General features: G+C 33.6%; 3 protein-coding genes across 5 annotated transcripts in view; 2 read left to right on the top strand and 1 right to left on the bottom strand.

Annotated features, from left to right (window-relative positions):
- Nucleotides 1–2,087: 2,087 nt before the first annotated feature.
- On the top strand, nucleotides 2,088–62,152 carry LOC113523358 (proton-coupled amino acid transporter-like protein pathetic). Of its 3 annotated transcripts, none has more exons than XM_026909297.3 (10): nucleotides 2,088–2,274; nucleotides 40,178–40,330; nucleotides 46,030–46,113; nucleotides 46,716–46,866; nucleotides 48,061–48,182; nucleotides 49,637–49,721; nucleotides 50,947–51,188; nucleotides 53,308–53,520; nucleotides 54,386–54,555; nucleotides 61,655–62,152. In XM_026909297.3, the coding sequence occupies exons 2-10, from the start codon at nucleotides 40,269–40,271 to the stop codon at nucleotides 61,891–61,893; spliced, it is 1,368 nt and encodes a 455-aa protein (XP_026765098.1). In that variant the 5' UTR covers nucleotides 2,088–2,274; nucleotides 40,178–40,268; the 3' UTR covers nucleotides 61,894–62,152. The 3 variants fall into 3 exon arrangements, with proteins under 3 accessions (XP_026765098.1, XP_052751274.1, XP_052751276.1); XM_052895314.1 differs by lacking the exon at nucleotides 2,088–2,274 and adding an exon at nucleotides 27,020–27,178; XM_052895316.1 differs by lacking the exons at nucleotides 2,088–2,274; nucleotides 40,178–40,330 and adding an exon at nucleotides 45,034–45,278.
- Nucleotides 62,153–71,821: 9,669 nt separating this feature from the next.
- LOC113523447 (trypsin-7-like) lies at nucleotides 71,822–81,820 on the bottom strand. The gene is made up of 5 exons (XM_031907471.2): nucleotides 81,599–81,820; nucleotides 78,568–78,787; nucleotides 77,574–77,823; nucleotides 74,642–74,791; nucleotides 71,822–73,191 (listed from the first exon to the last, which is right to left on the bottom strand). Exons 1-5 carry the CDS (start codon nucleotides 81,651–81,653, stop codon nucleotides 73,039–73,041), a joined length of 828 nt encoding a protein of 275 aa, XP_031763331.1. The 5' UTR covers nucleotides 81,654–81,820; the 3' UTR covers nucleotides 71,822–73,038.
- Nucleotides 81,821–108,276: 26,456 nt separating this feature from the next.
- The window catches only part of LOC113509171 (sensory neuron membrane protein 2), an 18,877-nt gene continuing 5,257 nt past the window's right edge, over nucleotides 108,277–121,896 (top strand). The window contains exons 1-6 of the mRNA XM_026892490.3: nucleotides 108,277–108,674; nucleotides 116,771–116,928; nucleotides 117,526–117,670; nucleotides 120,097–120,271; nucleotides 120,506–120,597; nucleotides 121,801–121,896. The exon at nucleotides 121,801–121,896 is cut by the window's right edge and continues 125 nt beyond it. Coding sequence (XP_026748291.1) covers nucleotides 108,561–108,674; nucleotides 116,771–116,928; nucleotides 117,526–117,670; nucleotides 120,097–120,271; nucleotides 120,506–120,597; nucleotides 121,801–121,896 — 780 coding nt within the window. The 5' untranslated portion in view covers nucleotides 108,277–108,560. The remainder of the gene's footprint in view (nucleotides 108,675–116,770; nucleotides 116,929–117,525; nucleotides 117,671–120,096; nucleotides 120,272–120,505; nucleotides 120,598–121,800) is intronic.

The following is a 121,896-nucleotide window of genomic DNA, read 5'->3' as shown; positions in this document are numbered from 1 at the left end:
TTTAAATTATTATTAATTCATATACATTAGCTGCCTATCGATTAAATTTTGCTATACCCAAACAAATTTCATGTAAGTACTTACTTTTCATAAGAACATTGTAATAACTCTAGTTATAACTATATTTAATGTAAATGTAAATATATATGTATATTTACATTTATATTAAAAAAGTATATTAAATTAATAAAAGTATGTATGTGCATTTTTCAAAAGGCCAAGCTCACTCCCCTCCCTTACAAAATATCTTACAAAAATAATACTAATATGAAAATACAAAAACACATTTATATAAACAAATTTGATTCCCATTCCCACATTTATTTATTTATTTATTTATTCATTAGTACAAATATGTGTACATGGCGGACTTAATGCTAAAAGCATTCTCTCCCAGTCAACCATAGGGAAGTGTCAGAATACTCGAATGCGGTACCACATCAATATATATTACAAAGGTATAATTTCTCAAAAGCAAATTCATATGAATATATCCGTATGCCTTCATTGATCCTCTATAAAGGTGAACAGGATAATTTGTTAAAGGCTACCGGAATTGGAATTTACAATTTATCTCTATACATGTATATTTATTGATTTGTAATTGCATACGAATACGTTTGATTTATTATTTGTATTTGTATATTTTTAATTTGTATTATTTTTTATACAATTTAGAATGGCAAACAAGCTTACGGCCCACCTGATGGAAAGTAGTAACCGTCGCCTATAGACATGAGCAGTACCATGGACATAACAGAGTATACTGTATCGCCCATGATACCCCCTATGCGTTGCCATTCCTGAGGACTCAGGTGTTATTCCTCTGTACCCTATAATTCACGCCATATCCCACCCTTCAAACCGAAACACAGCCATGCAAACACAACTGCTTCACGGTTGAAACACGAATGGGACAGAGGTACCCAAGCAATCGACTTTTGTACAAAGTCTCCCTCTTAATTCATATTCACAAATTATGCATTACAGTCATAATTAATTAACAAAAATCACCCTGCATGGAAAAGGGTGATTGTTCAGCAGCGAATCGTTAACGCCTGAAATCATGATTTACACTATGGTATAAAATAAAAAATACAAAATTAAAAATGTATTATGAAAAACATCGAGAAAATGCAATATAAGTATTAAAAAATAAAGTACAAAAGAGAACAGAAAGAGTAAGTTGTTTAGAAAATATTTTTTGATGTAAACTTTTGTAATAAACGCTCGCATACAAGTTGTTGATGCTTTTATAAGACGATCCAATAAAATGTAATATTATGTTTTATGAGATAGATATTTATGTTTTATAATTATTAAAATAAGCTATGATATCATCATCATTATCTTCCTACCCTTATCCCAATCATTTGGGGTCGGCGTAATATGATTTTATCCATATTACAAAAAGATTTGGTTTTAGTTTTACGACCGGCCACCTGCCTGACGTCAACCCTCTTTGGGAGGGTAAAATAAGCTATGACAATCTACCTGAATTATCTCGACTAACATACCATCACGTAATTTTTTTTTATACAACTTAGAATGGCAAACAAGCTGACGGCCCACCTGATGGAAAGTGGTAACCGTCGCCTATAGACATGAGCAGTATCATGGACATAACAGAGTATACTGTTTCGCCCATGATACCCCCCATGCGTTGCCATTCCTGAGGACTCAGGTGTTATTCCCCTGTACCCAGTAAATTCACACCATATCCCACCGTTCAAACCGAAACACAGCCATGCAAACACAACTGCTTCACGGTTGAAACACGAATGGGACAGAGGTACCCAAGCAATCGACTTTTTCCCGTCTGTTATAAAACATAAGACATACTCGTACAGCGCGAAAGTCTAAACTTTAAATGTAACCTTTTCGCCACAATATAAACTTATATAACTAGATACAAATAACAATATTGCGAGACAGTTGAGAGAAAAACTTGTTACATTTGATACTATGTTTTTTTTTTTATGCTGTTATTTGCATACTCTAACATTTTGGTGTGTGCGCAATGTGAAGCAAGAGTCGCCATCCCAAACAATATGCAATGTTTGAGTTTTCACAGCATCTATAGTTTAATGTTTATTTAAACAAGACGGCGAATACACGCGCCTGCGCATAATTATTTTGTTTTTTTTTTTTTAACAAATAAACAAACAAGTGTCTTGTTGTTTCGTATTTGTTTTATTGTTTTGTGTATGTATTTGTGTGTGTGTGTGATAAGTGAATTAATGTTGCTTGTGATAAAAATTTGTCGTTTTTCATGTAAGTATTTATTTTTTTGTAGTACGTTAAAAGAAAATGTTTATTTTTGTGAATTGTTTTTTTTTTTTGAATGAATTTCTTCGCTGCAGAATTTTTATTTTTCTCCTTTTTTTTATAATTGATACAACAAAAATTTTTAAAAATATATATGTAAACAACGCGAAAGTTTAAAATTAAGTAATATATGGAAAATAGAAAACATTTCACACATAGAATATTTAATATATGTTTATTATTATTATTATATATTTAATATTAGATATTTTGTTTATTTTCTTTCGTAGGTTTATGTTTGTCAATTTGAAAAGTACTAAGAAATGTATTATTTTAAATTTTATTATTTATGAAATAGAAATAGGTAAATGAATTTTTTTATTACGCGTATCTTAAAAATGAGAAAAGAAGCATATTTTTTGGTTTATTTTTTTTAATTTACATATTTTAAACTTACGTTGATTCATTAAATAATATTTATAAAAAATCATATTATTATTAATATAAAATGTACGAAACGGAATGCAAACAGATCAAACCCGTGGCCCACTTTAATGGCATATTATTTTATGGGTTTATTTTGTTATTTTATTACACAGATTATATTTATACTTCCTCTAGCCATTAAATTACTTTGTATTAATTAGATAACTAACATTTTCTTATATGTATAATTACAAACATGCTGCCTTTAATTGTATAAGGTCGTTTTTAGACACACACACACACACATGTTTTTATTTATTTTTGAAACTATTAAAAAAAACGGCCAAGTGACTAGGTTCTTTGTACCGAAGATTCCATTCATAATCATAATTTTTAAAAATCATATTGTGTTACCAATAAATTTTCGGTTTTTGGATTTTCAAATTTCAAATCTCATGATTCTATGTCAACGGGAACTATTTTAGATTTTGATTCCTTTGCAAATGTTGCGTTGACATAGAAGTTTAATTTCTTTCATAGCTCTAAGGGAACGGAGACTTATATTTGGTATTAATTTAAACTTAATACCTCCACGATTCGATTTTCTGAGGAAAAAAGGTCTTAAAAGACGGATAGACGGACGAACAACAAAGTGATCCTATAATGATTTCGTTTTCACCTATAAAGCTACGGAATCCTAAAAATAAGATATTGATATAAAAAAAGTAATACACTAGTGACCTCTATTTTTTTGTAATCCATTAAATAACAATCCTAATAATATAAATGTGAAAAATAAACATGTTTGGATGTTTGTTATTCAACCGCTCAATTAACGGTTAAACGGATTTGGATGGAATTTAGCACAAAGATAGAACATTTACTAAATTAACATGTAGAAATACATTATTCATAATCATAAGTCTATTTGAATAAAGATTATTTCTATTCTATTTTATAAACTTTATATCATAATTCATCTAGACAAAGTCGCGAGAAATAACTAGTGACTAATAATGCTTCGAGTTCTAGTACAGTATTACGCTGCACTGATTCGAATCAGGAGAGACTATAAGACAAACAGACAGGCTGAAGCACTTTATAAGTCAATTAGCTGCAAACTACAAGTTTAAAAAAGAAAACGAATCTAAAAGAACATTCTAAATTCACATATATTTTTTATGTTTAAATATTTTATCCTTTTCAACCGACTTTAAAAAGTAGAAGATTCTATTATATATTCTAATTGGGTTGTACCTTTTCTTATGTTTGTTAACTCAGAACTCCATTATATATAAAGTGATTTAGAAAAGCATTTTTTTCCGATAGTATATACTATCAGATTGGTCCCGTAAGAATTTTATCAAAATCGATTCAGTAATTTAGTTTTTAAATTAAAATAACTTATATTGTCACGGTCAGTGTTATTTTGCGGAACAAAATCCTAAATTATTTATTCTAGCGGTCAATAAGGTAAACCCGTTTTAGTCCCATTTTAATTATGTCATCACTAAAGCCACTATTTTTTGTGACCAAACAAAATCTATTTATTTAAAAGATCCTCGTGATCATTAAAATATTTATTTATGCAAATATGATTTGGAGGTACCAACACCAACCACTCGTAACCACGGCTTAACGCAGCGAGAGCACGCGGCCTTCCGCAATTTAGTACAAGGTTCGAACGATCACCGCTCGAGTACGAAGGCAGCGCGGACGCATGCATAATCATTCTAATGGTTTATAAACAGTTGAAAAAGGTTCGGCGTTACGTAGATCGTATACATTTAGATGGAGTAACGCGTGTAAAAAAAACGTCTAACATTTTTTTTTGTTCACGTCAATTTCCGGTATTGCAAGCAATAACTATCTTTGTAATTAATCTTTTTTTATGCAACATAGAATGGCAAACAAGTTGATAGCCGACCTAATAGAAAGTGGTAACCGTCGCCTATAGACATGAGCAGTACCATGGACATAACAGAATATACTGTTTCGCCCATGATACCCCCCATGCGTTGCCATTACTGAAGACTCGGGTTTTATTCCTTTGTACTCTGTAAATTCACTGTCATATCCCACCCTTCAAACTAACTTCAAAAGGCAGAAACACGAATGAGACAGAGTTGCCCAAGCAAACGACTTTTGTACAAAGTTTCTCTCTATTAAATAATCAAATATCTGTAATAAATAAGACTATACCAGAGGGAGACTTTGTACAAAAGTCGATTGCTTGGATACCTCTGTCCCATTCGTGTTTCTACCATGAAGCAGTTGTGTTTGCATGGCTGTGTTTCGGTTTGAAGGGTGGGATATGGCGTGAATTTACTGGGTACGGAGGAATAACATCTGAGTCCTCAGGAATGGCAACGCATGGGGGGTATCACGGGCGTAACAGTATACTCTGTTATGTCCATGGTACTGCTCATGTCTATAGGCAACGGGTATCACTTTCTGGTGGGCTGTCAGCTTGTTTGCCATTCTAAGTTGTATAAAAAAAAATAGCTAAGCCGATAATTTAACTGATCGTTCTTGAAACGTTTTTTAAGTGTTAGTGGTCCGTCTTGAAGTGTATAATCTATATAAAGGCATAGACAATAATAATATGTTTATAATATAATATTACTCGTATAGCATAGTAAACAATCTTGATATATCCTGTTATTGAAATAACAGTGCCAGCAGCCATACATGAGTATAACGGATTAACCTAATTAGGAATAAATACTACTATGCTTTAGAATAACTATTTTTTTTTTTATACAACTTAGAATGGCAAACAAGCTGACGGCCCACCTGATGGAAAGTGGTAACTGTCGCCTATAGACATGAGCAGTACCATGGACATAACAGAGTATGCTGTTTCGCCCATGATACCCCCCATGCGTTGCCATTCGTGATGACTCAGGTGTTATTCCTCTGTACCCGGTAAATTCACCCCATATCCCACCCTTCAAACCGGAACACAGCCATGCAAACACAACTGCTTCATGGTTGAAACACGAATGGGACAGAGATACCCAAGCAATCGACTTTTGTACAAAGTCTCCCTCTGGTACTACTATAGTAGAGTAAAATTTACGGGGAATAATTAAATTATTCAATAATTATTAATTAACATCATCATCATCATATCAGCCGTTACCTGTCCATTGCTGAACATAAGCCTCCCCCTTGAGAGGTTTTGCCAAGTAGTTGCCACGTTTGGCAGGCGGATTGGCAACCGTAGTTAGGCTTTGGAGATGTTTTAATAGGGACAATCCAGCCCATCCCTCGCCCTCCCTTAGTCGCCTATTACGACATCCACGGGAAAGGAAGGGGTGGCCTATTTTATGGCGGGACCACACGGCGACAATCCCAAAGTTAGCAATAAATCTAGTAAAAGTAATAAGCCACTCCTTCCTTTTCCATGAACGTCGTTAGAGGCAACTAAGGGAACTTAGTAGACGAGGGAGGGGAACAGCGTCCCTATTGAAACATCAGCAAAGACTTGCTAACCCGTTTACCAAGCATGGCAACTACTGGCAAAACCCTTCTTAATGGGGGAAGACTATGTTCAGCAGTGAACAAATTAACAGCTGATATAATGATGATGATATAATGAGACAATAAATTAAGAGAGGAAATAAGTATAATTAAGGAACTATAATTACGGAAAAACCGAGATAGAGCGGAAAATCAAATGACAATTAAAAATCCAGTATATATATATATATATATATATATATATATATATATATATATATATATATATAAAAAAAAATATATTGTGTTATAAATAAAATAGATAATAGACCAGTGATTCTCAACCACTGTGCCGCGGCACTTTTGTGTGCCGCCAAATTTTGCAAATATTTAAAATTTTTGTCATAAACTATTTACGCAGTGTGTTGTAGTAAGTAAATAATTTTTATCTTTTTCTTTGTGTGCCGCCAAATTTTGAAATCGTTAAATATGTGCCGCAACAAAAAAAAAAGGTTGAGAATCACTGTAGGTAATAGACAATGCGATTAATTTGTTTGTTCTAAACACTCATATTGTTTCACACTCGTATCTATAGTGACGTATTATTGAGGAATCACTTATAAAATGCTCAAGCGATGATTGATTGAACATTGTTTATCGTTAATAATTGCTATGAATCAATCATTGAAATATCATTCACCTTGTTGACGAACAATTTCTGAATTCCCACTAATGATAATAATAGTACATTGAAACTTTCCAAGTTATTACACAACAAACAAACACCCGTAGGAGCATTTTCCGAGATAATAGGCTTATTTGTGGACTAATTATTATCGCAAGGCACTCGGATAATCGAAAATCCGGATAATTGGATAGTTGAGTGCATGACGATATGTTATTTTTTTATACATTGTTTTACTTACAGAATGACAACTCATGTTGCTTGCTTATGATTATCTCTTAGATGCGATGATTACTTAACATATGTTCTTAACAACTTTATAACCTCATTATAAACGATTATATAATAATTAATAGATGGTTATTCAAAACCACAAAAAAAGATAAAACTCATGTTCATTTTTAACAACGTCTACACATATATATGTGTAACAAACTTATTTATTGTTTCTAACAGCTATTTCTATTTCATCCGAAAGTCAGAAATGTCTTCTTCCAGGTGAGTACGTCGCAGCATCTCGCCTCGAACTATCCCCTAATACATAATCCCCTAATACATAATAAGTATATAAAATTTCCATAATATATATAAACAAATAAAATTTATTTATTTGATTTGCTTAAATATTACTTGCTATATTTAGTGATCCGGATAATTGCAAATCCGTATAACTGATTTCCGAATAATCGTACCTTTAAATAATATAAAACGAAGCTTGAGTCTGCATCTGCATAAATAACTGCGGTTAACAATCCGTCTACCAAGCGTGGCAACTACTAGCAAAACCCCATGAGGGAGGTTTGTTTTTTTTAATGGATGATAATGGAATGGTAGCCCCACCCGCGCTATCGGTATACACCAACGGGGCAGCAGTAAAGAATGATAGGTGAGGATGAAGTAGGTCAGTTAGCCCATCGTGACGAATTCAACAAGAATTATTCACGATGGTTTCCAGGGGGAACCACGTGGAGGTCGACCTAATAAGGCATATTACTAGCAATGAAGCTGTCAAACTCCATTACTAACAATCCTTTTCCCCCCTGGGAGGCTTATGTTCAACAGTGGACAGTTAAAGGCTGATAGGATAGGACAGGATAGATTTTTAGATAGAATTTTATTGCATCGCCTTTAAAATACATAATAAATTAATAGAATGGATAACTCATATTTAACTGTTATATTTCATATATATTTAACCACTTTTACCTCCATCAATAACTGTCATTGATAATCCGTTTTGTAAAAAATATCCATTAAAATAAATCAAGGGTGATCTCATGTCCGATCCACGAAAATACCTTCGAAAGTTCATTGTACGTCGCGCAAGATGTATTTTGTTGACGAGGGACAGGTTTCAATTTATTTGAGTTAACCTTTTCCTTAATATATATTTCATATACAGGCTGATATCCAAAGATCTCTTATAGAGAATTCTACTAGTGAAACTGGACGTGTTTTCAAAAAGAAATATGGCTTGAAAATAATCAAATTTATGTCATTCCATAACCACCATCTTTATTCGTAGTCATCGTCATCATTTCAGCCATTATACGTCCACTGCTGGACATAAGCCTCCCCGATAGACTGCCATAAAGAACAGTCCTGAGCCACTTGCATCCAATTTATTCGTTGTATCTCATTTTTATTCTTACGCTAATACACTATTTAAACTAAATAGTTTTAGGTAACAAAATGGTAGCCGTGTGGTTCCGACATAGAATAGGCCACCCCTTTTTATCCCATGGGTGTCGTAAGAATCCACTTCTAAACATAGGCTTCTCCCATAAGTGGAGTTTTGCCAGAAGTAGCCACACTCGGCAGTCGGGTTAACAACCGCAGTTAAACTTTTGGTGTTTTAAGAGGGACACTGCTGCCTATCTCTCGATCATTAAGTTCCCTTAGTTGCCGCTTACGACACTCACGGGAAAGGAAGGGGTAGCCCAGTGTATTTTGAGACCCACAATCATATAAAAAATTACTTAAACTTACTCAAATTTTAATACCTAATTGCCGATCAATTTTTTCTGTGTGCGTTTAACAATTTACAAATATCCACCTCCTGATTACATGTTTCGGCAACATTTTGTTATAATAGCCTAAAATTATTCAAAATTTGCTGTCAATTTTAATTTGACATGTATTGTTTTACCTAAAAGCGATTAACGACTGAATATTCGATCATTGAACAAAATTTGGTAAAACAGAGGTAGCACAATGTTTACTATTTAATTGATTTACATTAAATTAACACATTTTTGTTTTAATTTAACAAATTAATAATATTAAATTAAATCAGATGAAATTTAATGAATAAATGAATGATAGAAAACTTTACTGTTCCCTTCAAAGATTAATACAGATTATAAAGATTGACAATATATGTATACAAACAAAATGAATATATAAAAGAAAAACATCTAAAGACAACCATGGGCGGTTTTATCGCTAAACAGCGATCTTTTCCAGGCAACCTTAAGGTGAAGAGGAATAATTAAAATTGTGTCTGGTCAAAGCGTTGCAGAAAAATAATAAGACTAAAAAAGAGAAAAAAAACCTAATGATAAAATTAACGCACTGTAAACAATAAAAACATAAACCATATAAATAAAAAATATACTTACACATAATAATAAGAAAATACGTATAATATATATATATATATATATATATATATATATATATATATATATATATATATATATATAAACGCAAATAAATAATGCTTACGCATTTACATTTATATATGAAGACAAATATACAAATACCTAAGTATAAGTTGCTACGACGGAGATGATTTTCTTGTTTATTTTTTTATTTTCTTATTGCGTTCCACAAAGTGGTTGGTAGATAACATTACAACATTAATTATGGACCCTATTGGGTACAGCAAGAAGGAGAGAGAAGGACAACCTTTTAAATATTTCTTAAATAGTATTTTAATTTAATTTTTAATTTCTCAAATTAATGGATACAATAATAATGCATTGGAAATTGGAATATTCGATTAATATATCGAAAATAATGAAACAGTTCTATCTTTTACCACTTGATTGCAAGTGAGGTTGTTTATTAGATTCATATATTTAACCCATTCAGCGGTTTGATAGCAATCTTGCTACTTAATACAAATATTTTTTACATTAGCAATCGACTACAAAATGATCGTCTGTCATTAAGAGATTTAGGCTGTAGATAGCAGCAAAATTCAGAATATACTTACGTACAAATATATCTAAATGTGGCACTAAAAGTTGTCAAAGTGAAAAGTTCGCAAAAAATTTCAATACCTTTTTTGACGATAATGTCCTCCTGTATTCTGAGGAGTTTATTGTTAGGATATCTCGAAGAAGCTTTTCCTCAAAAAGGCATCTATACCTATACGTATAAAAGGCCAAAGTTTTCCGACCCTTTCTCCTGGCCACAACATTTTCTTTTGAAATAAAACGAATTTATTATTAAAATGTTAATACTTCTTATACGATTTTAATACGAACAAACGCAAACTTTAATTGTAAAAGTATTCATACTAAAGACTAAAAGTAATAAAAATCGTACTTAGCAATCTTTAATGTCCTACTTTTCGTATTAATGTTGAAATTCTGCAAAATCGCTCAACGTTAGACGAGGGATGAAGTCGCAAAAACTTGAACAAGATTAGCATAGTCGAGAACTAAAGTTTCTTAAATTGAAAAATTGTAATATTATGTAAAAGTTCTTTTATATGTCAGTTGAAATAACTCGATCGATTAGCACCAAATTTGGTATATTATGCAAAGTATCTATCGTAGAATAGAATATAGTGTATTTTTTCGGCATCCTATCATCGGCCATCGGCATTCTACGTGGCATTTTATATGGTGGTAATGGTGATAGAGTAAAAATATTTCCAGTAGTATTTCCGAACCGATACGACAACATAACCTTCAAGAAAAGACTACATTCCTTTTTAAAAGGCCGGCAGCACACCTGCAATGCCATAGGTTGTGTTGTGGGTGACCATGGGCGGCGGTAGTCACTTACCATTAGGTGAGCCGCATGCTCGTTTGCCCCCTGTGTTATATATATATATATATATATATATATATATATATATATATATAACTCCATTGTCTAGAAAACAAAAGCTGTTTATATGTATATACAATAGAAAAAAAACTCAACAGAAATGTATATCATATCTAGCTAAGTAATTCTAGTCTTATGGAAAAAGACTCTTTCTGAGCCATGGGACCTTAATTGTTACAATAATTATTATAAAATATCATTATTTATATATTTATTTATTATATATTGACATAGCTACTCGTATTATGGAAAAATACTATAATAGTAATTCTGTAATAATATTGATATGTATATGAACATAATAAAGTATTTTATAGAAAAAAATTAAAAAGTATGTCTGTTCTTACAAAATTTACGTGATGAAAACGAAAATAAATTATCATTTAATATTAATGATCAAAATCAGTTTACAATCAATAATGATACCGCATATAATATAGGTGATTTAAACTATCAGACGTTTTGAAGCCTCTACAAATTATATAACAAACTGGTTTCAGTTCGATTCGTATACAAACTACCTTTCGAAATTACCTTCTTGAAGTCACTGGCTCATTTCAGGAAGTAACATTTGCATGCATATTTTGGTCAAATGGATACTCAATATAATATTAAATTATTTTTAATGCGGAAAAATAATTAATGGAAAAAACACAAATACTGTATTGAACCAGAATTAGGAGAGGATAACTTTGTACAAAATTCGATTGCTTGGGTACCTCTGTCCCATTCGTGTTTCAACCGTAAAGCAGTTGTGTTTGCATGACTGTGTTTCGGTTTGAACGGTGGGATATGGCGTGAATTTACTGGGTACGGAGCAATAACACCTGAGTCCTCAGAAATGGCAACGCATGGGGGGTATCATGGGCGAAACAGTATACTTTGTAGTAGTAATTGTTTATATTTATAATAAGTTTACTCTTGTAATCTTTTGGAGAAACAATAAAGTGTATCTATCTATCTATCTATCTGTTATGTCCACGGTACTGCTCATGTCTATAGGCGACGGTTACCACTTTCCATCAGTTGGGCCGTCAGCTTGTTTGCCATTCTAAGTTACATAAAAAAATGTGAAAGTAAGTTTGTTTGTTTGTTATCTTAGAATGCCTTCAGTTTAAACAATTAATATAAAATTTTATAACCACGTACTGTATGGGAAAAGAAAAGATATAGGCTGCTTTTTAATTTTAATATAAAATTATTTTTAATGCAAAAAAAAAACTAATTAATGTCCGAGAGAAGAAAAAACGCGAATTCTGCTTTAAACAGGAATTATGTAAATTTAAATAAAGCTTAGAATTTACGATTAGATATGTGTAGTTGGATGTTTTCCCACAGGATGTTAACTCGAAAATGTATGAATATAAACTAGTAAAAGAGCTCAAACAACTAGTACCTTGTTAATTAAATATGTTTTAGCATAGAGGAAGAGGATGAATTTGACTTCCTCATGGTCCCTTAAAAACTAATTCATCGTCATATCAACCTTTGCCTGTCCACTGCTGAACATAAGCCCCACTCTTTGGAGTTTGTCAGTAGTTGCCACGCTTGGCGGGCGGATTGGCAATCGCAGTCAGGCTTTAGAGATGTATTAAGAGGGACGCTGCTGCCCAACCCTAGCCTTCACTTAGTCGCCTCTTACGACTAATTAATTGTAATTAATTATTTAATTAATTCCTAGTAAATTTGTCACGATGGACTAACTCGACTTTATTTATCATCTATCATCATTCATCGATACCCCGCCAATGTGTACGGGGAATGCGGGCTTAATTACTACCGTCCTTTAACAAATTTATTTTGGAATTGGGGTTCGGAGGGAGAGTGATTGATAATACAAGATCTCACCACTAGGAATATACACATGAGATCGACCATCACATGGTCTCCCTTGTATACTATCATGGTTAATTCCCAGTGAATCCGTTTACACTTATCTATCATACACTGGTACAAAAGAACAAGCGGGATCTTTGTTCTGTTATCACCTATTATAATAATTAAAAATTGTCCTTTCCTTAATTCGATTTTGATAAAACTTCTATGAAACCAATCTAAAAGTATATATCTTATTAGATAAAAAAGAAATAAAAAGGTAACAATTAAAAAAAAATACCACAGAATTTAGAACTTAATCCTTTTTTCGGGATCGATTGAAAAAGAAAGAAGAATGCTAAAACAACCTGGAATAGGCTTTTATGAGTATATCAAGTTTTCCTTTTATTGTATAATATTTGTACATTATATATGCGTTATTCCCTCGGTTAGTTCTTACAACACTCTAGGGACGGACGTAAGTCATAACACATTGTATTCTTACCTCTTCACCATATAAGTTCAGACAAAATGATGATTTAAGGAAGTAAAACTTCCATTTGGACCGTCATATTTTAAAATTATTTATTCAAAACCTTTCTCAGACCTAAATCTGGAAATTTCTCCAATCACTGGGGGTGGGTAAGTCCTCAGAAAATTGTCAGAGCGGTTTAGATCTTAATGCTCTGAATAATCATTTTTCGTTTTCCCCTGTTACACTCAGTATTGTGACTAAGGCAAATACTATCTCATATCTTTCTAATCTTGGCCCACCCGATTGTCTTCCATTCACTTTTAGCTTGGTGTCTGTAGATGTTGTCAAGAGAACCATTCGATCATTATCTTCTAAAGCTATCGGTAGCGATAATGTGAGCCTTGATATGATCCTTCCCGTGTTGGATGTTATTTTGCCTGTGCTCACTCACATAATTAACTTTTCTCTCATGCATAATGTCTTCCCATCACAGTGGAAAAAGGCTTACGTCATACCATTTCCTAAATCTGCTAATCCGACTAGCTTTTCCCAGTACCGTCCCATATCTATTCTTCCTATTCTTTCAAAAGTCTTAGAATCCATTGTTCACAGCCAATTATTTAAGTTTCTTTCCACTAACAACCTTTTATGCCTCTTTCAATCGGGCTTCCGACCCTCTCATAGCACTACTGGAGCGCTTCTTAATATTACAGAGGACATACGTCGGGCTATGGATGACACAAAATTGACTGCAATTGTTTTGTTGGATTTCAGTAATGCTTTCAATTCGGTTGATTTTGACGTTCTCCTCGGCACCCTTCGTGCAGTCAACGTTTCCAGTCCAGTTATCGAATGGTTCTCTTCTTTTCTTTTCGGCCGTCAGCAGTGTGTTAGAACCAATGATGGTTTATCGAACTGGGCTTCATTAACTGCTGGTGTGCCTCAAGGCGGTGTACTTTCCCCTTTATTATTTTCTATCTTTATTAATAATATTTCTCGAGTCATTACTTCTCCCTTCCATCTGTATGCGGATGATCTGCAGTTGTACCGTCACTTTATGCTGTCTGAGGTTACACAGGCAACTTCAGCTCTAAACGATGATCTACTGGCTATTCACTCCTGGGCTAAATCATTTGGTCTTATTGTTAATCCGGCCAAATCTCAAGCTATGATTGTCGGTAGTGGCAGGCTGAGGTGTAAGTTGGAATGGTCTCAGATTCCTCCATTGGTATACGAGGGTACTGAGATATCTTATAATGATAAAGTGAAAAACTTAGGACTTATTATGGATAGTACATTATCGTGGACCTCTCATATTAATGACATTAGTAGACGGATGTATTTTTCATATCACTCTCTCAAACGTCTCCAATACTTTCTCTCTTTCAATACCAAAATTATGCTTGCACAATCTATTCTTCTTCCCATTCTGGATTATGCCGATGTCTATAGGCGACGGTTACCACTTTCCATCAGGTGGGCCGTCTGCTTGTCTGTCTTGTCTGTCTGCCATTCTATGTTGTATAAAAATAAAAAAAATGACCGAGGAGCTGCTAAATAAGCTTGAGCGGTTGCAAAATTTAGCGATAAGGTTTATTTTCAGCTTACGAAAATATGATCATGTCTCGGAATACCGCACTCGTTTAAAGTGGCTCCCAATTAGACAGCGTCATGAGACACATGTCCTAGCGGTCCTATATAATATCCTTAATGATCCCAATTCTCCTTCCTACCTTCGTTCCCGGTTCCAATTGTTACCTCCTCCTTCCAGACCTAGACGTCTTTGTCTGAACCAGTCCAGGGTACTGAAGTTTCCAGCTGTAAAACCCATTTTATGGGTAATTCATTTGCAGATCGTGCTGTACAGCTGTGGAATAAACTTCCCGTGAGTATTCAGAATAGCCCGTCTAGCAGTTCCTTCAAAAAAAGATTAAAATCATTCTATCTTTCCAATTTAGTTTAAATATAAAAATGATTAGAAGACTGTCATCATTGTGTTCTCTTGTATTTGATATTTATATGTTGTATTTAACGTGTGTATGTATGTGTGTATATGTATATGTATGTATGTATATATATGTATGTTTATGTGTGTATATATGTATATGTATATATATATAATTATTTATAATTTATATAAACATTTATTTAAATTTCTGTCTTGCACTACTACTGCCCACTCACTACTTCCTATGCCACTGCGTTAGGTTGACTGGAAGAAATCTCTTTTAGAGATAAGTTCGCCTTTGCTAACATTGTTATTAACTTATTGTTGTTACTGTATGTTTTAGTGCAATAAAGAATATATATATTATCAGCACTAGAAAAGACATTTTTTTTACAATTTTGATGTAATCCTAATGGTTTTTTGACTGGGTACGTTTGATGAAAAACTTACAACATAGAATATGTCATTTTTTTTATTTAAACATGTTTTTGATCAATGACGATCACTGTTTGACGTTGATACTCCCTATTAGCATTTATTTAAAGTGAATAAGGAAAAATGCCAAAATCCAATTGCAAACAAACACAAGTAATAGATAAAATGTAAATATGTAATTTAAAAATATATTTATTAAAAATTGTTGAACCTAAATTAGATTCGAAGTATTAGATAAATTAGAAGTATTGTCTCTGGTCTTACAGAAAATCATTAAAATCATTTTCTTAGATATAAAGTTTGCTTGGGCACCCCTGTCCCATTCGTGTTTCAATCGTAAATCAGTTGTATTTACATGGCTATGTTTCGGTTTGAAGGGTGGGATATGGCGTGAATTTACTAGGTACAGAGGAATAACATCTGAGTCCTCAGGAATGACAACGCATGGGGGGTATCATGGGCGAAACAGTATACTCTGTTATGTCCATGGTACTGCTCATGTCTATAGGCGTCGGTTACCACTTTCCATCAGGTGGGCCGTCAGCTTGTTTGCACTTTCTAAGTTGAATAAAAAAAAGTACAGTCGCGACTACAATTTCCAATGGGGTAGTCAAAGCATAAATAATAATTTGACCACAATAGAATATTAGTGTTTTACTCTTTTAAGGACTAAGCAATAGACCGAGATGTGACCATTTTGTATCACTATGGCACACGCACGAAAAGAAAAAATTGTGTTACGTCTTTTATGTATTTTGTTTTTTTTTTGTATATATATTTATCTTTTTTTTATTTATGTCTATATATGTTATTATTTGTGTGCTGTAAGTAATGCAAATAAATTATGTATCTATTTACTTATTTATAATAATAGATTATTATTATTATTAATGCTTATTTTCATCCTTAATAATTGAGATGCAAATGTGCATGCATGCTGCCGTAGCTAATGCAACGTTTTTGTATCCCAGACTATGTTATGTTCTTTTAAAAAATAGATAATAACATGAGATTTCAGAAATATTTTTAAATATCCTATACTGTAGTCTCTTGGAAAAACAATTCCAGTACAACTGTATATTTTTTTATATATATTGTATTATAAAATCTATATTGTACATAATTTACATTGGACACATTAAAAATATTTAATATGTGATGGCAAACTTGTCCCATAGACGGATCTCTTACAATCAACCTTTGAGAAACTGGAATAAAACTATAGAATGTTCAAGGGTAAAAACTGTACATATGAAGGTAAAACCTTATAATACCGAGTAAAAATTAAACATAAGGTTGCATACATATTACAATAATAAGTAGATAGATAGATAGATAGATAGATAATTTATTTACATTACTTACAGCACACAAATTACAATAAAAACATACACATAACACACAGTAAAAAAGCTAAAAGAATGAAAATAAAAAAGCAACAAAAAAAAAAATATATATAAACCAACAATTTCCTTTCTTTCCTTTCCTTTATGCGTGTGCCACAGTAACTAGTAGTAAGTAATTGAATACACCTTATAAAATATTATATATATATATATATATATATATATATATATATATATATATATATATATATATATATATATATATATATATATATATATATATATATATATATATATATATATATATATATATATATATATATATATATATACATATATATCTTATTTACCAAGACAACATATATTCACGATATATACATATCGTGAACAATATATTAACGTGGTACACCACGTTAATATATTTTTAGTTGCCATACGATGCTGGCATAGAATGGGTCATTACTTCCTGACCCATAGACGTTGTAAGAGGCGATTAGGTGAACTTAATGATCAAAGGAACGACAGTGTCCTTTTTAAAACAACACTAAATACAAAACTGCGGTTGCTAACTCGCCTGCCATGCGTAGCAACTATTAATAAAATTCCTCCAATAGTGAATGTTGACCCAATATAGAGGAGTCCTATACCCAGCAGTGGACAGATCATAACAGCAGAAATGATGATGATGATGATATTTTTATGTACCATAATTATCTTTATCTGCAAACAATAATAGTTATTATTCAATCATTTATTTATTTACCAGAGGGAGACTTTGTACAAAAGTCCATTGCTTGGATACCTCTGTCCCATTCGTGTTTCAACCGTAAAGCACTTGTGTTTGCATGACTGTGTTTCTGTTTGAAGGGTGGGATATGACGTGAATTTACTGGGTACAGAGGAATAACACCTGAGTCCTCAGGAATGGCAACGCATGGGGGGTATCAAGGGCGAAACAGTATACTCTGTTATATCCATGGTACTGCTCATGTCTATAGGCGACGGTTACCACTTTCCATCAGGGGGACCGTCAGCTTGTTTGCCATTCTAAGTTGTATAAAAAAAAATCAAAATTTATACGAGTATAAGGGCTCAGAACTGCAAACAAGGTGCAAAGCAATCTCGTGGCGCTTTAAATATATTTCACTTTTTAACTATAATAAAAAAAAAGACTATAGTGAACTATTTGTCATTCGACGGCCGGCAAAATAAATGTTTGGAAACTTTAAAAACAACGTCAATATATTTAAATAAATCCAAACCAAACAATACGCCGTTAATCTATGCGTTCAAACGTCTCATTTACATAACAAATTGTATTTATCGTGGCAGAGAAAATCTTTTATCTTTTTTTTTTTAATTATTATTAAGCTCATTTACATTATCATTTACAAACGTCCATGGTTCATTGACTTTGAAAAATGTTTAAGTACAATGACAGCACAGACGCGACAGAGCTAACTTCAATAATACTATTTATCTATTTAAGAGCTGCGCTCTTGTCGGTGGAGCTCTTGCCACTCACTACGATTTTCATCGAGTCTCTTCACCTCTTGATACGACACGACACCAACTCCTTCCTTGATCTGCCTGATGTAACTATGTCTCGGTCTCCCTCTCCCCTTCTTCCTTCTATCTTACCTTCTATTATAATGTTCATAAGTTCGTCGTGTCGTATCAAGTGTCCCAACATTTTTCCCCTTCTGTCCTCAATAGTTCTAATAATTTGTCTTTCTTCTTTAACTCTAAGCAGGACCTCCTCATTGCTAATTTGATTCCTTCAGCTAATTTTCTCCATCCTTCTCCAGCACTCAATAATACTATAATATATAAAATAAATATATGTATTATTATATTGTACCAAACAAACAGCGACTTCAGTCATGGAAGCATAATATATGTAAATAAATAAATTTATTATGATTGCGTGTATTGTGATTTAAATTGTTATTTCGTAGTTATAAATAGATTTTGCATTAATCATATTTTTGTTTTGTTTTGCGTAATATAACGCCACGGGGGAAAGGGATTGTTAGTAATGGGGACTGAGAATCCCATTGCTAGCAATATACCAGGTCGACCTCTTCGCGCTTCTCCCTTGAAACTATCATGGTTAATTCCTGATAAATTCATCGTGATGAGCTAACTGGCCTATTTTCATTCTCATCCATCACCCTTCACTGGTGCTCCGCAAGCGTATACCGTTAGCGCAGGCAGGGTTACCATACCATTTTCACCCATCAAAAAAAAATATATATAACGCCAATTTCAATTAAACACATGAGCAAAAATCGCCGATATCGGATATATCTATTGCAAAAATCATTTTGTATTTTAGTATTGTATTGTAAGAATTTAGTATTTATATTATCTGTTCAGGATAAACAAAGTAATATAGGATATATATCTGCATATATATATATATATATATATATATATATAGACCTGTATCTTGTGTGTGATATGAGTATATATATATATATTAGTATATTTATATATATATATAAAATATATATATAATAAATAAGGAAAACTATGTAAAATGGTGAGTACGTGTGTGTGTGTGTATATATATATATATATATATATGTGCGTGTGTAATGTGCGCGCGCGCGCGTTTGTGTGTGTGTGTGTGTGTGTGTATGTGTACGCGCGCGTGTGTAGGTATATGTTGTGTATGAGTGAGTGAGTGCGTGCGTGCATGCTTGTGCATTCGTGCATAATTAGGTACGTGCGTATATATATTTACACAGTCAGGATCAGGGTTTCATGAATTTCTCAGTTTCCTCATAATTTAATGAAAGTAAATAATTTTTTACAAGTCTATTAGCCTGTGATGAAATATTAAATAATGACATAATCGTAAAAATTCGGGCGAATCCAAAACCTTTCGATCTCTTACACGATGCCAAAATTGGTCCATCTACTATTTTTATTTATTTATTTATTTATTTACCTGAGACCTCAGAAATGGCAATACATGGGGAGTATCATGAGCGAAACAGTATACTCTGTTATGTCCATGGTACTGCTTATGTCTATAGGCGACGGTTACCACTTTCCATCAGGTGCGCCGTCAGCTTGTTTGCCATTTTTTTTTTATTTATTTATTCATTAGTACATATATGTGTACATGGCGGACTTAATGCTAAAAGCATTCTCTCCCAGTCAACCATAGGGAAGTGTCAGAATAGCCTAAGTTGTATAAAAAAGACATACTTTACAACATTTTCTTACCTGTAATATCGTAATGGAAAGCTGTCTTTATTATTTACGAAATAAAATAAATATATATGCACTATATATTAAAGTATATATATAAAAATATATATAGCTCGAGGAAACTTTTACGAGGCAATTAAAATATAAGGGCTTGACATTCAAATATCCATATTAAGTTAGTAGTCGAACCTGATATGGAAATAATATGGGGTCAACATGTTTACTTCGAGGTGAATAAACCAACTTGACTTTGATGCCTTTGAAACTCGGATTTTATCAACATCAAGGATGCTTCAACACAGAAAAGAAAAAATATAAATCAAAAATATGTTTTTCTTCTCTCATACAGTATTTTTTTTTATTCAACCTATAATGACAAACAAGCTAACGGCCCACCTGATGGAAAGTGGTAACCGGCGCCTATAGACATGAGAAGTACCATGGACATAACAGAGTATACTATTTCGCCCATGATACCCTCCATGCGTTGTCATTTCTGAGGACTCAAGTGTTATTCCCTGAATTTACAGGGTCCGTACCTTGTAAATTCAGGCCATATCCCACCCTTCAAACCGAAACACAGGCATGGAAACACAACTGCTTCACGGTAGAAACACGAATGAGACAGAGGTACCCAAGCAAACGAATTTTGTACAAAGTCTCCCTCTGGTAATTGTAAACTGTAATAATTCTGGTATTTTTTTGTAATTGTTTATATTTATAATAAGTTTACTATTGTAATCTTATGGGAAAAACAATAAAGATGATCTATCTATCTATCTATTAAATATAATATATATATATATATATATATATGGTATGTTTTCTTTATCATAACACATTTCATCATCAGCATAATCTAAGTGATAAATAATAATATAATTTTGTGGACGTACTTTTGATTTGTACATTTGAAAATACCACAGCAACAAACATTTAAAATTCCGAGAGATTCGTTCAAGTAACGATAAAGGAAACCTGAAAATAATTGCCGAGTTAGCGAACAATGCCGAACATTTTCCTCTTAATTTCTGAATGATAACAAATAATCATAAATATTATATTTTAAAAGATCTCAGAGAATGTTTTCAATTTAATTTTGAAATTGTATATCTTCCTTTTATGGAGAGGATCTATTTACAACAATAGAAGATTAATGGGTTATTAAAATAAGATATATTAACAATAATAATAATTACTAACAATAGACTGCTTCTCAACCTTGGGTATGTTACAAGTAACCAATCAACGAACATCTGAAGGCGCAACTCAGAATGCTGTTAGGTCTAGACCCGAGATAATTTAGAAGAGATCATCTCTTAAATTACCCTAACCGAGAATCGAACCCCGTTCCTCTTCACCCAAAGCGAAAGCCCACCGCTGCGCTACATTTTACCTGTACATTTTTCTCCCCGTCATAAAGCTTCTTTTATTCAAATTTTAACCTCATATTTTTAACCTCACATGGACAATGACGCAGAAGGAGAGAAAGATGCTTGAGGCATTCGAAATGTGGACATGGAGGAGAATGGAAAGGATGAGCTTGACAGAAAAACTAACGAATGAGGAAGTCCTAAAAAGAGTGAACGAGAAAAGAACGTTAATTAAAATAATAGAGAATAGAAGAGGCAAAATGCTGGGCCACCTTATACGACATGACGATTATTTTAAAAGCATAGTAGAAGGAAAAATAGAGGGCAAAAGAGGAAGAGGAAGACCGAGGAATAACTACATGGGACAGATAAAAGAAACACTAGGTGTCATGTCGTATAGGGAGATCAAGGATATGGCCTGGGATAGAGCTGGCTGGAGGAAGATGCATGAATTAGTTGCACCGACAAGAGGAAACTCTTAAATGAAAAGAGATCGTTAAACATAATAATATTATATTATTTTAATAACCTTCCTCATGTAATTTCAAAAACATAAAACCAAAATAGATAGTTTTAATTGACATATAAGCACACATAAAGTTTACACAACTAGCTTTTAAGCTACCAAATAAAGCTATTCATTTTATTGGCGTTTTTATCCTTGTGACCGGAACAAAAATCTTCATTTTTTAAATTTCTTATTATTAAATCAGTCGTTAACAGTTTTAACAGTTTGCAGGTTGGCAAACGCAGTTAGGCGTTTGGTGATGTTTTAAGAGGGACGTTGGTGCCCATTTCTCGACAATTAAGCTTCCTTAGTCGCCTTTTACGACACCCACGGGAGTTTTTGTTAATTATTTTTAATTTATTTCATATCAAAGTGTAATGAATATACAAATAGATAAACTCATTTTTATATTTACAGTATTATATATCTTTGATAGAATTTATTCTCCATATCTCGCTTCATTTTGAAGCTACTGCCCATGACAGGCAGACTTTGTATACATAATATCAGGGTTCAACGGATAGAAGTAAACGTGTCATCATCATTATCAGCAGCAATTGTAAATACACTTATTATAACATCCTTCATCCTTGGAACACAATAGTAATTTCATAGCATTGCAATTTTGTTCATTACAAATGAATTAGAATTAGCATTCTATTTACCTACTGTATATTATCGACAGTATATTAATTAAATTTTATTATCTACAATGTTTCTGGCAAATAAATTTCATTTCATTTCATTTCGTTTCGTGTCGTCTTGCCTCGCCTCATCTCGCCTCGTCTCGTCTCGTCTCGTCTCGTCTTGTTTCGTCTTGTCTCGTCTCGTCTCGTTTCGTTTCCTTTCATTTCGTTGTAATTACAGAAGATATTTTAATTATTTATATTAACGTCACTCACGTTATAAATTCGAGGATGCCCGACTAGTTTCATCTCTATAGAATACTGCTGATTGCAACAAAAAATAACACAACAATATAGGAATAACACCTGAGTCTGTGTCTAACCTCTTATGTCCATGGTACTGCTCATGTCTGTAGGCGACGATTATCATTTTCCATCAGATGGACCGTTGCTTTTCTAAGTTGCATAAAAAAAAACCGCGTTATACATGAATAAGACCGGATCCACATTACAATGTCGATCTCAGTTCATTCTACCACAAGAACTACAGTGTAATGCCTCCAATAATTTCATTATCATATCAAACCTAAACACAGCCATGCAAGTAAAGCTACTGTACGGCGTAATGATAAGTGGGACAGGATTACCCATGCGGATGAATTTTCTACAAAGCTTCCCTCTACGGTACTCATTAAAATAAGAATCCTAACTTAGAGGACCTAACTTTTAAGCATGTTCGAATATTTCATTAGAATGTAATAATTTTTTCAATTGATTTCTCAAACTTACTTTTAATTTAAAACAATTTTTACAAACTTACTTTTAATCAGAAACTTACTTTTAATTTAGAAAATTTAATTTAAAAGTAAATTTTCAATTGTTTAATACTTTTAAGTAAATAGTTTACACAAGCGAAGCATCAAGTTATTGCTAGTATTCTGATAGAGTACTGAAGGTACTCAATCAACTTCATCCAGATAATTAACGTTTGTGCGTCATTTTCAATATAAAACTTAACACAATTGTCTTGCATGTGATCAAATAACTTACCAACTGCATATACAAAACATGTTTTCAATAAATTTATATCATTATATTTATAAAAAAAAGACTTATAAATTCATTTATTATTCATCCAGTCATTTAAATTTAATATATCATAGTTATCATCTTAACGATAACGATTTATATTCAGCAACACAAAACATACAAACAAACAAACTGGCTTTATACAGTAACAATCACTCTGATATTTGTCTATCTCATATAATTTAACGAGTATAAATATTTGACAATCACCAATATCCATTCAGAAATGGTGAAGTTAACAGCATCACACACACACACACACACACACACACACACACACACACACACACACACACACACACACACACACACACATACGCTCACGCGCGCGCGCACACACACACACACACACACGCACGCACACACGCACGCACGCACGCACGCACACACACGCACACACACGCACGCACGCACACACGCACGCACGCATGCACACACGCATGCACACACATGCACACACGCGCGCGCGCGCAGTCAGAGAAAAAGAAAAAGGGAGAACATTTCCACATTCTTTTCCATTTTGGAAACTCCGCTTAAGTATACGGAATCACTATCTCAAGAATCTTTCTTCCCCATCGCTGGTCGGTTCTTCGTGCTGCATGACCAGCCCATTGCCACTTTGGATTACTTATTCTTCAGACTATGTTGGTTTAGTTCTTCTTCGAATATTCTCATTTCAGATTCCATAACTCAAAGAAACTCTAAGCATAACCGTCTCCATAGCTTACTGAACAACATGAAGCTAATACATGAATGAGAGTAAGTAAGAGGTATGTTTCCACAATTAATGAAGGATCTTGTAGTTCCACAAAAAAACCTTAATAATTTTAACGTAGTCAAGCGCTATTAGGCAAATCTATTTAAATAAAAGTTAATTTAATTCTAAATTCCTGTAATTTCCGTTACATTGATCCTTCCCTGTTTCTGAGAAAGCACTGGCTTTTGACTAAAAATTTAAATGTAATATTTATATTAATATCAATTTTATAACAAATCTAACTATTCTAATATGTTATGGGGGAGGGGAAAAAGATAATTTGAGAAATGTGATAATATTTGCGGAGACCAAATATAAAACGGATACAAAAAATTTCAAGCTTGTTTAATTACTCTTCAGTGATGAGGAACAAACTTTTTTAAAGTCGATTAAAAATAATGAAATTGGTAACAAATCAAACATTCGATCAATTAATAGATTTTTATTTCTCCTTCTATTAGACATCAGCGAATGACTTGCAGTTTGGTTAGTTCAATATTATATTATCTTAGGTTTGGTCAACTATTCCTTTGTTTACATTTTCATTCAATTCTATTAAAAACTACGGTAATACTTACGAACATCACAAAATGTAATATTTACAGTGTTCTCATGCTCAAATTGTTATCAACATATAACAAAAGAGTACGTAGGTTTACTTAGTTACAATTGCCATGCTATCAAGACAATTGCCTTATTTTAATCTCTCACGGCTCACGAATAAGCCATGTTGAAGTAATTTACTGACTACAATATAATTTATAAATACAGGTTGTTCTTATTTAAAATCTTAATTTTTTTTAACTTTAAACATATTACTTCGCCGTGTGGTACCGGCATAGAATGGGTCACTAGGGTAGGCAGAAAGACAGGGTAGCAGTATGGAAAGTCAAATGCTTCGATTCAAATAAACCTCTTTCACTTCTTCCACATTCATTCTGTAGGGACACTTTGTACAAAAGTCGATTGCTTGGGTACCTCTGTTCCATTCGTGTTTCTACCGTGAAGCAGTTGTGTTTGCATGGCTGTGTTTCAGTTTGAAGGATGGAATATGGCGTGAATTTACTGGGTACAGAGGAATAACACCTGAGTCCTCAGGAATGGCAACGCATGGGGGGAGGGGTATCATGGGCGAAACAGTATGTATGTGTACTGTTATGTCCATGGTACTGCTCATGTATATAGGCGACGGTTACCACTTTCCATCAGGTGGTCCGTCAGCTTGTTTGCCATTCTAAGTCGTATAAAAAAAAAAGGTATCAAGTAGGAGGCAAATAAGGGAACTCAATGTTTGAGGCATGGTAATGGGCAGTGTTCCTCTTTATACATCAACAATAGCTAACTGCAGTTTCCCTCCCGCATGCATAGCGTGGCAACTGGCAAAACTTCCCAGTAGGGGAAGCCTATGTTCAGCAGTGAACAGATAACGATTGATATGATAATAAACTCTTACTAGCTTCAAAACCTCTGTTAAATCTTACTACCTCTCACTTTAGTACTATTTTCCTGTGTGCTCTCTTCATTTTCCTTCGTCATTTTTTTTCTGTTGTTTGTGTGCTGTTAAGTATGTGTATGTTATGTATATATTTATGTATATATTTAATTGTGTATATATTATATGTGTATGTATGTATATATGTTTGTATATGATAATATTTATATAATAGTGCGCCACCTACTCTTTGTCTTTTTCTCAATGTCCTCTACCCAAAGGTTGTCTGGAAGAGATTGCTTAGCGATAAGGCCGCCTTTTGTATCACTTCTCATTAATATTTACTGTATTTGTTATTTCTTTTTTTACTTGGTGCAATAAAGTGTAAATACATAAATAAATAAATAAAATCAAATATAAAATTTTGATTATTTAATGCTAAGTTCATATAGAAATATTTTATTAATAGAATATGTTGCCGTACTATTGTCCAAGTCCCACCACACCTCCACCAATGTGGACATTATGGCGAGCATGACTTGTTACAAGACAAGCGATTACGTCAAAAATACCAAATTAAATACGACAAATAGTATACACATTCATTACAACATTAGAATGTCATTTATATATCCCGCATATATACCCGAGTCTGGATATTATAGGCACGGTGGCGGTGAGGAAAGATCTCGCTCTTGTAAAAATACGTTGTGAGAGTGTTACGCATCACCCACAAGTGCTAGTGACTATCGGTTCTTCGAACTATGTGACCAGCCCAATGCCTATACTTCAGCTTGCTTATACTTCGGGCTATGTCGATTACGTTGGTTCTTTTGCGGATACCCTCGTTTCGGATTCTATTACGCAAAGAGACTCCGAGTACAGCCCTCTCCATAGCCCACTGAGTAACTAGTAGCTTTTGCATACGGGCAATCATGTAGGACCATGTTTCGGTTCCATAAGTCATCACTGGCAACACGCACTGGTTAAATAGCTTCGTCTTCAAACTCTGGTATAAATAAAAATATAAATCTAAAAATCTTAAAATTTTCACACACTGTAAGTCAGCACGTTTTCTTGTAGGAACGTCGCGTGCACCGGTGAGTATTCGACGTAACGCAATGAGAACGCGCGCACGGCGTAAATGATAAGCAAAACAAAACCTCTCTAGTGATAACAAGCATAAATCTCACTTTACCACAGTGATAGTGTTTTTCTAACAATTAGGTGTTTGCAACCGTTGGTAAGTTATTTATTTATTTAAACTTTAATACAGTGAAATTGTGAAAACAGTGACTCAACACCGGACCCTGGTAGAGACCAGTCAACCATTGAGCAAACCGAGAAATAAGTAGACGATGCATTATTAAATTGAGGAAATATAAAAAATAATACTTAATATATTTATATATTATAAACATATAATTACATTAATAGAAACATATACATAATATGTTAAATAAATAAATGCATACGTAAATATTACTATAACAAACAATTGACTGTATTAGTAGAGCAAATGAAACAATCTATGACTCAAACAGAGTCATAGATTCAACAAGGTCAAGTTTAAAGTGAAAGTGAGAAAAAAGTAATAAAGTTTATAAATTTTCCTTTTTTAGGAAATAGTAGAGCAATTTATGTTTAAAAACTAGTTTACTTAGGGTAGACCTTATGTCAAGCGGGAGTGTATTCCAGTGTTTAATAGCCCTGCATAGTGAAGGAATAGAAAATGAAGCCAGTACGATGAGCAAGCGTGTAAAAAGAAGATTCCCGCAAGAACAAAGATTACGATTGGTAATGTCCCGATGAAATTGAAATTTACACTTCAGTTTATCTTAATAATGTTATCGATTGTATGTCTTATCAACCGACTTTAAAAATCTTCTCAATTTGGTTGTTTTTTTTTTTATGACTAATCTTTTTGATACTTTGACAAGATTTAAATTTTTTTTATACAATTAAGAATGTCAAACAAGCTGACGGTCCACCTGATGGAAAGTGGTAACCGTCGCCTATAGACAAGAGCAGTACCATGGACATAACATATACTGTTTCGCCCATGATACCTCCCATACGTTGCCATTCCTGAGGACTCAGGTGTTATTCCTCTGTACCCTGTAAATTCACGCCATATCCCACCTTTCAAACTGAAACACAGCCATGCAAACACAACTGCTTCACGGTTGAAACACGAATGGGACAGAGGTACCCAAGCAATCGACTTTTGTTGTTAAAAGTTCAGGTGTTTGCTATGTTTGGTCTGTGTTAGGCAATGTATTCGCTGATTTTGGTGATATTGTTCATATTCAAAATTATTCTGGTGATGATGACATACTATTTTATTCCAACGCGAAATAGTCCATTTCAATAGTACTAAATGAAAATATGATGAAATTAACAATTGACTCGACCAAAAGACAATAGACATAAGACAATTTGCTGATATCTAAAAGTATTACAAATAAAGAATCGATTTATCGATTGAATGTTTCGATTTATTACTAATTACATTTAGATAGTATTCTGTACATAAACCTTTCTATACCGTTCGGCTCTATTCGGCTCCAATCGGCTCTGTTTGGCTTCTTCAGCTTCGTTCGGCTCTTTTCGACTCCATTCGATTCCGTTCGGCTCATATTCCATTTTACTGTATTTCCGAAATAATATTAACAAAACACGATTAAAACAGATTATAATTAAGTAAGTCATGTTTTAGTTCTATAAGTTATAACTGTAAATAGTAAGTAATATTTTTAATACGAAGATGGTAACATAATTTCCGGAACACAACCTTATAAAGAAGAAACCTAGTTTATATTTAAACTTACTGGCCACAACTAACGGGTTCTTACGATTATTTATGTATTTCAGGGTATATATATTTCGACCCTTTCTCGAGAGTCAGGTTCACGGTCGCGTGTTCAAATAAATATATAATCGCATTGAGCCCGTCAGTTATGCATATTCGTAAAAATAAACATATTTTTTCGCTTTCTTTTAATACTCGTATTAGCATAAATTTACTAAGTTTTTTCATGTTTCCAGTCTGTGAGGAGACTTATGGCCAGCAGTGGACAGATAATGGCTGAGACGATGATATTAAACCAAGTTCTTGTTAAAATATGTTTATTTATTTAACTTATATATATATATATATATATATATATATATATATATATATATATATATAATATATATATATAATATATATAAATAAATCGCCATGTTACCCCGGTATACAATGGGCCATCCCTTCCTTTCCAAAAGAAGAGCAAGAGGCAACTATTGTAGCACAATGGTTGAGGGATGAGTAGCAGCGTTCCTCTTAAAACTTTACCCAATCCTAATTACAGTTGCCAACCCGTCTGCCAAGCATAGCAACTACTGACAAAACCTTCCTTTATGGAGGAGGCCTATGTTTATTAGTGGACAATTAACGACTGGAATGATGATGATAATTTATTTATTTCCAAGAAACATGGTAAGTGTATAGATGTTACAATAAGTATAAGTCCTCATATTTCGCCATAATTAGGCATGCAAATATTAAAACTTAAGATGATTAAATGAAATTCCATTTAATCCCATTTAATCATCAAGAACATAAATATATATATATATATATATATATATATATATATATATATATATAACTATTATCACACAAGTGGAAAACAGTACAATGTATATCATAACAATAGTCACAAAAAAAATGGTGAAAACGTGACTTGTTTGAAATAGGTTTAATGTATTTGCTGAATCAATGTATTTTTATGGTAAAATCCAATTTTTTCGTATCGGAAACGAATAGTGAGAAATTGGAAGGGCGCCTATATCTAAATGTAATCACGTCCATCCGTATCCACTTATCCGTCTATTTTATGACGAGAATTTTGTTTAGTGACCCCCAAGGAGTATTTGATCTAATGGGAAACCGCAAAGGTTTACCAAAGGGAGACTTTGTATAAAAATCGTTTGCTTGGATACCTCTGTCCTATTCATGTTTCTACCGTAAAGCAGTTGTGTTTGCATGAACGTGTTTTGGTTTGAATGGTGGGATGAGGCAGTTAATTTACAGGGTACAGAGAAATAACACCTGAGTCCTCAGGAATGGCAACACATGGGGGGTATCATGGGCGAAACAGTATACTCTGTTATGTCCATGGTACTGCTCTTGTCTATAGACGACGGTTACCAGTTTCCATCCGATGGGTCGTCAGCTTATTTGTCATTCTAAGTGGCGTAAAAAAATATTTTATTTTATTTCAATAGGTACACAGTACAGAGTTTATTAACAATGTTATATTAATTTTTACGGTACAATAATGTTTTGTTCAAGCCAACCCCTTAAAAATATGTGTACAAAGCATGACCTAATCATAAACCCACAGTAAACAAATAAGTACAATATAATTTATGCATCAAAAGATTGCATGGGATATCCTTGGATTTTTATTTTACCCTTATCAACCTCAATCATTGTCTATAGTCAAAATGGCAACAATGATAATCACTGTAACACATATGGTGTGAATATCCTGTTACCATGGCACGCCCCTTTTTACTTCAATATGTGTGACCTTATGACGTCATACTCTGTTGGTGTTTATGAAAGAACGTTTTCAGTAGCAGTCCGAAGTGTATTTATATTTCTTGGTCAATATTTTGATATTTTGATTTATAATGATTTTGGAGGGGTGTGCCACGTTGTTGGAGACAATCCTTAGCTTTTCGTGTGTTGCTATCCTGAGAACTAAATTATTGTTTTTATACCACAAAGGTGGCAAACAATCATACAGCTCGTCTGATGGTAAACGGTTACTGTAGCCTATGGACATCTGCAACAATAGGGGAGTCACGTGCGCATTGCCAGCCCTGAAGAAACCTTAATACATATTTTTTTAAGAACTCCATACTGTAGATTCTAGCGAAAACCTCGGCCTCGGAAAGTTTATGCCTTCCTATCCTACAATTTCACTACTATATTAATTCAAATCGAAACACCGTTAACAAATCAAACTATCGAAATGATAACGTTAGTCTTACCACATTGGATTTTATTATCTTGACAAAATGTGGAAATCTTTGTAGTAAAGGTAGTTCTTAGTCGATTACTCCTCATTATATGAATAGAGGTAAATAGATAGATAGATAGATACTCTTTATTGTTACCTCTAAAAGATTACAATAGTAAACTTATTATAGATACAAAAATTACGATATATATAAAATATATTAATACATATTTTTTCTATATATATTATTTTATTATACGGCTTACAGTTTAATATGTATTTATACAGAAAGGAACGGCAATATGAATGCCCTATGAAGAGTGAATAATATATAACAATATCTATATATAAATCAACCCAATAACATATATATTAGATATTGATTATCCAATATATAATATCGAAAGAAAAATTACGAAAGAGATTTATCGAGCAAAAATGAACGGAGACGTCGGTAGAGGCCGCCCTAGACGGATGTGTGTCAACCAAATAAGTGATATACTCAAGAAGAGTTAAATTCAATGTACCCATAACCGAAAGTGTATGAATAAATTAAAAAATTTAAAGGAAGCGAAAAAGGTCTGCTTAAATCGAAACATATGGCGTTTTATCGATTTCGCCTTTTCTAATGGGAGACAGGCGTGACAGATATATATGTATAAACATAATTCCAAGCTCTTGCAGTATTATTAATATTCCAAATATTTATTGCGAAAACAAGTCTACTCTGATGTATAGTATTCTCTCCGGCTTTATTTTTACGACTGCAAAACGATCAATTGAAAAGCAATTTAATCATTAACACATAAAACAGGTTTAATTAAAAGACACAACAAACTTCGTACTACAATTAGCATCATGATAATTGTGTAGCCTGTTTTCTTTTACTTACAGTTCGATTTTTAAATTACTTTTAATTTAAAAAGAGTAACTGTTAAATTACTTTTCGGTAGATAACAACTTTTTTTATGCAACTTTGAATGGCAAACAAGCTGAGGGCCCACCTGATGGAAAGTGGTAACCGTCGCCTATAGACATGAGCAGTACCATAGACTTAACAGAGTATACTGTTTCGGCCATAATACCCCACTCCCCCATGCGTTGCTATTCTTGAGGACTCAGAACTTTGCTAATAGTATCATTCTTCATTAATTCAGGTCTTCCATACATAGGGAAGGTCTATGGAAGGTCTATGTTTAACAGGCTGAAATAATGACCATGATGATGACAATAACGATTATAATGACGATGATGAATGATAGTGAACAAGTCTCGTAATTATTACCGACTATATATTACCGGTGACTTCATCCGTGAGACCGCGATAATTGGCCTTATTCATCCTACATAGTATATATCGTATTCCATTCTGTTCCGTGTGGTCCCAGCATAGAATAGGCCACCTCTTTCTCTCTCATTTCTTATTATAATAAATTAATATTTATATTAAATATTTTTACTATAATTTATTTTAATATTTCAATGAAAAACTCCGTATAACAAACCAAAACTTATTTAGCGACGCTAGAAAAAGATCAAAGGATTGCGGCTCAAAATATAGTTGGAGTAATAGAAAAAATATTTATATTCCCCAGCGATAAGACAATCCAGCGTAACATATCACATGTCTGGAGGACCTTATGCATGTTCTACCACTTGACTCTGGTACCCAAGTTGCGGACCAAACCCTGCATTAGTTGCATGTTGTTGACATGTTTTAGCTTGCAAGGTTGCTATAGTGATAATATTACTTCGACTTGCAATATAGATAGATAGATACTCTTTATTGTTTCCTCCAAAAGATTACAATAGTAAACTTATTATAAATATAAACAATTACAAGAAATAATCACAATGAGAAAACCTTATCGCTAAAAGCGATCTCTTCCAGGCAACCTTTGGATGGAGAGGAGTAGTTATATACCCAATTATTGTCTTTTTTCATTTTTTGTTTAACTAAAATAGTGTTATTTTTTTGTTACTATTTCATTTTGTTATTTTGACATTTGTATACACACTTGCCACCTTTACTACCCATTCTTTTCCCGTGGGTATCTTAAGAGGCATCTAAGGGAACTAGAGAATTTAACAGTCGAGAGATGAGCAGCAGTATCCCTCCTAAAACGTTACCAAAGTCGAACTACGATTGCCAACACACCTACCAAGCGTAACGATTACTGACAATACCCCCTTTATGGGAGAGATCTATGTATGTTCAGCAGTAAACAGTAATTTTTTTTTATACAACTTAGAATGGCAAACAAGCTGACGGCCCACCTGATGGAAAGTGGTAACCGTCGCCTATAGACATAAGCAGTGCCATGGACATAACAGAGTATACTGTTTCGCCCATGATACCCCCAATCGTTGCCATTTCTGAGGACTTAGGTGTTATTCCTATGTACCCAGTAAATTCACGCCATATCCCACCCTTCAAACCGAAACACAGCCATGCAAACACAACTGTTTCACGGTTAAAACACGAATGGGGCAGAGGTACCCAAGCAATCGACTTCTGTACAAAGTCTCCCTCTACATAAATAATATTTACATCTTTATTAACTGCATGCTAAAATGTGATCTTATGAGAAGTAAATAGAGTTGCTATTTTTAGATATATTTGTTACTATGTCTACAATAATTAGTGATTATATAATTATGTAATCCTACTTAAGAATGTTGTAAAGTTTAAAAATATTTGGATATTTATTTTTAGAAATAAAACTTACACAGCTCAACGTATTATAATATATTTATTTATTTATATTTTATTGCACCATTTATAAAATAAAAAATACAGTACATTTTAATGAGAAGTGATACAAAGGGCGGCCTTGTCGCTTAGCATTTTGCGTTACACGCATGAAGGAAAAGAAAGAAAGGAAATTGTTGGTTTATATATTTTGTACCTTGTTTTTTTTTTTGTTTTGTTGCTTTTTTATTTTCATTCTTTTATCTGTTTTACTGTGTATTATGTGTATGTTTGTATTTTAATTTGTGTGCTGTAAGTAATGTAAATAAATTATCTATCTATCAATATACGAGTATCAATCTCTTCCAGACAACCTTTGGGTAGAGTACATTAAAAAGTTAAAGGGTAGGTGGTTTACTATGTTATATAGATACATACATTATATATTTATTTAAACTATTGAATAATAAAATGTAGTACAAAAGGCGTACTTAATGGTATAGGCATTCTCTACCAGTCAACCTTCAGAATGTGCAGAAATACTCGATGGGGGTTTAAATAATAAAATAGCTTATATTTTAGTGTAACATCGGTTTAAAGGGTGGGATATGGTGTGAATTTACTGGGTACAGATGAATAACACCTGAATCCTCAGGAATGGCAACGCATGGGGGGTATCATGGGCGAAACAGTATACTCTGTTATGACCATGGTACTGCTCATGTCTATAGACGACGGTTACCACTTCCCATCAGGTGGGCCGTCAGCTTGTTTGCCATTCTAAGTGGTATAAAAAAGAACTACATTTATTATTACTATATCAGTCATTAACTGTCCATTGCTGGGCATAAGCCTTCCTCATAAGGGGAGTTTTACCAACAGTTGTCACGCTTGGCAGAACAAATATAAATTACATATATACAAACATAATGACATCATATATTTATAATGTGTAGTTTGTACTATTCTTTGTGTATACATATCTTATGTGTTTATACAATATATGCAGATCGTGTGACTGCCTATTTTTATTTTTAAAATAACACAATCTACATGAAAAGGTTTTGCTGGAAGAAATCTCTTATTAGAGATAAGCTCGCCTTTGTACATTATGTTTATAATGAATTGTAATTAACAGTATAATTTGTGTACAATAAAGAATATACATATATTTGTAAATAAACATACATATTAATATAGTATTAATATATTTCATTACTACTTTTATATACTAATTCACGTGAACAAAACATTTGTATATAGCTAGTTAAATAACTGTATAAGTATACAATAACAAATACAAAATATCCTAAACATAACTTGTTCCATTTCATCAAATAGCACACCGATCGTAAAAATCACTGTATGTGAAATTACAAAGGTAAAATCACAGCTATAATTAAAAATAATTATTGAAAATGATAATAAATTAAATATATAAACATTTCCATGCCTAGTATTAAATAATTCGTTACAGTAGTCATGGTTGCATTGGCGAGACCTTGCTCCCACATTTTTTTATTCCATTTACTCCTAATTGAATAAAATATGGCGTCGCAGAAATATTTCAATCCAATAATAGAGTAAATTCAATCCTTAACAAACGCTTTCATCACTTCTCCGTGTATCTATTTCAAGTCAAACCAAATCCTTTGTGGTAATTTCTAAGAAGTGAATATCAAATAAAATAAGTATAGATAGGTAAAAACATTTATTTGCATTTCTAGCATTTATACGAATAAAAATACTAAAATTTAAAAAGGACAAAATAAAGCAAGAAAACTGTAGATATGTGTGCGCTACAGCAACACAAAATTTCCTCAATAAATAAATTAGCAATGTGATATCTACTTATATATGTCTATTTGTGATTCATTAATAATAATTATTACCAGAGGGAGACTTTGTACAAAAGTCGATTGCTTGGGCACTTCTGTCCCATTCGTGTTTCTACCGTGAATCAGTTGTGTTTGCATGGCTGTGTTTCGGTTTGAAGGGTGGGATATGGCGTGAATTTACAGGGTACAGAGGAATAACACCCGAGTCCTCAGAAATGGCAACGCATGGGGGGTATTATGGGCGAAACAGTGTACTCTGTTATGTCCATGGTCTATAGGCGACGGTCACCACTTTCCATCAGGTGGGCCGTCAGCTTGTTTGCCATTCTAAGTTATATAAAAAAAAAGTTTTTATCATACTTTATAAATGTAGTACCATGGTAATACATTTATAAAGTATGATAAAAATAGTAAACGACTTTCGTACAAAGTCTCCCTCTGGTAAGTATGTTCGTTTTTCTTTAATATCTATATGTACTCGTATAACAGGAAATTAATGACGTCACTATGTTTGTTGTTTCCGACAGTTGTTTCGATTACATCCGGAAGTTTTCTTCAGGGAGCGTCTGGTGCTTTGCATCACAGCGTCTCGCTTCACAAAAACACAGTGAATTCAATAATTTCCGATATGTATATAGACACTGTGTATACGGCCATACGCTCCCGGCATAGAATAGGCCACCCCTTCCTATCCCGTGGGTGTCGTTAAAGACGACTAAAAGAGGGCGAGGGATGGGCAGCAGCGTTCCTCATAAAACATCTCTAAAGCTTGACTGTGGTTGCCAATCCGCCTGCCAAGCGTGGCAACTACTGGCAAAACCCCCAAGAGGAACGCTTATGTTCAGCAGTGGACAGTTAAAGGCTGATGTGATGATGATGATTAATTTTTAACCGGCATAATAATTCGCTTATGTCCTACTCCATCCCAAATAATAGGTGTACGTCAAATTTTATATCAATTGGTTAACCCATCAAAGCACCAAGAAGTAACAAACAAATTTTCACATTTTTAATATTGCTAGCTGTATCCCGCGGCTTTACTCACGTAAATCATGACCATGACGATATAGACACTGTGATAAAAAAAATATTTTAAAAGAATACTGAGAGCGGGGCGTGTATAATATAAGAGGAGGGTAGATTAATTATAAATTGACGGCGTCAACAAAAAGCATATAAATAAATAAATAAATAAAATATTAATACTTAATATACTTTTAATATATAATATATTTATATACGAATATTAATTACATAGGTCAGCAAAAAACTCTGATTCCAAACTTCAAAAAACACTCAAATATGCATTTAAACTCTCAAAGTCTGACTAACATCGATAAGTACGTTTCGAAGACTAATTGATTTTATGACCAATGGATGGTAGCATTTATGACAAGATAATTATATCGATAGCAAATTGTGCATTATTTATGGAGAGTACAGTTGTGGGTGTTTATTTATTTATTACTAGCGGCCCGTCTCAGCTACACACGGGTGGACATTTTTACATTTTAAAAAGTGGCAGGAGTATGAAGAATAATTGTACCAAGTTTCGTTAGAATCCGTCGAGTAGTTTTTGTTTCTATAACGAACATACAGACAGACAGACAAAAATTTTACTGATTGTATTTTTGGCATCAGTATCGATCACTAATCACCCGCTGATAGTTATTTTGGAAATATATTTCATGTACAGAATTGACCTCTCTACAGATTTATTAGAAGTATAGATTTAGCGTTTACTTCTCTTTCACAAATGTAACAACAGACTTTTGGGTCTTACTAAGTTAGAAAATAGCCTCAAAATAGTGTATACAAGACATTGATTCATTCTATTTTGTTTGCGGTGAATTTATTAAAGTAGGAAATAAAAAATTAGCTTTGGCAACAATATTTCTCTTAGGAAGTTTTCAAAAACTTTTTTTTTATTTTATTTATACTACTTTGAATGACAAACAAGCTTATGGCCCACCTGATGGAAAGTGCCTATAGACATGAGCAGTACCATAGATATAACAGAGTATACTGTTTCGCTCATGATACCCCCCATGCGTTGCCATTTCTGAGGACTCAGTGAATTTACAGAGTACAGAGAAATACCTCTGTACACTGTAAATTCACTGCCATATCCCAACCTCCAAACCGAAACACAGCCATGTAAACAAATGCTTCACGGTAGAAATACGAATGGGTCAGAGGTACCCAAGCAATCGACTTTTGTACAGTCTCCCTCTGGTATTAACTGGTAATACATTTTTACCATCAAAATCTTTAAATATTTTGAGTGACAACAGAAATACTATTGAAATAGTATTTTTGTTGTCACTCAAAATTATTATTAACGTTATAGTTCGCTAGCGGAACACTTTTTAAATAATCTATTTGAACGTTAAAAAACGATCAAGTGTTTTTAAAAATTGTCAGTTAAACGCAACTTCACCATACTGCGTTACTTTACTCTTAAGTCTATTACCGTAGCAGTTAAAATAATTGTTATAAACTTGTACTCCATCTACCTCATTCATGTTACGTCTAATTTAGAGGCACCTACGCGTTGTTGACATGAAAGGTCCTATTTCAGCGCTAGTAATATTAAAACGGTTTTACAAACATAAGTATTCATATAAAATAATATATTACCATAGCTTTTAGCAACTAAAAGCTCATTTCTAATATAGAAATATATATTTACCGTCAAAAGGTTAATAAAAATTTATTTATTCATACTTTTGTATATACATTTATAGTATAAATATTAGGTTATAGCAAAAATGTAGATAGGTGGGCGTATCCCTTAAAGGGACTTCTTTCAGTCAATCTCGAGAACATGAAAGAACAACGTGCTTATAGGGTTTGTATATAAAGCATAACATATATGGTGCAAAAATAATACGATTAATAATAAATCATTATTAGTAGTGACATATTACTATGCTTTAAAAAAAATTACAGATGAAATGATTTTAATTATTGTAATCAAGCATATTGATCCCATACGATCCTTTCAAGACATCAAATAACCCGTCTTTACATTGAACAATAAACTTACTGTTTTAACTAAACAGCTTTCAATTATTCAACTTACTTTTTTTTATTCTTAATACGACTTAGAAATGGCAAACAAGCTGACGGCCCACCTGATGGAAAGTGGTAACCGTCGCCTATAGACATGAGCAGTACCTTTACGGCAATTAAGAAAAAAATTCTCTTACTTGTCTTTTTTTTCTTGAATGTATGCAGTTTATATCTGTATTTATAATATTTTATTTTATCTCACTACAGTGGAAAAGTCTTTCTTAAAAGAACAAGAGGTCTAGCATTAAATGAAATTCCAAATTTTCGAATTTAATTTCGTATTTTCATTCATTCCAAAATCGGTCCATTAATTGGAGCTTAATATTTTGTTCGTCATAAATCCTACCATGAAAGTCCAAAAGTATAATATTTTAACATTTTTAATATTTTAAACGGTATGTATTATGTAATTTTGACATCAAATTTGAGTTTCGTTCGGCCCTAAAATTTCGGAAAACATTTTTTGTTACACCCTTATCAAATATGAAGAAGAGACTACAGCATGGGGTTCTTCAAAGGGGGGGTAAACAGGTTTCTTCAGGGTCGGCAACGCACGCATAATACCTCTGGTATTGCAGGTGTTCATAGGCTACGGTAACCGCTTACTATCAGGTTGGCCGTATGCTTGTTTGCCACCTCAGTGGTATAAAAAAAATATGTATCGATCCTGGCTTGGCGATACCTTGGTAGCTTATTTACCTTTTACAACATTTACATCCTGAGGATAAAAGGAACACATTAAAGAAATAATATGAGTAAGGATGTAATGGTTCAAAACAATTTTCATGTTCCAAATCATATTTCTTTGGGAAATTGATTTCTTTTACTAATAGCACAGTATAAGGAGTCTTCATAATAATAATAATGTATTTATTTGCTGAAAAACACAGTACATACAGTAATTTACAGGGTACAGAGGAATAACACCTGAGTCCTCAGGAATGGCAACGCATGGAGGGTATCATGGGCGAAACAGTATACTCTGTTATGTCCGTGTACTGCTCATGTCTGTAGGCGACGGTTACCACTTTCCATCAGGTGAACCGTCAGCTTGTTTGCCATTCTAGATTGTATAAAAAAAAATTACCGCGAAATTTGTTGTCATGCTACATTCGTTCCTTGGGTTGTTACATTTTCAACCGACTTCAAAACGGGAAGATCCTCAATTTCAATATACCTGTTTTCAAATTTTCGATAGGTATGAATATCGTTTCTTAATAATTATGTATTGTGAATTTAACTGTTTTTGAATTTTGTAAATTGTTATTTAGTTAATTAATAAAATTAAACCAATCATTTTATATTTCAAAAATATTAATACATGCGTTGACCTTTAGTAGGTACCCGTCGAATTTTTTTTTGGCAGGTCGATGACCCTACGTTAAAAGAAATAGCCGATAATAATAATAATAGCCGATGGATGGACAGCAGTGTCCCTATTAAAACATTACTAAAACCTTACTGTAGTTGCCAATCCGCCTACCAAGTTTTACAACTATTGGCAAAGCCCTCCATAGGAGAGACCTATGTTCAGCAGTGGATAGTTAACAGCTAATATGGCTGCTGTTTGTTGTTTCAATATATAAAAATAAAACATTCTTTCTCATTTTTGTTTACAGGCAATCAAACTGCAGCAATGTATGTTATTGGATAAATAAAATTAATAGAACATAGAGTATTTTGTCCACCTCGTGCCCAAACCACTCGAACATGACGAAACAAAATTCTTCAGCTCTCGAGATTCGAGATGGTATGGACGCCTATAGTTCCAAGTAAGTAGAAACATGTTTTTTTATCTATTACTAGTTTTTAGTAGCTATGTGGTCCCGGCATAGAATAGGCCACCCCTTCCTATCCCGTGGGTGCCATGAAAGCCGACTAAGAGAGGGCGAGGGATGGGCAGCAGCGGACCTCTTCGCGGTTGCCAATCCGCCTGCCAAGCATGGAAACTAGTGGCACGTATAAGTAAGGTTGCCACCAACCAAATCGTCTGCCATTGTATTGTTTTATAGTAGGTATACTTTAATATATCCAAATGGCAGTTTTGGTAACTTTTAAAGTTGGTCTGATTTTTATACCTATCTTGCCCAAGTGACACCGTGGTCACTCTAGACTTAGTAACTCTCCACCATAGTTTATACAATAGTATACTAAGTATAGGAGGGTCACCGGGAAAAAATCATTTTTGATAAAATACATACAATGTGCCTTTTAAACATTAAGTTTTCGTACCCGTCCCGCCAAGTTATTTTAATTATTACATAAATAAAAATGTCTAATATTTATATAGTTACTATAAATGTTGGTAGGTGACTGAGAATCCCATTGCTAGCAATATACCCAACCAGGTCGACCGCCTCGCGGATGCCCCTGGAAACTACGAGTCTCATGGTTAATTCCTGATGAATTCATCATGATGGGCTAATTGGCCTGTTTTCATTCTCACCTATTACACTTCACTGGTGCTCCGTCAACGTATCCCGTTAACGCAGGCGGGGTTACCATACCATTTTCACCCATCAAAAAAAATTTTGGTAGGTAATTGTTTAGATAACAATTTATGACAAAAGTTTCTGACATACCTCCATAAACACTATATAAATTCATTATAAATGAGATCTTACAGCTTTTTGTAGTGAAAGAACCCCGTTGAGAGACTTGGTATATTTTTATATTTTACGTTTTTGCATGGTATTCATTTTTACTGTAAACAACAAAATAGATTTGTTATTTAAAACTCTGTTATTTTATCAACAACAGCTTATTCTCAATAATTTATATTTGCGGTTTGTACTTTAATATAGGTAGATAAAAAAAACTATTTCTAGTACAAGCAAATTACTATCACGATTCACATATTTACAAACCGCATTCTTATGAAACGTAATTGAATAATGAGATTTACATGAGACGGTCGTATAACCTTCATTGTTTGTATGTAAATAAACGTGTAAATTGCTTTTCGCCGACTTTAAAAACAAGAAGGAATTCGGTTGTATTTTTCTGTTTATCTTTGTTGACTTATAACTTCGCCATTTATACCAGAGAGAGACAAAAGTTGTTCACTTGGACACCTCTGTCCCATTCGTTTTTTTACCGTGAAGCAGGTGTGTTTGCATGTCTATGTTTCGTTTTGAAGGGTGGGATATGGCAGTGAATTTATAAGGTACAGAGGAATAACACCTGAGTCCTCAGGAATGGCAACGCATGGGGGGTATCATGGGCGAAATAGTATACTTTGGTATGTCCATAGTACTGCTCATGTCATGACAAAAATGTAAAAAAAAACATGAATACAATGGGAATACATTATGTTTTCAGCTTATAACATGTTATTGAATTAATAAACAGTTTACACTACGTGTCTTGTTTATACAGCCTTAATCTACAATCTATATCCACGTGTGGATTCAAAGGTAATTCTTCTTTTTCCTTAATCCACTATTAAGGAAATATAAAGATATTAATTAACTAGCGGCCCGTCCTGGCTTCGCACAGGTGGACATTTTTACACTTTAAAAAGTAGCCATTAAGGCTGCACACGCGACGGAAGCTTAAAAATGGAGTAACTTCTCCCGTTTTCCCAACATTTCCCTTCGCTGCTCTGCTCCTATTGATCGTAGCGTGATAATAAGTATACTATAATCTGCTCAGGAGTATGAAGAATAATTGTACCAAATTTCGTTAAAATCCGTCGAGTAGTTTTTGTTTCTATAATGAACATACCGACAGATAGACAAAAATTTTACTGATTGTATTTTTTGGCATCAGTATCGATCACTAATCACCCCCTGATAGTCATTTTGAAAATATATTTCATGTACAGAATTGACCTTTTAACTTTTTTATTTTCGCTAAAATTATGCCTTGTTGAAGTATATAATGTACTAGGATAACAGAACCATGCTGGCGGTGTCAACATTAATGTAATAAGATTAGCCATTCTTTTGTCTATTTGCGTTCACAAAAGAAAATCTGTACATTGTGTACGTTTCTTTGTGATTATACTCTCCTAGTAATTTATAAGATACTAGCGTAAGTGTAGATAAGGTAAATAGGGTGAATAAGCAATAACAAAGCTCAGCGTCAAAGTCTGTTTAAATTGTTTACACGATTAGATGCTTTAAAGATGTTGTAAAGATAAATCATGACGCTATATATACTACCACTATGAACATGCAATAAAATTTGTGGGGGCTTCTCCGTCATACTCGTGAACGGCTGCTATTTGTAGGGACTAAGTCTAGTCGCAAATACTAATTTATTTTATAACTTAGCGTTAATTTAAGTTTGTATTTTGACGATTTTATGACATTTGATAGATTATGTTAACACAAAATAAACAATATGAGTATTATATATATATGAATGTTGATTATAAATTACTATTTAATGTAACTGTATTCATATTTATTATTTTTATATAATTATACATATGTATTTACATGATATGTAAATAACCTATATTGTTTTTGTTTTTCTATTTACTTGTTCATTACCCTACAGCGTCAGTAATTTATATATATATATATATATATATATATATATATATATATATATATATATATATATATCAGAAAATATTACATACAGACAGACAGATATAAAATTTTACTGATTGCATTTTTGGCATCAGTATCGATGACTAATTACGCCCTGATAGTAATATAATTTTAATAATTAAATAAAGAGAATAGAGAAGGGCCTTTGTTTAGAATTATTTCATTTCATTTCATTTCCATTAGTATATATGTCACTTATTAGCCATCAATTTCTGACAAAAGACGATGATGATGACTGATGGCTAGTATAAAAGGTTGTAAAACTTTTGATAATAAAAATAGTAGTCAATCTTCGAGTGTTTGCAGTCGCACACATATTATTGGTAGCGGAATTAAACGAAACGAGTGGTCACCCCGTGGTCGAAATTCGACCATAACATATTTTTTTATATAACTTAGAATGGCAAACAAGCTGATCGTCTACCTGATGGAAAGTGGTAACCGTCGCCTATAAACATGAGCAGTACCATGGACATAACAGAGTATACTGTTTCGCCCATGATACCCCCCATGCGTTGCCATTCCTGAGGACTCAGGTGTTATTCCTCTGTACCCTGTAGATTCACGCCATTATATATTGTAATAAATGAATTAATTATGGTTATGTTTGACACTCGGTAAGACTAAAGACAAATAATATTGAAGACAATCAATATTAAGCTATTGTCAATTTGACCACAGACTTTAACGATAAAAGAGTACATATGCGTGTGTGTGTGTGTGTTAAATACATGGTAGTGCGCGCGCACACACATGCACGCACACACACACAACTTCCAGATTAAATTATAATTAATTATCTCTTCCTATAAATAATATTTATTACATTGAATTCACTTATTATATTACAAGTACTTAATTATTAATAAGTACTTAAGTATTAGTAAGTAATCCTGCGGAGTGAGGCCCTGGTGACCTGTAATACAGGTATTCTTATACCTATCACAGGCACCGGTCTCTCACAATTATATTTATAATTTGATTACTTTTATATAAGCATTTTTTTTTATGATTTAATGTATTTTTATACTTAATAAAAAAATATTAGCATTTCAACAGTCCTTCTCTATATAAACTATAAGTATGCCAAACTTCAATCTACTCTGTCTGTAATTTTTGTAAAAATGAGTACAAAGTTTTTGTCTTACATAAATAATTCTAATAAATAACCAATGATATTAAATCCCGCAAGATAACACCTAATTCAATAAAAAATAATTATATTTTCACTCGAAAGATCCATTTGTAGAGATTTCGTTGAAATCGTTAATGACATTCCATTGAAACTGATCAATCTAAATCACGAGCTACAATGTTTTTTGCGCGTTATTTAATAAATCAATACAATACTTGACATATTTGCATCTTAACAATATGATGCAATGAAAAACAGACGTTACATCATACCAAGCAATGTTCCCCATGAATTGGGGTTAAGTTGACAACTGTAAGATGCCACGGGACAAATAATGTAACCTCTGAACACGAAACTACGCTATTTATCAACGAAACTTACTAAAGATGTAATTTATTTCATGTCACGCGATTGCTAAAGCAAGAGTATAAAATTTTTGAATTTCGCGTTGCACGGTTTATGGTTTGTAAGTGACGGGATTTAACGCTATCGTTTAGGTGAATTGTGATAATTTATCTGTGTTAATAATTTGAGATAACCCAGGTCTAACATTGAAACAAGCAATCAAGTAGGCAGTAGTTTATCGTATATATATATATATATATATATATATATACATGTATATACATATACGTATATTTTTATAAATAGATATTAGTATATAAATACTATATAAATATGTTTATTTTATGAATCTTTGTATGTATGCAATTATCATATAAAATATAAATAATTTTATTTTAATGTTTTTTCAACCGCCGTCGAGGATCTATGCACATCCTAAAGGTTGGCTGGTAAAGAATGCCTATAGCATCAAGTTCGCCTTTTGTACCGCATTTCATTAGTCGATACAGTTTAATTAAATAAATGAACACCTAAATAATCGCGTTAATTCCCGTCTCTTATAAACCATAAAGCAAGCGTTATAAGTAAAATAGTATACCATAGAAGCGTAGAGACAATGCATTCTATGCCATCATTCCCAATAGTGCCACGGCGTCTCATTATATTGGGAAAAATAAGGTATTTCAATTAATATTATTACCGCTAACTGTTTGCCCGACTTTGATTTCGGGGAACCCTTTATCTTCCATTCTCGTGGGAAGATCAGGAAGACATTTCTTAGTATCAGCTAAGAAATGGTTTCCTAAAATTCGTACGTAATCATACATCTTATACGTTCTTTTAATACATTTATTATTACTATAAAAAAATAAAAAAAAAATTTTTATGCTACAGGTGCACTTAAATGCATACTCCTGGAATTTTTGTTTTCGAATGATCCATAAATACATTTTAGTTGGAATAAAAGAATAATATGTCCCATGGGTGTTGTAAAAGGCGACTAAGGGCGAAGGATGGGCAACAGAGTCCTTCTTAAAACATCTCTAAAAGCCTGGCTTTAGTTGCCAACCCGCCTGTCTATCGTGGCAACTACTGGCAAAACTCCCCTTATGGGGAAAGCTTATATCCAGCAGTGGACAGTCAACGGCTGAAATAATAATAAAAAGAGAAGAATTTAATTGATTGAGCTGAGCGTAGTGTTTGGGATGGTTAAAGAAATTTATAGGAATAATACATCAGACGATAAATAGTAAACAACCCAAAAGTTACAGGGGAAATAACAAAGAAACAAATAAGCATAGATATGGCATATCTTAACTACACCATTTCAGGTAGGCGACATCTTGGAATTCCGTTTTATAACCGCGCGCTTATAAACATGCTTCGTCGAAAACGTTTATATTAAATTGTAAATGTTATTTATTTTCAGGGTCGAACTAGCGTGCAACGGTTCAAGGGAGGACTTAGACCCTTATATTCCGTCAGAGCACAGACCATTGGCATCAAATACATCGTAAGTAATCGGACACATTAAAACTTTAAAGTTTCCCGCTTAAGAGCCTTTATCCAACTTGTGTTTCTGACTCCAAGTATTTATACTTTAGTCCTCAGAAAAAACCGAGTGCTTCTTGAATAATAAAAAAAAATTTGCATCAAAACAAAATATTAACAAACTCAATAAGGAATTATTAATTCTGAATAGGCGAAAATATTATTTTAGGTGCTATTCACACCTATTCAAAAAATAGCTTTTACCCACGACTATCTCCGTGTGACTGGAATATGTTGACTGACCGGGACAAAAACTAGTCTATGTCATTACATTAGGCAACTTTTTACTTTTTCCACAGAAAAAAAACAACTTTTGTGGCAAACCCAAAATAATTTCGTTTAAAAACTAAACTACTAAACCACTTTTAATAAAATTTCTATAGAACCAAACTATAAATATATCCTTTCATATAGAGAAATAATTTCCCAAATGTGCTTACAACTGACGGAGTTATGAACATAAAAACAACATAAAAAAAACGAATTGAGAACCTACTTTTTTTTAAATCGGTTAAAAAGTAAGTATAAAAGTGGATTAATGACAAATCGTAATATTGTTTCCAGGAGTTTCGGTGCGTTGGCACATTTACTGAAAGCATCGCTCGGTTCTGGAGTGTTGGCAATGCCGCTCGCCTTCAAGAGCGCCGGACTGTTGGTTGGCAGCATTGGTACCATACTTGTCGGGTTTATTTGCGCGCACGCCATAAACATGTTGGTAAGTACCCTTATACATTTTCAATACATCAATTTCTATTTGTTTCTAATTCCTTTATTCAATTTTAATATAAAATTCATTATTTATTTATTTTTTGGAAAACATACAGCTGAATTACAGTCAATACATAATCAAATTTATATCTATGTTAAGCCATGAATCGTTTTCACATTTCACATTTAAATTTAAATAAAAAATATACCTTTTCATACACTCTGTCTTTATTACCATACCAGAGCATCGCAAAATAATCATTAAAATCATTCTTATAGTTCAATAGCAGTAAATTCTGAAAGTAAACATATCTGCCCACCATTATTCATGAGTTAATAATTTCCATAATTTAAGTCTCCCACTATGTTTTTTTTTTATACAACTTAGAATGGCCAACAAGCTGACGGCCCACCTGATGGAAAGTGGTAACCGTCGCCTATAAACATGAGCAGTACCATGGACATAACAAAGTATACTGTTTCGCCCATGATACCCCCCATGCGTTGCCATTCCTGAAAACTCAGGTGTTATTCCTCTGTACCCAGTAAATTCACGCCATATCCCACCCTTTAAACCGAAACACAGCCATGCAAACACAACTGCTTCACGGTTGAAACACGAATGGGACAGAGGTACCCAAGCAATCGACTTTTGTACAAAGTCTCCCTCTGGTGATATAATATAATGTACTTATGTAAATTAAAATTGCAAATAGCTGTTGCTAAATTACAACTAACAGTGACAGATTTGCTGAAAAACAATTTTAAAAAATCTATCAGTAATTAAAGATTTTCTATGAACAAAATTCAATCTATTGAGAAATCTAAATCGATTCGGATATAGCAAAGAAATCTTGTACCGTATACATAAAATGCTGGTGTTCTGTAAACCTTGTTATAAAATCACTTAAAAAACCTTGAACTATGACACAAAAATATACAAACACTTATATTAAATACTAGCGTTGAAAGAATTTTCTATAACATATTTTGTTGCTATTGCGAGAGATTCGAACCCGCGACCATCGAAAGGTGAGGCAGTGTGTTAAACCGCTAGACCGGCAAGGTGTAATAAGTAAAAGGAGATCATAAATTATAAACCTCCAAAAACCGTCATTAGTCAAAGTCGGTTACGGTATAAACAGCATTAAGTACTCGAGAAGAGATTAATGATAATCATGAAAATGCAATTAATTTTCAGGTGAAAACATCACAACAGCTGTGCGTGGAGGTCAAGAAACCATCATTGGGATACGCAGACACGTGCGACCTCGTCTTTCAAAATGGACCGAAACCTGTACAGAAATTTGCCCCATTCGCAAGGTAGTGCGTAAAAATATTATATTATCTGTTATATGTAATCATACCATGCGAAATATGCAGTGTCCTATAAAATAATACTAAATTAACTGTCATCTTAATCTTATGATTTGGGATCCAGAGGGAGACTTTGTACAAAAGTCGATTGCTTGGATACCTCTGTCCCATTCGTGTTTCAACCGTGAAGCAGTTGTGTTTGCATGGCTGTGTTTCGGTTCGAAGGGTGGGATATGGCGTGAATTTACTGGGTACAGAGGAATAACACCTGAGTCCTCAGAAATGGCAACGCATGGGGGGGTATCATGGGCGAAACAGTATACTCTGTTATGCCATGGACATGTCTATAGGCGACGGTTACCACTTTCCATAAAGTGGGCCGCCAGCTTTTTTGCTATTCTAAGTTGCATAAAAAAACCAAACTTGTTTCGTTATATACTAAAATTTATTTACGATAAATACATTTATGCATGAATCTTCTGTGAAGGCTGTTATGATGCAAGGATTCATATGAACGGCCATTTCGAAGTAACAGACATTCTGTTATTTATTGTCGAAATATATTTTTATATTATAATAGAATTCTGTTGGAGACAAGCTCGAGTCAATGTTGCAGTAAAGAAACCGTTAACAATTTATATTCTCTTGTGTTTGCTAACAATATGGACGCAATTGCTATTAATTTTTTTTATTTATTTACTCTTTATTGCACCACTTAAAAAATATTACAAATGAATATATGTATACACTTATGAAGTACAAAAGGCGATCTTATCGCTAAAGCAATCTCTTCCAGACAAATTTTGGGTAAAAAAATGATAACTATTTGGCAGTAAAAGTAAATATATGTGGGATTGCTATGTAACGGAATAACTGTGTTGGCGGGATGTTGTATGCATGTGTGTATAATAGCATAAAGTTACAGATTGGTCCCATAGAAATTTTATCAAAATCGGTCGAGTAGTTTAGTTTTTAAATCAAATTAAGTGATTTTATCACAACTAAAGTAGTTTTTTTTTGTGGTATACAATCTTAATTATTTTATACAAATAATTGGAATTTTATTTGTAAATTTGTGAATTAATTAATTACAACGTTAAATTCTAATATTCACTTCAAGTGTTTTTAATCGCACTCAAATAATCGCAAGGATCAATTAGAAAATATTATACTGCGTACTTTTTTTTATTTTATCAGCCGTTAACTGTCCACTTAAGGGGAGTTTTGCTAGTAGTTGCCATGCTTGGCAGGTGGGTTGACAACCGTAAATTTGATAAAGTAAGACTTTGGAAATGGTTTAAGAGGGGCGCTGCTAGCCTCGGCCATTAAGTTCCCTTAATCTTTTCTTAAGATACTCACGGGAAATAAAAGGGGTGGCCCATTCTATGCTGGGACCATACGGTAATTATCATTATTTTCTATGCAACCTAAATGGAAAACTATTATATGTATTATTGCAGAGAACTAGCAGACTGGGCGTTAGCGTTGACTCACATGGGAGCCTGTTGCGTATATGTGGTCGTAATAGCTGAGTCCTTCAAACAGGTACGAATTTTGAATTTTTAAAATAATTTGTCTAATTTTTTTTTTTTTTTGCTGCAATATTACGCATGTAACATATATTATTCATGTAACATTCAATGTATTATTTTTTTAATATACCATTTTTGTTTACGCAGCAAGATGATTATTGTTATTTTTTAACTCTATATTTAACCAAAAACATAAAAATATACAGTGACAATTGAATAATTCAAGTGAAATATAGTAGCGTAAAATACAGATTAAAATATACACATAAAGGTACAAAAGGCGGTCTCGTTGCTATGACAACCTCTTACAGACAAGTTTATTGCAATCCTATTAATATAATATAATAAATGCGAAAAGTTTATAACGATAAATGGATGAATGATGAATGGATTTTAATAAAATTTTATACACGAGTAGGTTATATCCAAACTCAGTACATAGGATAATTTATGTACTGATCCACGCGAGTAGAGCCGTGAAATATAGCTAGTAAAATAATAAGATTGTCTTGTATCTATAAAAAGACACTGTGGATTCAAATTTCAAATATTTTCGGTTTAGTTTGTCTAAAACATCATCATATGTGTATTTATATGTTTTTAAAGGCTGAAGTTGTTACATTTTACCACAACCACACCACACAGCCAAGCCACATTTCTCTACCGCGGACGCGGAAACAACTGTCACTATAGATATTAAAAAGTGAAACTTTATAAAAATATTTGTTGTTTAATCACAATTAAACTGTTAATGTAATAGATAAAAATTTAAGTTAGGATGTAAACCAGCTGTGTGGTTTACATCCTAACTTAATACACAGGATACTTTATGTATATACACTAACAAAGCCGCAGAAAACAAGTTGTACTGACATAAACCTCGTTATTGCAATCGTGAAGGTAGCGCCCTCTGGTGCTCTACACATACTGTTTTTAATAGTCATGTAAAGAAAACAATACTATATATGAATACAAAAGTGAAAGCGAGGAACCGCCAAGACAGCCTCCTGAAAAAAAGCCCGAAGAAAGAAGAGAGAAGAAAATGCCACGCCGACATACACAGACCATCCGTGTATGTCGGCTTAAAATCAAGTGAGCCGGAGGTGGTAGCCTCCGAATTGAAGGTGAGGCAATAGGGTACGCCTCGAGGCTCCTACCTCGCCCGCCTTACCAACTGGCGGCTCAATAGAAGATCTGATTAATTGATCATGTAAAGAGAATTTCTTTTTTATTTTCAGATATCTGATGTATACGGAGGACCGAACTGGACTGTAACAATATACTGTGCTTTAACGTTAGTTATACTGGTTCCGTTGACACAAATCACCAAACTGAAGTACTTGGTCCCCTTCTCGGCGTTAGCCAACTTCGTATGGTTGGGTTCCATACTTATATCTATATACTATTGCTTGAGAGATCCACCGAAAGTATCTGAAAGGAATCTAGCTACATCTATCACAGGAGTACCTAATTTTATAAGGTTAGTAGTAACTTCACTAAATAGCACTCGGGACTTATTTATGAATGAGTTAATCAAAACTCTTTATTGTTCCCTTAAAAAAATGTTACAGACTTAGATTATATAGATAGTCTCCATAGAGATGCTTCGAGAAAAACGGGTCAACATTTTCATACAATTTTGCGTGATAAATAGTTACGAGTGATTTCCTTATAACTTCTATATATCTCCAGAGGGAGACTTTATACATAAGTCGTTTGCTTGGGTACCTCTGTCCCATTCGTGTTTCAACCGTAAAGTACAGTTGTGTTTGCATGGCTGTGTTTCGGTTTGAAGCGTGGGATATGGCGTGAATTTACAGGGTACAGAGGAATAATAACGGAGTCCTTAGGAATGGCAACGCATAGGAGATATCATAGGCGAAACAGTATACTCTGTTATGTCCATGGTGCTACTCATATCTATAGGCGACGGTTACCACTTTCCATCAGGTGGGCCGTCAGCTTGTTTGCTATTCTAAGTTGTATAAAAAAAATTTGTTTGTCTTATAAATTATACATCTTTCTAATACATTAACACTTATTTATTAAATAATACGTCAGGATACATTTCATGCTTAAATATAGAATACTGACAAAAGAAACGCGTCAGCTAATTTGACAATTATCTGACAAAAAGGTTAAAGATTATAAAGATTAACAATATGTACACAAACAAAACGAATACTTAATTACATAATCTTAATTACATAAAAGCGAGATAAAGAGGCAACAATGGGCGGCCTTATCGCTAAATGTTAATAAAATATAAAAATAATATTTATACAGGATTTTTAACATTCTGTTAGTGAAAAATATAGCTTATCAGTGACGACTAAAACTCGACTATAATTTGCTACTCGTATGTATTTACGTAGTAAAATGGAAATAGATAGACAGATAATAACTTTATTTGTGTCTACCTACAGTACAGAAATAAAAACATTCACAAAAAAAAATACCTAAGAAAATTAATACAGACTGGCATCGTATATAAAAATAATTGGGCGAGAAGCAACAATCTGAATTGTGGCCAACAATTCAGTTTATTGCTTCGCCCTCAACAGGACAAAGCACTAATTTTCTGTTCATTATAATTAGTATTTATTTAAAGAGATATATTCCTTGGAGCACTAAATGTTTTTCTTTTAAAAATAACAACAATACAACTATATTAATTTGAAATCTATATACGCTGTGTTAGTGTTAGTAGGCTCAAAATAATTTGTTATTTCTCGATCTACGTTTTAACGCGAATTAATTAATTATTGACAAAATAAACAATAAAATAACTAATATTTTATCCTGTTTAATAAATAACAGCGTAAATAAAAGAACCCGCATATATATAACTTAATATAAATGTATTATAATATTTATACATTGTAAATGATACAAAATCATAAATAACTCTAGTCTCTTAACATTAAGCTAACAATTACCAAAATAGATTTTTAAACTTTTATTTTTAATTTAAAAACAATTATTAAATAATAAAAACGGTGGGACAAAGTGTGTGGGAATATTCTAAATATAGTCGCCTTTAAAAATTCACAACAACAAATAGTGTATTCAATATGGTTAAGGCGCTTCATTCGTACTTGACCTAATAGTATTCAACTATGCAGACTTCTTTCGTTAAACAATTTCTGACGTTTTACGATAAGGGTTCACTACTCGAATACTAGCGGCAGACTGCAGCGGACAGTTTTAAACTCTTCTATATGTAATTAATATAAATTTAGTTTTTCGCACCAAAATTTTGACCCAATTTGAATAAAAATGTATCAGCTGTAATTTCGTGTAAGTATCTCGTAAATATGTCATTCAATTTTGGCAAAATGTAGATTTTTAGAAAATTAAAAACCCTTTTTCTTTATTATATTTGTATAATTTGCAATTCAATTAAATTAATTACACACTCACAGATTATAGTTTAAAAATCGAATTTTAATATAGTATAATGTTTCCATCTGGGAATACTGTTTTAAGAATTACCTTCGACGGGATGAAGCGCCTTAAACTAAGTTCATATTGAACCAAATCATTAATATCTATTAATTTTCTTTACAAAATTAACAATATCAAAAAATTCCCAACAGCACATGTCTGTTCGCAATGGAAGGCATCGGCGTCGTGATGCCGGTAGAGAATGAGATGACAAAACCTCAACACTTCCTCGGCTGTCCCGGTGTCTTGAATATCGCTATGGTTATTGTGGTGTTAATGTATGGATTTGTTGGTTTCTCCGGCTACCTGAAGTACGGCGATGAAGCCAGGGGCAGCTTGACTTTAAACTTGCCTCAGGATGAAATGTAAGTATCACACTAGATTAGCCTCAATATACTTTTACATTGGACGCACTTAAAGTTTTACACTTGTAACTTATCACAATTATTTGAATTTCGAATAATATATTTTTTAAAAAACATAAAGCGAATAATATTTTTCTTTTTAATTTAAAACTTGGATCTAAATATATAAATAATAATATTAATCTATAAATATTTTTTTTTATTCCAGATATATACCCATTGTTTACATTTATTTCATTAGTATAATTTTATTTTATTTAAGTACAATTTAGACATCATCATCCTATCATCATATATTATCTGTCCGTTGCTGAATATAGGTGTTGCCAATTTTTTTTTATACAACTTAGAATGGCAAACAAGCTGACGGTCCACCTGATGGAAAGTGGTAACCGTCGCCTATACACATGAGCAGTACCGTGGACGTAACAGAGTATACTGTTTCGCCCATGTTACCCCCCATGCGTTGCCATTCCTGAGGACTCAGGTGTTATTCCTCTGTACCCAGTAAATTCACGCCATATAAAATAAAAATAAATATTAACACAACTGCTTCACGGTTATGGTTATTGTTTTGTTTTCAATTTTTTTTTTATTTCAGCCATTAACTGTCCACTGCTGGACACAAGCCTTCCCCATAAGGGGAATTTTGCTAGTAGTTGCCACGCTTAGCAAGCGGGTTGGCAACCGCAGTTAGGCTTTTACAGATGTTTTTTTACAGGGACGCTGCTGCCTATCTCTCACCTTCCCTTAATCGCCTCTTACGACACTCACAGGAAAGGAAGGGGTGGCCTATTCTATATCGGGACCACACGGCGTAATAAAATAATTATATAATAATAAAATATAATTCATTTATTTACAGCCTCGCTCAGACCGCAAAGATACTTGTGGCTTGCGTGATGATTCTATCATTCGCCCTCATCTACTACGTCCCGGTGGATGTGATATGGAGACGGATACAAGAAAAAGTACCGGCTAAAAATCACAGATGGGGCATAGCTGCGTTGAGATTAATTGGCACACTGCTTATAGGTAATGTTTCTTATATCATTATTTTTTTACCAACTTATAATGAGATGTGAACTCGACCAACCTGATGGAAAATGGTCGCTTACAGACGTATGCGTATTTAAAGAAGGGTCGGATGGGAGGTGCCTACCCCTAGAGTAGGGGGAGGGGATTGTTAGCAATGAAGTTTGATAGCCCCATTGCTAGCAATATGTCCTATTAGGTCGACCTCCACGTGGTTCCCCCTGGAAATCATCGTGAACAATTCTTGTCGACTTTGTCACGATAAGCTAACTGACCTGCTTCATCCTCACTTATCATCCTTCACTGGTGCCCCGCCGCTGGTTGCCAACCCACATGCTAAATTTGCAACTACTAGTAGAACCCCCCCTTATAGAGGGAGGACAATGTTCAGCAATGGACAGTTAAGTTCGAAAATAATTAAGATTTTTTTCCATAAAAAACCGACGTCAATTGTGACATCATCTGTGACTTTGATTTAAAAACTAAATCGATTTTAATAAAATTTCAAGGGCACCAATCTATAAAGTTATTATTATTTAAAAATGTCCACCCGTGCGAAGCCGGGACGGGCCGCTAGTACTTAATAATTATACTAAAAAACAATTTCATAATGACCGTCATTGAGTGAATTGGATGATCATTTAGATATGCTGGTACATCCTCGACATTATAGAGTTAAACTAGCTGTTGCCCGCGACTACGTCCGCGTCAATTTCCGTTATTAGTCAATCTTAAAAGACATATAGACTGTCGCGGACATTTTTTTATATTATTTAAAGAGGAATAATTCTTTCATACATATTTTTTGAGTAACATGAACCGTTTACGCAGCGCACGCAGTGGAAGCCCTCAAATATGAATAATTTTCCCCGTTTTTGCAACATTTTTCACCGATGCTTCGCTCCTTTCGGTTGCAGCGTGATGTTATATAGGCTAAAACCTTCCTCGATAAATGTACTATGCAACACAAAAAGAATTATTCAAATCCAACCAGTAGTTCCGGAGATTAGCGCGTTCAAACAAACAAACTCTTCAGCTTTATACATATTACCAGAGGGAAACTTTGTACAAAAGTCGTTTACTTGGACACCTCTGTCCCATTTGTGTTTCTACTGTGAAGCAGTTGTGTGCATGGCTGTGTTTCGGTTTGAAGGGTGAGATATGGCGTGAATTCACAGGATACAGAGGAATAACATCTGAGTCCTCAGGAATGGCAACGCATGGGGGGTATCATTGGCGAAAAAGTATACTCTGTTATGTCCATGGTACTGCTCACGTCTATAGACGACGGTTACCACTTTCCATCAGGTGGGCCGTCAGCTTGTTTGCTCTTCTAAATTGTATAAAAAAATACATATACTAGCGACGCGCCCCTGCTTCGCATGGGTTGCACATTACATCGCATCACATTAGAAACCTCTAAAATTTTCAGTGTTTCTCTACAATATTATGCATGTATTATACATATAAACCTTGCTCTTGAATCACTCTATCTACTAAAAGAAACTGCTTCAAAACCCGTTGCGTAGTTTTAAAGATTTAAGCATACATAGGGACGAACAGCGACAGCAACTTTTTTTTATACTATGTAGTGATGATTAGTATAAATTATGTATTACAGTATAATTTGTAATAGTGGAATTACAAAACCACATATGCGTATCAGACTGTTATCAGTTTAATGATCTATAAACTATTATAAACGTATATTACTATATGTTTCCAGGGGGGAAAGGGATTGTTAGTAATGGAGGCTGGGAATCCCACGTAACATTTCTAGTGTTGCAAGTGTACATAGACTATAGTGACCGTTTACCATCAGACGGGCTGTATGCTTGTTAGCCACTTTTGTGGTATAAAAAAATATATAATATAAAATAAATACCAAAAAAAAATACTAACCGGACGATGTCTGTACATGGGAGATACTCGTATTTAAGAAAAAACAATATGAGTATATTTTCATTTTAGAAATTTTGTCTGTCTGTATGTCTGTTCCGTTGTTACGCATAAACTATTGCACCAAATTGGATACGGTTTCCACTGGAAATTTTTCAAAAAAAGGTTTCAGTTTTTATAAATAAAGGGGTAAGATTATTAGACTCTAAGCCGGTGTTTCCCAACGTGGGGCCCACGTCCCACAGAGGGGCAATTTTATATTTAAGGGGGGGCAATTAAAAAATGGACCCGAAGCGATTTTAACCCTATTGCTCCGAGCCATTTAAATGCAATGCATGCAACGAGCAGATATCAGTGCCAAATTTAACAAAAAAAGTAAATTTAAAAAAATGCTGTAAATATTTATTAGGTATAATTTTGTTTAACGTTACCAAAATATCAACTGGACGATTAGAGTCGTCAAGTAAACTTTGTCGAGAAAAAATATGTATGGGGGGTATAAAAATTTTAAAAATGCTCAAGTGGGGCATGGCAAAAAAAAAGGTTGGGAAACACTGCTCTAAGCTTTCTAATAAATAAATAAATAAATAAATATACTGTGGTAATAACATGGATTAATCTTACAGGCATTACTTATAGAATACCATCAAATCATATTAATATTTCAACGAACTATTCTTCGTAGCTAGGCAGGAACAAAACCTGTTATCTCACGTCCCTATGGAATTTCCGGAAATCTCTTCTTAATACATTATAGCTATAAAGAATCGCTGTGCGAAATTTATATTATAATATATATTATATTTTTAGACCCAACAGCTTTTGATATGATCTGTCAGCCAATTTCCCCTTTTGTATCAGAGAAACAAGTTTTTATTAAACTTACATGGGCCCGTTCAAATTAAAACCGGCTGAAATTAAAAAAAAAAACTTGTTGATATCGGTTCGTTGGACAACTATGAATTTTGCAATATTGCAGTTATAGACAGAGAAATAAAGGCTTGCTTTGTTAAAAAAAGTTAGTTTTTGTTCAAGTTTAAATAATATAGCTATAAAATTATAAAGATTTATTTCATGATAAACATGAATATACCTTTGCTTTTATAAGAGTAATTTAAAAGCAAAAAAGATCAGATAACGCTTGATACGATCCGAGAGTTCGAAATTCGAATCCCAGCCTAAATCTCTGAATTTTAAAATTATATTAGGATTATTTAAAAATAATAGAGTCAAAGTGACCAACATAGACTGAAGCCTGTAGTGACAACAAACTGGTCACATACCTCGAGATAACAACAACCGGTAGGGTAGAAAGGTTCTTAAGTGGCGACCCCGTAGAGGCAAGGGGGAAAGGAATTGTTAGCAATGTGAGTTTGACAGCCCCATTTCTAGCAATATACCCTATTAGGTCGACCTACACGTGGCTCCCCCTGGATACCATCGTGAACAATTCTTGTTGAATTCGTCACAATGGGCTAACTGATCTGCTTCATCTTCACCTATCATCCTTCACTGGTGCCCCGCCGGTGTATACCGATAGCGCGGGTGGGCATTTTCACCCATCAAAAAAAACCCGTAAAAGCAAACGCTGTATAGAATTACCCTTTACTAAATGGAATGACGACTTCAAAACATTATAGTATATAATATAGGAGTCAGTGAATGCAGGTGTCTCGAGATCTTTCCTTATGGCAGTCTATGGAGAAAATCTATGTTCAACAGTGGACAGTGACCTCGGCTAAAATGACGATGATAAAAATAAAAATCACTTGCTTTGCGTACAGTATACCATCATCCAATGAGCCATGTCAATGTCAGAGGCGTTCTTGTATGATAAAGGTGGCCCAAAAACTCTTGGTAACCAATAGCGACAGGGGGGAAAGTGATTGTTTGTAATGGAGGCTGAGAATCTCATTGCTAGCAATATACCTAACCAGATCAACGTCCATGCGGTTCCCCCTGGAAACTATCAGGGTTAATTCCTGATGAATTCATCATGATGGGCTAACTGACCTGTTTTAATTTTCATCGATCACCCTTCACTGGTGCCCCGCCAGCGTATACCGTTAGCGTAGGTGGGGTTACCATTCCATTTTCACCTATCAAAAAAAAATCAACAGTGTAATCTTAGTAGAAGCAATATTATCAATCGATAAACAGGACAAGCTATAGAGGACAACTAAGATTAATTAAGAAAAAAGATCTGGTATTTCGTATCATCATAGATAATAAAACATCTGACTGAAGTAGTATAACATTATTAATTACTACGCAATAGACTAACTAGAGATGTGACTAGTATTCGTATATTTCGATACTCGTTAAAAAATAGTATCGAATCTCGACTCGAATTTGAAGACTGAACTAAAACTCGAGTACTTTTATGGATAATCAGGTACTCCATCAAACTTAAGTATTATTTTAAATTGATTTCTGAAATTAACTTTTAATGCAAGTAATAAATATTTAGTTCTTCAATTACTTTTCCTTTAGTTATAATGAGACAAAAATAATGAAACTAAAAAAAAAACAAAAATTTAAGATAAGCAATCGACTAGTATGCGAATAACGTAATCACTCGAAATCTATATTCTATTGTCATGATATTAGTACGTACATAGGAGACTTTGTACAAAAGTCTATTGCTTGGGTACCTCTGTCCCATTCGTGTTTCAACCGTGAAGCAGTTGTGTTTGCATGTCTATGTTTCGGTTTGAAGGGTGGGATATGGCGTGAATTTACTGGGTATAGAGGAATAACACCTGAGTCCACAGGAATGGCAACGCATGGGGGGTGTCATAGGCGAAACAGTATACTCTGTTATGTCCATAGTGCTGCTCATGTCTATAGGCGACAGTTACCACTTTCCATCAGGTGGGCCGTCAGCTTATTTGCCATTCTAAGTTGTATAAAAAAAAACTATCTGTATATTGAGTACTAGAGCATCTGACTACCTATTAAATAATCGAATCAATACTCGAATCAATACAACTTGGCACATCTCTAGTCCCAATCACTTAATTCAACACACACTCATACGCGGCTCGCTTTTGGCCACAACAGAATATCAGTGTTTTGCTCTTTTTAGGGCAAAGCAAAAAGCTGAGTTGTGGCCATTTTGCATTACTGTGGCACACGTATGAAGAAGAAAAATTTTATTATGCATTCTGATTTTGTTTTTGGTTTTATTTTTTTTTTAATCTTTTGTACATGTATCTTTTTTCACATTGCTTTTGTGTCTTTTGTTTGTGTGCTGTAAGTTGTGCAAATAAATTATCTATCTATCTATCTATCTATCTATCATACCATTAATTACATTCGATAGTACTAATGTATCATTAATTATATTATTTACTAACTAATTTACTAACTCGAAATAGTCCTAAGCTAGACCAAGTTTAGGAAAGTAAATATTGTACTTTCTGTTACTTTATTCACCTCTCGATACTTAAATGACCTCTGAGAGGTCTACTAGATGTTACGTTACTACATAAATTTTAATTTGCCTAAAGATACATTTAGAGATGAAACACGTGTCGCAAACCGTGTGTGGACTAAATGGCGGTCGGAGATTTATGGCTAATATGAAAGGTTGTGGAACTTCTGGTAGTAATAGTGGATATCAATCTTCGAGTGTTGGGAATGTCACATATACTAATGGTAGCAGATTTAAACAAAATAATTATTAATCAATTAACCAGTGATATGAATTTTCGCAAAATAATATCTAGTTCAGTGAAATATTTAAATAGTTTAGCTTTTTGTTTATATAACAGCTAATAAAATTTAAAACAAAATCGATTCACGATTGACATAATATACTTCACCTTTTGGAAGTTGGTTAAAAGTAAAAAACTATTACGTACGTTTCTTCGTAGAAAAAAAAATGGTATATACTGGAAACAATTTCGTAAAAAAAAGTACATAATTTATAAAAATAATTATTCTAAAAACAATATTTCATTTAAATTTCTAGAATTTAACTACATATATGTATTGTAATTTTATTGTATTTCTTTATACTTTTCAACCAAATTAAAACATAACAACTAATTAAGTATCTACATACCTACTTCATTACAGTACGTAATTATGTTATCTGTGGATTCCAAAAAAAAATACAACCAATAAAATATCTCGTTATAATTAACTCACTACCATGCTAAAACCATAATCAACTTGTAGTTCAGCATAATCACGCTTTGATGTCCAAGTTAGGGATAGCAGCACTTCTAAAAAGCAATTACGACCTAGTTATAACAATTACGACATAGTTAGGAACGAAACAAGTTGATAGAAAAACTAACTTTAAAATATAAATTGCGCACCTATTTTTTTTTAGAAAAAAAACACTTTTTCTATAAACTTAATCTTACTGGTTACTCCGTTTGAGTCATCGATTGCTATTTGCTCTTCTATTACAGTTATTTGTTTAATATAGTAATATTTTATACATTTATTTATTATATCATCATTTCAGCCATTATCCGTCAACTGCTGGACATAAGCCTCTCCTGATAAAGAACGGCCCTGAGCCACCTGCATCTACTGACTACCTGCATTGCATTATAGGTTGTCACTCCATCTAGTGGGGAGTCATCTTACACTGCGTTTATTATATGTATATATTTATTTATTTAATAAATTATGTGTATATTTATGTTAGTGTAATTATATATTTATATTATTCTCAATTCAATAATGCACCGCCCACGTATTTCTCGGTTTGCCCAATGGTAGAGAACACCGTCCGGTGTTAAGTCCGCTAAATGTGCATAGAAGTTTACTGTAAATTAAAATTTAAATAAATAATTAAATAAATAGTCCGCAAAAACCTTACCAAAGGAACAATTTATAGGCAGTCAGGCTTCTAAGATGTTTTAAGAGGAACGCTGCTGCCCATCCCTCGCTTTCCCTTAGTCGCACCTTACGACATCTACGGGAAAGGAAGGGGTGGCTTATTCTATGCCGGGACCACACAGCAAACTACTACTTTAATATACGAAAAATCATCTATGGATATATTTAAATTGAAAATATTTCAATTAAAACTCGGACTTATATATAATTCTGTTGTAATCGTAAAGTTTAACTCACGCGTTGGTTTTATACATTTTTTATTGTTGTTTATCAAGCTTTGGATTCAAGTCGTTATTTTTTTTCTTAAATAAAAAAATCTCTAATAATATTTCATTTACAGTTGGTATCGCCTGCGCGGTCCCAAGACTGGAGCTCTTCATGGAATTAGTGGGTGCAGTCTGCCTTTCCACCATGGGTCTGCTGCTTCCAGCTGTGACTGAGACGGTGTGGCGATGGGGGAAAGACCTGGGCCCTTGTTACTGGGTTGTATGGAAAAATGCTCTTATCTGCATCTTCTCACTGATAGCCATGGTGTCCGGTGTAGCATATTCAATAATTGCCATATTGGAAAAATTGTGATACCACAGTATTAGTTATTTGTAAGATTCTTTTGTAAATAATGCAGAATAAATTAATGTAATTTTACATTATTTAGGTACAAGCTAATATACAATATTTTTTTTTTGTAAATAATATAAATTTATTGATTTAATTGTATAAATGTAAAAAATATTTATTGTAAATGTGGATTTTTTACATATGATCATAACGTGTAATTTTAAATTTAATTTAGATTTATAATAATTAAGTATAGTAATTAAACCTGACATATAATATTTATCTTTTTTTATTTTAAAAGTTAATATATTTCCTTGTAGATTTATAACTTTTTAAATTACCATTATTTACAGATTGACGATCTGAAATGCATTGCAGGGAGTCAATGGATGTAGGTGGTTCAGGACCGTTCCTTATGGCAACCTATGGGGGGAAGCCTATGTCCAGCAGTGGACAGATAATGGCTGAAATAATAATGATAATGGTATAATTCCGTTCTAAATTTAAGTTATAAATAATTCTATTTCTTATATAGAGAATTCTCGTGTCACAGTGTTTATTACCAAACTCCTCCGAAACGGTTTAACCGATTTTTATGAAATTTTGTGTACATTGGGTAGGTATATTGTGTATATTGGGTAGGTCTGAGAATCAGCGAACATCTATTTTTCATACCCCTCAATGATAAGGGTGACCCTCACCAAAATTTTTTTTTTATTTTTTTAACAAATTTTTCCATATTTTTTTATTATGATTTAGCATTAGAAAATACACACAACTTTAAATTTTCATCGTTTTACGATCAACCCCTGTCTTTTAATCGCGATTTTTATATTTCGCAATAAGTGGTAAAACAACGTTTACGGGGTCAGCTAGTATTTATATAAAAAAGCTAATTTATTATTGCATATTTCCCGAGAGAGGTTGTTCAAAAATCATAAAAATCTTTACGTCAGTCATGTTCCTTCCACCAAACAGTTGCTCTTTTGCTATTTGTTTGTCAATAAGAACTCTGTCATTTCAATAAAATCATTGGATCACAACGACAATGTAACAGTATTTTTCCAAAATACTACAGCTTAGAGTTCTTAAAAAAAATAAGTAAAGAGGTTCCTTCAGGGACGGCAACGTGCGTGTAATGCCCTTAGTATTGCAGGCGTTCATGGGATCATAATTGCTCACCATCAGGTGAGGCATATGATTGTTTGCCACCTCCAGTTGTATAAACAAAAATATAATCTATGGTGTCTATAGTTCTATCAGTTTACTATATAAACCACGTTTACTACTCTTCCTCAAGTTTATACACAAGTTGTTTGCAATATCAAATTTTATTAAAAAAAAGATAGGTATATTTCCCTGAAAAAAAAATTACTTAAAGTTCTTTTCTATAAATAATGACGTCTCCAACGTGGATACATTATTATAAATGTCAGTCATTTATCTAAAGTCACCAGCATTTCTAATACAGAGTACACTTATGTTTCAATTTGACGAAATAATGTCTTTCATTAAATAAAGAGAAAGCAATTTGTCTACAACCAATCTTGGTGAAAAACATCAAAAAACACAAGCATTATTTTAAATATATACATCAAGAAAATAACACATCTTGATATTATAAACATATACTTACGAGTATTTATATTTTCAAATATATTAATGCAAAAACAAAATTTAATACCTGTGTAATAACTTTGATATTTTTGTGCAAACACCTTTTAATACATAATTATACATATAATATGTATTTGAAAATAAGTAATATACAAGTTATAGGTCGATTGACACTGAGTATGTTGTGAAAAAGAGTCCTAAATTTATATAAAAGATATTAAATTCTATAAATAAATAAGTGACGATAAAAACAAGATTAATAACTATTTATTTATTTATTTATACTTTATTGTACACAAAAATACATACATTGTTACAATTTATATTAAATGAAGACATACAACAGGCGAACTCAACTCTGTAAGAGTTCTCTTTCAGCAAACTTTGAGTGGAAAGGAACATTAATTACCAGCGAGCAGTGTGCGTATAATAAGAGGTGGAAACAGTATAGTACCAGTACGTTTTATTATTAAATATTTATTATTTCTATGTGAAACATACTTTGCATAAATAACAAATCCCAGATATGATAGTGATGAACGGTAAAGAAAAGCATAATACTGTACTCAACCTAAATACTGGCACATAAGCAGGAAATGATAACACATGGAATCAGGGGAGAAAGGGATTATTAGTAATGGAGACAAATAGCCCCATTACTAGCAATAGATAGACAGATAGATAGATAGATGACCTTTATTACCATTATTAAGAAAATAAAAAATTAAAACAACAAAAAGAAAAAAGAACAATTAATGTCGCTGATAATAAGAGCCGCCTCAGCTGTTGCTATATATGTACAGCTCCAGCGAGATGTACCTATATAGCGCTGATTTTCAAGCGGCCCCTTAACTTCTTTACCTTATACAACACTATACCCTATACTACAATATACCCTATCAGGTCGACCTCCACGTGGTTCCCCTGGAAACCATCGTGTTTAATTCTAGTTGAATTCGTCAGAATGGGCTAACTGACCTGCTTTCATCCTCATCTGTCATTCTCACTGGTGCACCTCCAGTGTATACTGATAGCACAGGCGGGGTTTCCATACCATTATCACCAATTAAAAAAAAATCTATCATATATAATTATCACTATTTCATATGAAAATGTTTAAGGTTAGTATGTAATATGTACTTTAAATGGACACGTCTAGACAGAGTAATGTGTCCCAAATTCCTATATAATTATTTGGTACATAGCAAAGATTGACGCTAGAATCTTAATTTAATCATACTCGTCTTAAAATTTGGCAAACACGCAGTAAAAGGATATAAACTATTCTGTAATATATTGCCGTCCCTTGACTGAAAAATACCGCTTCACCAATTTTATACGGGACTGGAATATAACCAGCCCATCTCCATCCCATTATATATATATATATATATATATATATATATATATATATATATATATATATATATATATATATACAATGGGATGGATATATATATATATATATATATATATATATATATATACAGAGGGAGACTTTGTTTCTTTGTTTTTTTTTATAGGAGTATCATGGGCGAAAGAGTATACTCTGATATGTCCATGGCACTGCTCATGTCTATAGGCGACGGTTACCACTTTCCATCAGGTGGGCCGTCAGCTTGTTTGCCATTCTAAGTAGTATAAAAAAAAGACTCGGATGTTGGTCATAATTGATGTACAAGGTTGTAAAAATGCGGCTTCGGCTCGCTCGACCGTGCTACTAATTATTGTCACATCACGCGACGTAAAAATTATATACCTCCAACGTATTGTTTCGCTATATATATATATATATATATATATATATATATATATATATATATATATATATATATATATATATATATATATATATATATATGTGTGTATGTATATACGACTTCAAATAGAATAAATAAAATAAGAAGTTTACAATTCGGTCTAATTTTTTTTTTGTGTTTGTTACCTCATAACTCCGTCAGTTTTTAACCGATTTGAAATATTCTTTTTTTTTCTCTAAAAGGATACGATTCTATATTTGTTCTATAGAAATTTTATCAAAATCGGTTCAGTACTGATTTTGTTACAATTGAAGTCGATTTTTGTGGGAAGTAGATCAGATGATTTTAAAATTTTTCTCTACCAGTGTATTTGGTAATATACATGATGCTGTTCGTGTTTACAGGCGACGGTTACTACATCAATCAGGTGGTGATGATGATGGTACAGTCGTTAACTGTCCACTGTTGAACATAGGCCTCCCCTTTGGAAGGTTTTGTTAATAATTGTCACACTTAGCAAGCGGATTGGTAACCGCAGCTAGGCTTGAGGTTGTTTCAAGAGGGACGCTGCTGTCCCTATTTCTCGACCATTAAGATCCCTTAGTCGCTTCTCACGACGCTTACAGGAAAGGAAGGGGTAGGATTAAACAGTAGTAAACCAGGATTAAACAATATTCTAATATTGAGACTACCAGATTAGTTTATTTCAGTTACTTTCATAGTTATACTGTCCTATAGAATATTATTGTGGTGTAAAGCAGCCGACATCCAAAGCATATTTGTATTACAAAAACCCCTGCCCCTAATACCAGGAATATTACGCGCGCGTTACCGACCCTGAAGAAATCTTTTTACGCCCCTTTTGAAGAACCCCATACTGTAATCTCTTGGGAAAACCTCGGTAGGAAGCTCATTCCATAACATGAGTGTTCGTGGGAGAACACATCTCTGAAACCGCGTTGTATGCGACCATTCAGGCTGTAGGATATGAGGGTGAACTCCCTGTTGATGGCGAACAATTCCTCTGAGCACAATCCGATGTACAAGCGGTAGACACACAGAGTGAAGCAAAATCTCTCCGAAGACTTAAGGGTTCGATACCGCTTGCAAGCCTGGGATCATCGACAATTGTCATAGCTCGTCGATGCACTGAGTCAAAGGGTTCAAACTGATGTCTAGGTGCTCCCGCCCATAAGTGATAGCAATACTCCATGTGGGGCCGGATTTGCGATTTGTAGAGCATTAATTGCTGATCCGGCGTGAAGTAATGCTTTGCTTTATTAAGCACAGAAAGTTTTTTGGATGTCAGCTTCACCGTATCTTCAAGATAGACACAGAACTGTGGGCTTTCGGGCTCTTCTCAACTGACAACAACATGCAGCACTCTGCAGTAGATTTAAAAAAAATGACGTATGATGACTAGTGCTTGTAAACTAGTCTTAGTCAATTTTGAATAAAGATAATTTGAATTTGAGTTTATTCCACGCCGGGAGTATACGACCAGGTGAGACATATGGTTTTACAATTTCATCCTAAAAGACCATACATCTGTATACATAACAATTTAATACGGAATACTCAGAACGCGATTTTGCATTGTGATTAGCTATTTTTTTTTTTTTGCTTATTCATACTGCAATCTACTATGGAAGTAGTCTCGTCTGAAATATAATTAATTAAGCCTCTTTAAGTACAGGAAACGCTGTCGTGTCTGCCGCTATTCTTCGATTCATCATGACACAGAACTGTTCTGGAATGTCATTCTTTTACGTTCATATTAATAATGATATTAAATAATTCTTTATTAAGGTTATCAGAACCAACTTTTTATATTTTATAAATTATTACATTTGTTTGCCACCTCAGTGGTATAAAAAAAAATATAATTTAATATATTTATCATGGGGAGTGCTTTGAGGAATTGTTTGGATTGATGCCTGTTACTGACTTTCACCACCGTACAACCCGCCATAAACTAAATCATTTCATCCCAACCATCTGCACGAGCGGCGGTCTTCCACCGTGCGTTTTTCAAGGTACTTTCTTCCAAGCACTACTACTTTTTGGAATCAACTTCCAGCAGCAGTATTTCCGAACTAATACGACATCATAACTTTCAAGAAAAGAGCATATTCCTTTTTAAAAGGCCCCGCAGCACACCTGCAATGCCACTGGTGTTGCGGATGATCGTAAGCGGTGGTAGTCACTTACCATCAAGTAAGCCGCATGCTCATTTGCCCCTGTGTTGTAAAAAAATATAGTTGGGTTCTTTCGACATGCAACGCAACACAATTGTTCATAAAGGAGACTACTTTCTAACATGGCCAGAACGCAGTTAAGGCTGCGCGCTCTCTGCAGAGCAGTGACGCTGATCGTTTACGAATAAAAGTGTAGAAACAATCCACATGCATTTCTGCAAACATTCCCGATGTATTGCAGAATCGAGGAAGTCCTAACAACAACTTGTTTTTAATAATTTATTTAAATTTTAGTATACAGTGAAATTTTATATACATTTACGGAAAATTGTACCCGATTGTAGACATGAACAGCACCATTGGTGCCACATCGTACCACTTATGCGTTGCCATTCTGGGGATATTTAACGCCTGCGTACACCGTAATTTTAATTTTAATTTATTAATAACGCTTTTCGGCTAGACGAATTGTAATGAATCTTGATACACAGATAGATCATAACCTTTTTTTTAACGTCAGGAAAAATGCATCCTGCAGATCCACACAGGTTAGGGACCGTGTGGGTACCAGACTCCTACCGGCTAAACGACCTGACGATATACCTCCTAGTCTCTTTAACGACAATGCCGTGGGAGTAGATAGATCATAACCTAGATTAACCTACCACTAGGATTCATTACACTAAGCTACATCGACGAGTGCCGTGTTGTCTCTGCCATAGAATGGGCCATCTCTTCCTTTCCCTTAGCTGTCGTAAGAGACCTAAAGGAACTTAATGATCAAAGGATAGGCAGTAACATCTCTCTTAAAACACCACTAAAGTCTTAAAGTGGCTACCAACTCGCCGGCTATGCGTGACAACTATTGGCAAAACCCTTCCTATAAGGGAACCCTATGTTAAGCAATGGGCAGTTTGAGACTAATATGAATGATGAATGAACATCGGCGAATTTGCGGAATATAGCTTGTAAATAATAAAAAATTAAAAATAATAAAAATTTCTTTGAAACTTATTAGGTAATCTAGATTTCTCGAGGGAATCTTCTACCGACGATATAAGTTTTAACTCCAAAACAACTTCAGAGCTTGACAAACAGCTGTAAAATTTCGTCCTAATTAAATAAGTTTCCTCCCCAAAGATCATAATCCAAGACTCTGTACCACAAGAATACACATTATCCCAATAAAATAAACACTGGACCAACACTGAAGCAGTCGTGTTGATTAAAAAAAGAATTATCAGAATCAGTGTAGAATTTACATTGGAAAAACATATCGAATAACGTAAATACAGCAAAAATACAGTTCATATAAATTTAACACTAGATGCGTAAAAAGTTCTGCGGGTCTACCATGAAATGAAATTCCGAAATTTCGGACTCTATATCGTGGTTTTGTTTATACCAAAATCGGACCAATAAATGGAGTTTAATATTTCGTTCGTCATACATCCTATCATAAAAGTCCAAAGGAACAATACTTTAACATTTTTAATATTTCCAAACGGAATTCTAACATCAAATTTGTGTTTCGTTCGGAAAACATTTCATGGTAGGCCCTCTGATGCCCCTAGAAATATACGAATAATAAAAAATAACGGATAAGATGAATTTTATCATTTTTTTTAGTTTTGGTGCAATAATGCTAATAAGCTCTTACACGGTTGCCCGTGTGGCGTCCGTAAATAAATATTGTACATATTCATCTGATAGCCACTTGTCAACATCATTATGTTCTTTTCTGTCAAGTAGGTTAATTAAATTGTACATAGATATTTCACCTCTTTCTTTCCTTCGGACTGGTCGTACAGACATGACAGCGACGTTTACTTTTTACATTCATTTCTGCTGTCATTCTCTCCATCTCGATCGCTCGCCTCTTACACTCCTAACTTCCGTTTCTATATATTATTTTTTTACATATTCCTTTGTACATAATATTTACCTTCTGTACATAATATATGTAAATAGACAAAGTTAGTTGTTATACTTATTTCCTCCGAACAACTACACCCGTATGCAAAAGTTCAAGTTACTCAGCGGGCTATGGAGAGGGCTATGCTCGGAGTTTCTTCATGTGATGGAATCCGAATGTCATCCGCAGAAGGACCAAAGTGACCGATATAATTTGAAGAACCGACAACTTAGGTTTTTTTTTTCAATTACATGATAATGGAATGTTAACCCCGTTTGCGCAAACGGTATACGCTGGCTGGCCACCAGTGAGGGATGAAAAGAGAGAATGAAAAGGCAAGTCAGTTAGCTCATCGTGATGAATGCATCTGGAATTCAGCACGATGGTTTCCAGGGGGTACCACGTGAAGGTCGACCTGATTAGGGTATATTGCTAACAATGAGACTGACAGTCCGCATTACTAACAATCCCTTTCCCCCTTAACCGATGGGTTAGAAAGGTTCTTCTTAAAAGGGTGATCCCTTACTGGTACACGAATTATAGGACGACCCCCCCCCCCACTAGATGGAGTTCTTGAGATCGTCTCAAATACATTACAAGGAGCCAGTGGATACAGATGGTGTAAAACCGTTTTTTACGTCAGTCTTTAAGAGAAACCTATCTTCAGCATTGGGCAGTCAACGGCTGATATGGTATAAATGCAAAAATAAGTTTATAATGACACTCGTAATTGAAAAAGTACTGGCTTTTGCCTGCGACTTCACCTGTGTAACCAGGATATATGTAATAATCCACATAAAAAGTAGCATATACCCTATATAGTACATGTAAGCGAAATTTCATAGTAATCGGTTTATGCTTAAGATGCTAACAAATTAACTTTAACAATTTATAATATCAGTAAAGATGGGTTTATTAGAAATTTTATATATTTTTAATACACTTTGGCATATAAAAGGAATCATAATCGCAGATAAAGTTAAAAATTAAATTGAAACTGTTCAAGTAGGAGGCATTTCAAGTTTATTGAGTCGTAATGTCTGATATTTAATTTGTAAAGTAATAATAAATAAGAGATAAAATTCTTAGCGAAAATTGTTTGATCTTTATCACCAAATTTTGTGACATTGCAGCCTTTTCGTTAAGTATTTTAGTTCATAATTAATAAACCTATCTTTAGACTCAAATCTGATTAGATATATAATACCCTGATTAATCAATTTGGTTCATTAATATTTAACCGTATGAAAATAACTGCTATTTTTGTAAGGTAATAAATAATTAATCAATGACACTGGCAGATGCCGTAGTATTTTTTCTTTGCATGTAATTCTGAGAATAAATTCGTTTTCCTTAGTAGATCTTAGAGGTAAGAAGATTAAATAGATTATCAACGATCTGAACCTATTTAAACAATATTTAAATAGACGTCTTATATAGCTTAGGATTGCTTTCCTAATTTGAAATCTAAACAAATTATTGTTTGCACAGAGATTAGGAATAACTCTATAAGTGAGCTACAGTCTATCAGTTGAGGTCTAGAGGAATGGTTGTAAATTAATTAAGTGCCAAGGTTCACTCCAATCACTTGGATCTCAAGCTAGAACATCTGAAGGTACGACCAAAAAACTATTTAATTTTTTTTTCAATCGATTATGTGGATCTTATTTCAACATGATTGGAGTCGTATTTTATAGAATAATCATAAATTATTGTAAATTGCTTTATTCTGTAAAATATTAAGTTATAAGTAATCAGAATATAGTTTATTTCTATGAGGGAAATAATTTTAAAGTAATTACCTAAGGTATCGAAATATCATGTCCCACATATAAAAGTGTAACTTCGTGTATCATCTTCATCAATCTAGACCGATTAATGCCAGAGACAAGGATCTCCTAAAGCTACATTACATAGCTCTGTGTTGTTCACATTCAATCATTTCATGGGCGAATCAGTATACTCTGTTATGTCCATGGTACTGCTCATGTCTATAGGCGACGGTTACCACTTTCCATCAGGTAAGCCGTCAGCTTATTTGCCATAATAAGTTGTAAAAAAAAAGATAAGGGGCATATCACCCTAATCCTCAGGAGTAGTCTCCATCTAGAGACATTGAATACAGTAACTTATCTAAGTGTTATTCTTACCCCCTTATTCGTAAAAACGTTAAACCTGTCATAAACCTATTCTAGCTATTGAACTGTTTTGTCTCTATTTTTGTATCTACACTGAATTCCCGATTAAAAAAAAAAAGAAGACAAAACATTGTTATAGTTAAAATAGACTTGTAGAAGCTTTTAGTTTTTATGAATAAAGGAGTTAATAAATAATACCTACAAACTTAGCTAAGCATCTTTTTCTAGGATTGATTTAAGTAGGTTAAACTTTTTTTATACTTAGTTTGATTTAGAAATTTTAATAGGATTCATGGAAATGGATGTAAAGATAAGCACGCATGTTTATTTTTAAACCATAGTTTAATATTCATAAATATATTATTATAGGTAAATTTACAAATACAATTTTAACAGTAAATTCAACCTCCGAAGTTAACATATGTATGTTAATTACTCGGAGGTCTGCCTACGCAGACGAGAGGCACACTTTATTAAGTACAATGTCCTTATTTAAATTTTAAAAGAATTTAAATATTTCAAAAAAACTCTTTTTATTACGATGCATAAAATACAGGTATAAAATTTAAAAGCGTTAGAGACACTCCAGATATAATATTGGGGTACTTCAAAAAGGGTATAGTAAAGTTTCTTCAGGGTCGGCAACGCGCGCGTGAAACCCCTTGTGTTGCAGGCGTCCATAGGCTACAGTAACCGTTTACCATCAGACGGGCTGTATGCTTGGTTACCACCTTTATGGTATAAAAAATTTGTCTGGAATACTTTTAATTTTAACTTTAATGCTCTTAGTTTTTTTTTTTTTTTTACTTTATTTTTGTGATTAAATGTCGTACTAAATATAAAAAAATAAGCATGATACGATGACAAAAGGACAGAAAGACAACATGACTCTTTCAATAAAAAGCATCTAATAAAGGGGCCAAGTTAAAAATGCCCCGGGGACTGTCCCTCAACTGTGTAGGCCCTTAACGAAATAACTTCTGGGGTCTCCGGCCAATGTATAGCAAAATCTTACCCAAGGTTCTCGTTAAACCCTTAAAGTGTCCCATAAAATGAACTGTTGCAATTTTAACAATATATGTATATATATATATATATATATATATATATATATGTATATGTATTAAATATTTTTGAATGAGCCGATATTTGAATACAAGCAATTTAAAAAAAAGTAACCTAATAACAACCTCCAGGATCCCGACTATCTCTATACTAAAATTCACTACAATAGATTCAGCGGTTTAGACATGAATGAGTAACAAATAAACAAACTCACATTCGCATTTATAATAATAAAATTGATAATAGTAATTATCGAAAGCTATTTTTAAATATCTGATAAAAAATTATAAGCATTCGAAATAATCGTGTCTCACAATTTTATACCACTTTACTTTACAATGAGCAAGTACTTTCAAATAAAAAAGTAGATCCAGTTGACTTGAGAAAATTGCAAGATAAGAGAAACGGATATTGAGGGCAAGACCGAGAGTCTAATTGATCTGAGACCGTCCAGGGTTGCCGTTTCAATTATTCTATAAACCGGTATGTTCTTTAATGAAATTCCTTATATCGGGTTGAGCGATGTTGGCGAACACACTTGGCGATAATGGTTGCGCACAACCACGACCGAATGATACTATGCCAACACAGTAACCATCTTGAACTGCTGCTCCACCGGAGTCACCCTGAAATAAATAAATAATAAATATTTCACTGAACTAGATGTTGATCGTAGATCTTGTGGAAATCCATGTTACTGGTTATTTAAATATATTCATTTATTTATTTTACACTTTTTCCACCAAGCAAGAAAAATAAAAAATAAAGTCAATATTAGTTATAAGTTGTTAAACTAGTTGTTTTGTTGAAGTGCAGTTTATCAAATTTAATTGATAAAAAGCAAAGTAAGCAAATTTATTGCTTTTAATTCAATTTAATTCAATTGCTTTTTTTTTTGAATAAATGCTTTTGTGTTTCAGTTTGAAGGGTGGGATATGGCGTGAATTTACTGGGTACAGAGGAATAACATCTGAGTCCTCAGGAATGGCAACGCATAGGGGGTATCATGGGCGTAACAGTATACTCTGTTATGTCCATGGTACTGCTCATGTCTATAGGCGACGGTTACCACTTTCCATCAGGTGGACTGTCAGCTTGCTTGCCATTCTAAGTTGTATAAAAAAAAAAGTTGTTAAACTAGCTGTTTTGTTGAAGTGCAGTAAAGAATATATATACATGCACATATTTAATAACACACATACAACAGCAGAGAATGACAAAGGAAAATGAAAAGAGAAAGCACAGGAAAATTGTACTAAAGGGAGAGGTAGTAAGATTTAACAGATGTTTTGAAGCTAGTGAGAGTTTGAGCGCACCAAATAGAGGTATAGAATTATTATGTTAAAATTATCCATTTTGAATTAGCCGTTAAGACACTATAAAGTTACAGAGAAACAAACATACTTGCACATTATGTAATATTAAGTAAGAACTAACATTTATCTTTACTATTGTTATTCCAAACATTGTTTATTAACTAACCTTGACTTATGGCAACTCAGTAATGTTAATGAGAAGTATGTTACGTCGATGATTATTTTTGTTTTTCACACATAACATTTAGTGACATTTTTTTTAAAAACATCCTCGTAATACGACGTGAAATGGATGGACTTATAAATGAAGGAAATGAATTTAAGAGAGATGAGTAGTTATTATTAGCTAGAATATAAACTACTTAAACTAATTAAAACTAGCTAATTAAATTAATTAAAACACGTGGGTTAGCCAGTACAAAGTACTCTGGTAGATTTTGTACAAAGTCTACCAGAGGGAGACTTTGTACAAAAGTCAATTACTTGGGTACCTCTGCCCCATTCGTGTTTCAACCGTGTAGCAGTAGTGTTTGCATGGCTGTGTTTCGGTTTGAAGGGTGGGATATGACGTGAATTTACTGGGTATAGAGGAATAACACCTGAGTCCTCAGGAATGGCAACGCATGGGGGGTATCATGGGCGTAACAGTATACTCTGTTATGTACACGGTACTGCTCATGTCAATAGGCGACGGTTACCACTTTCAATCAGGTGGGCCGTCAGCTTGTTTGCCATTCTAAGTTGTATAAAAAAAAGGTACCTGACAAGTTCCCTTTCCTCCCAAAAAGAAGTTACCGGCACAAAACATATTCTTCGTCAAGTAAGCATAGTATGACAAGAAGCACTGGTAATAGTTTACTACAGGAATAGTCACTTCCATCAACCTCTCGGGTATTGAAGGGGCTCCTTGCTGAAATGAAATAAACATGCATTATTCCACCAGAATGTGACTTGGTACAATAGTCGTCTGCTTGAGTTCTTAATAGATGATAAGGGAATAGTAACCCCATCTGTGCTATCGGTATACTCTGGCGGGGCACCAATGAGGGATGATAGGTGAGGATGAAGGCGACTTGCCTTATAGTTAGCTCATAGTGATGGTTTCAACAAGAATTAATCATGATGATTTTCAACTGGAATCGCGAAGAAGTTGGTCTGACAGAGTAGTGCTACTAATGGGGATTAATGTCCCCATTACTAACAATCCCTCTCCCACCGACTGCTTGAATACCTCTGTCCTACATGTTTCTGCTGTGAAGCAGCTATCCTTGAATGGCTGTGTTTCAGTTTGAATTAAAAATAGAACATACGAAGCAAAACACCATAGTTCTCAGGTAAGACAACACGTGAGGGATGCCATGGGCATCACAATGTGATTCTTTGGTGTAATTCTAAAATCTAGAAATACTCGTAGACCAATTCTAGTTAGTATATCACGATAAAATATATACCTATTTTTAAGTTTCGCATGACGCCGGAACAAACATACAGACAGGCAGACAGGCAGACAGGTTTATTTATTTATTTATTTATAAAAGACACACCAACAATATGCTCACAACAATTAAGCAGACAATGTACAATGATATAAGTAAGTAAAAAGTGAAAAACTACTATTAAAAATGCTTAAATCTAAGTTTAGTTGAACAAAAACATCTCACTCCTCACTACCAAGCTTAAGGTCATATGAACACATCAATTAAAGGTGTATACAGCTCTCACAGATAAGCGTCAATGTATACTAAGTAACAATTATACAATTAGAGAGGACCTAATTACCAATCCATATTATTAATAAGCCTAATAAACTGCACTAAAGAATTACCAAAGATGTCGATATCATGGTGAACGTTTACGGCTTTACTATAGGACGATAACATTCTGTTGAGGGGAGAATTGGATTTTATTTATTTATTTCTATTGCTTTTATTAAGATCCTCATATTTTATTATCTTAAATAACTCCCATATTCAAACGTCGTTTAGTTTCAATTTTATTATATTAATAAGATAAAATTAGTAAAATTTACCCTGCACTAAAACAGATAAAAACGTATATACAAGGGACACATCCCAAAATACGCAGACACGAGTTAATTTAAGAAAAGTCTGAAACCGACTTCTAAATTGGCCCAGTGAGTCGAGAACCGAATCTGAAATCTCATTTACACGAAGAAACCAGTCTTCGACGCACTACGCTCGGAAAGTTATTGAAAATCGATACGGATAGATGCGCAATTTGGATGTCAACGGATTTTTATAACGAAAATACAGGTTTTTCTATTTTCTACACGAGCTTATCACGTAATTTTGGTTGTTAACTCGCTCATTGCGTTGTCACGTAAGCAAGAAAGGAAAGAAAATTCTTTTATTGCACTTTTATAGAAGAAGAAACCAATGACGTATTTTTGTAACAATTAGTTGCCAACCTTTTTTTTTATACAACTTAGAATGGCAAACAAGCTGACGGCCCACCTGATAGAAAATGGTAACCGTCGCCTATAGACATGAGCAGTACCATGGACATAACAGAGTAAACTGTTTCGCCCATGATACCCCCCCATGCGTTGGTATTCCTGAGGACTCAGGTGTTATTCCTCTGTACCCAGTAAATTCACGCCATATTCCACCCTTCAAACCGAATTATTTCAATTTAAAAACTACTAACTACTATAGACTTCTGTACCAAGTTTGATAAAATCTCTATGGGGCCAATATGTAAGTGTCTATGCTTTCAGATCAAAAAAGAATTTTCAGTCATAAAAAAAGAAGGAGTTATGACGTAACAAACATAAAAAAAATACAACTGAATTGAAATAGAAAAGTTTTTAAAGTTAAAAATGTTTGAATTTAATAAAAAATTCTCTTGCTTCTACCAAACGATAGATCCACGATGTCCTTGTGACCGTACCGGTAATAAAAAACAAGTACGACTATGCTGGAAAAGTCTCGAAATCTCCAAAATGGTCCGTCATTTATTCTGATGACGGAATAAAAATAATGTTAGCACGTCTAGCCCCAGGATGTTGGGTACGATAAAAAGAACAAACAATGACACTAGTAAAAACCGGTCAAGTGTGTGTCGGACTCGCGTAATGAGGGTTCCGTACAAATTTATTAAGTTTAAAAACTTTTTTTTAAATAACTACAAATTTAGGAGCTCGGAATTTTTCCTTTCCTTGTGTTACATGACATTGCATCTTGCCAAATTTTATGATTCTAGATCAACGGGAAATAACTTGTTTTGTTTACCTTTGCGAATGTCAAAATATACAATATATCTAAATGAAATAAAAAAGGCGGTTGATTACGTCGACTTAGAAACTTGATTTTTTCACTGCTTTAAGAGATTGCAGACCTGAGTATATGATATTAATTTCAACTTGATACATTTAGGTATTCTTAAGAAGAAGGGTCTTGACAGATAAAGGGACGGACGGACGGACAGACGAACAACGAAGTGATACTATAAGGGTTCCGTTTTTTCCTTAAGAGGTACGGAACCCTAAAAAGAAATAAAACTCTATGAGAAACCACTTAACCAACGTCGAAGTCTATAGTTACAGCTTGCCTTATAAGGTAAATACTAATAATATAATAAATTCGAAAGTGTGTAATGATTTTTTACTTTTAACTGAATAAAGAAAACTAACAAGATTACGAGTTTCACTGCTAATCTTGTGAAAAACAAACCTGAGTCCGCCCCCAACCGCTGACTTCAATATCAGTTCCGCCCACCATAGGTCGGCCTAAAGGAGGCAAAGCTACTGGTTGAACATAGTCATTGAACTCCATGGGAGAAGCTGTCTTGAGCACAGCGACGTCTTTATCGAACGTAGGTTGTCCGTACTGCGGATGTGTCCACACCTCTGATATGGGAACTATAGTGCCATTCCTTCGCCATGAACTACCGACGCGCATTGTCACGTTTTCTGGAGAGATTCTGAAATTATTTTATGAATATAGTTAATCATATTTTAATTATATTAGATTCTACAGCTTTTATTAAAATAGAAAGTCGGATGACGTAAATAATCTGCTTTTAATAATATTTCTTTTTTTTTTTTATTTTTTATTTCTGCCTTTAGTCTCTCAATAAAGACCATATTTATAAGAAAATGAATATAAAGTTTCTTACATTACAGTTCTCCATATGTATTTATTGGATCTTAGTTTTGTTCTGGGGACATTTCTTTATAAAGCGCCACCTAGCAGTGATATATTTATTACAGTTTGTAGTACCGTAATAATAGATGGCGTTATAAATATAAAAGTCAACGTGATAAAACGGCAGCAAAACAAATTTGCAAATTCAATAAACACAGCACCTAAATTAAATTTATAGTCTATACCTACCCGTCGTGACAAAACTGAGAAACTAAAATGGAGAAACACGAACTCTTTTTATTATTTTTATTTATTTTTAGAATTGTTGTGCATAACATGAAAATGTCAACAATGTTGTACCTTATTCTAAAGATATAACTGTTTATAACTACTCCTCTCCATCCAAAGATTCCCTGGAACAAATCGCTCTTAGCGATGAGGTCGCCCATTGTTTTCTCACTGTGATTTTTTCTTGTAATTCTTTGTATCTATAGTAAGTTTATTATTGTAATCTTTTGGATGAAACAATAAAGAGTATCTATCTATAAAAGAGTTAATAATACAATCAAATATAACATACCCTTCAGCGCAATGTGCCGCAGTCAAAACATAATTCTCACTTATGATAAATCCACCACAGAAGTATTTGTTGTCCAATATCAGAGCCACCTGATATGGGCGTTTCTCTATATCTGTCTCAACACCGCCCACTATCTTTTCGTAGTTTATCTCTGGGTTTTTTGATACATCTTTTCGATCGTCATCAGATATTGGTACTTTCTCTGATGGTATTAAATCTCCTGAAAATAATTTACTATTATCATTATTATTACTGGTGGATATAAAGCTCCCTCTGGGGGACTTTTGCCAATAGTTACAACGAAGGCAGGCGAATTGGTAACTGCAGTTAGATTTTGGTAATGTTTTAAGAAGAACGCTGCTTTCGACTATTTAGTTTCCTCACTCGCCTCTTACGATACCCACAGGAAAGGAAAGGATAGCCTATTCTATGACGGGACCACACGGTTTGATACCACCAGGCGTTCCTAAGATAAAGGTTCTTGACAGACAGACGGACAGGACGACGGCAAACAACAAAGTGATCCTATAAGGGTTTTTCCCTTTGGAAGTACGGAACCCTTAAAAACAACACTGCGCACGTCGCCATCTCATTCTACATCATAGCCTCGATTACGATAACGATTCTATCAATAGACTCGTTTGTACTTTGTCTAAAGGGGCATAAAATAGAAAAAATTAAGTATTTACTTTTTTTAAATGCCATTGTATCTATCTAACTGTATTCCGTTCGTGCTTGTTCGAATTTCGAACAACGCAAACATTTGTAGTTCTACTTTTGTTTATATTGGTCTGACCGTTTTATGTAATTCAACTAAGTACAGTCAACTCGTAAATACTAGCTATTAAGTTTTTACCCACAGCTTCATCTGCAAGACCGGAATGATTGATAAAAAGTATATATATCTTCTTGTCCAAACCAAATAGTACTTGCACGTAGTAATAAGGCGCAAAAATTGGAAAAGGGAATTGTTAGTAATGAGGTCTAACTGTCTCGTTGTTAGCAATACACCGTATCAGGTCGACCTCCACGCAGTTCCCCGTGGCAAACAGTCATGGTGCGGGTGATCATGGGCGGCGGTAGTTACTTACCACCAGGTGAGCCGCATGCTCGTTTGCCCCCTGTGTTGTAAAAAAAAATCTAGCGGATTTTATTACGATGGGCTAATTGATCTGCTTGCATTGTCACCTATCATCCCTCACTAGTGCCCTGCCAGCGTATACCAATAGCGCAGACGGGGTTACCATTTCTTTAGTACCCATTAAAAAAAAGGCGCAAAAAGGTAACTAACAATCAAATTTACTTTCAAATTTATAATACTAGTAAGTAGACACTAAGTTGTTAAGTCTAAGGTTGTCAATCAAAATTAACTAAAAGTACGAATTAAATTGTATGCACGTACATTATCGGAATACTCATATTGTTGTAATCACCTAAAGTTTTTTTTTTATACCACTGAGGTGGTAAACAAGCATAAGTTGTCATAAACAAAGTGTCCGTAATAACTTAGCAATGCACATTATAATGTTAAATAAGACCTCAAAGTTAAGGATCATTCACTTCAAAGTGAGACCTCCTGTGCAATTTGTAACTTACCAAGTAAGCACGTATATTTTACCAGAGGGAGACTTTGTACAAAAGTCGATTGCTTGGGTACCTCTGTCACATTCGTGTTTCAACCGTGAAGCAGTTGTGTTTGCATGACTGTGTTTCGGTTTGAAGGGTGGAATATGGCGTGAATTTATATATATAAATAAGGCCATATCTCACCCTTCAAACCGAAACAGCCATGCAAACACAACTACTTCACGGTATAAACACGAACGGGACAGAGGTGCCCAAGTAAACGACTTTTGTACAAACTCTGCCTCTGGTAAACTAAACTAAAATAGTTACTATGTAATCGATAAAGAAATGTTTAAACTTAGAACTGTAATGTAAACCGTAAACATTATTACGCCCATATTACTAAAATTAATAAAACCTCTTAGTGTATGAAATGAAACGAACTACCATGCTATGCATTTCAAAAATGTAAAATAATAATTTACAAATATTTTTAATTCGTAAGACTTCATTTAATTAGTAATGTCGATCAACAATAATTGCATAATAACACAAGCATTACTATGCAATTATCATTGATACTACAGAAACCTTTATGACAAGTGTAAACCACAATATGTAATAAGCGTGTATCCAGGAAATGACAGACAATCTAACGACTTCTAGAACTCGCGACGCTGTATAATCGTAGATTTTTAATCGTTGATTGAATCGACTAGCAACAATTCAATTTAAACTATTACTGTACAATGGGCATGGGAACGAATAATGTAATCGAATTACTTAATCGATTAATTTTAATACCATGATATTATTTAATAACATTCATTTAACATTAACCAGTTTTTCTTATTTTTTATTAAAAACTGACTAAAATTTTTATATGAATTTAGGTACATAACGAAAAACCCGTGAATCAAATTATTAAATCGATTAATTGTAATAAAATGACATTAACTTTCATTTAACATTAACAATTTATTACTACGGACTAAAATTTTGAAACGAATTTAAGTATATAGCGAAAAATCCGTGCTTAAACGGTATTGTAATAAATATATTAATTAGTTATGACAATATGACATTAAATATCGTTAACGTTAAACATTAACGATTTTTTACGCGAACATATTTAAAAATTTACTTATAATTTGAGTAACACTATTTATTATACGAGGGACCTAACTGGTATTTTTTTAATAGATGATAATGGAATGATAAGCCCACCTGCACTAACGGTATACGGTGGTGGAGCACCAATAAGGGATAATAGGTAAGAATAAAACAGCAGATCAGTTAGCCCATCGTGATTAATACACGTGGAATTCAGCACGATGGTTAACAGGCGAGACCACGTGGAGGTCAAACTGCCTGGGTATATTGCTCGCAATAGGAATGGTACTACGTATAACTTACAATCCTTCCCCCACGTCTAACTGGTATTAGGATAATGTTCGTAACTTACCCAAAGCAAAACTCGTGTGAACCAAGCCAAAAAATATTAACAATATATAAAACATTGTTTATATTCGCAATACTAACACGGGGGAAATGTATCTATTAATGAGGGCGCCAAATGTCTCCGTGTCCCTATTTATTCTCGCGTCATTTGAATGTCGTATATAAATTACCCACATGCATTTAGTCAAGTTCTGTCATACTTAATAACCGTTAGATAAGTTAGACCGGGAGCTCGGCACCGTTTTGTATTTATTTCGCTATTTTCCCGATACTAAAAACAAAATTATGAAACAAATAACTATAATATGTGTTTCGGTTTAAAGGGTTTTTTTTTTATACAACTTAGAGTGGCAAACAAGCTGATGGTCCACCTGATGGAAAGTGGTAACCGTCGCCTGTAGACATGAGCAGTACCATGGACATAACAGAGTATACTGTTTCGCCCATGATACCCCCCATGCGTTGCCATTCCTGAGGACTCAGGTGTTATTCCTCTGTACCCTGTAAATTCACGCTATATCCCACCCTGAAGCGCTGGCTTGGCTGTGTTTCGGTTTGAAGGTCATGGTCAAGGTCATGAGCGAAACAGATACTCTATTATGTCCATGATGCTGCTCATGTCTATAGGCGACGGTTACCACTTTCAATCAGGTGGGCCGTCAGCTTGTTTGCCATTCTAAGATGTATAAAAAAAATCTACAGCAATATTTCCTAAAAAATACGATATGGGAATGTTCAAGAAAAAATATACCTTTTTTTATATTTTAATACTTTAATATGTAGTAGTTGCTTATTTTTTTACGCATTATGTTTCCCGTGTGATCCCGGCATAGAATAGGCCACCCCTTCGTTTCCCGTGGGTGTCGTTAGAGGCGACTAAGGGAGGACGAGGGATAGGCAGCAGCGTCCCTCTTAAAACATCTCCAAAGCCTAACTGCGGTTGTCAGTCCGCCTGCCAAGCGTGACAAATACCGGCAAAACCCTCTTTTGCCATCAGAGATGTTTTTAATTCTCTTACGACACCCTCGGAAATGGACGGGGTGGCCTATTGTACGTCGAGGCCACTCAGCATTTATTATTATAGATTATTTAAAAATAACTTATATACTTACTTTACCTAATACTTTATTTATACTGATTTAAGTTAATAGTGCTTTTACCTTAATTATAAATAGACAAAATTCAAGTAAATAAATTATAGTCAAATTGTAATTTGAATCCAATAATACTAATGAAGAATATTTTAGTTTTATTAAATTATTAATCATAATATTTCAGTTAATGGCAGATGAAAGGACAAATGGGTGTAATCATTTCATAGTAACAAAAAGATAACGAATTTTTTAATAGCATGAAGATATTAAAATTATTAACGTAACAGTAATTTCATTATTAAAATAGAATCATTACTACATAAGGGATTTTCAAATGTATTTATCATGATGTCCAATCTCCAACCATGAAATCTCCAACAAAATATCAATACAAAATATATCATCATCATCATATTAGACTTAAACTGTCCACTGCTGAACATAAACCTACCCCTTGGGGAGTTTGCGCCAGTAATCGCCACGCTTGGCAGGTAGATTGGCAACCGCAGTTAGGCTTTGTAGATGTTTTAAGAGGACCGCTGCTAACCATCCCTTGCCCTCTTTTAATCGCATCTTACGACACCCACGAAAAATGAAGGGGTGGTTTATTCTATGCCGGGACGTTATGGTAACGGCACATAATGTATCCTATGTGCTAAACTAGGGTCCATTCTATAGTTTTTGTGTGATAATCACCATCCATTCATCCTTACATCCTTACAAACTTTCGCATTTATTATATTAGTGGAAATTGGTACAATAGTCACATAAATCACAAGTTCAACATTCTAGTTGCTATCAAAATTAAATAAGTTAATTTAATGTGATACAGTCTACGATATGATTGTATATTTCACTTGTCATTGTATATTTTTATTTATGGTGCAATAAAGAGTTAAATAAATAAATTGAGTTCTAAAATAGAAAATCATATATCTTTGATACAATAATTACAGTAATGTAATTTAAATTTATTTGTATTACATAGTGTTGTAATTTAAGAGACAACTCTCAATGTTTCTATCAAAATTTAATCTACTCAATTGATGCATCGATGTCAATTTATGTGGAGACAGATGTAACTAAGTTTTAGATAGATACTCGTATGTATATTGGTTATTGTTTACCTACAGTTGTGTAGAGTTTAGTCCTGATAAAGTCAGTGTTGCTAGATTAGGTACTTTTTCCGCTATTTTGGGTATAAATTTTACGTTCGCGAAATTTTAGAGAAATGATATTGTTGTAGAATAATAAAATTGGGATAGAGAAATTTGGTTAATTCTTTGATAGGTTTGATAAATAGTTTTATATAGATCCATATAATATACCAAAGAAGTTAATAAAAGACATATGAAAATATATAATACTAAATATCCACATATATTTGTAATCGGGTAAAAGTAAAGGAAATCATGCCTGTTTAGAGAAAAAAATTAAATATTTTTGTAGAAATCTAAAACAATATCTGGCAATACTGAGTAAAGCTGATACCAGACTGTTTGAAATAATACCTACGTACAAAGGGGTTATGTTTGTGACAGGGCCTTTGAATACCTCTGCAATATCTACGATAGAGGATTGCTTACAATTTTAAATGTTTGTACGCTCTGCCAGTTACGGTTGCTTGAACATTGTCAAAATCCATATGAAATCTCGCGAATGGAATAGCACAAAATTTATAAAGTAATAGCAGTTTAAAAGCTTATAAATAATCATCATGATGATCATCTCAGGCATTATTCGTCCACTGCTGAACATAGGCCTCCCCCATAGACTGCCATAAAGATCGATCCTGAGCCACCTGCATCCACTGACTCCCTGCAATACATTTGAGGGCACACTCCATCTAGTGGAGGATAATCTTACATTGCGTTTGCCTATACGATATCGCCACTCAAGAATCTTTCTTCCACATCGGTTGTCCGTTCTTCTAGCTATATGACCAGTCCATTGCCACTTCAGCTTCCTTATCCTTCGGGCTATGTCGGTGACATTCGTCCTTTTGCGGATATCCTCATTTCGGATTCTGTTACGCAAAGAAACACCAAGCATTGCCCTTTCCATAGCTCACTGAGTAATAGATAATTATTACAATAATTCAAAATTGTGTTGGTGCCCCGCCAGGGTATACCAATAGCACGGGCAGAGACCCTATTACATTTTAACATATTAAAAACAAATGGTCGTGACCTACAACAGATATCAACTTCACGTACCTATATGACACTTTCCCATTTATTCCTGTCTCTGGTGACCTTAAAATCATCAAATACACTAATGAAAGGGCTGTTTCATAGTTGGTCTGACCTAGGTATCGGGTAACGACCCTGATAGTTTTAACCATTTATTTTACCAAGAACAATAAGTTTCCATTGTTTGTATGACAACAGCATAAAATAGACCACTCCATCCTTTCCTGTGGGTGTCATAAGAGGCGACTAAGAGAACTTAATGGTAGAGGGATAGGCAGCAGCGTCCCTCTTAAAACATCTCTATAAGCCTAACTTCGGTTGCCAAACGTGGCAACTACGCAAAACTCCCCTTATGGGAAAGATTTATGTTCAGCAGTGGGCAATTAACGACAATGATAGGATAAATAAGTTTCTCTAGATTACCATTTACTTTTCTGGCTGTTTTTCAGAAATAACTTGGAATCCATATAGGTGGTAATGTACCGAGCTTATTTGTGTATAAAGTGCCAAGGAACTTGTCTGTCTCTTACATAGTTTTTGACATTAATGATAATATAATCATTAACTTACTCAAAATTGATGACCGGATAATTTTTTTTTTTTTTTGATGGGTGAAAATGGTATGGCCTGCGCTAACGGGATACGCTGGCGGAGCACCAGTGAAGGGTGATAGATGAGAATGAAAACAGGCCAGTTAGCCCATCATGATGAATTCATCAGGAATTAACCATGATAGTTTCCAGGGGGAACCGCGAGGAGGTCGACCTGGTTGGGTATATTGCTAGCAATAGGATTCTCAGTCTCCATTACTAACAATCCCTTTCCCCCTGACCGGATAATTAAAATGTCTATACCACAAGATAAACATTATAAACAATAAATACATTGCCACAAAACTCAAAAATACTATTTGTACCATTATAAAAAGGCAAGCCTGTGTTCAAAATGATAAAATTATAATTTTAGATAGTACAAGACATACATTGGTTTTCGTCAACGACTCGAGTCAACCTCACCAAGTTACGACCATGAAACGGAATATACGTTTGCTTCTTGAACATTTTAAACATTTACGTCAATCTATGTCAAAGGTTAATTATGCAGTAGGCAAAAGAGTGCCGTCAAAGAGAATTGAAAAAAAAAAAAAACAACTGCGGGAATGGCAAAACAGATGACACAAAAATGAAATTTTCATTCTGTGCTGAAGTATTACATAATTGTTGTTTTCATTATTTAAAATTGTATTCTATTATAAAGACTTGAATATTTACAAAATTAGTAGGTATAGTATATAATTAGGTAACTTTTTTTTATTTTGTCCTCCAACAATCAGTTTGTCCAGAACATTAGAAGAGAGTAAACAAAGTCTTCCTAAATAATCTATACTTAAAATATAATAAATTTGTAGAGAAGTCAATTCAGTACATGAAATATATTTCCAAAATAACTATCAGGGGGTGATTAGTGATCGATACTGATGCCAAAAATGCAATCAGTTAAATTTTTGTCTGTCTGTCTGTATGTTTGTTATAGAAACAAAAACTACTCGACGGATTTTAACGAAACTTGGTACAATTATTTTTCATACTCCTAGGCAGGTTATAGTAGCAGTTTTATTACGCTACAATCAATAGGAGCAGAGCAGTGAAGGGAAATGTTGAAAAACGGGAGAAGGTACTCCATTTTTAAACTTCCGTCGCGTGTACAGCCTTAATGGCCACTTTTTAAAATGTAAAAATGTCCACCCGTGCGACGCCGGGACGAGCCGCTAGTTGCACGATAAAACTTTGTACAAGTATATATATATATATATATATATATATATATATATATATATATATATATATATATATATATATATATATATATATATATATAACTTAATATTAAATAAAAAAAAAATCGAATTCTCATTTCTGAATTACACGATACAGGCTTATATGGCTAGTGTGCAATTCGTAAAGTTAATCATCCATGTAAAAGTGTTTTGGCAAATAAATATACATTTCATTTACTTTTAATTATTACCTATCCATCACAATAATGTTGTTAGTTAATTAGTTGTATTATTCCGATATTAGTTTCGTCAATATTATCAAATGGAAGGATAGCGTGTAATCAATGTAATGGCTTAATGGTTTACTAACGATTCATTGATAAGACTGATCGATCCTCTCTCTCAATTAAGCCTACTCATTCCTATATATCCCTTAATTCAAACATACATTACATAGAGAGATTGGCTTATGCCCAAAAAGTGTTTGCGGATTGATACAATGAGGAAGAAACGCCGCAGCACTTAATCTGTAGCCCACTCATACGTAAACGACATTTCCTTTGGAAAATACACTTTATATCCTGAGGAGATAAAAAACATTTTTATAAAAAATATCATAAAATTCCTATCATTGATAGAAATTAACAGCGAACTTTAAACAAGAGGCGAGCACAAAAAAACCACGGAAAGGTCGCAGTGTCACAGGTTTTTCTGCCTGAAAAAACCCGTCTCTAAATAATTATCAACAATAATAATATATACATAGAGAGATAACTCCAACCACAGAATTAAATCTCTTATTTTTTATTTTCTAAAAATATATTACTAGTTTTATCGTGTGACTCGATTATCCGGACTTCGATTATACGAATTCGAAATTATCCGGATTGTCAACAACGTTTAAATCACTTTATAGAAAGTATGCAGATACATTCGTAAATACGAAAATGTACATTTAATCTCTTAGTAAACATTAATTTTTGTTTTTAGATGATTTGTAGTTTGTAGTTATACGCAAACGAAATAAGCTATCTTTCTAAAGTTAAAAATATGTACAAAAATTGCATCTCCTCATTTATATATTTAATTATCCGGATTTTCGATTATCCGAATGCCTTGCGACATTAATTTGTCCGATTAATCGAGTCTATACTTATGAATTCAGATTATATTACAATAATTTCATAAGTAAGCATGGTTAATATCAATAATACCGATCCAGTAATCTATATATTGGGTTTCTCTGAATATTGACGGTAGTAAAAAAGTTATCACTACACATACGTTCGTTACTGATTTACTAGGTAGATATTATAACTACAATATATGTAGATATTGGTATATATACCCAACTCCATTCATAAATACCTATCATTAACAAACGTCATAGAAGCATTAATGTCATTGTTGTACCTAAATTTATATGTATTGGAACGCATGAATAAAATTATGTATTTATGATTGCGTTCCCATTACAACTACTACATTATTAGGTTATCTGTGCCACTAGTAACTATATTTAAATAGTACAAAATAAAGTCGTTGTCCACATTTATTCATTCATACTTTTTCACACAATAAAATATGTCTACAGGACGGACTTAATGCCTGATGGCATTCTTTATCAGTCAACCGTTTCAAACCACGTCTATCAATTCCTCAGTTTATTTCTTTTAAACTTTTAGATCCTGATTCGATTTCCTGTCGCACCAATTTAGGAACCGAAATTTTCTAAAAGGAAACTCCATAACCTGACTCGGCCGATTACTAATTATATATACATATAATATAATGTAAATATACCATATGTCATAAAGATATAATAACTATTATAATACTGCATACTTACCTGCATAAACTACAATAGGTACTAATGCATAAAGAACCGAGCTGTCTACGATAATGAAATATTAATAGCATCTCGAATAGTAAAACGATTATAGAATAAATAGCGAAACGGTAAAATCTTACAATATCGCGTTGTGCTACTATAATTTTAAAATATAAAAATACACATCTTTCAATCTGTTTCAAAAGCGTCCATGTGGTAGAGGATTGAACAAAATTACAAGCAGCTCCTGGCTCACAATCGTCGTATCGTACCAAACTAGAATAACAAGAAGGCAAATGAATATTTTTACAATTTCTGTCACGTGCGCCGTTCACGACGGAATTTACACCGTTAAAATTTTATAGAAGTACGTCTGTTCGCAACTAAATTGTAAGCCTATCTAGAGACCTAGTTAGTTTAATCAATTTAATAATCAGGTTAATAATCTAAGATCACATTTCTGTAGACTCATGCTTTGTAGTCCCGATATAGAATGAACCATCCCTTCCTTTCCCGTGGGGGTCGTAAGAGGTGACTAAGAGAACTCATAATAGTAATAGAGTTGTTAATCCACCTGCTAACTTACTGGCAAAACCCTCACAACAGGGTAAGGGGGGGAGGGGTCTATGTTCAGTAATGAACATTTAACGACTGATAAGATGGTATTGTATCTTGACAATGTAAGACACAAGAGTAATTTTTTTATGGATGATAATGGAATGGTAACCAAGCCTGCGCTATCGGTATACACTGGCGGGGCACCAGTGAGGGATGATTGGTGGAGGTGAAAAGGCAGATCAGTTTGCCCATCGTGACGAATTTACGATAAATTAGTCATGATGGTTACCAGATAACTTGATAAGGTATATTGATAGCAATGACTAATGTATTACTAACTATCACACAAGAGTAATTGTAGTATAAATTAAATAATGGGTCTTACCTATAGGTATCTATTCTTAGTTACTCTCTTTCAGTAATAAATTCTTTAACTAGGTTTAATTAAAATAATAGATTATTCATTAGTAATGAAATAATCAACTAAAATCTTTAACACATTTATTTATTACCAGCTTTTACGTGATACGTTTACTGACATATATAAATTAAATAAATAGTATAAAAATAAAAATAAATAGTAATAAACTAGGGATAAAAAGTAGCCTATAACTTTTTCCATACCATGTCGGTCCCGGCATAGAATGGGCCACCCCTTCGTTTCCCGCGTGTGTCGCAAGAGGCGACTAAGGGAGGGCGAGGGATGAGCAGCAGCTACCCTCTTGAAACGTCACTAAGAGCCAAACTGCGGTTGCCAACCCGACTGCCAAGCGTGACAACTACTGGCAAAACTCCTCTTCTGGGGAAGGCTTATGGTCAGCAGTGGACAGTTAAGGGCTAATATTATAAACCTTTACCGTCTTTTGTAGTGTCTGTATACCAAATTTCATAGTGATCGATAAAGTCATTAATTCGCTATAAGGTAACAATAAAAAAAACTCACTTTCAAGTTTGTTATACCTTACCAGATAAAGACTTTGTACAAAAGTCGATTGCTTGGACACTTCTGTCCCATTCGTGTTTCAACCGTAAAGCAATTGTGTTTGCATGGCTGTATTTCGATTTGAAGGGTGGGATATGGCGTGAATTTACTGGTTACGGAGGAATAACACCTGAGTCCTCAGGAATGGCAACGCATAAGGGGGTATCATGGGCGAAACAGTATACTCTGTCCATGATACTGCTCATGTCTATAGGCGACGGTTACCACTATCCATCAGGTGGGCCGTCAGCTTGTTTGCTATTCTAAATTGTAAAAAAAAAAATCGTACATCTACTGTACTGGTACATCGCGAGCGTAAACCGATAACACAAGTAGAGTCGCCATTTCTTTCACACCCATTAAAAAAAAACCATCGCCAATAGATATAAACAAACACAGATATCAAAAAATAGTTATATTTTTATGCATAATATCATTCATTTTAAATAAATTAAGTATCGATAACTTTAAAAATCTAATACTGCAATTTTACGATATACTATAATACTGGAATTGGATTGGAAATAGAATATTGGGCATTCTTTATAGAAATCACTTAACGTATTATTGGAACTCTGCATATGTAAGTGAAATTGTGAACGAGAACTGTAATAACAGTAATAAAATAAAATAAGATTTAGGTATAAGAAATCATCGCTACAATATGCGTGCGACTTTATTCGCATTACGATATTAATATAATTGATAGACAAAGTAAAATGAAAAGATATTTTACATTTATTTTTGATGGTTAAAATTGTATGGTAACCCCGCCTGCGCTAACGGGATACGCTGGCGGTGCACCAGTGAAGGGTGATAGATGAGAATGAAAACAAGCCAATTAGCCCATCATGATGAATTCATCAGGAATTAACCATGATAGTTTCCAGGGGGAACTGTGAGGTGATCGACCTGGTTGGGTATATTGCTAGCAATGGGATTCTCAGTCTCCATTACTAACAATCCCTTTCCCCCCCCCCCCCTATTCGACATATTACATCGATCGTCAAATGAAAACTATTGAACTACTAAATCAGAAATTGTACAACTTAGTACTTTTAGTCAAAAATCTGCTAGCAATGATGTAGAGTAAAACAACTACTCCGAAAGGAATCATAGGGAACTTTAATAAATTGTCTTTTAGGCCAGATCACATAAAAATCTTATTAGCGACATGTACTTAATAACTAAGACGGGTCTTGAAATAGAACTGTTTTATTTTGTTAACAAAAACATCCGTTTGAATCGTCACAACAATGCTATCAAAATTAATTATCAAAATCGGTTAAAAATTAAAAACATAATTGTTTAGTAGATACACAAAAAAACATACAGACGAAGTAATAACCTATTCCTCTTGAAAGAAAAATATGACTTCAATTATAAAACTTAGATACTATGTATATAAATATAACTTTGAAGACAGTTTTACAACTGCGCTATGTATACTGTGGCACAAATGAATATGTTTGAGCAAAACTTGCACCAACAATAGCAATGCAACACTGCACGTAGAAGTTGAGATCACTGCGGTGAGAAACTTCCATATGAGTCGAGCACAAGTAATAAGAGAGGTACCCATGGGTGTAATAAATAATACCATAGTGTAACGAACAACAAGTATTCCAAAATGATATCGGAACAAATTGCCGTCTAGACATATCCGTTGGTTGGCTGATAAAAATAAATTCTTTAGACTGTGTCAATTTAATATTTATTAATGTACAATTTTTTTTATTATTATTATTTAAGATAATATATTAGCAATTACAGTGCATCAATAAATTAAAACTATGATACAATTAAGTTGATTTAAACTTCATAAAGTTAAACTCCAGTCCCAAGATTAAATGCCAACAGAAACCTATGAATTTTCAAATTCATCTTTAAATTAAAACAATTATAAGTTTCCTTCGTACTAGCAAATACTAAATGCTTAGATTATATAGATAGAGCATTGAGCCCCAAAAACGGGAAAACTTTTTGTTAGCTAATTGTCAAATTAACCGACTCTTTTTTTTATTAGTGCTCTATATACTTACGCATAAAATGTGTCTTAACGTATTATTTAATAAATAAAATTTATGTTTACAGACTAAATAGATGCAAAAACTATAAAACTAAATAAATATAGAAGTTATAAGGGAATCACTCATAACTATTTATCACGCAAAATTGTATGAAAAAGGTGACCCGTTTTTACTTGAAGCATTTGTATGGAGACACTCTGTGTATGTATATATAATCTAAGACTAGATGTTACGGTGAAAAACATACGAAGATGACTTCTGGATGAAATCGAAATAATACCTAGATTAATTATAGTAGAAAAGATGTTTGAAAATATTCTTGTAGTTTGTATATTACAGTAACTATAAATATTAAATCATAATTATAATAATAAATAAGAGGGAGACTTAATTGCTTGGGTAGTCCCATTCGTGTTTCAAAAGCAGTTGTGTTTGCATGGCTGTGTTTCGGTTTGAAGGGTGGGATATGGAGTGAATTTACTTGGGTACAGAGGAATAACACCTGAGTTCAGGAATGGCAACGCATGGGGGGTATCATGGGCGAAACATGTTCTTGTTATGTCCATGGTACTGCTATGTCTATAACGGTTAACTTTCCATCAGGTGGGCTCATTGTTTGCATTCTAAGTCGGATAAAAAAAAAAATATAAAAATTAAATCCTGGCACGAAAATCACGCCGAATGAACTCCATTGCTGTAAATTGTTATGAATACGAATCGTCGAGTAATCAAGCACTACATTTTGTTGCGAGAAAAAAATCCCGCAAAATTCTTATTATTATTATTATAAAATAATATTCATAAAATTGTATTCGATTTAATAAATGTTCCATTTTTAAACTTAATAGTGCAACCAGTTTAAGCTGGCATACACATCGTTATAAATGTCAAGCCAGTGACTAAAAACAAAGATTTCAGAAAAATCAGCCAACCAACCAAGCGATTCGAGCTCCGTACATATTATAATTGGAAAAAAAAAAAACATTTTTTTGTGTTGTAACTGCATATTTACAGTTATCAGATTTTTATACTTAATTGCTTTAAAAATATTAAAATATACTCTATAACTGGTTGTATTTTTGGATTTTTTCCCGGCTTTATGGGATTGTAAACTTAAGTATTAGATATTAATTTTAGTTTCAAACCTCCATACGTATCTGAGAAAAAGGTTCTTGACATATGGACAAAAACGTAATCCTGTAAGGGTTCGGTTAAACTTACGTGCTGCATGTTTTTTGTTTTATCAAAGAAAGGAATTAACGCCATCATTTTAGTAAGCTATGGCAATTTACCTGAATTATCTCGACGTTTCTACCGGATTACACCGACCAAGGTTACAGATAGACGTTGTTATATGTCCACTTCCGAGGCACAAGTATATATATGTATATATGTATATATATATACTCGTAGTGACGATATAGGTTAGAGAGAGATACAATATGGGGTTCATCAAAAAGGGTATATTAAGCTTTCTTATTTTTATTAAGTATCAGCAACGCGCGCATGACACCCCTAGCGTTGCAGGCATCCATATGCTGCAGTAACCGTTTACCATCAGACGGGCTGTATATTTATTTGCCACCTTCGTGGTATAAAAAAATTTAAAACAACGCGGTAAGTCCTTTAAAAGTAACATACCGACTATATATTATGGCATACGACATAAATTGTTTCTGTTCTTTACCTCATCCACTTAATACTTCATGATGAAACTAAATCACCTCAGAGTGATGCAAGTATTAGTAATTACAACTAACAGTAGTTAGTAATTAGTCAGCGTATACAGTTAACGGGGCTTGGATTACCATTCCATTTTTACCCCATTAAAAAGAATCATCGCCAACTATCGCCTCTCAATCATATCAGGCAAAGTTATCGTTCCCTTTTCATCCATTAAACAATCAAACCACCCACAGCAGCATTTCCTATTCCATTTATTGTTTATTACCAATTATATTTACAACTAGTCGTTTCCCGCAGCGTTGCCTGCTTCTATGTAGTTCTCGTATATAATATCATGAATTTGGTCTTATTTTGTACCTTCATAAAGTTTCAGCCAATTCAACTGATCGGTTATTTATTATAGCATTTTATATGTGATTCTTTAGATTGATATAACTTTTTTATTTATGAACCGATTGTAATAAAACGAACACTTAATGTTAAGTAAATTAATATGCAAAACACTAGTTACAACCGCGTTCAAATCGGTTAAACCGTTTTTGATATTAGCGTACACAAACCTACAGACATATAGAATAAAAATCTAAAAACCATTGTTTTGGGTTATATTGTGTTCATAAAGCTCCCCTATAATATTTTTTCTTATAAATCTTCCATGTACAGCTACCAGTTACGATTTTATTATATGTATTGATAAATCAACACATGATCTGTATGTAATTTTACCCAAATCCATTCAGTCATTTACGAATGATTGTTGAACAAAATCAAACATCGTCAATACTATTACGTATATTGCGGTAATGGAATTAAATATGACCTACTATAAATATTCACATCGTATTTGGGTACAAAATTGGATTATTTATGAATAATCAAGGGGTTTCTGATATGTATCTTTTGGGTTCCGAAATTATATATTTGTAAAAGTTTATTCAATAACTTTATCTCTGAATTCTCACATCTCTACAAGTCATAATCCTACATTAAAATAATATTTTATTAAGTATTTTCACAAATTAAAGATACTAGAGGGAGATTTTGTACAAAAGTCGATTGCTTGGGTACCTCCATTCGTGTTTTTACCGTAAAACAGTTGTGTTTGTATGGCTGTGTTTTGGTTTGAAGGGTGAGATATGGCGTGAATTTACAGAGTACAGAGGAATAACATCTGAGTCTGAGTATACTCTGTTATGTCCATGGTACCCGTCGCCTATAGACATGAGCAGTACCATAGACATAACAGAGTATACTGTTTCGCCCATTATACCCTCATGCGTTGCCATTCCTGAGGACTCAGGTGTCATTCCTCTGTACCCTATAAATTCACTGCTATATCCCACTCTTTAAACCGAAACACAGCTATGCAAACACAACTGCTTCATGGTTGAAACCCAAGCAATCGACTTGTGTACAAAGTCTTCCTCTGGTATATAAATGAAAATAGAAACTATATAGGTATAACTTTTTCTACAATGAGAAAATTAAATATAAGTTATTAAAAAAAAAATAACCTAACTTTGTTATTCTATGCAACTTATGTGTTATGTAAGAATAATTGTGATTTTAATAAAACCCTACTTATATTTGTAATATTACGACATTTCTTTTAAAGCTTCAACAGCTTTTTCTCGACAAAATCTTTGTTATTGTGTTATTGGGGACTCAAAAATTTATTTTTATATTTAATATTATATTAAATTGTTTTTCACCCTTCAAATCCTCTGTTATGATCTACTCAAAATTAAAAGATCGTTCGACATTTTCTTATAATACTTGTATTTTATTAAAACTTCTTTGCCTTTATTCTCAATGTCCTCTACCCAAAGGTTGTCTGGATTGCTTAACGATAAGGCCGCCTTTTGTATCACTTCTCATTAAAATTTACTGTGTTTATTATTTTTATAAATAGTGCAATAAAATGTAAATATATGTAAAATTATATATATTTTCAATGGTTTTGATTCTTTGTCTGTCCTGTCACTCTGCGCCTGCACAAGTGGCAATTAACATCACAAATTTACAGAGCTAGGACGCATTTAAGGTATAAATATAAAAATCCTTTAATACCTAAAAACATATATATATATATACATATATATATATATATATATACACTATAGAAAGGGTCACCCTTTCCTTTCCCTTCATAAGCGACAACGAAAGAAAGTTAACGGTCGAGAAATGGACAGCAACGTCCTTTTTAAAATATCACCAAAGCCTATCTGCGATTGTCAACTACTGGCCAAACCTCCCTTTATGGGACAGTCCTGTTTTTTTTTTAAACTACCTTCAGCAGTGGACAGTTAAAGACTAATATGATTATGATGTTAAAATAAATATATATATTGTTATTTTTAACTTCTGTAACGATTTCCAGTTAATAGTTGTTTTCTTACTTATAAGAAGAACAGGTATGATGAAGATATGAGGGTTCCGTAGCTAATAAACTCCGGAAACGGAAGCACAACGGTGATCGACCAATGTCCAAGCATTAGTTTCTATTAAGCATAAAATATTTAAACACTCATTGGACATTGAAACATATAGTGGTCATGTCACGGACAATTAGATACGCTGGCGTGACCGTGGCAGATTATGTTTCAGTACTGAACACCACCGGTTACGTGGTACCGGTATTCCCATAAACGATCTGATCGCGGAAATTTTTTTTTAATAAAAATCTTTTTTTTTTTTTCTTAAAACCAGTGACGTACCGGTGATGGTTTTTGTCGTAGTAATTTTTACATTTTTGATTATTTTTTAATTTGTGCTATAAACTGTCTTTAGTATAATAGTGATAGTGATATTCCTAAAAAATAGGCTATTGGCGATAAAAATTCCTTTTTTTTTTTAATTTAATTTTTTTTCGTTACTTTATTCAATCACAATGTTATCTGTAAGGCTATTTTCGTTCAGTTCAGTTATACCTAAATTATTATAAAAAAAAACTAATATAAAAACCAAATGGGCAGTTCGTACGTATGTATATCGAACTAATTTAAGAAAAAAAGAAAAATAAACTTTTTTTTTGGAGTAACCAAATTCAAATCATCTTTATTCAAATAGACTAGTTTACAAACACTTTTGAATCGTAATTTTTTTTTAATCTACTGCAGTGTTCGGAAAGTTGTTATCTGTTGAGAAGAGTTCGCAAGAAACTCAACAGTTACTCTTTTAAATCACTGTTACATTATGTGTATTTATTTCAATGTACTATGTCTGAAATTACATGGTCGTTAAAAAGCTCGTGCATGATCAATTAACACCATGCACGTTTGTCATTCAAGTAATCATTTATAGTATAATATAAGCTTATATAATAATATATAGCTTTGTTCAATAAGTGTTTTTTTAACAGTTTTAAATTTATTAAAAGGCAGATCCAAAATTATATAGTCCTCATGAAAGACATATTAACTTTTTCTATGCGATATTTCGTTTACGATACTACAAGCATAACGACGTCTGGAACCGTAATAAGATTCTTTACTTGCATTTTTATATAAAAAAAAAATCTTCATTCTATATACAAAATCTAAAAAAAGAAATAACGTAACGTAACAGTTATTATATAAAAATAGACCTAAAGTTTATTTGATATAATTGTAAACTAAACAAAGTAAAAAGCTCTTCCAAACAAAACTAATTAAGTTATTATTTAAGTTAGATTATTTAGAAATTAAAGGTTAAACAAACAAAACAATCGCAAGCTACGGTTTAAAAATTAATCGGTGAATTTAGTGTATTTACCTTAATAAATATACGTATTCAGATAAAATTATGTTTACTTTATGGTTAGGGGATGGGCAGCAGTTCCTCTTAAAACACCAAAATCTAACTGTGGTTGCCAACCTGCAGGACAGTCGTGGTAACTACTGGAGACTTAGGAAGACCTACATTCAGTAATGGAAAGTTAAAGGCTGATATGGCATAATGGTATTCACTAACATTAATATTTACATTTGAAATTCTCATTTGCTAGTACTTTTTTTAATATTTTTTATCTCATCTGTTTATCTGGCCGTCTACTCAGCCTCAGTGTTTTTAAATTCCCTTTTTTGTCATACATATTTGTTACCTATTGAACGCCTATTGTAGCAATGACTCTATACAATATTGTTTGGATTTACTCAGCTGTGCTTTGGTCTTATTATCTGTATGTATGTATTATACGAATAAGTTCACTATTTAAAAACAAAAGCAATTGTCATGATAGTTTGAAAGTCTAAGTAAATTTCTTTGTGCTTAAAGTAACTCCTGTAAATATGAAAATGGAGAAGTTGGAACTTATAAACACAATTAAGCGTAAGACAATGGCCGACTTTGATCACGTTATAAGAAATAAGTAAAAAAAAATTACTGATAAAAGAAGCGCCAGGAGGAGGCGGTACTCCTGGCTGAAGTACTTGCAAGAGTGATCTAGCTGCAGCACAACTTAGCTCTTCAAAGTGGTAGTATAAAAACTAAAAACGTGGGTTGGCAACCGCAGTGAGGCTTTTAGAGATGTTTTAAGAGGGACGCTGCAGTCCATCCCTCGCTTTCCCTTAATCACCTCTTACGACACCCACGGAAAAGAAAGGGGTGACACATTCTACGCCGGGACCACACGACGTAATTATCAAATATATAAATTATATCAAATACAAAGATTTACCAATGTACGGGCTTTTACAGTAACACATTTTTTTTATACAACTTAGAATGGCAAACAAGCTGACGGTCCACCTGATGGAAAGTGGTAACCGTCGCCTATAAACAAGAGCAGTGCCATGGACATAACAGAGTATATTGTTTCACCCATTATACCCCCCATGCGTTGCCATTCCTGAGGATTCAGGTGTTATTCCTCTGTACCCAGTAAATTCACGCCATATCCCACCCTTCAAACTGAAACACAGCCACGCAAACACAGCTGCTTCACTGATGGGACAGAGGTACCCAAGCAAAGTCTCCCTCCCTAGGTATTAAATAAATATATATTAAATATTATTTTAATTTATTATTAAACAAAAAGGTACAATATTACATACAAATATAATAAAAAAAATAGCAAAAGCAATAGGTAAGCAATAATACATATTTGTCCTTGCTTTTGCATATAGTCAAGTTTCACCAATGTCACGCGGTGAAAATGAATGTCAAAAATTTACTGACAATATATTTTTGTACCTATTTAAATTGCAACACTGTATAAACAATTTTTATATAATTATTAATATATATATATTTATAATGGTTACTATGATTATAGTTTCTATAATCATAGTAACCATTATTTGCAGCGTGCAGTTTTTTTACAATATTCTCATTTTGAATTTCGAATTCTATAAAACGGCCAATCTCCAAGCTGTGAATTCTCAATTCATTTAATACTCACGTACATACATAAGTCTTTTGATTGAATATGTTAAAATATTATGACAATATATATTCATAGCGACTTGTAAAACGAGAAGTAGGTACTATGGGAAAATCCATTACGCAATGAATTTACTTATGGTTGCTTATAGTGGCGCTCAATTTCCACAATGATCAAATGAAGTTTATTTATTTGTTTTATATATGCATGTACTATATAGATAGTAAGTATATAATCTTGTTTAATTTATTTACCAGAGGGAGACATTGTACAAAAGTCGATTGCTTGGGTACCTCTGTCCCATTTGTGTTTCTACCGTGAAGCAGTTGTACTTGCATGGCTGTGTTTCGGTTTGAAGGGTGGGATATGGCGTGAATTTACTGGGTACAGAGGAATAACGTTTAGCTCGTTTGCCATTCTAAGTTGTATAAAAAAAAAATTAATCCATTTAAATTATTAAATGTATTTTAAAATATTTTTTTATATATGTATATACATTTGTCGTGCAATAAATAATTTTTTTTTAGAAATATTATTTAAAATTTTCAATTATATCTCCAATATAAATAATTAATGCCATATTATTCATGTAAAACGAATTTAAGTCGATATGTTTATTTACGTATACAATATTTTGTGAATTGTGATGTGAATTCAATTAATAAAATATTTGCATGTCATATTTGCTTATTTGACATTTTAACACTTTACGATACAATAAAATATTAAATTATAAAATACAGAGTTCTTAAACAGTGCCTACTATTTATAATGATGGATTTTTCTAAATACCAAGTATTAAATCGTATAATGAATTCGCTGTCCACTTTAGCCGGTTTCAACGCTAACTTAAGAACGCAAATACTTTATTAATATTGTGGGATTTGAAGTCTTTTACAATAACTTTAAAACACAATAACTTTCAAACACAATAACTTTACTAACCGCCAACTACACTCTAAAGACTTTATCTTACTTGTTACTCTTCTTTAACCATGTTCATGTCTCACTCTTCTACCCTACTCTCTCTCTCTCTCTCTGTACTCTACGACTCTGGAACTCATTGCCCGAAAGCATAGCCTTCCTTCTGTACCATATTTTATTGAGCAATAAAGTTTAAATAAATATATAACTTTTAAGTTATATAATATATCGTATAAAACTACTTTGTTATATTTCTTATATAAATAGCATTTTCTATTAAATGTACCTGTACCGAGAAAGAAGAAAACTTCTGAATGTAGTAGAAATAAGTCACAAATAGCAAACATAGTAAGTTCGTATAATTTCTCTCTATATAGGAATCTTCAATTGTTTCTTAAAAATAGCAATCTTAACACTAGATATAAATTCAAACTTGCTGTTCCAAAGTATCGTTTAGAAAAAGTTAATAAGTCTTTTTTGGGAATGGACATTAAATGTTATAATAAGATATCGAAGGATATTTTGGGTCTGCCTTTTAATAAGTTTGAAACTGTTATTAAAAAACACTTATTGAACAAAACCTATTACATTATTACTAAACAATTACTCGAACGACAAATGTACATGGAATTAGTCGATCATGCACGGGCTTTTAACGACCATGTATTTTTAGACATAGTACATTTAAATAAATACACATAATGTTAACAAAAGGAGATTTTGTACAAAAGTCGATTGCATGGGTACCTCTATCCCATTCGTGTTTCAACCGTAGAGCAGTTGTGTTTGCATAGCTATGTTTCGGTTTGAAAGGTGGGGTATGGCGTGAATTTACAGGGTACAGAGGTATAACATCTGAGTCCTCAGGAATGGCAACGCATGGGGGGTATCATGGGCGAAACAGTATACTCTGTTATGTCCATGGTACTGCTCATGTCTATAGGCGATGGTTACCACTTTCAATCAGGTGTACCGTCAGCTTGTTTGCCATTCTAAGTTGTATAAAAAAAAAACAGAGATTTAAAAGAGTAACTGTTGAGTTTATTGCGGGCTCTTCTCAATGGATAAAAACTTTCCGAACCCTGCAGTAGATTAAAAAAAAATATAATTTACCATTAGTTTTAGAAAATAACCATAATAATTCCGTATTAGTAGTAAAACTTCATGAAACTTTTAAGACTGTTAAACATACCTATAAAAGCATTACTGTGATTCCGAAGTTATGTTCGCAGCTGTTACATCGCCTTGGCAACTTAATAACAATTCAAATTAGTACCAAAGAGCTAGGTTTCAATATATTCTAAGTTTATAATGTATAGCGTATTATCTGTCTTGTAATATAAGCTTACTCTATGCAAACTACAAAGTATTAACAAGTACTTTATTAATATTATTGAGAGACGGTCTTTTTCAGACAGAAAACCCTGTAACGCTGCGACCTTTCTATGATCTTTTGTATTCGCTTTTTTTTTTAAATTTACTGCTTATACTTCTTACAAGTACTTACAGTTATTTTTATAAAAACTAGTTGAACAGCGAAGGGATTTAGTCTTTTTTATACAAACTCAATTTCACGCACAAATTCATTTATTTTAAACTTAGATTATATAGATGGAGTGTCTCCATACAAATGCTTCGACAAAAACTGGTTAGATTTTTCATATAATTTTGCGTGATAAGTAGTTAAGATGGATTCCTTTATAACTTCAATATTTATTTTGTTTTATAATTTTTGCATCTTTTTAATGCGTGAAAATTGATTATTATTTAATAAATAATTAAATATAGATAGATTGTGATACACTATGTGCGAAAGTGTATAGAACACGAGTCAGCTAATTTGACAATTAGTTGATAAAAAGTTGACCCGTTTTTGAGACTCGATGCTCTATCTATATAATCTAAGATTTTAAACTATGTAACTTTTCGTTCTACTACTTAATACGCGTGGATTTCAAAAGTAAGAAAATCATTGAAATAGACTGCTTCTAGATGGAGTATCAAGATAAAACATACACCAACTTCGAAGCAGAATCTTTAGAAATATAGTTGTAAAAGTCGCAACTAATTTCATACAATAGTTTTTGTGTCATGTCGGAAAAAATATAGACAAACGGACAAAATTTCTACAAATAATCTTTTAGCTTCTATTGGTCTTATTAAGACCTCTTACATAATGTCTTCCTGAATATTTCTCATGTACAGACATCGTGTACTTACAACTTTATTATAAATGAGAGGGAGACTTTGTACAAAAGTCGATTACTTGGGTACCTCTGTCCCATTCGTGTTTTTACCATGAAGCAGTTGTGTTTGCATGGCTGTGTTTCGGTTTGAAGGGTGGGATATGGAGTGAATTTACAGAGTACAGAGGAATAACACCTGAGTCCTCAGGAATGGCAACGCATGGGACGTATCGTGGGCGAAACAGTATACTCTGTTAAGTCCATGGTACCGCTCATGTCTATAGGCGACGATTACTACTTTCCATCAGGTGGGCCGTCAGCTTGTTTGCTATTCTACGTTGTATAAAAAAAATTACAGTCTTTTATCCACAAATTCATATGCGTAGATTATGAACCAATTAAATAGGCCAATTGTGATTTTAAATCAAGATTTTTCTTTGCATGGCTGTGTTTCGGTTTGAAGGGTATACATGGCTGCAATTTACAGAGGCATTATGTGTGCAGAACCTGAAGAAACATCTTTATCCTCAGGAAGAACGCATGGGACGTATCGTGGGAGAGCATTATAACTCTGTTAAGTCCATGGTAAATCCGCTCATTTAGTCTATAGGCGACGTGTGCTCTCTACTTTCCATCAGGTTTTTTTCAGTTGTTGTGTGCTATTCTACGTTGTATAAATATATTTAATTGTCTATATTATATATGTAACCACATATATTCATATGTATCTATATATTATGAACCATATTTATATAATAGGCCAATTGTAGATTGTAAATCAAGATTTTTCTTATTTTACTGAGGTGGCAAACAAGCATGTGGCCCACCTGATGATAAGCGGTTACCGTAGCTTATAAACATCTGCAATACCAGGGGCATTATGTGTGCGTATCGAACCTGAAGAAACATTTTTATCCAACTTTTGAAGAACCCCATGCAAAGTGGTAACCATTGCCTATAGAAATCTCCATGGAATAGAGAGCTATACTGTTTCGCCCATAACTCCATTCCTGAGGACTTCAAAACCTCTGTTAAAATCACGCCATTTCCACCCTTCAAACTCACAACCATGCAAATACAACTTTCCTGTGTTCTCTCTTCATTTTCCTTCGTCATTTTTTTTCTGTTGTATGTGTGCTGTTAAGTATGTGTATGTTATGTATATATTTAATTGTGTATATATTATATATGTATGTCGTATATATGTATGTATGTAATTTTTATGTTATACAGATATGATAAAAATTTATATAATATTTTTGTCTTCTTTTGCAAATACGTACTTTTATATTTTTATAATGTCCTCTCCATCCAAAGGTTGTCTGGAAGAGATCGCTTTTAGCGATAAGGTCATTGTTTTCTCATTGTGATTATTTCTTGTAATTATTTATATTTATAATAAGTTTACTATTGTAATCTTTTGGAGGTAACAATAAAGAGTATCTATCTATCTATATTGCTCATTTATAATACATGATTCTTACATAATAATACAAGTAAGAATAAAATAATAAATAAGCATGACTGAAATGAAGCGATACATTAGACCCTTCATTAAAAACTTGATACGCATGTAAATCTGTTGGAAGTGAATCTCATTGAGAACTTGTTTAGATTTGCTGTTTGTAACAAAGTGCAGATGCAATTAAATGCATATAAGGGCCCACCTTAATGGAAAGTGGTAACCATTGCCTATAGGAACAGGCTATCGCAGTACCATGGACATAACATGTATATAATCTTCGCTTATGAACATAATAAAATTGTAACTAGATGATGTCTGTACGTAGAAAGTATTTAAGAAAAATAATTATGAGGGGTTAAATTAATATTTCTTAGAAATTTTGTCTGTCTGTCTGTATATTTCTTCAAGAAAATATTAAAATCATACTATTGATTAGAAGACTTATTTATTATAATATTTTTTTTTTTTTTTTACAACACAGGGGAAACGAGCATGAATGATGGTACAGACTACCGCCGCCCATGATCACCCACAACACCAGCGGCTTTGCAGGTGTGCTGCCCTCTTTTAAAATGAGGATGATACTCCTTGTCGATGATGATGTTGTACTATGGTAGATAAAACTAATGCCCAATTTTCCAAAGAATCAAACCTGCCTTGAAAAACGCACTAAGAAAATCGCATCGTCCAGATGATTGGGATGAAACTTTAGTTTTTTTACGTTATACAGATACAATCCGAACAATTCCTCAGTAAAAATTCTAAAAAAGAGATGCAACATTTGTCAGTTCTCAGTTCAAGTCGGACATACGTTGACTATCGATATTATATTGTTTATAAGGAGTTGGTACTGTGGCTCCATCCCACAGGTGAGAACAGTATTCCATATGCGGCCTGACTTGGGCTTTATATAATTTCAGGCGGTGTTCTGGCATGAAATATCGTCTCACCCTATTGAGATTATTTTTGGAAGCTATCTTATATATAAATACTGGACGTCGCAAGATATATCAACGCCCAGAATTCCTAGACTCGACTTTTTATCAAGGAAGTGCCCTGAAAGTGAGGAGATACGACAAACGGCGTCTTTTTTGCGGTAAACGCGCAGACTTGTGTCTTTTTGGGGTTAAATTGGACAAGATTTTGTTCACCCCAGATCGAAACTTGATGGAGTGAAGTTTCGATTTCAGACACAAGTCTATTCCGGCACTCATCGGTATGTGCCCGTGAGATCTTTGCATGACCGGTATATAATGTATCTCCTGTACTGTCGTCTGCATAGCAATGAATATTACTTATCTGTAACATATCATTGATATGCAGAAGAAACAAGTCGGAGATAGTACACAGCCTTGCGGGACACCAGCATTCAAAGGTTTTAAATCAGAGCATGCTCCGTCGACTACGACCTTAATGCTACGTTCCTTGAGAAAACTGGCGACCCAAATGCACAGTCTCGCAGGCAACCCAAATGAAGGTAGCTTTGAAAGCAGCGCTCTATGCCACACCCGATCAAAGGCCTTCGCGATATCCAGACTAACTGCTAAGGCCTCTCCCTTACTCTCGATTGCCACTGCCCATCGGTGTGTTAAGTAAGCTAAAAGATCACCAGCCGAACGTCCCTGTCGAAAGCCGTACTGGCGATCACAGATCAGCTGGTGCTCTTCTAGGTACCGGAGCAGTTGACGGTTAATGATGGATTCCATAACCTTCGAGAATAAGGAAGTGATAGCTATGGGCCTATAGTTAGCTGGATCTGAGCGATCTCCCTTTTTAGGGATCGGATGCACCAGAGCAGTCTTCCAAAACTTTGGGACTATGCCCGATGAGTAGCTAAGCCGGAAAAGACGCGTAAGAACCGGAGCCAACTCTGGTGCGCACGTCCTAAGCACAATTGGAGGAATACCATCGGGCCCACTCGACTTATGGATTTCGAGGTAGAAAAGTGCTCTACGCACTGAGCTATGCGTGAATTTAATGTCAGGCATAGAGCTCCTACAACACGTGATGGTCGGTGGTGATTTCTCCCCGTCATCCAATGTCGAGTTTGACGCAAAGATGGATCCAAGAAGATCGGCCTTTTCCTTAGCGTTCTGGGCCAACGAGTCATCCTCCCTGCGCAATGGTGGAAAAGATGACTTACAGAAATTCCCTTGTGCAGCTTTGGCAAGAGACCAGAAAGCTCGAGTTCCAGAGGGCAAACTAGCCAATCTCTTGCCAATTCTACTAATATGCTCTGACTTCGCTGTGGCTATAACTCTTTTGAAAGACCTAGAGGCAGAGTTATATAAGAGCACTGGTGTTAGGATCTCGCGACGCCACACCTTTAGTCAGGTTAGGAAGCACTCCTGTTTCAGACGAGATGCTGTTCTACAAGAGGCTCCATACCAGGGCTGGGATTTCCCGCCGACGGGCACCACAGAGTTAGGAATAAATAATTCCATTCCCTGAAGCACCACATCAGCAATGGAATCGGCAATGGCGTCGGGATCATCCAGTGTGAAGCAAACCTGCCTCCATGGGTAAGATGCGAAAAAAATCCGCATGTCATCCCAGTCTGCTGACCTGTAGTGCCAAACACGACGTCTACCCGTGGAACGTGGTGGAATCGGACTCATGAGAGGCACCTCGCTCCGCACCAGACTGTGATCCGACGATCCAAGCGGAGCTTCGACGGAAATCACATAGTTGTCTGGGTGGGTGGTCAGCAGAAGGTCCAACAGTGAAGGTGAATGATCCAACACATCAGGTATTCGCGTAGGCGAGGAAACAAGCTGCGTCAGACCATAAGCCAAAGCAAAGTCATGAACAGATCTTCCCGCATAGTCGGTTGTACGTGAACCAAGCCATTCGGTATGGTGGGCATTAAAATCGCCAAGAATCACGACTTCAGCGGAAGGAATCTGTTCGAGCAGGGAATCTGTAGCCATTTGGACGTGCTCAATGAGTTGGTTCACATAAATTATTTATAATATATATTATATATATATTATAAATAATTTATGTAAATATTTATTTCAATTTCTGTTTTGCACTACTACTGCCCACTCACTAACTTTGTTTACTGTATGTATGTATATATATATATATATATATATATATATATATATTGTAAGTTATAATTACTTATAAATACTGTTGCCCACACTACTTCCTATTCCCTATTAGATTGTCTGGAAGAGATCTCTTTTAGAAATAAGTTAGCCTGTGCTAACATTGCTCTTAGTTTATTGTTATTACCGTATGTTTTAATGCAATAAAGTGTTTTAATGTCACACAAAAACAACTGCACCAAAGTGAATGTAGTTTTTAAAGTTTTATTACTGCAGATCTAATCTAAAATCTTGTGTATGTTTTATTTTAATACACCATTTAAAAGTGTTATATTTTAGTGAATTTTCTATTACTGCAATCCACGTATACGAAATAGTATGCAAAAAATACCTAAGAAAGTTCGTCATATCCCTTAAACATATATTTTAAAAGACAATAAGAAAAGCGCCCTAGTCCTGAGCAATGATAACACATAAAGCCACAAAGCATTCTGTGACGTTCAGCAAATAGGCTGCCAGTTTCTTTGCTCTACCTAGTTGTTTAAAAAAATGACATTATATATATATATATATATATATATATATATATATATATATATATATATATATATATATATATATATATATATATATCATAGCAAAGGCATTACGCCGTCGTATGGTCCAGCCATAGAATAGGCTATCCTATCCTTTCCCGTGGGTATTCTAAGAGGTGACTAAGTGAAGTTAGTGATCAAGGGATGGGCAGCAGCCTCCCTCTTGAAACATCACCAAAGCCTAATTGCAATTGCCAGCCCGCCTGACCCGCGTGGCAACTAGTAGCAAAACTCTCTAAGAGGGGACGGCCTATATTCAAGAGTGGACAGTTAACGGATTATATGGATAGATGGATGGAAAGCATATTATGATATATTTTTTTTTTATACAACTTAGAATGGCAAACAAGCTGACGGTCTACCTGATGGTAAATGGTAACCGTCGCCTATAGACATGAGCAGTACCATGAACATAACAGAGTATACTATTTCGCCCATGATACCCCCCATGCGTTGCCATTCCTGAGGACTCAGGTGTTATTCCTCTGTACCCTGTAAATTCACGCCATATCCCACCCTTCAAACTGAAACACAGCCATGTAAACACAACTGCTTCACGATTGAAACACGAATGGGACAGAGGTACCCAAGCAAAAGACTTTTGTACAAAGTCTCGCTCTGATAAAAAAATAATCTACCAGTGGCCATAGATTATAAAAATATAATTTTATTACTCCACCAAAATTAGCAGTTTGCAAACACTACATATTACGCATTTTTTCTATGCATGTGCAATATATTTATTCCTATGTAAACCATCTTCCATTAATTTAAATTGTTTTCGATTTAAACAAACACATTGACAATCCGCGATGGCGTATAAATATAATTAAAGAACACAATAGAATCTGCTGAGTAAATACACCGGACATTGTTTCTTAACGAATCTCTATTTAGCAAAAGAAAAAAATTGAGAAAATTACACGCGTTCGAGCAGCACGTTTATGGTACTATCGTTGTAATCGTTGTCTAGATACATAAGAAGATAGACGGATACGTGTGCCGTGCAGTCAAATTAATTAGCATAAGTTAATAAATATTAATATATTTTGAAAATAAATTAAATATATGCAAAGTAAACTCTGAAAAAAAAAATACTTGTATCGTTCGTACAGCGCGAGTGAATTAGACGTGACGCATTTAAATTTTGGGTGTGTATTTTAAAATCAACTAATTGCTTTATCGTTGAGTTTTGGACATACTATATGAGTTTTTAAAATAAACTTAATCATGTTGGGTAAACGTTCGAGATTGTTCTTCGGGATTTCGGTGGGAGCTTTGATTATATCAATCATATTGGCTGTATGGGGATTTCCGAAGATCATCAGAAGTCAAATTCAAAAGGTAAGATATATTTATTACATATATATATATATATATATATATATATATATATATATATATATATATATATATATTGTAATAATGTTAGCAAACATATATATATATATATGTTTGCTAACATTACACTATTTCTTTTACCTTTGGCAATAATAAATTAACATCACTGTCATTTTATTAATTAACTAAATATATTAAAGAATTGTCGTTCAGTGCTGTGTGGTCCCGGCATAAAATAGGCCACTGATGGACCTTAATGGTCGAAAAAATTGCAGTAGCGTCCCTATTAAAACATCACCAAAGCCTAACTGCGGTAGCCAACCTGTCGACCAAGCTTCCCAGCAGTAGCTGGGACTTTTGACAGTAGTCAAAAACCCCTTTATGAGGAAGGCCTATGTTCAGCAGTGGACAGTTAACGGCCTTTATAATAATAATAATACAAAAAATGACATCTGCAATATTCTGATATAATATCATAGAACTAGAGAGATATGAGAAGCACCAAGAGGAGCAAGAGAATAAAGTACTATATATTGATAGAGGGAGGAAACTAAGTACACTTAAAACTGCATATAGGTATGATGCAGATGCAATTTACTTAATTTTATTAGGGTACTTTAATCAACAACCATCTTAGTCATCAACAGCTGCCCAGGCCTTCTCTGTCCAGTAATGGGAAGCTAACGAATTTTCATTGTAAGAATTATGACCATATCGATACCTTCAGCTACATACTGCTGTTCTGTACATTTTAATCACAAATTTTAAATGCATATAGTGTTTTTTTTTCTTTTATTAAAAAAAAATTAATAAATATTTTCGCTACACATTTCGTTATTTCGGTCTTCCATTGTGCGTCTTTCAAGGCACTTTCTTCCACACACAACCACTCTTTGGAATTAACTTCCAGCAGCAGTATTTCCGAACCGATACGATAACATAACCTTCAAGAAACAAGCATATTCCTTTTTAAAAGGCCGGCAGCACACCTGCAATGTTCTAAGTGTTGTGGGTGATTATGCGCAGCGGTAGTCACTTACCATCAGGTGAACCGCATGCTCGTTTGTCCCCTGTGTTGTAAAAAAAAGCACAAAATTTCTGTCCTATTGCACGGTGTGACCTTTGTGAAGTACACAAATAAATAGGGCACAATACAAAAGGGCACAAGGTCAAGTTTTTAATTTCAATAAAAGGCATACCAAATTATCTATTATATGAGACATACAATTGATTGATATTGTTTCACATCCATAAAAGTTACTGTTTTATTACGCCTCAAGTTTCTTTTTATGTTCATGCCACAGTTCATTCTTTGTGGCTTTGGCATTCGGTTCTCTCTGTCTACTCCATAAATAAGCTGCCGTGAATTATACTCATCTAGTTTTTACCCGCGACATCGGCAGTGTGGACAGTACATATACATAAATTAACTAAAATAAAAAATGGCCTATATACTTCTTTATCTCAGATACTACGTCTGAATCAAATTTCATGATGATTATGGATTGTTTTTTTGTTATTATTTTAATAAAGTTAATTAATTGATATAGTAATATATTATAAAATATATAGTTTATCTACAACATTTTTTTTATTTTTTTCACAACATTTCTGTTTTGCCAAAGATTGACTGGGAGAGAATGCTATATAGTTAATAAGTTCGCCTTTTGTACCAGACGTTTATTTGTAAATTGGTTAATAAATAATAAATAAATGAAAATAAATATATTGTAAATTTTATACTCATACTTATTTAAGTACATTTATATACTATTATCGTTATGTCACAATAACCACTTTTTACATTTTAAAAGTTGATAGAAATACCGACCAAAATTACACCATGTTATTCCTACTTTTGTTTAAATCCTTATATAAATAAATTATTTTGTTCTCAAAACTTTTTCAATGTATGTACATTACTTTTTGAATTGTTCAAATCGGCTATTCCATTCAATAGATATTACGAATTTAATAAGTCATAGAAATAGAAAAAATAACGCTCTACATGTATTCAAACGTCACGTTATACATGTATTCAAAATTGTTTCAACACCTGCAGATTACTTTTTCAATTTTTCAAATCGTAGGTATGTTCCATTCGAAAGATATTGTTAAAAGTGTAAAATGTCGTAAAAATGTCCCTGGACGAGCCGCTGGTACTATAAAGAGCAAAGACGTTATGGATTAACTCAAAAACTAAACAACCAATTTTAACAATTCTTTCATCTTTTAAAATTTACATTATAAGCGAGTAACATAGGCTATATATGTATATTATTTTTAAAAATTCTATTTATCAAATTGCTAGTTACAAAGAAAGCAATTTTTGAAACATTGTTGTTTATGAAGAGGTAAATATGTATATAATTTTGCAAAATTGGGAAAATATTTCCTTTTGTTATTAACATTAAGCAGAGATTTGTAATCTGTAAGTAATCTCTTTGAAGGGAACAATAAGGACTCTCACTCATCATACACTCTTTCACAAGATCCTCAGGTCAGCTGAAGCTATATTTATTTACTACTATACTAGTTTAAAATTGCGTCAGGGGTGTTCTTCTCTAGAAATCTGTCCGATTCTAGAATAAGGGCATACGGGTATGCGACCCCGGCCTCCCGAGCCGCTGCAGTGTCCCAGTCCTTTCCGCACATGCAGTGTCCCCCCCTCCATTTCCTTTCCCACATAAGTCTCTTATTCCTCTCATTCACCAATTTCCTTTACACATTTCCTTTCCTCCATACCGTAGGTGGCGGAAACCACCAACAAATGCATTCCCAAAGAGAGTTGACGTCAGGCAGGTGGCCGGTCGTAAAAGTAAAAACGAAATCTTTTTGTAATATGGATAAAATCATATTACGCCGACCCCAAATGGTTGGGATAAGGGTAGGAAGATGATGATGACTAGTTTAAAATTAATAAAAATAAATAAACACTAAACTCACCGTATGTTGTGTGTAAACATGATACTATTTTTGTCTGTGGCAAAAAAAAATGTTACTGGGATTACGTCTTTAGAAACCGGTATCATTATATTAAAATTGAATGTGGCACCGGTTTTATGTTTGTATAACATAACATATATTGTATGACGTGTTATCAACGTAGCTATTGTGCTAATGGTTTATGTAACTATATAATTTATGATTCATTTCCAAATGAATTACTTCAATCTTGACAAGATTACTAGGTATGGTAATAAGTAATGTGTAGTGTGTAAAAAAAGAATCATCAAAATTATATTATAAAATAATATAATAATATTATTATTATATAACTCTTATATATATTAAGAATTAAGCTCGCCTGTTGTACATCTATATTTAATATATATTATATGTTTGTATTTTTTGTGTAAATAAATCAAAATTATATATATATATATATATATATATATATATATATATATATATATATATATATATATATATATATATGTATAATGATAAAAAGCAATAAATAAATTTCATCTGATAATTTCAAAACATATTCCTTTTTAATTTAATAACTAGCATTTTTTTTTAATGGGCGATAATGAAATGATAACCCCGCCTGGCACCTGATAACAGGCGGGGCACCAGTGCGAGATGATAGATGACGATGAAAGCAGGTCAGTTAGTCCATCGTGACGAATTGCACTAGAGTTAGCCACAAGGGTTCCAGGGGGAACCACGTGGAGGTCGATGTAATAGGATGTATTGCTAGCAATAGGGCGGTTAGACCCCTTTACTAACAATCCCTTGCCCCCCTACTAGCTGTTTAACTTAGGTGTAATCGAAAACACGACTAGTTTCGGGACCAATGCGAGACCCTTAATTCTCGATCTAATTATACACGTAAATTATTTAACATTTAACAATAAAAAATATTCCCGTAGTTTACTTCTACAATTATCTTAAACGAACAAACGTACAGATTTCCGTCGCATACAATACATATAATAGAATCATAACTGGTCATTGTCTATATATGAAAAATATATAAGAAAAACTATTATAGTTAGGCTTTATAAACGCCATAGAACCCAAAACAAGGATTTTTAGAATTTTTATCTGTTTGTCTGTATGTTTGAACACACTAATCTCAGAAACAACTTAACCGATTTGAATGCGGGTTTCACTAATACGTTGCGGTTTTCTCCACTTAATATTTAGTTTTTATTTTATTTAAATCGGTTTATAAATAAAAAAGATATATCAATCTAAAGAATCACATACAAAATGCTATAAAGTAATCAATCAGTTGAATTGATTAAGACTTTATAAAGGTATTAGCTACATAATTATCATTTAAGTATATAATACAAGGCCGGATTCACAAAGAGTTCCATTGGAAATGATAAACGGAAACTTCATGGTTAGAAGCGGGCAACGCCGCGGGAAACGACTAGTATTTAATATTAAAGGTGTATATATGGTACAATAATATTTTCCCTACCGCGAACTATTTAGTAATTAATTAGCACATCGCAAATAGCTACTGTTACATTGAATGCTTGCAATAAACATATTTTTGTGATTGGAAAAAACCTATGCGTATGTAATGTTTGTTTTTCAAAGGCGCACAGTGTCTTTTTTTTTGCTCATCAGTTTTTCAATTTATGTAGATTACTTTTTGAATTGTTCAAATCGGCTATTAATGAATGAAATATTGGATAGTTTTTTTTATAATAGCTGTTTTTATGGAATTTAACCCCTCTAAGACACAAGCTTGCGCGTTCACCGCTAAGAAAACCCCATTTGCTGTGGCCCCACAGTTCCAAGGCACGTCTCTTAACATCTCTAAAAGCATTGGGATCCTTGGTGTCGACATCTCTAGTGACGTACAGTTCCATGGCCACCTCGAAGATAAGGTGAAGCTGGCATCCAAAAAACTCGGTGTGCTCAATAGAGCGAAGCATTACTTCACGCCGGATCAGCGATTAATGCTTTACAAATCGCAAATCCGGCCCCATATGGAATATTGCTGTCACTTATGGGCGGGAGCACCTAGATACCAGCTTGAACCCTTCGACTCAGTGCAACGACGAGCTATGAGAATTGTCGTTGATCCCATGCTTGCAAGCGGTATCGAACCCTTAAGTCTTAGGAGAGATTTTGCCTCACTCTGCGTGTTCTACCGCTTATACAACGGATTGTGCTCAGAGGAATTATTCAATATGATGCCTACGGCCCCTTTCTATCATCGTACGGCTCACCATCGACAGGGAGTTCACCCTCATACCTTACAGCCTAAATGGTCGCGTACAACGCGGTTTCAGAGATGCTTTCTCCCACGAACACTCAGGTTATGGAATGAGCTCCCTGCCGAGGTTTTCCCGAGAGACTACAGCAGGGGGTTCTTCAAAAGGGGGTAAAGAGGTTTCTTCAGGGTCGGCAACGCGCGCGTAATACCTCTGGTATTGCAGGCGTTCATAGGCTACGGTAACCGCTTACCATCAGGTGGGCCGTATGCTTGTTTGCCACCTCAGTGGTATAGAAAAAATTTCTGATTTTTCATAGAATTAAAATTAAAAAATCATATCTCTAAACCTGATAAGATTTGATCGTCGGGAGTTCTACTCTTACTTTTGTAATGATATATTCTACAAAATAAAAATATAAAAAGAGGATGGTTGTTTTTTGGGTCAAAAAACAAACTGTGAGGCGGATAAATATCTAATGCAACCGCATACGGTACGACAAATCTGTACAATTATATCCTACAACTTGACGTTTATAATAATCGTAACATGTACATTTTGTTTTCAATGGGTGAAAATGGTAACGGTATACGCTGGCGGGACACCAGCGAGTACCGTTACCGAGATGATAGGTGAGAATGAAAAGACAAGTCAATGAGCTTATGCAAAAGATTTATATAGACATTAAATATATATATATATATATATATATATATATATATATATATATATATATATATATATATATATATACAGCACGATAGTTTCCAAAAGGGGGGGGGGGCGCATGGAGGTCGACCTGATAAGATATATTGCTAGCAATGGGACTAGTTAGTAATTTCATTACTAAAAAATCCCTTCTCTCCCTCCCTCATTCAGATTAATTAGACTTTATGGCGTACAATAGTGAATACCGCATTTAATTCGGTGCAGTAGTTTTTGTATGATGGCGGAACAAACATACAAGCTAATAGACAAAATTTATAAGAATTATTGTTTTGATATCTATTAATATTATTAATACCACTTATATTTAATAGAAATATAAGTGTAGGTGCAAACTGAAAATCAGCGCTGAACGAACATCAGTCCAGCAAAAGCTGAGTTTGTACCTATTGCCAGGCGCATACGATTAATGGACAATATATTGATTAATTCATTTATGTACATTATAATTTCTGTGAAGAATGGCAATAAATTTAATTATTATTATTATTATTTATTATTTGACGAAAAACACAAAGTTACAAACACAGGATACACTGGGTCCCATACTAGGCGAACCTGTATCGTAGGCACCAAACAAAGATTAACAAATCACAATGTGTTATAATAAAAAATACATAGTGAGTGGGTAGTAATATAAAAGGAATATAAAATTGAAATAGTGATTATTGCTTATCAGTCAATCCCGAAAAACTGTGACGTTAATAAAATTAACAATATAAATACACAAGCTATTATAAAACACTAATAATATATTAAGAGAAGCGAAGTTGAATAAATGAATGTGGGAATGTTCGTAATCTGTGAATGTGTGTTGTGTAATTCATGTGAAATATTTATTTATTTATTTATTTATTCATTAGTACAAATATGTGTACATGGCGGGCTTAATGCTAAAAGCATTCTCTCCCAGTCAACCATAGGGAAGTGTCAGAATACTCGAATGCGGTACTACTAATTATTGATATACATACATACTAAAATTACATATATGAACAAATAAATATATATGAATAACAAATATACTTACACATATATGATATATACTATATTATACACGAAATTGAAAATAATATAAAGCACTTACTGCAAATATGTGTACTGTATGTTATTACTTTCCAGACCATAGTTTTTTAGTTGCCTCCTACCATAGTGATAAAAGATATTTCAGTTTGTAAGAGACAAAATCATTGCATCATTGAATTTTAATTTGAAAGTAAAAAATTACTATTTAAAAAAATTTATCTCCGCCTTAATACCTAATACATATTAGTATATTTGTTGCTATATAAGTTTATATATGTACTGTATGTATTATATATAATTATATATATATATATATATATATATATATATATATATATATATATATATATATATTACAATGGTAAACTTATTATAAATATAAACTTATTATGTGTAAGTATATTTTTTATTTCTTCTGTGCTGTGTCCCGGCATAAAATGGGTCAACCCTTCCTTTCTCGTGGCTGTCGTAAGAGGCGACTAAGGGAACTTAATCTAGGGATGGGCAGCAGTTACTTGTTCCTTAAAACATCATCAAAGCCTAACTATGGTTGCCAACCCACCTGCCAAGCGTGCAACTACTAACTATCTCCCTACCCCCTTATGGAGGAGGCCTATATTCAGCAATGATGGGGATAAGAATTTATGTAGTACTAGGGATCTACTTAAAATTCGCACGAATAGAAAAATAAGTTATGTATATTAGTATGTATGTATGTATGTAGCTTTAATAAACAAATTTTTGATACTTTGTTGGTTACATTATTATATTTTTTATAGAAATGTCTATTTTTTAAAAAAATAATGTATGTATAGCTTTTGTAATTTGTTATTAATGTAGTTTTCTATAGCTCGCCTAATTTTTTATTTGTGATGGATGAAAATGGAATGATAACCCCGCTAACGGGATACGCTGGCGGGGCACCAGTGAAGGGTGATAGATAAGAATGAAAACAGGCCAGTTGAGTTAACTAAAATAAAAATTAAAATAGATGAATTCATCAGGAATTAACCATGATAGTTTCCAGGGGGAACCGCGAGGAGGTCGACCTGGTTGGGTATATTGCTAGCAATGGGATTCTCAGTCTCCATTACTAACAATCCCTTTCCCTCCCTAGGTCGCCTAATTAGAAAACCAGTATATAATGATTTTTCTCTATTTCAGAATATACAACTGGACAATTCGTCGATGATGTACGAGAAATGGCGGGTGTTGCCGATGCCTCTCAAGTTCAAAATAACCGTGTTCAACGTCACCAACACAGAGGAAATTAACAACGGCAAGAAACCAAAATTGCAAGAAATCGGCCCATTCGTGTATAAGTCAGTACCAAATTCAGTTAATCATTGTAAGGATACAGAGTCTACCTATTATATATATATATATATATATATATATATATATATATATATATATATATATATATATATATATATATATATATATATATATATATTAATGAATATTAATTATTATTATTTTATTCTTTATTGCACTTGTAAATTTCATAGATAGAATAAAGATTTATCTCTGAAAGAAATCTCTTCCAGCTAACCTAATACTAATAATAATATGCCCTGTCGGGTCGACCCCCACGCAGTCTCTTTGGAAACCATCGTGGTGAATTCCAGATATATTCATCACGATGGACTAATTGACTTGCCATTTCATTCTCACCTAACATCCCTTACTCGTGCCCCGCCAACATATACCGTTAGCGCAGGCGTATATATATTAATATCAGTATAATGTACTTATTATAAATAAATAAAAAAATAACAAATCTTTATATATTATATAATATTAGTTTAGAAGTAAGAAATTGCTTAGTCTATTTGTAAGCAAATCTATGCGTGGCACACTTTAAAAAATTTGTACTATGCCTGGTATTCAACACAATTAAACGCTTTTAATTACAGAGAATACCGAGAGAGGACGGTATTGGGTTACGGTGACAACGACACGATCAAATATATGCTCAAAAAAACGTTTATTTTCGACGCCGAAGAGAGCGCTCCGTTTTCAGAAGACGATATGGTGACCGTTATAAATTTTTCATACATGGTAAGTTTAAACTCTACTATCTTCTAATCTTATTAATATAACAAAATTGTAATTAGACAATGTCTGTACATGGAAGATATTTAGGAAAAATTGGTATGAGAAGCTTTAATTTTTTTTCTATACCACTGAGGTGGCAAACAAGCATACTGCCCACCTGATAGTAAGCGATTACCGTAGCCTATGAACGCCCGGAATATTACGGCCGGGGTAAGCCGCGCGCGTTGCAGATCCTGAATTTCTTCAGGGACTGCAAGAGGTTTCCCTCTTTAAGCCTTTTTTGAAGAACCCCATGCTGTAGTATCTTGGAGAAACTTCGACAAAAAACCCATTCTATTACCCGAACGTTCGTGGGAGGAAACATCTCTGAAACCAAGATATACGCGACCATCTAAGCTCTAAGGTATGGGGGTAAACTCCCTGTCATGCCAAGCCGTACGATGGTAGAAAATGGTCATGGGCATCCTTTACAAACAAATTCTCTGAACACAGTCCTTTGTACAAGCAGTAGAACACGCAGAGTGGGGCAAAATCTCTCTTAAGACTTAAGGGTTCAACGCCTGAGATCACCAACAATTCTCATAGCTCGCGTTGCACTGCATGTTTAAGAAAAATTTGTATGAGAATTCTTAATAAGAGTAATAGAAGCTAAAACAATAATTTTTAGAAATGTAAAAAACCAGCAACACACCTGCAATGCCTCTGGTGTTGCGGGTGATCATAGACGGCGGTAGTCACTTACCATCAGATGAGCCATATGCTTATTTGCCCGCCGTCTTATAAAAACAATGTTTTCTGTCTATCTGTCTACACTAAATTGAATACACAGTTGTGTTCCTGAAGGCTAAAAAAAGATCAGAATCGGCTATCTGTCCCGGACAAATATTTGGGCAAAATATCAATCCCTATTCGACCGAGAACCTGATTCGTAACTGTAATATAACAAAGCAAAATACGTGAGTTATTGAAAAACGAAGGTCGTTTATTTTAGTAAGATTATATGGTAAAGTTTAGATGTAATCCTATACTTACAGTAATCCTCTTACCACTCAGCATATCTTTATGAATAGAGAATATTAATAATCAATCAAGTGTCGTACATAATCGAAGGTCGTATCCGTGGGAACCAAATAATTGAGTTATTCGACATTCCAGAACATATTACAGCATGCAAATCACATGAAAACTGAGTAGGTACAAAATTAAAAATTAATATTATAGTAAATAAAGGCAGTTTGTAATCTATTTTGAACCGACTTTAACAAGGATTAATCAATTCAATTATCATTTCGGGTTGTATTTTTTTTTGTTACCTCATAACTCCGTAAGTTATAAACCGTTTTGGATTGTTTTGTTATTTGAAGAGATAAAACAGATTGGTCTTATAGGAATTTTATCACATTTATTTAAGTAGTTTAATTTTTAAATCAAACAAACTGGTTTTTTCTACAATTACCAGAGGGAGACTTTGCACAAAAGTCGTTTGCTTCGACACCTCTGTCTCTTTCGTGTTTCTACCCTGAAGCAGTTGTGTTTGCGTGGTTGTGTTTCAGTTTGAAGGGTGGGACATAGCAGTAAATTTACAAGGTATAGAGGAATAACACCTGACTCCTCAGGAATAGCAACGCATGGGGGAGTATCATGGGCGAAACAGTATACTCTGTTATGTCCATGGTACTGCTTATGTCTATAGGCGACGGTTACCACTTTCCATCAGGTGAACCGTCAGCTTGTTTGCCATTCTAAGTTGCATAAAAAAAATCGAAGTCGGTTTATTTTTTTAATGGATTCCATTTACACTTATTCTCATATTAATTTTGTCACAATTGAAACAATCATTTTTCCATCAAGTACGAACGTTCATAATAAGCTTGACCAAGTGCATCGACGTTGCAGTTATCTGTCAATTTTCAATAGCAATTGAATAATTTTCAATATTAATAATTGATTATTTATTTAAAAAGTGCTTCGTATGCGAACTAAAATGTCATGCAATAATATTCTGATAAAGCTGTCACTGAAACAAAAGAATTATCCGTCTGCCAAGCGTGGCAACTACAGGCAAAACCCCTCAAAGAGGGAGGCTTATGTTCAGCAGTGGACAGTTAAAGGCTGATTTAATGATACATGTATATATATTAAGTCGCTGATTTTTTACAAAGCGAAGATGTACTAGTCTATATATATATATATATATATATATATATATATATATATATATATATATATATAGAAGGTGACTAAGGAAATATAATGTTTGAGGGATGGGCAGCGGAGTCCTATGTTCGACAATAATATATATATATATATATATATATATATATATATATATATATATATAACTTCTGTTTTGCACTACTATTGCCCACTTACTACTTCCTATGCCACTGTGTGTTTTAGTGCAATAAATAAAAATATTTTTTTTTCAGGCGGCCTTAATAACAATTAACGATATGATGCCGGCATTAGTTTCAACCCTGAACATGGGATTTCAAGAGATGTACTCGCAATATGGGTTGGATGACCCTTTCATAACTGTCAAGGCACGAGATCTATTCTTCGATGGATTGTTCCTCAATTGCAGAGGGAATCATTCCTCTTTAGGTAATTCACTTTATGATTACTTCTACTAATACCCGTGCGAGTGTTGCGACCTCTGGTGTTAAAAATTTCTAAACTGCACAAATGACGTGGCTTATCGGAAGTAACTTATTTTTAAATGATACATACATTAACGTAAATAGCAACCCTAGCATGAACCTTTGAAAGGTTCAGGTTAGGGTTGCTCCATGGACTCAGGGTTTTTTTGAAAAAAACTTATAAACTATTTTATTTCAGCCCTTATATGTTCCCAAATCAGTACCACTAGTCCACCCACGATGCGCCCCACAGAAGATGGGAGCGGATTCTATTTCTCCATGTTTTCGCACGTAAGATTTTTTATATCTACATTTTACCTATCATAATTACCATAACAGCAAAAAAAACTAAATTTTCATTGCAATAGGGATGCCATTGTCAAAAAAAAAATAACATATTCACGCTCATTTTAATCGTAACAAGCGATAAAACCCGACATCGTACGGTTTTTTTTATGAGTGAAATATAGCCCATATTACTCCTTAATTGTAAAGTTTTCTATAAGTGAAAGAATTTTAAAATATGGTTAAAATGTTTTTGAGTATATTTATCACAAACAAACATATTTTGTATGTTTGTTTGTAATAGATAAAAAAAACATACAAAAAATCAAGTCAAGTAAGCCTTTATACATATTATTAGTTCAAACTAGCTTTTTATTTATTTTTCATACAAGTTAGAATGGCAAACAAGGTGAAGGTCAACCTGATGCAAAGTGATAATCGTCACTTATAGGCAGGAACAGTACCGTGGACATAACAAGGTATACTGTGTCGCTCTTGATACCCTTCATTTAATGACATTACAGGGTATGGAGGCATAACACCTTAGTTCTCAGAAATGACAACGCATGTCTACAAGCGAAGGTTACCTTTTTCCATCAGATGGGCCGTCAGTTTGTTTATCAGTTCAAGCTGCATAAATAGTATAAAAAATGCGTTGTCAAACCTCAGGACTGAAGTGTTATGCCTCTGTACCCTATAATTTCACTGCCATATCCTGCCCTTTAAACCGAAACACAGCCATGCAAACACAACTGCTTCACGGCGACAACACGAATGGGACTAAGGTACCCAAGCAGACTTTAGCATAAAGACCCCGTCTGGTAACTCTCTCTGTCTACTTTAGCTCGCTACTTCTGTACTACTTCACTGACACAATCGTGCAGGCATAGGTGCTTGACGACAGATGCACGAGTGATGCACGACTAATCTTCCACTAAGGGAGGAAAGGAATTGTTAGGAATGGCGTCTAATAACCCCATTGCTAGCAGCATACCCCATCAAATCGACCTCCACGCCGTTCTCCCTGAAAACTATCGTATTTAATTATTGTTAAACTCATCACTTGCTTTCACCCTTGCCTATCATCTTTCAATCGTGCCCCGCCAGCGTATACCGATAGCGCAAGCGTGGTTACCATTTCATTGTCACCCATAAAAAAATATCCTCTAGTAATTGTGACAAACATAGAAAATCTTATTCATGTTTCAGTTAAACAGAACAGCGTCAGGCCCTTACAGCATGGTGCGAGGCATAGAGAACGTGAAGGAACTAGGTCACATCGTGTCCTATAAGGAAAAGACATTC

This window comes from Galleria mellonella, unplaced genomic scaffold (assembly GCF_026898425.1).
Source record: "Galleria mellonella isolate WM207_F2 unplaced genomic scaffold, CSIRO_AGI_GalMel_v1 utg270, whole genome shotgun sequence".
NCBI classification, from domain to species: Eukaryota; Metazoa; Arthropoda; class Insecta; order Lepidoptera; family Pyralidae; genus Galleria; species Galleria mellonella.
Note: the sequence above shows the minus strand (reverse complement) of the source record. Positions and strands in the feature narration are given on the sequence as shown.

What these genes read in the sequence shown, in the direction of transcription:
- LOC113523447 (XM_031907471.2), bottom strand. Translation starts at nt 81,653, where the DNA reads ATGTTTTATATATTGTTAATATTTTTTGGCTTGGTTCACACGAGTTTT. An exon ending in TCACACGAGTTTTGCTTTGG is followed by an intron (nt 78,788 to 81,598) that starts GTAAGTTACGAA and finishes AATTATTTTCAG; the next exon opens with GAGATTTAATACCATCAGAG. An exon ending in GAGGAAAGGGAACTTGTCAG is followed by an intron (nt 73,192 to 74,641) that starts GTACCTTTTTTT and finishes TATTTATTTCAG; the next exon opens with GGTGACTCCGGTGGAGCAGC.
- LOC113523358 (XM_026909297.3), top strand. Translation starts at nt 40,269, where the DNA reads ATGACGAAACAAAATTCTTCAGCTCTCGAGATTCGAGATGGTATGGAC. An exon ending in TAGCTGAGTCCTTCAAACAG is followed by an intron (nt 49,722 to 50,946) that starts GTACGAATTTTG and finishes TTTTATTTTCAG; the next exon opens with ATATCTGATGTATACGGAGG. An exon ending in GGAGTACCTAATTTTATAAG is followed by an intron (nt 51,189 to 53,307) that starts GTTAGTAGTAAC and finishes AATTCCCAACAG; the next exon opens with CACATGTCTGTTCGCAATGG.